This window comes from Anoplopoma fimbria, chromosome 17 (genome assembly GCF_027596085.1).
Source record: "Anoplopoma fimbria isolate UVic2021 breed Golden Eagle Sablefish chromosome 17, Afim_UVic_2022, whole genome shotgun sequence".
NCBI classification, from domain to species: domain Eukaryota; kingdom Metazoa; phylum Chordata; class Actinopteri; order Perciformes; family Anoplopomatidae; genus Anoplopoma; species Anoplopoma fimbria.
Genome location: NC_072465.1, coordinates 22,661,375 through 22,785,329, shown reverse-complemented (window position 1 = coordinate 22,785,329; position 123,955 = coordinate 22,661,375). Strand labels below are relative to the sequence as shown.

Sequence of the window (123,955 nt, the reverse complement as noted above, 5' to 3'; positions counted from 1 at the left end):
ATTGCAGCATGCCACTCTTTGGTCTAGCATTGGAGGGCAGTTGTAAAAGATCAATATGCACAACCTTTGGTGTGTGTGTGTGTGTGTTTGTTTGAATAAAGCCACAGTTTGCATAGATCAGAGACGGAGAACAAGCAAGGTAGGTAGCAGGATGGCTGACAAAGGCTGTGCTGACTTTATACCACATCAGCCTCAAATAGTATCACAATGAGCTCATACAATTAATTAGATCCCTGCAATTGATCTTAGAAGTGAGATATAAACCCTCTGGAGAGACCTTTCCCCGGGAAACCCATTCAGAGCGGACAACTGGAATGATTAGGTCAACTGGTCTGCCTCTCGCTGATCCCTCAGGAGACTCGTCAGTGATGATTGGAAGTGAGCAGATTGCAAAGCAGACTCTCCAGTTACAATACAAACAAAGAATGCAGATGCCATGAGTGACGATTTAAAAACCATTACATCATGAACAGGAAATATATATATGCAAAGAGAGAGATGAAAGAATTAGGCTGAAATAAGGAAATCTGGATGGAAACAAATCCTCACAGCCTGGTGTTACATTCATTCTGCATGATAAACTGGCATCAAATCACCAAATACATACAAACGTCCCACATGCAGTTACTGCTGTACATATTTGAGCCCTCTTTACTTCCAGCATTCAATCTTTTTCCCCAGCTCTCTGCTCAAACACCCTTTCCCTCCTCACTCTCCTTGGGGAAATACCTCTCTGTATGCTCATGCTCAGCTAGCAGCTGTCAGCAGCCGGTGTGAGGAGCCTCCTCTCACTTCAGGTTACGCTGCAATGAGCTCCTTCTGCCAGAGGGGGGCAGGAATCTCACACAAAAGTGCTGCATCACAGAGCATCCTTTTCTTTCTGTTTCTATACCAACTACTGCAAAGGTATGCCCTGAGATATTTGCCTTCAAGGTTTTTCCCCAAACCAGTGTTCATCTTCTAGCATAAGTAAAAGTGACACACATGACTCTTTTGAAATAGGACATGTAGCAACTTTGTGCAAACTGCCTTATTAAGGCTGGAATGGATATTTCACTTGCTTTTGAATGAAATATCCTGCAGCTTTCAGCAGGTTCTCTAAACCTTTTCACTTCTTTAGTTGCGTGACCTTGCCATCAACTTGCGAGCTACATAACTCAATTTAGAAATTAGTGAATTTGGTAGACTGAGGTGGGTATGAGGGGACGTCATGGGGGTGAAAAGGATGTGACTGGGGGGAAGTGAAGTAAGGAGTGGGGTTTTGTTGGTTTGTGGATTCACGACTGAGTTTCCTAAAGGTTGAAAAAAAGTGCTTGAGAAATGGAGTAAGCGATTGTTACAGTCACATCTGTAAAAGTTAAAATAAACTACATATGCCCTGGGGCACATCTACATTTACTGGGGCACATCTACATTTACTTGTCTGAAGTGTAGGCAGGAAAATAAATAACGTGGGTAGGGTTGTAAACATAAACTGTGGAGACAACATGAGCGCTCCACACTGTGGTACATTATTGTGCTTCTTCTCAAACACTTCATTGACAGAACCATGTCATTCAGAGCGAAAAAAAATAATCTCTGCTGCTTGTCATATTTTGTCCTGCAGTTAAATGAACAAGAATATAAACAACAACAAGGTTCAGGACTGGAATCAAATACGTGTGGCCCCGTTAATGAAGAGCAAAATCTGGTCTGACCGCATGTTAAGATGAGACAAAATACCATTCTCATATTTTGAACGGACAGATACAGTATGAGTGTATATTAGCTTACCATAATGATGGGAAACAGCAAGCTCCTCTTTAACGCATTGATTAACACATTATGTAATATCTTGTTTGTCTAAATACAAAACCTGAAGAATGAAAAAGAGACAGTTATACTAAGGATTATACATTGGACTATTTGATTGCTGTGGAATTGCCCGATATGATTACATTGCAGCCCGTTCAGCTGTAGCCATCTGCTGCGTTCTCCCTCAATACTGGACCAATTTCCAAAAATGGTGTTCCCCATTAGTCATCTGGACACCATTAACATTGAAAAATGTGTCCAGGTGCTTCTTGATAAGTTAAATTCAAAGGTGCAATCGTTGGGTTTTGTGACCTTTAAACAGTCATAAGTTTACTCAGATTCACTTCCCTACTGTATTTGTAGTTGTCCTATATTGTTGGCAGATTCAAACTCAGGCCTTTACATAAAGCTTTAGAGCCCCCCTTTAAAGGTTAGCGTGGGCAACAGAACAGCAGATTGAGCGTTTGTTGTTTAGGGGTTGAAACTGTGCCTGCAAGTAAAAATACACACTCATTGTGCTGTCTCAATGGAAAGTTCCTACAGTCAGTAATTATACAGTAGCATTTAATTATGGCAGCACTCACTGTAAATCTTTATCGGCAGTGGAGGAAACTTGGCAATAACTACAACTTAATCCACTCAAAATTAGATTTAGGACACAGTAAACCAAGATTTTTTTGTGAAATACATTTCAGACGGTAGAAATTGAGAAAATGTCAAAGCAGAGAGCCAAACCCAACAGTACTACTCTAGAGAGAGAGAGAGAGAGAGAGAGAGAGAGAGAGAGAGAGAGAGAGAGAGAGAGAGAGAGTCAATATATATGAGATATAAGACTAATGGCCACATTTTGGGGATTGTAGAAATTTATGAAAGGCTCCATTATGATTGCTTCAAAAATGAATGAATGAATATTTTATTCAGAATTCTTAAGCATATTAGATAGACGTAAAGCAAAAAGGATGACAGATTAAAAGCCTCTTATAACTATTTCTTTAACAAAAGTCATAAAATATAACTCAAGCAACAATATTTAATTAGCCCAATTTTGCTATCAGCTATCCATTTTCATAAAGGGAAAATGTCCTTTTTGCTTATCAGATTTAAATGTCAAGTGTGTGCGATGTTGTGCCAGATAGTGGTGAAGTTGCAGCTAACAACCCACTGAAACCTCTCCCGTGTGCCAAGAGGGTGGGAGAGCTACGATGGCAGACACAAAAAACATGAATGGACCTATCTAGAGCCAGTGTTTTGTTTGTCCATTCTGGGCTACTGTAGAAACATGTCGGCTCTACAGTATGTGCTCCATATGTGAATATAAACGGCTCAGTAATAGGTGACACAACCACAGGTGATTCAGGTGATTATAAACAAAAGAATACTTACTAATATAATATTCCATTTATGCCAATAGATCCCCTTAAATGCTACACACTGTTCCTTTAAAATGTTCCGATGAAGTAACAGTCAGTTGTTTATCTTTGTGTATAACCTTCATATATATATATATAAAACCTCTTTGATTTTAGATCATGTCATAGACATGAACAAGAAGATCAACAAAAGATGTAACATTAATAATTAAAAGACTGATCATACAATGACAATACAGTCGTGACAGATTCGTCATTCTTCTGGATGTGGTCATCAGATGTAATCAGCTAATGCACTTGGCCAGGTTTTATAAATCACTTGTGCTTCTTGACTCAGCAGTTTTTTCGAACAGGGAGAGTTTAGTGCAAGGTCACTATGCAGCTGCATTATCACCCGAAGCAGAGATAGTACAGTAGGATCGGTTCACTCGGTCTCCCAGTGTTTTGTGGGACACTCCAGCTCTTCCTTTACTCTCTCATATATTCAGAGCATCTGTGAATGAGTAAAACCTTCTCTCTCTCTCTCTCTCTCTCTCTCTCTCTCTCTCTCTCTCTCTACTAGTCGTCCTTTCCACAAAGGATGAGTCAGGCCTGAGGACAGTACAGCGCTGGGACATCAATAAGAGCAACACAGCCGCTATCAAAGTCCCAGAAAGCGAACACATGCAGAGGACAGCTGCTGCCGACGTGGGCCGGCGCCGGGCCGTTTTGGTCGAGATGATCCGTCTCCTCTGAGGCGGCAGAGAGGATGTAGAAAAAGACTGCACCCTCTCAGCTCCTGCAGGGAGTGCTGCAATGCAGGGGTGTAAGAGAGAGAAACACGAAGCTAGGAGGCCGTTTGTCCAACAGTCAGCTGCTCACACTCTTCTCTCCATTTCCCGACATGCCTCACTTCTTCCTCTCCTTATTGCTTTTATCTTTTCCCTCTATTATTATAGCACTTTTGGCCTCGCTACCATCTCTCTTTATATCTCTCTGTGTCTCTCTCACGCACACACACACACACACACACACACACACACACACACACACACACACACACACACACACACACACACACACACACACACACACACACACACACACATACATACACACACACACACTAATGGCACTGGTCGTACTCTGGCACATCTTTACTGCAGCGTCGACAACAGTAAACAGAAAGCGCCATATGGTCGCAGTTGGCTCCGTACATCAGTTTCAGTGTTCGGCCGTCTTGGAAGTAGCAGTTGGTCAACGAGGTGACAGTGTGTCTGTTTTCACCTCTCTATGTGTGTGTTTGTGTGTGCGTCTGCAAACACCGGGGGGATTTTTTATGGAGTGTGTCGTGTGGGTGGAAGGCTGTCGAAGCAGAGCTCTTGTGCTCTGACAGCAGCTTTTTTACTCTAAGTGAGTTAGTGGCATGATGATGCTACACAGCGTCAGCCTCCTGAGTGAAGTATGGGAGAGCTGTGGTATGTCAATGTCAACGTGATCGTTCATGTGAGTAGAGTCTCGACCTTAAAAGATTGGCCCTGAAAAATAGTTTATAACCAAAGACAAGTATGATGGCGGCTGAGTCAACAACCGCTCTTACAGCTCGAAGGTGTAGGCCATAGAAGGATGATATGGGGGTATGTGGGGATCATTGAAATAAAATATAAGTAGACAGACATTACCATTCAAATTAAAGTAGCTGGATGATCACGGCGGCGGCCATTTTCATGTGTACTGTTGCCATTGCAACCATTGCAGGGGACTGACTGAAGTGAGGTTTTTACAGAAACAACAGAAATGAGCAGTGGAGCAGTACAAAGTATAAAATGCCAGAGTAAATGAGTCAAATATAACAACTTAATTCTTCATCCATTCACTCTTGTCACAGCGTATAAAGCACATTGCTATCGCCAGATGAGTGACAACTTTGTTCGGCTTATTTTCTGTAACCATTGTAGCATTAAGGCTAATGAGTGGAAAGCCGGCTATTACGCAACTTGCTGATTCCCCCAATGCTTTAATGCTACACTGGTTAAAGAAAAATTAGCCACATGGCGGGATGGTGGCCAGTGGCCCAAGGACCCTTCGCCTGACCATGCCGCTCCCGAGAAGGACAAGATCAGTAAGTAATAACATTACATTATGCTTTTTATTGGTGATGAACCTTGTGAAAAGATGATAACAGGCCCCTTCTAACTCATATGAAGCTAAAAACCCAACCAATCATCTGATAACATTCGAAGCGGGTGCAGTCATAGCAATGCAGAAAATTACAATCCAAATTTTTCTATTGCTTTAAAGAAAAGTTTGTTGCTTTAACAAATTTTTCCCCTAATGACAAACAAATCAGAGCATTGATATGCGAAATATATGAGGGGTGGACATTCTGAATATTGTTAAAATGAAATGAGAAGCAGAAGTGAGCAAATGGTCCAGATTTGTAATGTTCTATTATAGAACCATGGTTGACCGGGTGAGAACAGCTGACCACACTCCCATGTCAGACATTTGCCTTATGTGCTCACCCAGAACTGCCCCCTATATGAGGGAGGTATAACAATTCTTAACAGAAAACATGAATACAAATGTAGCTCTTTGAGATACTAATTTATGAAATGCAAATCTCTTTCAAACAATCAAACCATCAATCAAACCAAACGTCTGCAGGCTTGTCCATTGGGAATTATTCGTAATCACTTTTATGCTACAGTACATCACCATCTACTGACATCATGAAACAAGTGGAAAACAATTCCTATCACAAGGGTGAAACTAACAAAAGTAATTAACTGCATAATGACTTTCTTCTTAATTTCCCCTTAGAGTTGGTTCACATATGTTTACGTAGAGACCATCTATAACGCCCAAAAACCTTTCCCTGTGGTCATGAAAAATGTAACTGAGACAGGAACATTAAAAAGTGTACATATAAAAGAAAAGCTAATTGCATTCTAGTTTAGCATATATATATTGCACTGCGTTGAAATTATTTGACTGATTGTAACCCATTACAGTTATTCAGTGCACAGATATGACAGCTTTGGCTCTCTGGAGTTGATGTGTAAAGTTTGGGCGATTTGAAGTGTGGTTGTATGAGTTACTTATATACATTAGTTATAGAAGTTGGCGTCGACACGCCCCGATTTTAGGGAAACAGACAGTATCATGGGCATTGACGCAAAGTAATATACTGAAGGAAAAGCATACCTAAAATAATCATTATCTGTTAAAGTGTATGCTATATTTTTATTATTTTCCAACTTGGAAATGAGTTGAAAGCGAAACTTAACTATGCTATTTTTTTAGCTGAGAGCTGAGATATGTTTCACTTAACTGTTGGAACGGGCTGTGGGACGGCAAAAATAAAATATTGGAAATATAGAGGGGGGTGGAAGGTAGGTAATACACTGACAATTATGAATAAGTACCTCATGCAACCAGGTTTCAAAACAGCCGAACTATCCCTTCAAGGTCTTCCGTCATGGAAACTCCTTTCCTCTTATCTTCTTACCACACCACAAACACATTATCAGGATTGAAACCAACAAACAACCATACAAATCTTCATCTAAACACACCTCATACTGTGTTTGTGTAGCTTCCAGTGATTGAAATAAGTCCTGACTGACTAGCACTGGAGTGGAAGGGATGGAGATAATGACATTAAGAGATAGGGAGGGGAGAAAAATGGGAAGGATGTGTTTGCCCAACTGCAAAGATCTGGGGCAACATGGCGGAGCAGTGAGGAGTAGAGAGGAGCCAGAAGGGACGCGAGTACAGTGAGTAATTATCGGATCCCTCTGCAGCGACTTCCTACATTCCCTCTTCTACTCCTCTATGGCCCCAAAAAGCATTTCACTTCAGATTTCTTTCAAAACTCTTGCTAATTAAACAGTGAGCAGTCATTTTCTTTGCACCATCTGTCCCTTAATAAAACACACCTAAAGGGTACAAGATCATTTTATTTAAAATGCATTTAAGAAATGGGCGTCATAGAAAGTGTCACCACAGAAAGTGAAGGGGATGTAATTGGGAGCAAAAACTTTTAAGGCCCTGTTACTCAAGTCTCTAGGCCAAAGGAAAGGCAATAAATACAAGAACCAGATGTGTCAATAGTGGCATCTTCCATTTTCTGCTCCAGCAAATTTTGAAATCTGTCAGGGGTTTCGTTCCAGAAGAGGAGAAGACGAATAGGTATCATTAAGAAAGCCCTTCATCAGCAAATCTTCGAAAACAGATCTGTATTCTGCATCAATTCAGAGAGCGGAAGAGAGATGACATTGAAAATATTCTGTTCATAACCAGAAATATTTCTCTAGTGTTGTTTTTATTTGTGGTTATCAAGCGTCCGTAGTCAGCTTAGAGTGGAGGACCCAGAGTGACCAGTTGAGGGCCCTTTATATGTATACAGTCTGTATCTTACAGAGTTATCAGGAAAATGGCTCTGAACATATGACAATAAGTCTAATACATACACTTCTAGCTTCTCAGTGGGTATCAAAGCTACAAACTCACTGTTAACATTTTGCTTTTAGATTGCAATTTAGTGGAAGAAAGAAAGAAGACGTCCGGAAGCTTTACCGGCAAAACGCCATAAAACTCCACAATGCCAAGGAGTCATTTTAATTAGCTGTAAACTCATATCTCATATTCATTGACAACTTTATCACCTTCATACAAGCCCTGAAAAAAACCCAAAGTGAAATATAAAATGCATTACAAAGAGACAAAGTTTGAAAACCCCATAAAAAATTGGATTTAGCTGCAAAATATGTATAAGATATAGATTCTTAAGACCTCAAGTTTCTAAAGAATTTAAAAAACAAATCTTTGAGAAAATCCTCAGATATGTTTACAGAGCTTTCATCAGTTGATTATTTGTGACAGCCACGTCTGAAAAGCTCTGATAGTGTGTGAAGTGCACGTCTAGATACATAAGTCAGCGCATTGCCACTGACAAAAGTCAACATTGCAGAAGCTGCAACCAAACGATGGTTGTAGTTTTTACCTGAAAAATGACTAAATCGATTTATTAATTTATCATTATAGTTAGCACTGTCGCCTCACAGCAAGAGGGGCCCGGGTTCAATTCCCGGGCTGGACAACCTTCTGTGTGGAGTTTGCATGTTCTCCCCGTGTCAGCGTGGGTTCTCTCCGGGTTCTCCGGCTTCCTCCCACAGTCCAAAGACATGCAGCTTAGGTGCATTGAAGACTCTAAATTGCCCGTAGGTGTGGATGTGAGTGTGAATGGTTGTTTGTTTGCCCTGAGACAGACTGGCGACCTGTCCAGGGTGTACCCTGCCTTCGCCCATTGACAGCTGAGATCGGCTCCAGCACCCCTGCGACCCTTAACTGGATAAGCAGGTTACGGAAAATGGATGGATGGATGGATCATTATAGTTGCTGAATTGATAAAAAGCTGCAGCTCCAGTTCTGAGTTAAACTGGTTCTGCACCTACACTTTCCCTTTAAACTTGTATGGCTTCTTGCAACTTCCCTTTCTCCCTCTGATGTTACTCCAGTCTTAATTTGCCCTGCTGCATCTTTTGGCTCAAGGAAAGCCTCTAAAGTTTTAGAATCGACATCCATTTTTTAATACACTAACTGACAAAATAAAGCTAAATCTTGGTTAACATTCGCTGGCTTGTTGATTGTATTGCTCACAGTTTGGAAGGAGTTAGGCCAAAAAAAAGATGCATGATCCACATCTCCTTTTCTCGGCAGGTCAAACCCTATTAAAACAAAGCCACTCTACTTACTGTTTTCTCAGAGAAATGTGATTAAAGCATCCAACTGACAGAAAACACACTGCAGCTAAACTGAAGAGACATCAGATCAGCAACTTTCACAGAGAAGCTTTGAAAGTCTTTAAAACATCTCCCCTGACATCACTGTCTGCCATACTGTAGGTATCAAAATGTCTCTCAAAACAAAACTATCATCAAATGCCATTTTGTGAAATGATTTCATAATGAATACCTACACAGTAGTACTAGTGATGCTACACACAACACTGTGTCTGGAGTATAAATGAGAAACATCAACAGTGTGCGTACATTGATGCACCTGACAGCCTGTGAAAGAGGAGCTCAATTTGGAGAGGACAGGATTAAAGGCTGAAGTACAGAATCCCATTTCATGAACCATCAAGCAGCAGACGTCCTGTGGGCATAAACACATCTCCTCAGGAGGAGCAGAAGAGCTCAGATGACACCTCCTGACTAACTGCTAGGAGCTGACCTGGACTTAAACATCACTGATATTCAGATTTCCAACACTTGTTGCTCTGATAACACTGTTACCAAGCCACTCACAATCACGCGCAAATTGACCAATAATTACCTATTAAACCGACTGTTAGGGTTGAGGAGGCTAGGTTATCTACCATTAATACAATGTATCCGATGTGGGAGGAGACCAGTAGGCTGAGATGTTCTTCTGCAAACAACAAAAAAACTAAAGAAGAAGATGCAAAAATAATTAAATATAAAGACAAAGTGTACAGCATGCCAGCAGCTCTGAGCCCTGTGCACCAAGCCCCCAGGAAAAGCACCGTGATTTGAAGCAAATAGTTGACAAACGGTGGAATTACAACTTCCCTTTCATCATGTGATGCCATTGGGCTCGAAAATACTTTTCCCCATAGACTTACATTGGGAAAAAGAAGTCTGTACCTCCGCAGATATTTTTCACCTTCCCTTTGCCAACATTTTAATAGCCTTATTTTAGGGTGCTAAACACGAGATTGAGAGTATTTCAACATGGCGGGGTAAATTAAAGGCAAGTGGGGTTGCTCTATGGGACCAATAGATGCAGAAGATCAGTAGGAGATCCAGGTCATTTTATACATCATCAGTCAAATCATTCAGCCATTTTAGCTTCATGCACCACTGATCATGTGGGCGACTGTGGCGTAGTGGAGAGCAAGGTAGTTCTCCAATCAAAGGGTCAGTGGTTCGATACCCGGCCTCGGAAGTCGATGTGTCCATGGGCAAGACACTTAACCCCAAGTTGCTCCTGAAGGCTTGCCATCGGTGTGGACTGGATGTTGCATGAATGTTAGTTAGAGTCTGATGGTGGCACCTTGCATGGTAGCCTGTCATCAGTGTGTGAATGGGTGAATGATATGTAATATACTACAGATTGTAAGTCGCTTTGGATAAAAGCGTCTGCTAAATGTAATGTAATGATCATCTTTTCATAGGAATGAATGGGGCCCCGCCTCCAACGCTGTATGCAGTTATCTTTACACAATCATTTAGGCACAGCGAGTTCAATTCTAACTTCAACACGCTAACATGCTCACAATGATGATGCTAACATGCTGATGTTTAAGAGTTGAAATGTTTACCATCTTAGTTGAGAATGTCAGCATGCTAACATTTGCTAGTTAGCGCCAAATAAAAACTAGGCCCACAGCTGGTGAACTGCGGGTGATAAATTTCACTCAAAACCAAAAATGTCAAAGGCTAAATCTCAGGACACCACCAAAAGAACCACGAAAGTATGTAAAACATTTCGTAGCAATACATCCAATAGGTGTTGTTGATATATTTCAGTTTGGACCAATTTGTAGGGCTGACCAGGCATCGTCATCCCTACAGCTACACCACTAGCACGGCTTGAAGAAGTGTGCTTCCTTGCAACGTATTACAGGGGAAACCTTTTTAAGTTATCAACCGCTTATCCTATACAAATGCTGTTGAAATAAATTGCTCATAGTAATCAATTCGTCCATTTACAGTGCTCATTTTGGGTCCTTTCATTAATGCCAACATATGAAAAAAATGTATATGTTTATATTTACATTTTTAAATTAGGCATTGGGAGCCTACAGTTTACTTTCAGACCTGTAATTTTTTTTTTAAATGCGCTGAAACCACCGTCAAGTTATGGCTTAGTAGTCTATTATCACTACTAAAGTTCTTGTATTTGTAAACAGCAAAATACTGTTTAAGGCTATAGCCTTTTATACTACAGTAAACTTTATTATATATACATTAGTACAGTCTTTTAGTGTATGAGTGAATCATACACAGTACAGTGATTACATTTGTACAGTACTTTGTAAAGCGTATTTGTCTATGGTGATCAGTTTGACCCAGACAGACCTGCTCCCTGTAAGAGGTTCCACTTTATGCAATTCCTATGACAGGGATCTTGTCAAAGGGATGAAACGCTGACCTCAACACCAGATGACCAGCACAGGCAGCAAAACTGTACAATATTATTAATCCTCTCTCAGGACACAGCTAACTGCAAATTCAGCAAGAAAACACAACTATGGATGCAAAAGGTTTTTTTTCTTTGTTTGCCGTAGTCCGACAAACCTACTGACAGTTTAAAAATAAGAAATGCGCCGCTATGCTGCTTTGTACTCTTGCGATTAATCTCCTGCTCTCTGTAACCCTTTTTAATTAGTCACATGAGCAAGTTAATCATGACTGTCTTAACGGTTAATAAAATAGGTAATAGAGGGAAAACAAAGCATGCTCTCTTGTTTTATGTTAAGGTTACACATTCACTGTACTATCTGCTATATAAAGACATGTTACTTTGAACCTGTCAAACATCTAATGCAGCACTAAATGCACCAAAGCAAGGACATATAAGACATCGAGAGGAGAGCTGTGTGTGTCAGTATGTGTGTGTGAGTACAGACATACTGCAGCTACACACCAGTGTGATCCACCACTGCTGATGCCAAAAAGGAAGTCCTGATTTGGCTCACACACTGGAGTGTCCCAGTCATGTACTCATAACACCCCCGGGGAATAAAGAAACCACTGCACCACCTGATCTGTTCACACACACACACACTGCACTACCAACACGCATCACTCACTCAATCCTGTGGTTGGAAATAAAATATTTGTTAATCGATATGAATAGCAGAGGAATATCTACATGGGAGATTTCTGCGAGACCAAATAACTACACTGCGCTGCCTAAATGACAAGAAAATGAAATAAATTTCAAGCTTCATTGTAATCAGTGTCTATCAGAGGCTGTAATGCGCAAAATGTAACAGCATGTAAATCAGAGCCTTACTTTGAACCACCTTCAGCAGTGAAGGGACTATTTTTACTAAAATGCATTCATAGAAAAGGTTATAATGGACTTGGCACAAATTCATCATCTTAACAGATTCATATGAACACAGTGAGCTCTGCAGACTCTTACGTGAGCCTTTCATCTGCTTGCTCAGCAGATTTGACTTTGCAGAAATTCCCTCTGAGCTTTTACTGTATAAGAGTGAGCTGCCTCTCAGGATGCATCTACAGTAAAGACGGCCATACTGTAAAATATAAAGACCCTGGTAAAGAAATACAGATGGAAAGAAGTGAAAATAATGTTCATGTTATAATAAAAGAACATCTCTTCTGTCAACTTCTTAAAAAAAAAGAAAAAAAAAAAAAAAAAAAAAAAAAAAAATACTTTTAATCAATCTCCACATGTCGAGATTATATCAGCCAATGAAAAGTGTTCTAACTTCTAACCTTTCTATGGCGCAAGAAATCCCCATCTCACATTCTACTCTCACACACGTTTGTTTTTGATGTAACATTATACTGCAGCACTACATGATGCTTCAGTGTGAATAGGCGTGAGGACTCTCCTGCATGCCGTAAAAGTTCCACCCTGGCAGATTTGAGATTACTTCAAGTGCATTAAAACGAGAAACGACCGGCAGAACGATAACACTGCCTGCTCTAATTACCTCTGAGCCATTTATTATCTCATTCTCTCTCCGCAGAGCTTTTTTTTCTTCTCCACACTCAGACAGGATGTGTGTAATGAGGCTAGGTGCCTCTGTGACAACCTGCAGCACAGCCTCAGTAACTGATGATGCAGTCTTGGACTGACAGTGAAATAAAAATGCTGCTTACCTTCAAGAAATAGATGTGCTGCCTCCTAAACAAGGAGTGGACGCAGAGAACAGGGTCAGATATGCAGGAAGAAGAACAAAAAAAAGAAAATCTTAACAATCTGCAGTTTGGTTCATCCAAGACATTTCAAAACCCCAGAGCTGGAAGGTCCCAGTTTCACTCTCAAACAAGACTTTGTGCTGCTGACGTGTACTCAGACCAGGCAGACAGGAGAGGAAACACACGTTAACATTGTTCTAACACACTGAAATCAGCACAAGCATCAGAGCCGGTGCAGCTCCACTGCTGTATTTCCCGGCACTGTTCGCTCATTGGCTGAGGAGCTACTCAATAAAAACCCTGCTTGTCATCATTTGGGCGAGGAGGGGTGGGGGTTAGATTTTCTGTGGCGCACTAACAACCGTGCTCCTCCTCTTTTCTTTCTTGCTCCATCACTTTTTTTCCCCTCAGCACAGGCAGCCGGGGGAGTGCTGAGCTTTGAGAATTAGACGCAGGAGGAAAGGGAGGAGGAGAGCGATGAGAGAGAGGGAAGTGCAAAAGCAAAGGGGGGGGGGGGGAATCGATGAATGGAGAGGTGAAGATGGTGACCGGCAGTCTTGATTTGAGGGTCCTTTGCCTCCCTGCTGCAGGAGCTCTGCACGAACCTGAGTGCAGTGAGGTGTGAGGACCAGAGAGGATAGAAGGAGAGACTTGGGGGGGGGGGTGGGTGAGTGGGAGTTACCGGTCTGCTTGGGCTGGTTTTGCTGCAGTATAGAGGGAAGTTGTTGTTTTTTTTTTCTTCCTGTTTTCCAAGCAGCAGTTGATGTGGAGCTCCAGCAGACTTAGCAGCATAGAAAAAGGGGGACTAGTTCAAAAAAGGGAACTAGTTCCTCCCTTCCTTGTTTACAGGCTTCTTTTCGTGTAACTGATGAATAATTTAAAAGAGCAGAAGGTGGGATGAGCTGCAGGACAGACACAGATCACCGCTGCCTCATTGAGGCATTGAAAAGCAGAAAAGTCAAGCAGGTGTGAAGAAGAGCATTACATCTTCGGACACAACATTCAGTTCAACAACTTGACGTTTGACATGTTTTATAGATCAGAATTTGTCAGCTGATGACACAATGTCACATAAATGTTGCAACGTGTAAGTATTTCTTTCCTCTGGTACTTCTTTTCCTTCAGACCCCACAACTCAGTGCCTCAATTTAATTAAACGGACTAAATGAAGTCTTATTCTGCTATCTGAAATCAATAGACATCCTGACTCACTACACTGGACAGCTGCATCACGCAGCCACTGCAGGTTTCTCCAGGGAAATCCAACAATATGTTGCAGGAATAACAGTTTACCTCAGCCGAAGTGAAGCAGCCTGAAATATGAAAAATCTAATTATTTCAAGCTTTTTGACATGTTAAATTTAAAGGCAGTTTAATAAGAGCTATCAGAGACAATATTTGTCCAAAACAGCCTTTCAACAGTTCACACACACACAAGAGAAAAAGCCTTAAACGATAAAACAGTATCACCTTACACCACCGTAAAGGGGAACAACACCTAAATTAAGAATTAAAATATGTTATTTCTATGGCAGAGGACATTTTGGTCAATATTTGTGAACATGATCTACGCCCTCTTAAAGCCAGAAACCAGAGAAGTACAACTCAAGCTTGTGACCTCAAGTATAAAGTCTTGAGCTTTGTTTTCTTTTGCTTGTACCTTAATGAGCTTTGTTGTGTCCTCGGTTTGGAAAAAGGAAACAAACAAAAAAAAGCCTAGCCTTTTTATATTGGTTTCAATGTAATAAAAAGGCTACAATTATTATAATAATACAATCATTCAGGCCTCCTAATGTGGCTTAAAGGTGTACTGCAGATATAAATCTTAAATAAATGATTGTGGAAGAAATTCAGCAAATTTATTTGACGACCCTAACAAAATCTCTAAGGTGGTTAGATTCTCCCGACCCAGTCTTTGGAAAATGTCTTAGACCACAGGAGTAACACGTATGAATTCTGAAAATGGGTGTAGTTTGCATTCAACTGCTCAATTCTTTGGCAACTTAAAAAAAATGTCCTCAGACAGTCTATCCACCTGATTTAGCAGTGCAACATTTGTTAATGAAAGCATCAACAGGAAAGCGGTGTGAGTGCCAGTTCCACCATTACACTTATTAAACCTTCTGGGAATGTTGCCAAAATATCCGCAGCAAATAGCAGCCAGGCTCCCTTCAAGGAGGACACAACATTTCATTGCCTTTGGCATTACCCTTGACACAACATGACCAGGCAGTGCTCAGTGCAATACCAATGATTAGACCGCCATTTGAGTGAGAGACGCTGCGTCGCTAAAGCATTCGCCATTTTTATGAACTTTCTATTCCACTGTGGCCGTTTGCTTCCTGCTCGAGGGTGGAGAGGTGGAGAGAAATGTTTTGATGGGATCCAATTATTCAACCAGATGATATTTTGTGATTGCCTTGTGCTGAACTTTATAGCCATAAATCACTATAGATGAGACGGAGACACGGAGATAATTCAGGCGAGAGATTAGAGGTGTGCCAGGAGCGCCGTTAGCGAAGGTGAACCAGGAAGTCTAATGAGCCTCGAATATGAAATGAAATTGTAAATGAGAGTCAAAAGCTAAAAAGAATAAAGCCATGCGAGCTGCTCTGGCGGATGCTAAGATGCTCACAATGACAATGCTACCTTGTTGATGTTTAGCAGTAGCATAACTTACTTTGGTGTCCTGACATGCTAACATCTGCTGATTAGCACCAAACACAAAGTACAGCTGAGGCTGATGGGAATATCATTCAGGTATTTGGTCATAAACTAAAGTATTGGGTTATAAGTATAAGGTTCATCCTCAGGAGGACATGACAACTGTAAGTGTATCAGATTTAACAGCAGTAAGAGCTGTTAAGAAAACTTTACTCAAAACCACAAATGCAAACCTCATGGTGGTGCCAAAGGAAAAGTCAATAGATCAAACAGTAGGATAGTTTGTCTGGGGCCAATCAATGTTTGTGCAAAATTTCTTGGCAATTCATCCATTAGTTGATGAGATATTTCAGTCTGGGCCTAAGTAGTAGACTGACTCACGACTGACGGACATTGCCGTCAGTAGAGATGTGCTGCTAAGTGTCTAAAAGGCAAATTATCCCTAAAGGAGCAGTTTGTAAAACAATTTGTGACATCTAGCTTTGAGATTGCAGATTGCAACCAACTGAAAACTCTCACTCCTTCCTTTTCAAGCGGGTTAGAGAAATACGGTTGCCTTCAGGTAACTTAAAAACGGGAAATGCTCTCTGTAGAGCCAGTGTTTGGTCAACGCATTATCACTCTCAACCCATCAAATACCAACGCTTGGTCAGTGGCCCTCGGCATTTGACATGGGCGCTCTAGCGTTAGTTTTCAACGTCTCTAGATGGTCTGTCATGACATGCATATTGCCCTTTCAAAATAAAACTTCCGTCTTCACATGAAGTTAAGTTTAGGCAACAAAATAAACTAAAAAAAGAGCGTGCTTGATATTCACTTGACTTACTAGCAAGTGACAAACGACTCACGTGACAAACAACAGTGTCAAAATGTCTACTTTTAACTACTTTTAGACTCTAAGGGGACACTCGCACTGTTCTCCTGGCTGATAGTCCTGTGTTTGTTTGACTCCTTGCTGTGGGGAACTGACAATATGGTGGTATTTGGCAAATTGGGATTGAGAATAGTTTGGTTTCGTTTGTCTATTTCTGAGCTACTCTAGAAACATGGCGGTGCAACATGGCAGACTCCCTATGTAGATAAAAAACACTCATTCTAAGCAAATTAAAATACAGGGTTTCTTAGTTTTGGTTGATTATACACTAATTAAAACAATATTTATGAATATTATATTCCAGCTGAAAAATCACTGTAAATCCCACGTAGTGTTCCTTCAAATGTGACCTTACAGATTTGACGTATTTTTCAAACTTAAACTCTCCCCACAAAAAAACAATCAATTCAAACATACAGAAGAGAAAAACATAAACTCTCATCTAACCACTAGGAAACAGAAAACAACTCACTGAAATTAAAAGTTAAAATCTTTCACCTAATTAACCAAACATAAGTACAGTGTTTACTCAGTTTACTAACATTACATCACATGATTTCTCACTTTGCAAGTCCAAGCAAATGTAAGAAATTGAATTGAATTATAGCGTACCAAATATATTTAATATTTTCACTTACCCACATTGTACATCAGTGTTTTATGATGGTTTTCATTGAAGGTTTGAGACTTTCTCGGTGCAGGACCTAAATTAGACAAAGTCTCTTGCTCCGTGACCCTATTGCAGCATGTCAGCATCCAGGGACCCACCAGAAGTAGGCCTGAGACCCAGTACGGCTCCCAGCCCCCAGGTTAAAGCTGCACGACGCAAATTGTGCAAGTTGACAGCACAATGTAGCAGAGAAGTTTAGTCAAAGGGTTTTAAATCAAAAGGGCGGTTAACAGTCTTGATATTTCTCTTACTTGTTTCCATGTGGATGTGGACAATTGCAAATGTGCTTCAATTAAACGTCTCATTTTCAAAAGGGCTGGAGATGTCATTGCTAATTTGTGACACAAGAGGACGCCACACTCAAATATTCAGTTGGTTTATTAACTATGGAGCTGGCCACTCATTATGCAGCACACTTCCTTATTATCTCCACAGTTATACTAACAGTGTGGGGAACACTTCTGCCACCGAAATCTGGTTCATACACTCTGTACGTGGAACACAGCTGATTTTGATTCTTTTAAATGTAGGTAGTGAAGAAATCCCCCCCCCTTTCTATAGTAACATAAAACCACATTTAACTGGTCGGGTCACTTGTTCCCAAAATAACCGGAGCGAGATGGAGCACTGAGGCTAATTTTGTCTGCATCAGTGTGAACCCCATGTGTCTCTGTAACCTGGATATCTCTGGCATCCTGCACAATATCACTATGTCAGTAACGCCTTGTCCGAATAGCAACAAGATCAGTATTAAGGACTGGTATTATTATTATGGGAGTCCTGGCACACTGTGATGTATGCACTCTTGGGTGCGTTTGAGCCAAATGGATAGTAAGGTTTATTTATTTATCTAAACTTGACTTGACAAATGAAGTGCTGCTGTCTTCAGATTCTCACTGGTTTGCTGCCAAAAGGGCTTCAGCCGTTCAGCAGCTGAGTAAAACTGTAATTTAATCCATTGGGAGATGAACTGTAGTTTGCTGCTTTAGAGGAACCTAAAAGCAGTTTCTTTTATTAATTTATTTTATTTTAAATGTTGGTGGAAATATATTTTTAATTTTGAATAATAATAATAAATTCCCCTAATTTTTCCCTTTTATTTGTTAACATATATTCATGCTTTTTCCCCTTAAATTAGCAGTTCTTTCCAGGAATTTATTAAGGAATATATCAGAAATTACAGAACTATAAAAGAAAGTGTTAGATATTCCATACACTTTCAGCTACTCAGCAGCTAATTTAAATATTTAAAAACAGGATAAACCAAAACTATTAAGTACAAAATCTATATAAACTTTTTATTAATTTCTTATTAAAACGGTGCACATATTGAGTTATTATGAATAATGACTGTTAAGTTGAGCACAAAAGTCACCTTTACAAAACGTCTGCTGGAGATTTCATTTTGAAGAACACACTGTATTGAAAAAAAACCAAAACCAGAAATAAAATTATTTATTGATATAAACACGTAGATGTTTCATGTAGTTCTCCTTTGAGGAACAGTAAATTACTGCATAAGTCTTAGTGTAAAACCTTGTTAGACTGACAATAATTGAGTTAGCGTAGACAGTATCGTTGGGGAAAGGGCTGATTGTGGACATGGATATGGACTTAATAATTTAGTGAACGATAAAGGCACAAAGCGACTACAATTGTTCATCATAACACAGGGTAACACTCGGCAAGAGGTCACAGGCAACAACCCTTTGGTAGTGTGGTCACCAGCCATATATACATGTTCTTCCAGGAATCCAGCACCTTCCTGTAAAAGAGAAGGAAATAATTCAAACTCTAAAATCTTTGTTCCTTATTGTTGCTCAAGACAGTTTTAGAAACGCTAAATGTGTCACGCACCTTCTGCTTTAAAGGCCTCATTCCTTCTGCTCCTAATTTGGGATCGCAACAGACGAACAAATCACAACAACAACAACAACAACAACAGGTGTTAAAAAGTGTTCAGTACTGCAGTCGATGAAACGTCAGCGATGCATAATCAATGAAAAGTATAGCAGAATATAAGGCATACCATAAACAAAATGTGTATATTTTTTAATATACATGTTAAAAATAAACTTTATCCATCAATTACTTATCTGGTATTGCATATAACAATGACATTGCAAAGATTAAAGCTACAAAATGTTAAGAGTTAAGGGAGTAACATGATGTATCCCTGTGTGCTAAAGGGGGCTGCTGCTGCTGAGTCGGGGAAATGTGATTAAGTTCCAACCGAGCACATGAGGAGCCATTTCAGATTTAATTTATGGGTGCTACCTCTTGGACTCGTTCAGGGGCAGAGGCCACCTTTTCCAAGTTTAGTGCCCTCCATGTAAGGAAAGTAAGTCAAGGAGAAGGACGATGTCACCTCAGGACTCATTTAAACCGATCCAATGCATCCAGTTTAACTGTTGAGCTTTTACTGCATTCATTTCTTAGATATATCCATACTGTGTGACTGAACTACAAGAAAATTATATAATCAGACTATAATATCATGTACATATTTTAAACATTAATAGGCACTTTGATTTGATCAGTTCTGACCTGTGAGGATGTGAATGTTGACTTATTTCTTCTCTGCATCTGCAGGCACCGCAGGCTCTGTTCAACATAAAGACGAGAAGTTATTAGCTTTCAGTGAGTTAAACCAACGCTGCAACTTTAAATATATATTTAAATGCATGAATTCTATATTTTATTTTTAAGATCTTGACTTACGTTTGACCTCCAACTTGCAGCTGACAGTTGCCTCTCCGTGACTGTTCTTGGCTTTGCAGGAGTACACACCTCCGTCAAAGTTACCAGGCTTACGGATCTCCAGAGAGCAGATACCCTGGACGCAGATCTGCCTGTACTTGGGGTCGTCTCCGATGATCATCTGGTTCTTCATCCATATGACCTTGGGCTGTAGAAAGAAAAAGAAAGAAAAAAACAGATTATAGGACAACAGTTTTCAATCTCACAACCATCAACTCACAAATGAACTGGCAGCAGTGGTGTTTCTATTTATGTTTGTGCCACATGGCAAGAAAACTCTTTTGATTGAAGTGGGCATACAGCACACGCCCAGTTTGGGAGTTTAAATGCGACTGATAGGGTGAGGACCTCCTGGGGCCTCACAGGGAATGTGACACATGTGACCCCGCTTTGCTGAGCTGTCAACCTCATGGCCTCTCCTCCTCCTTCTCCTCCTCCTCCTCTCCTACTTCAGATGCAAAGAATACCGATTCTAGCCTTCTGATCGAGATAATCTACTAATCGCTACTGTCCAGTTGGCGACCCGGTGGGATTATGAGCCCAAACGGGAGGTGAGAGGCTCAGACAGCAGGCTAACAAGGCCAGGCAAAGATCACACACATACTCAGCTCAGAGCCAACACACTGACAACCGATGGATCAGTAATGGAGGTAAACTCTCAGTATGTCCACTCACCACCTCTACATGATTATTCAGCTGCTGACAGGTAGTTTGGCTCCTACAGTGTGACGGCCTAATCTAGCAAACAATGAATGCATACCTGCATAAACATGTCCCAAAATAAACTTTTTATTATACATTGCATATCCTCTAAGGACTCATGTGTTTCCATTAATTTCATCATATCACGTATGAAAATCAACTTTCAGTGAGTTCTTTGAGATAATTTATTACAGCAAGTGTGAGACTAATTTCTTAATATTTGTCGTATTATTGCATTATTGTTGTGTCAATAGTGAGCAGGGTTGCTCTGCCTTGGTGATGTGTTCAATGACCCAAAATATTGCAGCTGAAACACACTGAATTTATCAGCTTCTTTGTCTAGAAGTAGAATTTGGAAGACAAACGATGTGCAAGTTAACAATACTATGTTTATAATTATCATTAAAGCTCTTTGAACGTCGCTTTGAGTTACTTTTTTAGTTTCTATTTCAGTAGGAGTAGGTGATCACCCATATGAGCCAATGCAGCACTGGCAACCGCCATTTTTAAAGAGCAGTTTAGCCATGTAAAAAACAGACCCAAAAAAAACAGCGCGTTAAGAAAAAAAATAAAAGATAACACAGACAAATGGACCGAGTGGGATGTCCAGAATATAATTGTTCATAAGCACAAACCCACTGAGCCCTGAGTGAAGGCCCTTGAAGGTATATAGTTCTCTACCAGTTGGCAACTACTTTCAGGGAGTCCCCAGAAAGGTTTTGTCCTAAAACTCCTAACATCAGGTGTGGTGCAGATGTTTTGCTGAAGCGGTTAGTTTAGTGGGAAAAAGGGACAAGACACGGAAATTGTCAAATTAAAAAGACATGTTACTGTACTTTTGGGCATCCCCTGACGGAGCACAGCAGCTTGGTGCTGTAGCCGACGGTGGTGGCTCTGTCATTAAGATTGGTGGTGAACTTGGGCGCCTCGGTGTAGTCGCGTTCCTTGTACTCTGGAGGCTTGTAGTCGATACCTGGAGGTTGGAAGAGAAACAGACTTGACCATGAAGCTCCAATCTGCTCATCTCAGGTACCAACACAGTTCCCACAAATATGTGATTCCTTTTTTTTTTCCCTGAATTTTTCCATGATGACCAATCTAAAGGTTGGTTGCATGATTGCAACTTGCGAAATAGTATGTAGGATTACATCTCTATCAAAAAAAATGGACCTACTGTATATGATAATTAGTACAATTCTGTTACCATTAGGCAAATTGGAATTTGCAGCCAAATAATCTCAGACAGACTAGCTGTCTGAGATTTCAGCAGCATCTCAGAGTTTTGAATGAAGGTTATTTAGTTGCAGAAACTGTTCCCAAAGTTTGAGAATGAACTTCCACGCCCAAATTTGAATGTGAAAGTGAAAGTCTACTTAAGCAGATAACAGCGATGTTATTACAGCGTCAGTTGTAAAGAAACTGTCAGTGAGGTAAGGATCAATGAGATGAAAGCTAAACAACTACAAAAGAATCCCTCTGTGTCTGTTTTCTTTTTGGTCAAGGGTTACCTGTCTTCAAGATGTTGGCCTCCTCCTTTGCAACAGTAGCCGACTCGCTCATTCCACACTTGTTTTCAGAGAACACTCTGAACTTGTAGGTGTTGCCCATGATGAGGTCAGAGATGGTGGCGTTCAGTCTGTGGTAATGGTCCAGCACAGTGAACCAGTCCTGTAGGCACACAACGGGACGAGGTTTTGAGGATTCAGGATTTACTTTTTGTACTGTATCAGGAGCCAGACATACGTGCTTTGATGCTGAAAACTCACTCCAGTCTTTTTGTCGGCCTTCTGGACTGCGTAACCTGTGATCTCTGTGTTGCCGTTGTCCTTGGGTGGAGTCCATTCCAGAGCAACATTGAAGCCCCAGGTATCCACAATCTTCACACTGGCGGGAGGCCCTGACAGCTCTGTGAACAACGGAACAACAAGTGTTACACCAACAGTTTTTAAATGAACTCTAACGTAAATAGCTGCTGCTGCTGCTACAGCCAAGGACAAGGGCAGACTGCAGGGTATTATTCGCTCTGCTGAGCTGAGAGGATGATTTGCTGCAAGCTGCCGTCCCTCCAGGACCTGAACATCTCCAGGACCCGGAGGCAGGACACAACTTAAATCACACCTATCTGGCAGGAGAGGCTGCAATCCATCAGAACCAAAACCGAACACAACATGAACAGTTTCTTTCCAACTTCATTTAAAGGCCCAATGACACAGACTTCTATCTGTTACATTAATGCACATATTTTTGGACTATTATCTCTCTACACTGCATATTTTTTTATTCTTCAATACCATGAACATTTGCACATAACCTAGAACAGCTAAATGGGCCTTAGACCGCCATCTAGTGCACTGCGAAAAAACTGCCAAATGGTTAGATCAAATTAAAAATAAAAAAAATAGGGGTAAATTACAAAGCTTACATCTAAATATGCTCAAAGATAGAGATAAATAAAATACAATAAAATAAAAAGTTGAGCTAGCTAACGTTAACTCGGAGGCAGTGAATCTTCGATGTTGGAGACAACCAAGAGCCAGTAAAAGCTCCAAAGCACGTGGTGAGGAAATATGACCCTGTGTACATTCAATTTAAATTTGGATTCATGATGGCAGGCAGAAAATATATTTTGGTCACTACAGTTGTGGCATAATACATATCTAGAGCCCAGTTTATTTTTCTCCTTCTTTTGTCATTTTTACTTTTCTTTCTCATTTATTTGAGGTTTTTTTAAAAGTGGGCATTGAACATATTTTTTATCAATTTGTTTTATATATATATATCTTTTTTTTCTACCTATGTGGCAATAAACGGTATTCTGATCTTTATAAAACCATCCGTCCCCCTTATTCTAAACTGTATCTTACACACGCCACTTCCCACTTTTTTAATGTAACATTTTGCTCACCAACAATTTGCAGGATGAGCGAAGCCTTGTCGTCGAAGTCCTCCACCTTCACACACATCTCATACACTCCAGAGTCGTCTCTCTCGGCCGTGCGGATGAACAGGATGCTGTCTCTTTCGCTGCTGCGGATGTTCACCCTCTTTGTGTCCAGTGGCTGTCCGTTCTTTAGCCAGGTGACCACAGGTTTGGGTTTGCCCTGGTTAAAAAAAAAAAAAAAAGAAGAAAATCAGACAGTGAATTGCGAGGGCTTGTGTATTGTTATTCATTACGCATTTACAGAACGCTACAGTCATCTTGTGCTTACTGAGAAGGGGATGGTCAGGTTGATCTTATCCCCAACGTGAGCGACGTATCTCTGGCGGAGGAAACGTGGCAGGCGGACCTTGGGACGATCTGGAGAGAAAAAACCCACCAATGGTTATTAAAGTATCGTTGGAGGATTAGTAACAAGACGTCACAGCCTTAGAGGGATGGCTGGGATCTGTTAGGAGATCTTTGGAGTGAAACAAAAGGATTTAATTTGCTTTTGTGACCCACAAATCTTGAAAGAAATCCATAAACCGGCTGGGCTGATCTAAGCCCATCTGAGCCGGGGAATCTTCATCGGTGCCACCAGGGTGTGTCTGTGCTTTAACCGGTTGTAAAAGTAACCCTTATTCTAAGTCCTTTATCCATCCGATTTATATCCGCTAACTCAGTGGGCACACATTTCTTTCTTTAAATGGCATGATGTGTTAAAGCAACCACACAGATCATGGGACAAGTAGGGCTTTGTATAGATTATAAAGAAGGTAAATAAAATGAGAAGCTGCACGTAATGTTTGGAGGACAGGAATCTATGGAAAGCAGGATAGTAAGTAGGTGTGTATGTCATGTGAATGCACATTCATGTTTGTATCTGTGTGCTGTTTTTTGGGGCTTTAATTGTATTTTACCTATAAAGATTTTACGGTTTACAGTGCAAAAATCACTAAAATCTATATGAAATCTCTCAAATTCATAATAAAACATTTGTCTGTGTTTTAAACCATATTTTGTTCCCCCTCCTAGTTCATTGTAGATTGTTTTCCTATGTGCAAGCTGATTGCCTTATTGGGACAAATTAAGTTGCAATAACACTGGAAATTGCTTAAGTAAGATATGTATCTGCATGTAGAGAATCTAAATCATTTTTAATATAAAGTAGTATGAAAAGATCACAATCGGGAGGGGCCCTGGTGGCTCATCGAAGCTTCCTTACATCATCTTAAAAAGACAAATCACACAGATAGTTAGAAGCTGTGACGTTTGAAGTGATACTTAAGCCTCCGAAGTATCTCGCCGAGGCTCATTTGTAAAAGGGATTTGATGAGAGGCAGCACCCTAATGAGTCCAGCGCAGCAACATTTGTCAGGACTCTAAATAAAGAAACATACCGTAGAATATCACCACCTCTAATGACGCATGATTGGGAGCTTAAATTACTCCCACTCACGTCAGAACGCATTCAAATCAAAGATCAAAACTGGAACATAATTCATCTGGTGTGAGAAAAAAAGAAAAAAGAAAAAGTGAAGTAAATGTGTATCTGTTTACTAGAACAAACATACCGCGTGTTAAATGTCTTGTCACTTCATTCAGAGAGGATGAATCTTAATGAACCTTCTCCCTGTGAAGTCTGTGGCATGTTTCAAAATAAACAGCGAATCTCTGGAAGTCTCATGAGATTCGGGTGTCGCCTGAGAATTTAGCTCCATATCCACCACCCCCTCACCCATCCACCCTCTGGAATTTGCCATCCACCCCACCCCACCTCCTCTCCTCTCCTGACCCACAGCCCCCACCTGTTTGCAGTCAGATCACTTGTCACCAGCGATCCTGCAGAGAGAGCAGCCTGACATTCCCCCTCAGCATGAATCCTGGCGGGGATCACAATGCAACCCCTGCTCCGAAAAAATTAATTAATGCATTAATAGCGGGGACATCCCAGCTATGTCTCCAAAAAGCTTTGCGGCCATTATGTTCGGGAAACCATTCATGAGTTGGCTTCTATATGTGGTGGAGCGCCCGCTATGGCGAACATGGCGGTGAACATGGACTAAACTGAAATGCAGCCAGTCCGGCGGGGATCAAGTTGCTGTCCCTCCCAGTTGGGCTCTCCATTTTCGCATAACGATGATTTGTGAGTGAGCCGAAGTAACGCAGCTACTCCCTCTAAAGCCCTCGGGGTCCAATCATCATTTTACAGTAAATCACTTTACATATACTGTCTACGATTAACACTGTAAGGTGTACAGCATTAGTAAAACCCATCTACTTAACAAGCGTGTAGTTATCACACTGTGGTGAGGTGGATCAGTGTGAGAGGGCCACAGTTTGATGCCGTTAATTCTGCAGGTATGTGCCAACGGGACACGGACAGCTGGGAAAGAAAACATTGCTGAGCTGCTTCGGTTTGACTTCTGAACTTTACAACTCCCCGTTCCCATAATAAATGGCTCTATGAAAACTTAAGCCAGACCTGGGTCAAATAGCTTGTCCTATATGCAATTAACTATACAGAGGGATTAAGCTTACAATTTTAAATAAAAAATGTTTTGCCTTTAAAAAAAATACCTGTGTGTGATTTGATTTTCATTTTTTGGTCATGTGGAAGTGAAGGTCAGGTAACAAATCGTATCTGAGGCCAACAGCTTGAGAACCAAATTTAAAAGACTGTATAGAGAAAATGGCCTAATGACTTTTACCGTCCGACTTGTTACTTTTTTTATGGTTATTGTGTCTCAACACAGTTTGTTGTTACTATTTATATATGCATGGTGTATGTAATATTCAGTAACTTTCATTTGTGCTTAATTTTGTATAAAGATGATGTATTTGTGCACATATTTCTTTGTTTTCTCACTTTTCTGCATTTAATTGATCCCCTTGTTTTTGTCTGTGTACAATCACTCATCAATTTGTAAAGGCCTTTTTTTCCCCGTTTCTCTCGGATTCCTGTTTATATTAGATTCTCACATTGAATAAAGCATTCTGGTGTTTTTTTTTAAGTATTATCTACATGATGCATCTGTTCTTGTGCTTCATTTAGCTGCTGTGACCCTTCAGTTTTGTTTGTTTGTTTGTGACAAAGTGGTAAACTAATCGAGTGAGTAGTTTTTGTGCTGAACATTCACACGCTGTTATCACTCAATCTTGAGTGATTTTCTGGGATTGGATCTTGCTCGCTTCTTACCAGCGACCTCCTTCACCAGGACGGCCTCGGGGAGGGCCACGGGCAGGCTGCGGCCGCCGGCGTTCAGGGCCACCACGCGGATCTTCAGACGGTCGCCGGTGGTCTGGTTCTTGATAACGTAGCGGCAGGACTTCTGCAGATCCTCGTTAACTGCTTTCCAGTCCTCGGCTAAATGGGATTATACAAAAAAAATAAAAATGAAGACAGACTCATAACAATTTACAGAGCTATTGTTCATCTTGATATTATACAGAAGGATAAAAGACTGTGATGATGAAGTTTGCTGACTGTGAAAACTGCAGGCAGACCGAGACGAACAGATCTAATTCGTGCAGAACGAATAAATTACAACTGATTGTTGTGCAGCTTTGTAAAGGAAACACTGATTATGTCTGACACACATTATTATTATTGCAATAATAGACATAGATTTGGTGTTCTGTGGGTAAACAGCTTGCCCTGTCTGCTAAATCAAGCCTGCATTGAACTACTGCTGAGATGAGCTTAGGGCAGTAAGTCTAAAAGCAGGACCTCCAGCAAGACCAGAGCAGCTCCTGAAATGCTTCTTTCCTTGTAGGGAGAAGTTAGGTAGCTCATGATATAACGGAGTGACACTTGGGGGACAGCTGCACCGGGTATGGCTGACCCGCAACACTGTAAAACAGCTATTTCACATGTTGCTGGGCGTCTTTAAAAGGCCCTTAAACAGTATAGATATAATTATAGGTATTAGCGATGTAATAATACTTTCTGTAAAAAAAAACTTAAATTAGCATCTGAATTATAGCTTTCAACATAATTTAAAAGGCCGGCTGACATTTCTGTCACGGTGTATTAATAATCTGACCCCCTTTTTCGTGCACATGCCCGTGTTCGGTGCACCTGGTCAAAAGCAGAGCGGGACTTACTTCCATCCTTGCAGACTTCAATGGTGTAGCCGTCCAGACCGGAGTCTCCGACGACTTCCGGCTGGCTCCAAATGATAGTAACCGAAGTGTCATTCTTATCCTCGACGAACAGATCCAGTGGGACACTTGTGGGCTCTGCAGACGCCACAAAAATGACGTTCAATTACTCAACGTGCAAATGGCAGAAATGAACAAAATCATTTAGAATCAGAAAACCATTGAGGGTCATAAGAGATGAGTGCAGTTACGTTTATTAACACTGTAATAAAAAACTAAAAGAATTGAGTCACTCTGAGGTGGAGTTTCCTCTCTGAATAGAACTTTACCTGGGGGTGGAGGTGTGGGTGGTTTAGGCTCCTTTGGTGCAGGCGCTTCAGCAGCTTCAGCTGATAAAGAGGCATTTGTGTTATTATTGGCAGTGTGTAATGAGCAGAGTGACGCTGCAGCATCAAATAAAATCCAGCTATGTAACGCTCAGCTCTACAATGCTAATACAGAAGGACGTTAAATCATCTCAGATAATAAAGAGAGAAGAGTGGAACAGGAACATGTTCTGTTTTACCATCAGCAGGTGCTTCGGAGTCAACAATGGGAGCGCCTTCCTCTGTGGCTGGAGCGGCAGCAGCTATTATTGAAGGTTAGATATTAATAATTAGAGCATTAAGCAGGTGGGACATGTCCTAACAGATGATAACATGAGAATGTGTGTTGAGAAAGGAGAGTCAAAGTGTCATGAGGGAATTAGTTAGCGTTGGCTTTAGCGTGAGAGGGTGAAGAATCAGATTTAGGAAGGTTATCTGTTGTGGCTCATGTGAATTCTTTACCGTCGGTGGGGGCAGCAGCTGGTGTTTCCTCTGTAGCGGGGGCAGCAGCTGACATTAGAGGTTAGAGGATATAAGCGTTAGATATTAGTGAAGTTTTTGTTTGACTGTAGGAGGTTAAAGATGTAAAACATATATATGTAAATACACTAATTGTCTGTTTTACCATCAGCAGGGGCCTCAACAGCTGATATTAGAGGTTAGAGGATATGGGCATTTGCTATTAGTGAAGGTGTCTCTTACTGTAGGAGGTTCAAGAATGAATATTAATTTGTTAATACACTGATAGTTGGTTTTACCATCAGCAGGGGCCTCAACAGCTGCTGCTGTTTCCTCTGAAGCGGGTGCAGGTTAGAAGATAATGGCATTTGCTGTTAGTGAAGGTGTCTCTTACTGTAGGAGGGGTTAGGATGTAATACCTATACATGTTAATGCACTGGTAGTCTGTTTTACCATCGGCAGGGGCCTCGGCGGCGGCAGCAGCAGGTGGTTCTTCTGTAGCAGGCGAGGCAGCTGATATTAGAGGTTAGAAGGTAGATACAACATTTTGAAAATGTGACATTTTCAGAATGTTATGTTAAGGTTAAATCTATTTAAAAAAAAAAAAAAAAGGGGAAAACGTTAAAAATGGGCAGAAGGTGATAACTGAGGCTCCTCTCAGGGTTTCATACCATCAGCTGCTGGCTGATCTGCTGCAACTGGAGCAGCAGCTTCATCATCATCAGCTGATGTGGATTTTAGATGTTAAGTGTTAGAGATAGTAAATACACATCCTAATAAAAGCAGGTGTTGTTGATACGCGTTATACACCAGTCTGTAAAGTGACAGTGGCACCACCTTCACTGTGTTTTTTTTGTTTTTTTTACAACTTATTTATATATTTATGTTTGTAAATGTTAAGGTGGAGCTTTCACTGAGGTATAACAGCGCGTATCAGCAACAACTTTGCAAGTTAACCTCACAGTGTTGCAAGGGGAAAGCTCAATGTGCACAAGTAGGACTTCCCCAGTAGCTTGTAGAAAAATAGGTCTTCAGGAGTTAAGAGTCCAAGCAGGCGGTGTATGCACTAAACATGCATTTTCCCATTTTGTGTCGATGGCTACAACTCCTCACCCACGGCACCTCCAAAAGGTCACCGTGCGTAAAAGGTCACCGTGCACTCACCATCAAGTGACCCGGCCTCTACTGCTTCAATTAAAAAAGATTAAGACAACTAATCCAAGTTTCTTCCACTGAGACACTAAACTGAAGGTGTGCATGAATAGTGAAACCGGTAACTCATGGCATTACCATCTGCGGGTGGAGGTGTGGGGGCTTTGGGCTCCTCGGCCGGTGGAGCAGCAGGTGCAGCCTCAACCTCAGCGGGGGCTGGAGCGGCCTCCACCGGGACGGGCTCGACCGGAGCGGGCTCAGGAGCAGCCTCCTTCTTGGCTGGCTCTTTCTTAGCCGCCTTCTTCATCGGGGCAGGCTTGGACGGCATGTTTGGCGGTTGCAGCTAATTCCCCACTCGGTTAAGTCCTTAAATGTGGATCCAATGCGTCAGTTCAGAGGGGGAGACGGGCTTTTATAGGGTCCAGCAGGTTCTAGCACCGCCTCCTGATGCCTTACAAGTAATAGACACCGAGCAGAGGTCTGACTCAGACCTCCCTGTCTGTTTGGTTCACTCATCAACGCTGGCTGTGCATCATTAACTGATCCAGAAATATGTCCTCATTAAGGGATATAAACTTTGAGTTATTGGATTGCACTTCATGGTGGTATTTCTGATCATGATTTATGTGGTATACAGTTGTTTACTATCTATAAAAAATAAATAAAATCAAATGTATATACACACATATGCGTATATACACATTATATATGTATACAGTACCAGTCAAAAGTTTGGACACACCTTCTCATTCAACTACTTTGAAGAATCTAAAATATAAAACATATTCTGGTTTGTTGAGCATTTGTTTGTTTACCACATAATTCCATATGTGTTCCTTCATAGTTTGGATGTCTTCAATATTAATCTACAATGTAGAAAAAAATAAAAATAAAGAAAAAACATTGAATGAGAAGGCGTATCCAAACGTTTGACTGGTACTGTATATATATATATATATATATATATATATATTATATATTATATATACATATATATATATTGATATACATATTTATATATATGTATATATATATATATATATATACATATTTATATACATATACATATATATGAGAAACATTTACATATATTTAATAAAGAAAATATGTAATATTTATAGAGCAATATTTTATTATTTATTTATTTATGATTGCTGGAAGCAAATGGTAAATGCAAAAAAAAAAATGTGTTTCTTACTAATAGTGTACTAACAGTTTGTATGAGAACTGTCAAACTGACACACAAGACGCAACAGAATAAATATAACATGTATTTTATTGATTCCAACAACCGGTGATAGGTGGATGAAAGCCTTCAGAAACATGCCTTATCCATGTTTTGGACCCAACTCTGAAGAAATATCCATTTACACTCAAGGATGATTTCTTTGTTTCCCCTCCTCAATGATTGTTGCCGCATCCAGAATGCTGACCTATTTACAATCTTTACAATGACGTCCTGTACAAAATAGAGAAATTAAGTTTTACAAAGGATTCTTTAGAAAAAAGAGAAAAGAAATATCAAATATTTTGAGTATTAAAAAGGAAAACATTATCTGGAATGATTTTCCTAAACAATACATTATTGTTAACGTTTTTTTTCTTCTCATCACATAGCAAGTTTACATGCATTTACAACACTTAGAAACCCTTAACATTTGCACGTCAGTGACATTAGATACCGCATAACATTTCTTTTTAAATCTTATTTGAGTCCACAACAAGCTTTGCAAAAATATGACTATTCAGCAACCTGTATTGGCCTAAAGAGATTAGATTCATCTCTTTATCTGTTTTGATTCTGCATGGAATTAAACAATGAAGTGCTGACTCTTGCCAACTGGTTCAGGCTCATAATTAGATTTTGACACTTTTTAACTGTTTATCGTCATTTGACCATTTTAAAGTTCAGTTATGACACTTTTTTCCCCCATTCATAAGGACAAAACACATGCAACAGCTTCCGAACTGCTTAATTTCTTTAAACTACATCAATAAACCCTGTTATCAACACAACGCCAAACAAATCCTCCTCTCTTTAAGGCTCAGTACCATCTCCTAAAACAAACTCCCACTTTTGTCCTGTGGTGCAATTTGGTCCATATTAGGAACTCGAAGACAGACCAGATTCAAACACACTGCGTTTGCTCGTAAGGGATCAGACATTTGCTGAGTGCCAACACCAGTAGAAGTTGCTGCATAGTCCTGATACACTAGTAAGCAAACACAAATCACAGCTACTACGGAGCAACAGGCACAACAACCAGTGAATGAGATGAGAAGCTCGAGCTGATGGCTTTAGTTAACCTGCAGAAACAGACCAGGGTTGGTAGTCCAATACCTGAAGTATTTACAATAACTGACATTATTCTCAATTGGCATGTGACCAGTGTGAGAGTCACTGGCCATTTGGCATCTTTTTGCTCTTTGATGTCTTTAAATCATTCGTATTTTTTAGTGTACAGGTGACCAATCAGAGCTGCAGATAAGCTTGAAGTTTTGTTATCAGTCTCATGGAAACAAGGTGCAATAAAAAAAACATTAGGCAGCTCAGATACAACTTAAAATGTGAAACTTTCTTATCGAGCTGTCATAAAAAGTGGTCTGACATTCATTTACAGGGTTTATGTACATGTGAAGTGTAGTCTGAGCACCTAGACAATGACACAGTTTGGGATGGACAGGTGAATTATTTTGACATTTTAACACTTGCACAACCACTTTGTATGCTATTTACTCCATTAGGGCTTCTCTACAAAAATCTACACAAAAAGTATTTAAATCTCTTGCTTTGTAATCTTTCCTCAGAAAAACAACCGCTCTCCATAATTGTCTTGAACCCAAAGTGTTCTTAAATGTGAATACCGTACGATGTTGGGCGTACACCATAAAAAGTCTCACATGACTTCACTGACTCTATTTAATGACTTCAACACTTCTTTGACAACACGTCCTAAAAAATATCAGAAATTATCTTCCAGATCTATTTCACAATACTTTAGCTTTTGACAGTTCTATGATACATAACTTTTTGCTAACCTACCCTGAAAGTCTAAGAGACTTTATTCAACACTAGAATAGTTCGGGACATTATTGTTAAAGAGCACCAAAAGTACCTAAATGATGAAAATAAGCATTAAGGGTTGCAAATGAAAATGGTCATAGGTAGCTTTAAAGTCACTCTACTCGGACTTTGTTCAAAGTGTTTTGCAGTGGAGCTTTGAGATTATGCTTCTTTACAAAGCACCAACTAGATGATTTATACTGTTAAATGGTTGTTTTATAAGTGTTTTCTATACATTCATTGTTAAACTTAAACCACTAACATGACAGTCAATATGCATGATTAAATAACAGTATTTGTTTCATAATATTAGATATTTGCACCAACTAATATAGATAAAAGAACTGTGATGTAGCCCGATTGCATGTACATAATATATACAGTAGCTACTCTGAATATGGGGGGGGGATATCTGAAACAAATGAACATTTTCCTAGATAAATGTTATTGTAAAAAATAAATCCGAATAGGATTTAAATGGCGTTTGCTCATTCTGTTTAATCAGAGGGTGTTTGTTATGTTATATTATATTATCCCTGTGTAATAAGTATATAATACCTGATATATACGGCAACACTGGTGACACTTGGTGAGACATTAGCAGTTCATGAAAGTACATTAAGTACTTTGAAAATATTGAACTGTGCAGCAACAAAGTGATGAACTGACATCACTAATAAATAGGGTTTGTTTTAAGCAAAAGAGTATGACAGCAAGTTTAATTTTTGTACTTATAAGCCATACAAATGATAAAGAATATGTATGTGAAAAGATATAGTGATAATTGATTATATCATATTTTATAATTTGATATTGTCAAAAAAAAAAGATGAATTAAAATAAATTACGTAGGGAGCTAAAGGAATATTTGACTGCTGACCATCAAAGCTGGGATGATAGTGATGAAAGCACCAGTATTCTCTGCTGAAGTTAAGGTGACATTTACATCTTTGTTCTTAAGGCATGTTATCTGTTTCACCTGCTTAGGTTGTAAAGTTCAGGATTGCATATGTATAAGATTTGGCCTTGAAAGACTTATACAGTAGATATGTACCAAAGAACCTTGCAATAAATAGTCGCATCTGTCATGCTGTCATACTCTTTTCCAAAAATGAGTCACCATAAATGAGAACAGCTCCCGTTGACAAGCACTCCATATCCCATGATGCCCGTATGCTGTTGCAGAAATCACCTGAAGTCTGAAGTGCTGAGACGATTCTTAGTGATCCTTTAGCACCGATCTAAGAGGACTGAGCGCTAACGTGTTGGTAAAGAGATCTGAACTATAGTGAATGTGATTCAGTCAAACAAACAGTAAAGTAATAGAATATAGACTTTTGAAAATACTGTATTTTGAAAATACTGTATGTATGTTGTAATGACCTAGTTATACTACCTACTACGGGAATGGTGGTTTGAATCACCCTATATCCATTTCTTAGGGATAAATTGTTCCTGAATGAGCACTGCATCATCAGAGTGGACAAAAAAACCATAACATTTTGAAGTGCTAATTGTTAAGTGTAAGCTTTGTGTTCAAAGTTTAGGCAGACTAGGGTCTTCTTTGTCTGGGGATTCAATGTAATTGGCAGCCTCTTGAAGTTTCAAAAGCATTGCCATCTATAACAAAGAAGAGAGAGTCGAGAAATCAGCAACACTAACAGATCCGTTTCAGTTTTAGGTATTTCACAAAGCTGATGATTCTCTGAAAAGATCATGAAGTGCTAGCTCACCAGTGGATCAGATTCCATGGAGCTGGGTGGAGTCTCCTTGTGAGGCCTCTCCTCGCAGGGCTGACCGGGGCTGCCGGAGGTGATGCTGGGGGGAGGCAAGTGGAACAGCTTGGCCTGGTCCTGCTGGGCAGAAGGCCAAGGCAGGGTGCCTCGCACCCACTCCACCGGGTCCTCCCACACCGCCTTCTGGCCGTGGACCTGAAGTGTCACAACATACCAGATTGTTAAAACTAGAGCACAGCATTTCCTGTGAAAGGGGAAGCCAACAGCACCTCCTGGGGAAGAACGTCATGCAAGCTGGAGACCATGAACTGGATTTGTTGGCTGTGGCTTCTCACCTTGATGCCGTCCTTGGCCCCCTCTTGCAGGTAAGGAATGATAGAGTGGTTCCAAAGGTCAATGAACCACGATCGAAACTCGTCCACTTTGACCGGACAGGACAGGAAAAAGCAAGGGCCTGAGGAGGAAAAGAAGAACAGGGAAGACACACAATTTGACATCATTCACAAAATTAAAGTTCTCATATTCCCTTCAGCCCTGAAGTCTTGCCCTGTCCTGATAAGAGTGTGCTTCATACCAATGAGGAAGTCAGACGTGCTGTGCTTCTCCAGGAAGGCGTGCAGATGATACCACAGTTTGGGCACCCAGTCTAACACCCTGATCAGGTCCTCGTTGGTCAAGCTTTTCTCATCCTCCGACTCCATCAGCTTCCTGTGCAAGTAGCGCACCAGGAAGCCGTTGGCTGGCTCCACATTGTTGGAGAAGGTCACCATCCTAAGATGATGAAAGGCAGATGCAAAAAGTCGTATTGAAATACATCAGTTTCTTTGGCCACATACAGGATCAGCTTTGTCATTATCCCTCTTATCCACATCAACATTAGATCCTTAAGTTTACGGTTTAGGTGTGACCCAAAGGGATGGACTGTTTGAAAACTGAAAGAGATCTACAAATGGTTCTTCCCAATTAAACGATCAAAGTCTGAAATAATAATTCATAAACAAGGTCTTATTTTGGTCCATTGTAGGTGGCCATGTCCTCTTTACACTTTAATGTGACAGCATCACTAAATCAAACTGTCATAATCAGGTTGATATAACAAAATGTTTTTACTTTAACAGTTTCAGAGTCCAATCACAGATTTGTGTTTCTGTCTTTGAAAAGAATAAAAAGGAGGTTTTTCTTTTTACTATTTTCAGAAGAAGGCAAAAATGTTGCTTGAATAATCTCAAGTATAGGTAAAGATGTTTGTATTTTTTGTCAAACTTCAGACTTTAAGAAGCAGAAGTAAGTCATGACTGTCACTGACAGAGGTGCAGCAACATCGACATTTCAGACATGTTTTTTTTCACAGGTATTACTTATTTTTTTTATTTACTCACTGAGTCTCAACCATAAAAAAATTATCTCATTATTTGTATTCAAAGTGCTGAGTGAAAATCGAACTGTATTAAATCACGCTGTATTTCAGATCCCATATAAACACATTAACTCAACTACTATTGACCTGCTTTAAGATGTTTATTCATTGTATTGACTTGTTTACTCCACAGAAAGCTGCAAATCTAACTACAATGTAATCAGCACACATTCAGCAAGAACATTAAAGACAATCCTGCAGGAGAATAAAACACTTCCATGACCATTCCTTTAACTGACCTGAAGCTGAGGTGGAGGCCGTGGTTCGCAATCATCTTCACTGGCTGATTGCTTGTTCCAATAATGTAAGGACTGAGAAAAAAGAACAATATTATAGTTAAGGTCACATTAAATATCACATAAATACTCTTGTAGCTAGTTTCAGTCTGTGCATGCGGAGCTTACCATTTGTGATATTTGCAGGTGAGAGCACCATTGACTAGTTCGCTGAGAGAAGCAGGCCCATGAACGTCATCCAGAATAATGACTAGCGGTACTTCAGACGTACTGGTTTCCCGATCGATCTGATTGGCCAGGTTGGAAAGATAAAGCTGAAGATCCTGATGAGAAAAAAGGTGAAAGAGAGAGAGAGACAGTTCAGCCATGACAGGAAGCTGACAAACATGACAAACCAAATAATCCGTCGTGGTACAGAATCATACGAGACGCTGCTTTCTGTCACCTTGCATGACTGGCGGTGCATGTTGAAAGTGACCACGATGCCGTCGGAGAGTTCGCGGGCGCTGCGGTCCACCAGGTACTCGGCCAGCCGCGAAGCGAGGTAGCTCTTACCCGTCCCGCTCGGTCCAGACAGGATGAGACGGCGGTGTTTGAGCAGCAGACTGATGTAGTGTTGCATCATGGGTTTGGGAATGAGGGTTTCGAATACCAGGCTGTCCACACACTTCTCCTTCAAACCTGAATACAGTGAAGAAACGTTAGAATGGACTTTGTTTATTGGTGATAAACTTAAGTGCGATACTTGATTGCTAAAGGTTATGGGGCCCGCCCTTTGTCTCCACCTCAGGTAAGCTATGTCAGCACTGTTGATGTTATTCGCACTGTTAGCACCGTTAGCTGCTAGCCTCTGGCTCATCTGTATCCATGTTGAGGCAATATTTGTGCTCTAAATTTCGTATTGAGCACTTTTTAACATTCTGTTAAAATCTTAACCAAAAAGAATATACATTAGAAACAGGAGGATCTTGGGTAAGATGTTGTGAAAACAGATTGAAATCACCTAGCATGTCCTTCAGAAGCAACATAGAGTTCAAGCACTTTGCTCTGAAAATAACTTTGCATCGAGGAGTCTGTGCACCCCCACCAGCCTGCAGGAGTCTTATGTTCCGCCTTAGCATCTAAGGGGCCCATGTGTCTGGGGCTGGTCGACCAGCTGGGCCTGGCTGCACTCAGATCAGGTTACCCAGAGACCTGTCTGGGCTGCTGTTGCTCTACTTTGCTCCCTGCATTCCTGCATGCAAAGGTCTATCAAGGACTAGCAAACTATTAAACCAGAACCTCCCCACTCCTGACTGATCACAGGTCTGGTTTAGAATATCTGATGGGCTCTGCATGTGTGCAACTCCCAAACAAAAAGAATAGAGTTATGAAAATATAATGTATACAAGTAACGCTAATCTGTACTAGAGATTACAATGTTAAGCTTGTATTCATAATTTGATCAAATAAATCTAGCAATGTTTTTGAATTAAATTAGTTCACCAGGTGCCAGCTGGGGTCATTTGAGTTTTTGTTTTAGTCACTGATGAGGACAGCTCACAGTTAAATGTAACTGAATGCACGTTGGACGTAAAGAAGAGTTGTATATCAAAATAAGCAGTACTGAAACAAACAGCAATTAAGAGAGACAGTCTAAATTTAGTCAGATAAACAGACAGGCATGAGGATTTGCACCAAGTTAAGACTTGGATTATACAGTTAAACTCCTCAGATAAACACTTCACAACAGTTTACGATCTGATTGACACAAGACACCCGATTACGTATCCCTCAATGTATCGTATGCATGTGGACACAGCTTTCAAACAAAACATTTGCGGTTTCCGAATTGAAAAGATGGAGGTTTGAAAATGGAACCTGGAGCGACTCCAACAGGTTCTACTGCAGAAAAACAACATTAGAGTATTCACATTAGGAAGTTGATCTCATCAGCTCAAATTCTGACAAATTCTGACTGTTTAGACTAGAGGTAAACAAGGCAGCCAGCCAAGTTTTAGATTGACGGATCCCTGATGACCTTTTTTTTTATATTTATTTTATCAAGTCAGACTTCATCTTTTCATTTAGTTGCTGGTATGCAGACAGCAGCAACATAATTGGCACTCAGCAGGAGGAATCTATCTGAACTGTGCAATAAAAAGTGGTTAAGAAAGGCAGAATCCATTATTTCTGACAGTACCAAACCCCTCCACTTAGCACTTAGAATTCATATTCCTGCCCTCTGGATTTCACACCAGACACCATTAGCAAAAAACTAAATAGATATCAATTCTCTTTCATACACTCAGCCTGGGTTCAGAATATCTCCAGCAATGCCTGTTTCTCTTTGCTTGCTTTCTTTCCACTAAGATTGTAACCTTTGTACTTCTTCTACTCTTGTTTTTCTATGCATTTTCTTATGATGTGTGGTTATGTATGCGTGTTTCTCTTTTATCCAGTGTTTCCTGCCCTTTGTTGTTGTTTTTATTACTACTGCCACAAAACCAACTGTCCATCAGGGACAAATAATCCATCTCCAATCTTAAATCTAATATGATTTTATGTGCTACATTTCTCGACATACCTTTCAGAGCCACTGTGATGCTTGTGGGGCCTCGGGACATGCAGCGAGAGGGCTGTGTCTCTGGAGATTCTCCTCCCAGCACTCTCTTGATATGGCCCATACTGTAACTGTAGATGGAGTCTGTAGACAGGCCCAGACTAGAAGTGGGGTCCACCTTGGCTATGTACACCTGGAATTAAAAAAAATGAAAAAGAGAACTGATTAAATCTGTCCCATTAGGATTAAGTGTGATTTGAGAGTGCCCATTGTGATGTTTTCTCAGAGCTAACTAACTTCCAACACCTGTCAAAGGTGAGACCTGGACAGTCTAAATTCAGATACTCTTTTCACTAAGTTTGTGCTTTTTCATGAAACAAGGAGTTCAACGTGAGTCCATATGCTGTTTCGACATCTTAGCTTCGTGGAACTCCTTGAAGTAAGAGCGTGCTAAATTTAATGTGACAGCTGAAACGTGCTTGATGCAAACTGTACATTCCGCCCTCGGACATGTCACAGTGGACAAAGCTGTCAGAAGAAGGGGAATCACCTTGAAAGCCTGGCTGACAGCCGAGTCCAGCATGGGCCAGTCCATCCTGCCATTCACCCTGACGGTGCCGACGAAGAAGTCCTGCTGCTTGACCTCCTGTCGACGCAATGGGCAGAAAACAGGCGATACAGAGATTTAAAAATCATGTTTATTTGGTCTGAAGGAGGACAGATGACAAACGTCAAAGGTGCTTACATCTTTGAAGACGTGTAAATCTGCGACACAAATCACCACCCGAACACGGTGGTCGTCCCTCTGTGAGGAAAGACTGAGAGAATCTGGAAAGAAGACGTCTGCTGAGGAGTAAAGACAAAAAAAGGACAAGAACAGAAAAATAAATGAAGCATCTGTGACACAAGTTTAATATAAAAAATATAACAATACAAACAATGCCAAAACAAAGGACATTGTTTAGTAGATTGTAGTGGTAAATTCATGTGCAAATTAGTAAACTGTGAGGGGTTTAAAATTAAGGTATTAAGGTCATTAAATGTGAATCTGACCTTACAAACACAAGCAGGGGATTGTATTTAAATAATAGGATTTGATATTTCATTGTCGTACCTTAACTCAAAGTGCAGATTCATAATGGTTAATGGGAAAAAACACTATAAAATGTTGGTTTTTTTGTACAGCACATTAATTAGATGATTTAAATGCAAGGAGGTGTCTCTGCTTTAGTCAAATGTTAACTGCATCTGAGTAAAAGTTAAAATTATAAATACCTACATTACATACATTTGCACATAAAGTATGACACAGTTCAGTATCTGGTAGCAGCTACTTCAGTAATACATATTTGCCATTCATGCTGTTGGTTATAGGCCACACCAGACACTATTCACAGTTGATTCTTTTACTAATGTGTGAGTAACATTTGTCTAAGTGCTAGGCCTACTTGTCTACAACACTGGTGACACATTTCTGACACATTGTCAACATGACAGAGCCTGAACATTACCTGAGCTGCTCCCCTCACTCAGCCCTCTGCTGTAGCTCTTGGGCATTTGCATGGCTACGGACTGTCGGGGTGATGAGCTTCCCAGAGCAGTGAGACCCGAGGACTGGGAGGCAGAGCTGGAGGGTCCAGGAGACGGACAGGGGGACAGAGTACCGGTCTTCAGATGGTCGTTCTCCGCCTTCAGGTTCTCCACTGTTGACTATGCACAAAGTCACAGGAGTGAGGAGAAGTCATTTCCATAAATCATTCTTCCATAATACAACTGCAGTGGTGATTGTTTTTTTGAAAGACTCAATATTGAGGGTAATATTTGTTGGAATAATCAGATTTAACATCACAAGACCATTTTTTTTTAAGCAATAAAAGATGTTGACAGCATACAACAGCACATAGCTAGACTTAACATGAACGTTGTCCTTGACCTAAATATTTGCAGTGTGGAGGTTTAAAAGTTTGGCATCCTTATTGCTTTTACCACCTCTACTTTTTTTGAAGTATAAAATAACATCAAATATCAAAAGGAACATATCAAGCATACCTGCATGTTGGTCATGGCCTCCTGCAGCTGCTCCAGCTGACTGGCAGAGCTCAGAGCCTCCAGGCGGATGTCGGTCAGTTTGCGCTCCTTCTCCCACAGCTCTGTACGCAGCGTTGTTACAACCTTATCATCGCCCACCTCCTCTCCTTCACCGAGTCTGGAGATATTCAGGTCAAATAGGACAACATTAGAGCTGCCAGGAAGTGGTGAGGATCATTAGACAGACAGCTAGAAACCTCATTTTCAAATATTAAATTAAAGGATAGTTGAAGTCATTTTCCATCTGGATCTTGTTTTCACATGTTTTTGTGTCTAAGCTACTTGTGGAGACAATATTTTTTGAAAGTGGTCCAGTAATGAGGGATAAAGCTGCAGAAGGCAGTTGCTAAACAGGCTGTGATGTAATCATATTGAGCAATTGCTCCACTAAAAGATTGTCAGTGTGTCTGTTAAGACAACATTATGGAAATGACCCTACAGAGAAATAAAATGTTTTTCTTGCAAGGATCTCCCGTTATACTGGAATTTCAAAACATAGATAAAGCAACATGAGGGCAGAAAACACAGAGGTTTGTAATAATCTACTGTATATTCACATACATGTACTCTTATGTCATAACACAATTCTAAATATCTGCTGTTTAGCTTAGGAAATCATTGCAAGGAGAGGTTTACCCTGATGATGATGTAGATGCAGAGGATTTCATTGACAATGGAGGGTTGTTCCCAACATGGTGGACTTTAGGGGAGGATGGTGCAGAGGATTCTGGGGTGGAAATTTCCTCAATGTCAGCATACGGCCCAGACTGCTTGGAGCCCTTCTTACTAAATGCCTTGTTGAAGGAGCTGCGTAACTGAACAAAGAAAAAACATGGGACTGAAACCAATGATTTGTCTAAAAACTTCACCAGAGTATAATACAATTGACAAGCAATTATTGGAAGCATGTGTGTGTCATTTGTTTCCTGTTATCCTTCTGGTATGCATTGTTTTTTTATTCTTCATTTATGATGCCACCTAGTTTAATATATTTGTATAATTCATTTTAAACAGTAGACAGACATAAAAGTCCAACCTTAACCTGGTAAAAAAGAAATTGAAATTAATATAACAAAACATAGTAGTCAATTTTGTTCATACTTGAGATGTGTGAAGCAAAATACCGTTTCTAAAAAACATTTCAATTTAAAGTTTCTACAATAGTGAAACTTATCTTCATTGAACTGTTTGATGTCTTTAGAATTAAAAAAACAGTTTAACACAAAGTACATAAACCATGATTCTGTAATTTAACAGTTTAATATGATCAAACATGTTTTAAACTAAAGTGATTATGTGTATTAAGTTTAGAAAGACACAGACGACAGAGAGTTTCCAAACGTTTCACAAGTATGACTCATAATGTGCATGCAGACTGGAGAAGGGGAGGGGCTTAGGGTATATTTATTGTAGCAACATCACTCACCTCAAAGACCTAAAATAAAAAGCAGGGCAGCATGAGGGAGAGACCAGAGTCATACTTAATAACAGATTTGGAACAAGATGGGACAAGAAAGACACATGCACATGCAGGAGAAAAAATATTTGAATAAAATATAATATAATTAAAACTGATAATAGCCATCATTTTATATTTATATTTTGCATTGATATTATTTATTTTAAATTTTAATTCTGATTGTTTTTCCTTATTTCACACAAGCCAATATGGCATTTTTGTGTTTTATTGCCCATATTGTTCAGCGTGAACATGTGACAAAAAATCTTTTGAATCTTGAGATTTTATAATGTGGCGCTGATCAAGACCATCACTGAATTTGCTTTAAGTTTGATGAATTTGACATTCATGAGATACCTGACCAATTAAAAACCCAGATACGCTGATACACCCACCAATACCTGTAATCAGTGCGACCTCTAGATTGTGATTGTGTGTTCTCACCCAGCTCTTCTTCTTCTTCTTCTTGGCCTCCTGCTCTTTAAGACTTCCAATACTGGAGTGGCTGGTGTGGCTGGTGTTGCTGGTGAGGCTACAGATGCTTTCGGACGAGTTCTGCCGATTGATCGCAAGTTCTAGATACCAGTAGAAAAGAGATCCCATTGATTAATTAGAGGGAAGCTTTTGAAATCCCTACCTTCATTTCTGCACGCGTTTTGTTTTTGTACATACCACCAGAATATTCTGGAATTTTGGGTTCGATGTCCGGAGTACTGAGAGCCCCCTCAATGATTTCTTGGGTCTCTGTGTTTTTGACCCTCAGAACCTCGATGGTATCCTTCAGATCGGTGAGCTCAGAGTCCTGAAGAAGGAACATATAAATATGTGTTCATGTAAGCTTAGTAGACCAGTATTCTTCTAAAACAAGGATTGTGGAATGTTTAAAATGGATTATTTCATAATAAGTTTTTGGATTGATTGATTTGGTGGTTTATAAGTTACATTACATTACAGTCACTTAGCAGACGCTTTTATCCAAAGCGACTTACAATCAGTAGTATATTACATATCAGTTACATAAGTCTGCCCCCTTCTTTAATGGGAAAATGTTTATTGTGTTTTCAACTTTTTGCTGTTTTGTTTTTTAATTCTATTATCTGATTTTTTATGAGGTGCTTTTAGTGAAACTTCTTCTTAGCCAGGACCTCCTTGTAAATTAGATTTAAAATCTCAATGAGTTATCTTGGCTAAGTAAAGGTAAAATATAGAAAAAATACTCATATCTGCTTTCAACTAGGATGAGTGTTGAGTGGCTGGGGACAATGTGGAAGTCCTGGTAGAGGAAAGTTTGACACACAACTATTTCATTGATTGTTTCTTGAAGTGTCATGGATTTTATCTTATATAATTAAATGTAATCTGTCACACATGTCTCAGTTGGTTTAACAATCATTAGCATCGTGATCAGTACCTTTTGCTCCGAGGACACCGACAGGGTCTGCAGGCGTGCCGTCATCAGCGCCAAACTCTGCTCAAACGCTGCTACCAGATTAGCCTTTAGAGGAAGACACACAGGTAGGAGGAGCAAGAGAGAGAGAAAGAGAGAGAGAGAGAGAGAGAGAGAGAACGAGGGGGTTGAGACAGCAGATAAGCATGAGTCATTGGCTGCATCGAATCAGTCTGCAGCCTCACACGCTCACATCACATCAAGCAAATGGCTTTTCTCCATCTGCTGGGACAGGAGTGAGGGGATGAGGCAGTGGACAGCTGTGGATGATGTCAGGGGATGAAAGAGGAGGTTAGGGTGTTGTTGGTGAGGGAGGGCAGGGGTGTGTCAAACCTCGCCAACAACATGTAGCATGTTTGACCTTTAGGCTAGGGTGTCGAACACTATTTTGACTGATGATGGCGTGAACGATTAGACATTTTCTAAAAATCCATTGCTGACACCATCATAATGAACTTGTTAAGAGATTCTGACCTATTCTACATGATGGTTTGTTAGAATAATGGGTCAGATAATCCTCTTTTGGCAGCTTTATTTCTTTTGGGTTTAGTTTCTTCCTCTTGTTCGACAGTTAAGACAGTCCAGGTCCGACATCTGTGTGGTTATCTGTGTCGTTCCCTTCTTAATTTCTTGTTGTTGGTTCCTTGCTTATGTATTTCTTTTAGGTCACATCTATTGAATAAATGAATACTCTGCTACTCCTTGAATCAGTCTGAATGTCATGGACCCAAAAGGTTAGTATTTGCGTCATCTTATTAGCCTTCAAATCGAAGAAAACTATCCGGAATAGTCAGAAATTAGTGCTGAGAAAATTTGTTGGTTAATTTATAAGCAGAATTAATAGACAATAATTTTGATGCAAATATGCCAAATAGAAGTAGAAAGAGAATATATAAATTATTTGCCAATATGTCAACATGCTTCAAGGTAGGTGATGAGGTCAGCTGAGACACAACAAGTCCAACAGAGATGTCAGATGACAGCAACTCGTCAGCTTGACGTCCACTCAGAAACATGCAGAAGCGTCAGAGAGCGCTCTGGAAGCAACAGTCCAACAAACCTGGCCTAGCTGCTACACCCAGCATCCAAAGGTGCGGGTCAGCGGGAGGCAGGCAGGGGGGAAGCAGCATGTCCAGCAGTCAATACGTCCAAGAACGTAAAAGAGAGGGACAGTGGCGTTAGGCGTGGGCTTAAACTTCTCAAACAGCAAAAATATATACAGAAAGAACCACACACACACACACACATAGGCTGCATACACTCACTCAGTATAACACCCAGGTTAGTTGATAAGCAACAGCAGTGGGTAAAATGTTCAATAGGAGACTGTAGTTCATACGTGTATTCTTTTAGATCAGGATCAGTGGTGAGGTGGTTTTAAAGTAAGAGTTGAATGTGATGGAAACAGCCAGGCTCAAGCATCTAGAAGCTGCAGGGTGACACTGTTAGAAGTAGCAGTGGCGGCTTTATCAGTGTCACAAAAGTGAAGGATTATAGCAACAGTGGAAGGAAGTGATTCGCAGTGAGAGAACTGAAAATATGGAACACCTTCTGTAAGACCAAAGGTTCCTCGTGGATAGGGAACATGAATGACAACTGGGGACCTTTTTTTTGTTTGTTTTTCCCATTGTTTCCTGTCATCCTCCTACTATCAGTTATCCAATAAAAGGATGAAATACTCAAAAAGCCCAAAGTGTTAGGTCTGTTGGTAAACCCTAGATGTGTTATGATGTCCTTACTCCCTGCAAGTTGGACCGATGCCAGAGATATGCCTCGGCATCTAGAGCCATCCACAGTGATCCTAGTTTTCTTAAGCGAGCAATAATTCACACCATATCTTTTCAACATCTCACCCTGACAGAAATGCAGGGCAGATACTAGATACACATGTTAAATGGGGTTTCTATATTCCTGCTTGTTATGGGGTACAAAGTCAATGACCTAGCGGAGGTATAATCTACATTTTGGATTGATCACACTGATAAAAGATCTGGCAGGCTTTCAAAACAAACAAAATATCTAAGAAAAAGGGGTGAAAAGGGTATTTAAATAAATAAATAAAATAAAAATATATATAGAAATCATACATACATTGGCACTAAGCTGCATGGTCAAGTCGGCAACCTTTTCCTGGGAAAACTCCAGCTCCCGCCTCAACTTGCGGATTTGCTGTGGACAAATTGAAAAGTAAGCCCCAGCAGAATGGACAATGAAATATACAAAGCGCCAGAAGTGCTGAGGATAATTCAGCAACAGTTGACAAGAAAATATGAAAGAAACAAAAATGACAGTGGTTAATAGGCTCCATACCAATGGAAAATGTTTAATGGATGTTTAAGGGGTGACAGTGGAATTTTACAACTTTTCTCATGCATTTGGGGATTTTATGAGGTCTGAGAATGTCTTTATGAAATGTTAGCTGGTGGTAATAAATGATAAAGAATATTAGAGATAAAACAAAATGAACTGAGTTATGAGACCCTGAGCAAAGAGATCTGTGGACTCCATTGAGCACTGATAGCATCATCTGGTGAATGGACCCGTCTCAACAGGAAATGACTGACAGACGATGCAGAGAAAAGACACAATGTGAGTTGAAGAGTCGTGGCACGTTGGCCTTACCTCCCCTTGTATCCTCTCCTCATTCTAAGGAAGGCATGGTGAAAGCAAATGAACAATACAGAGGGATAAGGGAGAGAGTTAACTTTAGGGGCAGTGATGAAAACTACTTATCCACAGTAAAAGGGGACATCACTGAACCTTTGTAGAAACACAAAAGTGGACGAAGCATCGGATAGTTGTCCAATCACAGAGTTCAGTCACTAAAGTCACTTTAAGATCACTTAATAAAATTCATGCAAGGTTCTCCTGTTTGTAAAAGAAAGCGTCAACGTCCTGGAATCATTGTCAAAAATCAAAATGATTCTTTAAGTGTTCTTAAATGATCACTTTGCTTCTTGAAGACATTACAGTGTGTCAACTGCAGTCAAAAAGAACTGAACACCAGCAAAAGTACCACATTATACTGTACATATTTGGTTGTATCTACTCACCGAGGAATGGTTGGATGAAGCATTGGACGCCAAAGAGAGCACCGAGCCATGCACTGAAACAGACCAGGGAGAGATTTGACTTCATATTAACGTAAACAATATCCTAAGCTAACAAGTTACTTAAGAAATGCGGGAGTATGAATTACATTGTTTTTATTAATGACTACTCTTAAGCCAATTAAATATCTCAAACTCAGTCTGATCATTAAGAACATATCAATGACAGGCACATTCACAGACATGCCTCAGGATTTGATGTAAACAAACCTTTGTTATCGCATCAGCATACATTAAGAACTCAGAGTTTGAGTTAGTCAGTGTACTAAAAAGCCTGCAGATTATCTGAGAGTGAAAGCAGGTTTGAATTATTGGTGCAGAGACTGCTCATGTGTTTACATTTGGACCACTGATAGTGCCTTTCAGTCCTATTAATCTAAAACGAATGCACCAAGACTCTCCACTTTTTTCTTGTTCATGAAAACAAATGTCCTTCTGGCATTTTCCTGAACAGATTGCGTGCTGTATGAGTGGACAGCTTTGTTTAATTTGAGGCCACGTTGGGTGACTCCCCTGCAGGGGAGTGGGGGGGCGGAGCAGGCTCACCATCATCCCCTGGTTCGCGGAAAGACCCGCACCGCATCATGCTTTTTGGCCGGTCGGCCAGGGACATACTGCTGCCCAGGGGGGAGGATCCGTAGAGATCGCAGGCTGACTCACTGGGTGGGCCGATGCTGTTGGAGCGCGATATCCTCGGGGTGCCGCTGGAAATTGGGGCAACTATAATGGAAGAGAGACGTTTGGAAAGACAGTGAGTGGCACGGATAAGGCCGCAGGATGGAAATCTGTTTAGCAACTCACTCACTCACTCACTCACTCACTCACTCACTCACTCACTCACTCACTCACTCACTCACTCACACACTCACACACTCACTCACACACACAAACATACACACACACACACACACACACACACACACACACACATCTTGGTATAGCACGCTTGTTCTGATGACTCAGTGAAAGGAAACACTACGGTTCCACAACAGTCAAAGAGATAAATATAGCCTAGACAAGACCCCCTGTTGCGTACATCTACAGCATACTTCAGACTATATGAGTGCAGATGTGGGACTGTAATATTCATATATACACAATAATATATTATTATATTCACACATCATTTTGATAATCACTTTACCGAGATGACTTGATGCATTTCTAACATTTCCTAACTTTAAAATCTAAGCTGGACATTCCTCTCAGCGGGAACTTAATATCGCTGTCCTCACGTCTAATCAACGGTAAGATTGATGGGCTTATCAAAGACCTCGAGTCTCATTAGTCTCAAAAGCTTGGTGTGTTTTTTTTTAGAACTTGGCAGCCAAGCGGAGCGAGCAGACTCACCCACGTTGGTGAGAGGAGCCCTGCCGGAGGAAGGGAGGAGGAGGAGCGGTCGGGTGGGAGAAGGCAGCTGGGGGGGGCTATCGCTGTCCGTCATGCTCACTATGTTGTGGGAGTGGCGTCGGCCCGGTTTGCCGTCACTATCTGACAGGCTTGAGCCATAGCGTCTGAGAAAAGAAAAAGTCATTTTTAACATCAAACAATGAAGATGCATCACAGTGGGAGATTTCAAATGTATGTTTGGACAGTTGCTGTTATGACGTACTCTAAGCCTTTCTTCGGCAAGGTATTTCTGTCTGTCTGCAAGCTGTGAAGAAGAGAGTAAAACATTATTAATGGAGATTAAACAGTCACTTGGAAAAATTCTTATTAAGATTTTATGTTTCTCTTTCACAAACACTTTCATTCATTTGTTAATTATACGTTTTTTCACAAGACAACACATGGGTAAGACATTTTAACGGTTTCTCTTCTAATCCTTTTTGTCTATCTTGCCCATATGGCTTACTGGGCACTTTCATACACACTGTGTAAGATTGCCTAAAAGTACTTTAGTATTTTTTTGGCAAGAAATAATTCGGACCATCTCCACCTTGACAGACATAAACTTTCCGATGGAGCCAACCCTCCATTTTCTAAACGACACCTCAGAGTTTCCGTTCCCGGAAAAGGTACATAAAACATGGCGTGTCTGCTGGCAAGAAACTTAGAACCCAATGTTTGATGTATTCACAGTGAAACAGTGTTCAAACTGCACACTGGACATTTTGTTTCACACCATCAGCTGCTGGAATAAATATGGTTACTTCTACCAGAATTGGTTCATAGGAAGATGGGAAAGTGGCTTTTTACTTTATATTTAATTTGTTTATATTTGCTGATACATCACTGCTATATATATATTTCTTGAGATGAGGCTTACCTATCTGTGAGGTTGAGGGATGTCCTGCTTCCGGCTCCCCAGGTTCCCGTACCCCTCTCATCCTTGTCATGCATCTCAGTTCTCACAAACCTCGCACTGGAAGGCACGCTCATCTGGAGCGGCAGGGACTCCATGCTGCGGTGCATGCCGGACAGCTTGGGGTAGAGCAGCGGCGATCCGCAGAGACTCAGGCTCTCGCTGGTGTAGGAGCCGGGGGAATCGATGTGGAGAACGGGCGCCGGGCTCGGGGTGAGGCGGGAGGAGGTGTGGGAACCAGCCAAGTCCTGCAGCTTGGAGTAAGGGGGGACTTTGGGCGGGAGGTCCTGGATGGTCACACAGGAATCCAGACTGTTGGAGTTGACCTTGTCCAGGTGAGCCAGGCTGGGTGGACGACCCAGAGACTTAGTGTTCAGCATCCTAGGGTTCAGGCATAAAAAAAAAAGTTACAATATACAAACTAAGTGCATGATGTGTATTCACTTCAGTTCATTTTCTAACTTTTCTACCACCAGCCATGTAGATAATTGTGGTTTTATTTGCCAAGGTTTTGAAGTATTTGACTGAGAGATTTCTGGGACTAAATTTCAACAGTTAAACAATGTTCACGTTAGTCTTAACTGTTAGGGGGCTCTGTGGAGTATTTACAGTAACCAGGATACTGTTTTTGGAAAGAGATACTATGTAGAATTCTTTTTTATGGTTTTGAAACCTTTCAGCGCCACAACTGAAACGTAATTTGCTTTCATTGTATTGTGTTGGTGTATGAGGTGGCAGCTGAAGTCCTGAGCATATCAAACCACAGTAACCGTACCGGCATGGTTTGATGACTAAGGAGAATAAAACCATCCCTTTACTAATATTAGTATTAATTGAAGTAATATTTACATGAGACACCTTGGAGTGGTGGGTGATGAGAGTTCAGGGTATTTGCTGCTGCCGGTCCGTCTCAGGCCGTGCAGCTTCACAGTGGACTCTCCTGTGGAGGGAGCGTCTCCTTTCAGAGAACCACAGTCCAGGTCGGCCTTGGCCTTGGCTCTCTCCTTCTCCTTCTCTCGGTCCGTCATGTTCACTGGGCCTGTGCTCGTCCGATTAGACATCTTACCGCTGCAGCTCCCAGGCTCTTTGATCCTGGGGCCCGTGGAGGCCATGGGCACAGGTTTCAGAGTCAACAGACTGGGGTCAATGATACCGCTGACGGGCCGAGGGGCAGGGCGACCAATCACACTGAGCGTGCTCGATTTGGCTGGTCGAGGCAGGCTGCGGTACTGGATGCTGTTTCGGGCGTTTGGCCCCAGGAAGCTCTGCTCACTGCTGGCGTCGAAACTGTTCTTTCGACCCGAGGGTGTCCCTCCTCCCATAGGCTTCATAGGGATGCCAGAGGACCTGGGGATTTTCCCCACAGTGGCAGAGCCACTGGAGATGGTGGCGCCCCCTGCTGTCATCACAGTGGCGGTACCGGTGGCTGTCGGGGGCTTCTTGTAGCCAAAGGAGGCTCCGGCTGTGGGTTTAACTAAACCTGACGGGGGCTTACGGTGCTCTCCATGATGATCCCTTCCAGCATCTGAACGAGACCGTTGTAGACCAGCAGTTTTGAGGGAAATCCTGGATTTATCCAGTGGCTTCTCACTTTTAGGTGCTACATAAAGAAAGACATATCATAGTTGAATAACAACGATATGAAAATGTCTAATAATAATTGTTTTTAAATGATGAGGAGGAGCAAAAACAGACGGATAAATGATGAATGGACGGACAGACAATGGGGCAGTAAGACCAGTAAGCTTGGGCAAACAAAAAAGAACCCCACTTAAATGATCAATTATTCATCATTTAACATAAAAGCAAATGTATTTATCCTTCCATCCATTACAGCTGAGATAAAATAGAAGTAAGAAACATCTGTATTTATTTAGAGAGCTCATGTACCCATGACGTCAAATGTGACTCACCAACTGACTGACTTAAAAGGTTCTTTTGCTGAATTAAACTAAACAAACTTCATTTTTCACCATACCATAAAACCTATCCAAGTGAAATGATCAATCAAATCAGATCTGTATGGATCATTAAAGTAAAAGCACAGATCTGGCAAATATGTAGGGACTGAGATATTCATTGAAAGGGATTCTTTTTTTCCCTGCAAAACTGCAGCCTGCGTACATACAATCAGATCTAATGATAATTGCTTATGTTCAAAGCTAATATTAAGCATAGGAAATCAAAATGAAAGGTCAAGAAATGTTGGTTTTGGAAATCAATGTGAACCTATCATTCAATCGTGGCATGTTTTGTTGGAGATTAAATAAATGTAGTTGCTGCAGTCGGCAGACACAGCGTCTCTGCAGACAAGTACTGTAAAGTAACCGGCTTTTCTCTGAGATAATAGCAGAAACATAGCTCTGGGCTCAAAGAGAAGGTTTTTTTTTTTAATGACATAGATTTAATCATGCATTTTTCCTTTTTAATACTGTGCTCCAAATCAGAACCTGGCTCACGCTAAGAGGTACACTTCTGTATTCATCTTGACACCGAGCAGATATCCGCCTTGGCTGCTCTAAAAACAGGCTGTTTTACATTTGGATACAGCACACAAAGAGATAATGGATGACATAGATTTAAGAGTTAAAAAGCAGCAGAGATAAACCAAATTCCTATAGGAGAGGAACAGCAGAGAAGAGAGCAGGCTGATGGAAAGAGATTGTACCATAAGATCTCACCTGCGACTTTCAAAGTGCTCTGAGAGGTGTGGGTGATGGGGGAGGTCACGCCTATGGGAGGATTACGACCCTTCTTGAAACTACTTGGATGACCCAAGCTCTGAGGCTTCCTCAGCTCTCCTTTACACCCTGAATCTTCGCTGAGGCTCGGAGGCTTCTTCCTCCACTTGCTCGGGGCCTCCGTCTTCAGACTCCCCGTGTCGAAGCTGCAACTGTCGAGCTTGTGGGCGGCTTTGCCCTCCTCGCTGTACCACGAAAGTCCACTCTCCACCAGGGAGCGCTTCTCTGCGTCGGTGCGGAGCTGCGGAGAGAGAGGAAGGTAACCATCAGACGTGGTCGGTGTTATCGGTGGAGCTGAATGTTCTCTGTAATCTTTGTTTCATCTCAGCTGCATTCCAGTGGGAAGCAGGAAGAGACGGACCGATATGCCCCGAGCAGATTAAAGAAAGCCACAGAGGAAGACAAAGGAAAGAAAACAAACCAAAAATCACACTTTTTCAGATAAATCAACACAAGAATAATAAAGAAACATTAAGAATTGAGGATGGCTTAAGCCTTTATCTGTATAATGAATTACTGTACATTGGACAAATTAAGACCGCTATAATGTAATAGAAAGATTGTCATGTGGTGCATTGAGGAGGTGGCACTGAGGACAAAATTGGGCATGCTGCTTCTTGGCACCTTATTAATGCGCTACAGAGCGGCAGATGGCTCGTTGACTACCACTAATGTTCATTTCTCCCAAGTGAGCATTGTGTAAGTAAGCAAAAAGACTAAATGTCTACCTGTGTAAATGGTAGAAATCACTTATACTTATGTAAAGTGATCAAAAAACAAGTTTGATCAATTTAAACATCCCCTCCAGGCATATTCTAGGACATCATTTGTTTCTTTTTGTGTGTTTTTTTTTCCCCACAAAAAAGTAAACTTACCTTGTTAACATTCCTTAAAATGACATCTACTCATTTTTGGTTTATTGCACGATTCAGGATATATACGCATAGCTCACAAAATCACAATCTTACAAGCATGAGTTCAAGTTTAAGGAGAGCACAGAGAGAAACTTCCCACCTTCAGATGAACCTGAGAACAGACTTCTAGTGTGAAACCCTGCACATACCTCATTCTGCACAGTGCAGGTCAAACACCCGAGTGAAGTAACAATAAGCAGAACACATTATTCAGTGAAAAGAGGCTTTAGGGGCCAGTGTTACAACGGCAAGTTCACATGTAATTTTCTGAACAGGATAAACAGAAAACTGCGGCAAAGATTGATTACATTGTGACAGACCGAAGTTCACTTTAGTTGCATTTTAATGAAAGAGTCAAAGTCTGTGCTGCCTTTTTGTGGCTTTGTCAAAACAAAGGACTCACATTTAACACACGATACAAAGGAAATGACAGAGACAAGTAAAGGTCTTGGCCTTCCACAAAAAAAAAAAAAAAAAAAAAAAAAAAAGCAAGATGGAAGGGAAGCCAAAAGCTGTCACAGACTGTTAGGTACAGTATGTCTGCTCACCATAACAGAGGAGCTGCGTCTGGATCCCAAGGGTGTGCTCGGGAGGGAGTTGAGGGAGGAGCTGACGTTGAACTCCTCTGAACTGAGGTTCTCCGAGCCATCACCTTCACCGTCGCTGAGGCCGCTGCTGATGGAGCTGCTCTCGTCCCACCTGAAACAAGACAGCAGGACCACTTAGCAAAAAAAATGTGCCGTCACAAGTAAAAGGCAGCCGTGTGAATGTGCAGCAAGCAGAGCTGCAGAAATCAAGAGTTTAAAAGGAGGGGAAAGTCTGGCAGCAAGGGTGATATGTCCATCTGCGTAGAGTAAGCTGTCTCTGGAGGTGGCCACATGCTCACACAAGCAGGTAATTCCAACATGGCTGCAGCTGCTTTGATTCAACGGATACGTCAGAGCTCCAGACCATATGCTGACCAAAGCTTCAACACCGGATCATTCAGTATTAATGAAATAAAGAATGAGTTTTTCCACTTATTATCTAATTAAAACTTTTTTTTTGAAACTTTTTTTTATAAACAAATAGTTTTGATTGTAGTGCCAGAGGTTGTAATTCATTTATTTTGACGAATCCAGAATCTGTGACAGATCCGTTAAATTAATGATTGTGTTTAAAAAAAAACACCGATCACAAACATTAGAAAGGTGACTGAAGCCTTCAGCAAACTAAGAAAGCTTCATCGGGACTCATAGCTAGGAGTCATATTAAATGGTCAGGTTTGGACAGTTCATTTTGATCTAAAAAAAACTTTAAAAAAGTAAGATATTTATAAGCTTAGCCATAATTTAATAAATCCCGGCTAAGCTGGTAGTTTTTTTTTAAACACGGGCAAACACGTTGCAATCTTTAACCACAGCTTCAAAGGAACATTTACAGGATGTGCTGATAAATCTCACTGAATAAAACGTATGGAAACTGACAGCTCTGGGTTTAAAAAAGCGGTCTGGTATGCTCTGAAGAAGCAGGATGAGAGGAAATCAGAGTGACAGGGTTCTAACCCCACCCTGACCCCGTCCCTCCACCCCACAGCCAAGTCGCCCCACAAACAGATGCTTCCAGACTGGCCTCTCGTGTGAGGAAAGCAGGGACAGCCCGGAGAAACTGCTCACTGGGCATCAGGTCTCTGGAGACACGATATTTGAATACATTTAAAATGCAGATTACTGTATAGAGTTCAACAAGAGGTGTAGCCTCTCAGTCAACCATAACAACCACAGGACGGTTAAACCATTCAATTCACAAAGAGTCAGAAAGCACTTTAAATTTGAAGAGGAAGCCATTTTATGTGCTTTAGAAGAGCAATAATGCCATGTTGAATTTGAAAATGATATCTCCAGAGAGCTAAATGCGAGTCCAACTCAGATTTGTATAATTACGTTCCCCATCATTACTACTGGCAACCACAGGTGGTAATCACATTTATGTTGGCGCACAAAAAATGTGGCACAGTGGAAAAGGTAAATTAATAAGACCCTTTAATGCTGAGTCACTGCTTGAGCTGGATCCGATCTTTTCCCTTTTCTCTTGCGTTCCCAACTGAGCTGAAAATGCTCTTTGTGGCTCGGCAGTCTGCAATTAGCAGAGGAACGGAACATGGAATTGCACAGAAAAATACAGGGAGACAAAAATGGCCCATACACGTTGGGAATTGGACTTAAACACATGGCTGTAGCCGAGGTTGTAAAACAGTGCAGGGGCTTATACCCATGACACGTTGGTTTCAAGCATTCTGATGCACAGCGGCAACATTTTATGAAGTGATTTGTTGACCTCAGAGGCACAGTTTGACACGAGCAAAGGAGAAACCCGAGATTAATTTAAGATTGATTTTGAGAATTTGAAAATGTTTTCGCATACCAGCAATGAAGAGAATCATTTTTGATTTACATTAGGCCCAGATGTTCGTGGTATGTTCGAACAATACCACCTCTGTCAGGGGCGACAGGGCGGCCGTGAATAACCCCCACAGGGATGTCAGCCTGAGAAGACGTAGGCGGGCCCGTGGGTTGTTGACATTACAAGCCGAAAGTGTCTGCTCTCAGAGGTGAAATCTAGACAGGGAGAGGGTGGGAGTACTCCAGCAAAGTGCATACTTCATACATAGGGTGGCAATTAACTCTAGTGTTTTCTGTGGCACCGCTCCAACGTCTCTCTGATTTGTGTGTCTGTGCCATTATTTGCGTCGGGTTGCTGTGATAATGTTTTGATTTAACCCGACTGAGGGATGATTAGGGCGTTGCAGCAGGGTGGGGACGACACCGTCACTGTCCAGACTTGGATCTGGATCCAACAGCATCACTGAAAAACACACATTTAAAGGGGCCGGGTTGCTGCTAGAAAAGACACGTTCAGCACACGGCACAAAGATAAATGAAGCCCAGAACTGATGCATAGAGGAGCTCAAGCCTGTTAAACCCCAGATGAAATAGCACACAGTATGAAGAATGCATCTTGCAGTCGACTTCTCTGCATAAAAGGACAGCAGAGACGGAGCTCCCTGGGGTGCATGCCTTTGGCTGAGTGAGTGGTGAAGACGTCCTCTATTATACAGATAGCTGTGGTTGTCCTCACAGAATGAAATGTGTTTCCACAGATGTTACAGTTCCTAGTGCCAAATCACTGTCGACACACGTTTCTGCACTTCTCAAGAGTATTTGAAACTTTATGTCAACATCATGCACACATGTATAACCCTTCAACAGCAACTTTAGATAATCAGTTAGAGAAATATTGCTATTTTGCTACTTAACTTTATTTCCTCCTGAAAGTAGTCCAGTATAATGTCATTATTGGAGTTGCCTACAATAAAAACAAGCCGAATTCATCCTCAACTCAACAGTATTTAATATGGCTTATGATACAATACTGTATCCTTAGACAAAAAAACAAACAAACATGTAATGCTAAGAATATTTTAAAGCCAAAGAATAAATAAATCAATGAGCACGCAGTCCCTTTAACCACAATATAAGACCAATAATGGAAGATATTAGCCTTTAGAGGGCAAATCAAGAAAAAATCACAAATGAATAATGTTGGAAAAGCTGTTCATTACGTCTAACATAAATGGAAACCCGTTATGATATATGACGTTACCTTTGCGTAAAAAGCAAAGTCCTCTTGGCTCTTGGAGGAACCTTCCCCACCAGAACGCGTCCGCTCATTATTCACCGATTTCCGACACAACTCCCTCTAACACAGTCCTCCTTCTGCTGCTCTGATGCAAACGCACATCCTCCGCAGGCAGAGACCCTCTTCTTCTTGTCTCCTCTCCCATTCGGCGAGCAGAGAGAAGCGGACTGCGGACCGGACAGGCAACACCCCCTCTTTCCAACCAACAAAAAAAAAAAAAAAAAAAAAAAAAAAAAAAAGAGGCAGAGCAGAGCAGAGACCCTGATGTTCCTCTGAGAGATGATGGCCAAAGTAACCATGGTAATCCTGATAACTCTGCTATGGGGGAAAAGGTTATTACCTAGGGACAGGGGCGCCGAAAAGGGGGGGTAAAGGAGACGGATTCTAGGGGCCCATGATGGAGGGGGGCCCAGAGAGGCCCCTAATGATGATGAAATTATAATACAGAAAAAATAATGACACTAAGTTGATGATGTCAAATGATAGTCAAAAATACCATTAAAATGCATAATTGTAGGCCTATGTAAAATAGCATCAAAAAATTTTGCCGCTGTGTTGGGGGCCCTGTAAAGATTCTTTTCATGGGGCCCAAAATCCCTAGCGTCGCCCCTGTCTAGGGATCTGACTACTCATATAATAATACTTTTTACATACTGATTTATGTATTTCATGTACTCAAATATCTCACTTTGAATACAACCATGTTTTCACCTCAAATCAGCCTAGCTATGAAAAAAAAACTGTTTAAAAGTGACCTTGTCTGAGCAAATATGCCAGATATCAACCAAGAGGAGACAAGGCTCGCAGAATCAGTAATCTCTTTGAAATCACTTCTTAAAACACATTTTTATCAGAATGGCTTTTATGTGATGTCGTCGTTTTGTTTTATTTGGTTTTACTATTTTGTCTTATATTCGTTTACTATTTTATGTTTATCTATTTCTCTGGATTTTATTGATTTTGTTCGTTTATTTGATTGTCACTTGTTATTTCATTTTGTTTCTTAGTTTAGTTTTATCCTAACGATTGTTTTTAATGTTTCATCTATTGCACTGTTTTGCTGCCTTGTCTGTCGAAGCACTTGTTTTTAAAAGGTGCTATATAAATAAAGTTATTATTTGTATTATTATTATTAAGACCACAGGAGAGAAAGTACATTAAATGGGCATTTTACCATTAAAGTCCAGTTAAGTCCTAATAAGACATATGGCTATTTTGTGGCTCTAGCTTTCCGGTTTGAAAAACAGAACCCCCTATGACGTCATCAGGGTTTACTCTGCTTTGGTCTTGAGACTAAACAATTTAAAAAGAGACCTGGCGTTACAAACCCAAGGTGTGGGTGAAGGAAGCAGACATTTAGGAGTTACATGATGGGAAATGTAGGATCCAGGGTATTGAAACTTGACCCATACTAGGGACTAAAAGTCAGGATGTCTCAGCCTCTGCTGCTTTCATTTTGAACATCATCTTTATCATCCGTCTCTTGTGATTCCCGCAACTTTACAAAGGTGGAATACTAGATTACTGGAGTACACCTTTAAGATAGACGATGCAGATAGCAAGCTAGTGTATTGTATTGTATTATAATATTCTGTACAGCCAACTGATGAAGCCAATTAACTTATATCCTATAGTTCTTGTCACTGGGCCGACTACAAGTTGGGGTCGGTGTGAGGGTGGTAGTAAGACGGGCTCCTGTATCACTTTGTCACACTAGATATAGCAACTTAAGTAAAAAACATATTTAAAATACTATAATAAGCCCAATTTTGTAGGAAGTATTCCAGTGGTACTACATGTTGCTCACTATCTGCTGTAGGGAAGTAAAGAAATACATTATGGGCAGATGTTAAGATATATTGAGGCTCATCTACTGATGAGTGCTGAATAGTGTTTATTGCTTGTATGAAACAGCTCAGAGTAACTAAAATCAACTCGAGTGTGAACAGTGTTAGGTCCATCTCAAACTCAACAAATGCTTTCAAATATAGCTAGTGCTTTAGATTAGTATAAGTGATGTCTCAAGTGAGTCTTAAGAGCGGTTGTCAGGGTTTTAAACAACAGACCTAAAACATATTTAAAAGCCACCACGAATACACTTTTTTTTTTTTTTTTTTTTTTTTTTTTTTTTTAGAATCAGACCATCTTTCACATTAAATAGATTACAATGATGAATGTGCGTAAAAATAAAACCTGTTCCATCTTCATTCATGACCATCTCGGGCCTAGCTGGAAAAACTCCGTCCAAGGTAAAGGCCTGAATCACTGCAAGCTCCAACCACAAAGCCACAGATGACACGAGGACCTCCAGTGAGGAATGAGTAGCTTTGGAAAACCTCCCTCCCCCTCTCATTAGCAGTGGAACAGCCTCACATGGATGATCTCACCAGATCTCAGCTCTGTAAACTCACTACCCCGGGAGGTAAAGGAGGTCCCACACCCTGTCCACATCTTTGGCCAAAATCTGATCAGTCGACAGTTAAAAGTTTTGGGCCAAAAGATTGTACGCGTGAAGAATCTGAGATCCATTATAAAAGCAGATAAAGCAAATATGTGGGAAATGACAAAAGCACATGAGGATTGAAGTTAATATTTCAAACAAAATAACTTATTGACCCTTATGACCCCTTGTGTTTTTTTAACAGTGAGTTAGCTCTTATGGAATTTAACTGTGGTTTTCCTTTTTGTTGAAATGAAACGGCTGTTTTGCTGTCAGTGTGTGTACCAGACATACAGGCATTCCTCAAAACGTCTTTAACAGAGTGAGATGCTCGTTTGATAAAATATTGTTGTGTCTGCCTACATCTTTTGTCACTCTGATCATCACCATGTGAATAACAAAAAATGCACAAGGGAAAAACATTTTTGTTGTGGATTACGTTTGAGTTCTCAAAAATAAGTTTCAAATGAGTCGTTGTGGTGGTGGATGGGTAAATAGCAGATGTTTTCACCCAGGGCTGCTGTTTTAATCCCCCGTGAAGTACTTTTGTTGCCTCAACATATCCAAGTACTTTTGCTGCGTTTTTGTTTTGTTTGATTTTGCGTTCACCACATGTTTCAAACTGTTTCAAACTGCAACCTTTATCCGAGAGAAAAGACGTTATGCTCGAAAACGTAATTAAGAATTCAGTTTAGTTAGACGGGGTCGGCTTCTCTGCCTGTTGCTCTTTATGTTTTGCTTTAAAAAATGTTGAAATACTTTGTTACAACAAAAAAATAGGCATAAAAATGTCTTTGCCCAGAATGATGAATGTCATGAATTGTTTACAGTCTCCTGTTTATCTCAGCGAGGCCTCACAGAGCGGCTGAATAAGCTGTCATCTAAAAAGGCCTTGAAGTCACGTTTTGTGCTGTATACTAACAGCTGTCCGACACTGATAACAGAACGGCTTGTGTCCGAAACAAACTTAGTGTGTTGTGCTAGTTGCTCTATTTATAAACTGTTAAAATAGAGATTCCAACTCATCTGTGGGTGGTCACAGCTCCATGAGGACCTTTACATTAGCCACCAATAATGCTCTTTCATGATGTGACCTTTACTGTTGTTGCTTTTGATCTACTGCCTCTGGTGCAGGAAACTGTGCTGCAATACGAGAGTCTAAGAAATGCATATAAATGATATTGGAGGAAATAAAGGGCATCGACATCAATATCTCTAAGGGAATTTATTGATATATATTTTAAATATTTAGCTGTAATTGGCAGTTGTAACAATAATATAACATCATAACAAAGCAATGAGCCACGGTGATGAAACTTAAAAAGTATGACATGTTGATTGTTGTTAATCTTATTCATAACAATGGATATTAATATGACACAATATATCAGCCTCTACTCTTCTGGGAAGGCTTTCCTTATGATTTGGGAACCCGTCTGCAGGGATTTGCTCATTGCATTAGTGAGGTTGAGCTCTGACTTTGGGTGATAAAGACCTGGCTCTTCCAAATCTTTTTGTTCCAGTTCATCCTGAAGGTGTGGGATGAGATTTGAGTTCAGGAATCTGTGACCGTCTTCCACACCAAATGTGGGAAAACCATTTCCTCATGGGCCTCGCTTTGTGCACAGGGGGATTCTTTCATGTTGAAGAAAAGGAAAGGACCTTCCTCAGACTGTCAAAATTCACAATAAGGTCGACAATGTATCATTAATACTACCCTAAATTTGGACATATAACCAAAAGCATGAAAAACAGCCATAAAGTACAGTAAGTGGAAAGGGAAGAGAAATGCTGCATCGTCCAGCCACTTTTTTTATTTATCAATGAGACTATTCCATTATCAATAATACATCCTAAGCAGCTGAAACTATATCCAAATGAATACTTTAAGTTAACCTTACAATAGATAATAAAATAACATGGATGAATTTGAACTGTGTTGCTTCTTTACAGCCTGTTTTAATGTGGTGTCATGACATTAGATGTCCAGCAGGGGGCACAATGAGGTAAAGCTGTGCCTGTTATAGCCACAGTTTAGTGTTCGTGCTCTGTAAATGTGTATTAAAGGAGGCACCACTTGGCATTTAGATGAAGAAAGAAAAAAAAAAAAAAGAAAAAAGCACTTCACAGGATCGAATTGAAGCCTTTGATGGAGAAAAAGAGCAGAAATTCTTCCGCTCCCTGGATTCGATTCTATGGTACAATGTGAGGGATTATTTCAGAGGGACAGCTTCACAGCCTGTTTAAGTATCATTATTCAAAAAGAACTATAGATTAAAATGAGCTGTCCTTGAGCACTTCTCTGATCTTCCCGGTGCCTAATTTTGATCCGTATTGAGCTTGACCATAGCTCGGGGCAAACAGGCCCGGGCGTCACCACAGAGCAGTGGTTCATCAGTGTTGTAAATGGGTCTGAGCTGCATCAGTGACTGCCTCCGGGAGTGCATGCACCATCTCCGCAAGGCCCCAGAAAATGGACGCATCGTCTGATTATTGGACTGGAAAATGAATGTACAGTCTCCATCAGCCTCAGACAGGAAACTCTCTCCTCCTCCCCCCCCCTCACAGCCAAAATACAGCTGATGCACACTTCGTCCGGAGACCGGCAGTCTCATACCGGGCCACATTTACAGACCGAGAGTCTGGAAAACTCTGCTGTTGGGGTATTGTCCTTGTGCTCTGTGTCTCATCTCATCAAACTGATTGATAAGACACCCACACACTGAACTTGAACTGTCTGAGTAAAGCAGATTCAGAACAACACAGAGTTGAAGCAGAGCCAAATCCAACAAAGAGCAAAATATTAATCTGAACCCACCAGACATCATTAGCCATACTTAAAGCAGATAATCTGATATTTTTGTACCCACTTCAAACAAACCTAACAATGAATGGAGAATGATGGATTAACATGTTCCACGTGATTCAGATCTTAAAAAAAGTATATAATACACCGAGCCAAAGCAGTATCATATTTTTCACCTTCGGGGCTGAGTCTTGTGCACTGGTGGGATCCAAACTGCACACGTAGACGACCACACGCAGACATGATACAGGGGTGATTCATGCTCCCCGGGGTGCTGCTGTAATGGTCCATTATTCACGTGGCTGAGGATGCTGGTGGAGGCAGGTTTGGGAGTGGGGGGCCCTTCTGGATCCAGTATTTCACTGACCCTTTGGCGGAAAATGAGATCTCCATATTGACCCCAGATGTGTTCGAGCTGCTGACTGTGGGAGGCTGCGTGTGCAGTCTGGGTAGTGGGTTTTCATTACGGCTCTTCCTTCAGCCATTTTGCAACATAATCAGATTACAAATTGACTTAAACATTTTAAAGTGTATGACTTTATCTGTTTGTGTGTGCGTGTGTGTGTGTGTGTGTGTGTGTGTGTGTGTGTGTGTGTGTGTGTGTGTGTGTGTGTGTGTGTGTGTGTGTGTGTGTGTGTGTGTGTAGTCTACAGAGGCAAGAAAACAACATCCCTTCTTGCAGAGCATTAGCCCATGAAGGACTGACCCCAAGCGGTGGCCTCACTAAACTGTAATCCCAGCAGCGCCTGAAGTGAACCAGAGTAAAGAGGCCAAAAACTCAATTTTTGTGCAGATGGGTTTAAGTGGGTCAGAAAACGTTCGAGGCCTCAATAGTTCGGCAAGCACTCAGTGACTATGGGAAGGTCCAACCCGGGTGGGCAGGAAAGGGAAATTGACTGCAGACTGTTGGAGGCACAGGTCCAGGATCAGATGACTGCAATAAACCCTTAGTGCATTACAGAATGTGCTTGTCGATACACATAGTTTCCACGAGTGAAGCTGTAAAACTACAAATATTCACTTTCATACTGTACACGCCAACCTCCGAGCAGATCCACTCTTTAGCATGGGCAAAGCTTTATTATGGTTACCATGGAAACAACATTGCCAGAGGAGCAAACTAAGCCAAGGGCTTATCTACGAAATACAGTAGTGCCAGCAGAGATAGGGATGGAATGCATTCAGTGCTTGTGAGGGGTAAAACTGTGTCAGTTTTTACAGAAAATTTTACTTTTAAAGGAATTTAAGAGGTTGGCTCTTTTTGGGTCAATCATTACAGTATTCAAGATATAGTGTAAGAATTGTCCACAACCAGTGCTACTGTAAATCCTGGCATTACCAGGATGCAATTGGAAACACAAACAATAGCTTTACAGGCAGACAGCTCTCCCCCACAATGCCAATTATGAAACAATCTAATTAAGTGGTTAGCATGCTGTCTTCACACCAGACTCTCTCTCTCTATCCGTCTGTCTGTCTGTCTCTCTGTCTCTGATTTTCTCTGTCTATGTTTTTTCTCTCTGCCCCTTTCTCTCCATCGCAGACAAATCAGCAGTTTATATACATACACACACACACACACACATCCTCCACACACACACATCTGTTCAGCAGCTATCACACTGACACACAAGGCAGTCCATCAGTGGGTCAATGGAAGACAGTTGCCATGGCAGCACAACCCGAGCCATGTTGCCGCATGATCAGAGGTGCGATGCTGCTGAACCAGCCTCCTCTCTATGCTCTGCATTGCTGCCTGCACATGTATGCTGCTGTACAGAAACACAAAATGGAACAGTCCCGATCCAGAGATGTCCACATCCTCTCCAAAAAAAACCCATTTATGTCACCTTGTAGCAGGACAAGCTATTTTTGGTTCACCTGCACCATTTCTTTATCCACAATATGTAATCTACTGTTTATGCTCAGCTATTTTGAAACTGCGACTGTGTCTGTGTCATGTGTGAGACCATGAACAGCACATGGTGATGCCATGAAATCTTAAACATTTATCTGATGAATAAAGCATCCTATTGAAATGAATCTGTACTGTACTGGGAAAGAGATTTGTTTCCTCTTAAAACATCCTCTATATCATATCAATACTGTAGTCTTCACCAAAAGTAAATAACCACCTTACATTTGCAATAAATGCACTGTTAATCACCTTATATTTGCATATAACAAAGTAGAGGGGTAAATGTATATTGTGTTGTCTGCAGTTTCAACAGGCATGTTGTGTTGTTAAAAGTCCCTCTGCATCTTTCATAAAATTAAAGCTGCTGTTAGCAATATTTAATTTTCTTAAAACTAATAGGTAAAATCACTATGTGTAATGTGGGTCATTCAAACTGAGATACTTACTGAGAATTAGAAACCGACTCTGTACTTTCCCTTCTGCTCGTCAAAGCGTTTAGTGTATGTCAGTTCATTTCTAGGGTTGTACAGCCAACAACTTAATGTTTTGGTTCAGCTCAGGTTACAATGAATTGACAGTATTTAACCTTCCCAGAACCAAACGTGGAGAGCATTGTGCAGCCAACTGAGCACGATATTGCTCTCAGAAGTTGGTAGAGACCAAAACAGAGCTAAAAGGAGTCATCAGGTTGCCAGAAACAGGACTTCCAAATGTATGCTAACGTTGCTATGTATCTGCTGGGTGATCAACAAGGCCACTATTTGCCAACACATTTGTCAAATTGATTTCATGAAGTGATAATACAGTAAACAGTATGTTAGCGCTTGTACTGCTGCCCCTACTGGTAAAAAAAAAAAAAAATCAGTTAATGCAGGTATAACTGTATGAATAACAGCAGCAGTGGGTCTAAGCTTGGCTACTGCACGGACCACGATTAGCACTGAAGTTATGATGAGGAATAAAGTCGACTAAGCAGTTTTATAGTTTAGCATCTAGTTTAAGCATCTAGCGATTGGGAAGTGTGTGAAAATGATACCATCCAAACATAATTTCCAACCAGCTGGAGTTTCCCTAAACATTGGACACATGATGGATTATTCTGTTCATCCATTACAGAAGCAGAATAGTCTTAGTATTCTAGTGTTTCAGGTTTTAAGAGAGGATGATAAAAAGAAACATGTTGTGTTGTGGAACAAAAACTAGGCATGACTTCAGTTTTCTATGAAGCATTGCAGTCATCAATAGCTCTTTATTGCAGCTAAGTGCCTTTCGTTGCTTCTCTATTAAGTCAGCCAAGCAGTTTGGAGCCAAACCAAAATGCAGACAGATATTATATTATATCTTCCAATTTAGGGGTTTTCAAACTGTTAATCTTCCAAGATAAAACCTAAATCTGTCAGATACAATAATCATGTTCAGGGAAATAGGCTTCCTGTGAAATGCACATGTTCTGCTACAAACATTAGGCTCGTATTCATCCCATCAACTTAATGACGTTATGGAAAAAACAAGTAATATTTCCCTGTGAACATCTGTATAAGACATGAAAAGCTAACCTGTGCGTACATACTCTGCAGCTGAGTGCCTGTACAACATCAACCATAATTGACTATAAACCAATAAAATGACACTGAAGGCTGAAGAATGGTTTTCATAATTTATATACCAGATATGGAAAAAAACAACCATACACCGGCAATATAATCTGATTACTGCTCTACTCAAAAACCATGGTTTTAAATTTAGCTTGAAACAGGATGATATCATACTTGTGATGGTGAAACTTTGCCAATATGTTTTCAAGTATGTAACCACAGGAAGCAGTTATGACGTGGTCAGATGTGGTCACGGCTAAATAAGTTGCCAACTCAACACCCATGAGACAGTCTTAGTGAAGAGGTGGTGCTCAGTTTCATGCAATTAATTGAAATGAGTGAAAAATCTTGTATCAAACGTAAGCCAACATTTCAAGCAGACACAGTGCCAACTGAGGGCGAGATGGGAAATTATGTATGATTCTAATATTACACTGCAAATAATTGTGGCAATTTATGTTGCGCTGCCCATCTTTCGGCGCAGGCTGAAAACTCACCTCTTCATGAAGTACTACCCTGAGCCTTCCTCGTAGCACTTATTGCATTTGTATTAGTTGTTGCACTTATTGTATTTGTATCAGTTCGCTGCACTTATTGTATTCGTATCAGTTCGCTGCACTTATTGTATTCGTATTAGTTTGTTGCACTTATCCTATTCGTAGTAGTTTGTAGCACTTATTGTATTCGTATTAGTCTGTTGCAATTATTGTTTTTGTAGTAATTTGCCTCTGCACTGTACCTTTGCTCTGGTTTATGCTTTAAGATGCTTGTTTAAGAAAGGAGATGCACTTATGACTTCTGGTGACTAGTAGTTCTCTTGAATACCTATGTTGAATACACTTCCTGTAAGTCGCTTTGGATAAAAGCGTCTGCTAAATGACTGTAATGTAATGTAAATGCAATGTTGAACCAAAAGTAATTTGTTCTCTTTATTTCTACATCTGAGGTGAGACTAGTTTGAAGATATGTTCTAAAAAAACTACGATATATATATAATGCAATACAATAAACCGTCCTATGATAATAAAAACCTCCTATGTGAATGGTTTTGTGTCAGAAAGGCAGTGATTTTACTCTATGGTAATCTTTAAGACTGTACTTTGTAGGGTTGTTGTACTGGATGCTTTTTATTGTCAGGTATATCAAAGAGGTGGACTAATAATTAAAAACAACCTTCAATATAATTGAATATATTATAATATAATGCAACCACCACATAGAAAATCCTGAAGATCTACCAGAATTAACACAAAAACAGCTAAAGTAATACTTCCAAAAACTCCCAACTCCAAAATTGTGAAAGGAGCTGCTTGTAGTGACAAACCCTAAAACATGTCGCAACCTAACCAGCATGGATTATAAGCCTCTTGTAGCTCAATGATAACTGCCTGCAGAAGCTGCTCTAAACAACACAACTTCCAGCAGCAGCCAAACAAGCGCTTCTAAACCACTACTTACCCACCTTGCACCAAACTGCAGAGAAAGTCAGTGACTAACTGGTGATGAAGTCCTAAACGTTTTTCTCAAGAGTTGGTGAAGACCAAACCAGAGCTAAAACAAGAAGGAACATCAGATTTATGTTGATTAAAATATGATTGATATTTATTGCGTCACAGTGTGTACTGGATGAGAAAGAGGACAACTGTTAGCCTTCAGCTTTATGAGCCAGTGATATCGTAGTGGTTGTGTATTTAACAGCTCTTTTAGCTGTTTGTCTGCCCCCTAGTGGCTACAATGGATTACCGTTGATCCATGTCTGCTGGATGTGTAAATTAGCTAATATTTCTTTATATGTTAACTATTATATACGTTATGTCAAGTACGTTGTCTCTGAGATCTTCTGACCTCTAGTGTCCAAAAGTGACAATGCACCTTTTGAAGTAAGGTTATATTTCTTGTAGATCTGTACTCGTAATGAGAGCAACTGGTTACAGATGAATGGTCCCAGCTTCACGGAAACAAAACAGAAAGGCCAAATAAATTATGAATGAAACAGGCTTCTTAAATACTTTTTTTTCCTTAACTGGGCCAAAACACATCATCATTAAGCTGTGTGTTGCTGTTGAGAGGCGTCTCTGATGGAAAGATGGAGCTCTTCAGGAGACGGAGATGTATGTGGCATTAGATTATTGACAAGGCAGACACACAGTAGGAGTGATTACTGTCAGTGTGTAGCCTGTTCTGTCTGGTGTGGGTTAATCAATATCCATTAGACGTCGAGCATTGTGTTGTAGTTCCATCTGTTAATAAACAGCATGCATTGTGTCTCATTATTTCACCAGTAGATGTTTGTCTCTTTCCACATGTCTTTAAGCGTTACACATTGGTCTTGTGCGTTACACATTGGTCTTGTGCTTTATACAAGCATTACATTTTGAAAACCATAACAGCATTATTGATTGTCAAGAAGTCTCATCCTTTAGTTAATTATCCTAAGAGCTTATTTCAGATCAGTGAAATGCATGAACATGGAAAACTAGGGCTCCAGTAAAAAAAAAAGAAAAAAGAACAGAATTTTCATCTTGCCATACAGTCGATTACTAGCTGGTTTCCATGGTTACGCAGGAGGAGCCCGATCTATTTTCAAGAGCTGGCAGCTAATGATTTTCAATGAGCTGAAGTGTGAGTGTGTGACAACGGATGTACAGTAGGAATGCAAATGTAACACAGAATTTTTAAAATTAGAGCAAGTGCCTGCTTCAAAAAAACGGATTAACTAGTTCTCTGCACCAAAAGGTTGTTGGTATATTTACGAGGGAGGATTAATTCTTGATATGGAGAACTGCTCTCCAGTTTTCCTGCAGGAGAATCAAGGGGTGCTTTCCACTGAAACTGATGCAAACGCAGACCAGCAAAGCATGCGAATGAGAGGGGTTCCCACAGTGTTGTATAATCCAGATATAAGCATGCAACCTACTCAAGGTCAGAGAGAAAACAGCCTCCAGTGCTTCCATATATTGGTGTGCTTTGGCAGCCACAATACCCTGTAATACCTCTTGTGACATTTCCATGTATGTATCCAAACACACCCATAATCCTCTTGGTGTAAATGGTAATAATCTACAGCAGGGGCCGGGTGTACACATCAGGAGGTCTCACAGCTCGTCTCCTTGAAAGCGTGTTTAGGGATCGTTGACATTGACGCTGAGCATGATGAGGCATTTTTTTTAAAACACGGTTGCATGAAATGATTATTATCTTTGGTGTTGCAGAGCAGAAGCGAGTCCTCACGCTCACCTCTCACATCAGTTTGAACCACCACAGTAGAGCTGATGCAGCGAGGGACAGAATACAGGGCAGATTTAAATGGATTTGGAGTCCACGGATGTTACTGTGAGGAATGGACCCATACCACATAATCCCCGTTTAATCCTAACCTCATCAGGTTTCTGCTGTCTGATCTGTTTCACCTCCCTCCAAACAAAATTCTAAACCTTAACACGTGCAGCTATTCATACATTTGTATTTAATACAATGCCATTTTTAAAAATCATTCTTGGTAGCAATCTTATGTCGTTCTGATTCTCCTAAACTACAAATTTTGACACAATTTAAAATGACCCATTTCACACTTTTCTTTATTCGTTGCTCTAAGTTTGACTCATCTAAATGTGTCACATTTCTTTTTTTTGTGCTCTGTGTAGTAAGAACGTGACCTGGCTATCAGGGACTAGGGAGCGCTCCAGGGAATGAGCTTAAATCCCACTGCATGTGCAGCAGCGATAAAGCTGCTAAATCACACTGGAGAACTGTCCTGGATTCTTTCTCTCCCTCTCTTACTCTCACTGTCAGCTGCCAATTTGGGAGAGGGACGTAGATAGAGGGGAAGCAAGGGTGAAGGTGAAGAAGCCAAAGAAGAAGGAGATCAAGAGGAAGATGTACAAGAAGAAGAAAGTTAAGAAGACAAAAAGGACGGTGATGAAGAAGAAGAAGAAGAAGAAGAAGAAGAAGAAGAAGAAGAAGAAGAAGAAGAAGAAGAAGAAGAAGAAGAAGCACAGGAAGGCCGAAGAAGAAGAAAAATAACTAAATCAAGAAGAGCTAGAAGACGACGCAGGTAAAGAAGGAGAGCATGAAGAAGACAAAAGACAGGAAGGCAAAGAAGAAGAAGAAGAAGAGGGTGAAGAAGACAAGGAGGAAGGTAAAGGAAAGGAAGAACAAGAATAAGAAGATCATAAAGAAGATGAAGGACAGGAAGGCACAGAAGCAGAAACGGAACAATAACAATAATTAGCAGAGTGTGAAGAACAGAGTTGAAAAGAAGAAGAGAGAGGAAAACAAGAGGAAATGTATGATGCAGCATTCCTGTTAAAGTACTGTCTGATCCAAGCTATTAGTTGCTTCTCAACCTGTTGACAACAATCTTCAAAGATTCAGAAGCTGAACAGTTTCTACCCGTCAGAGACGAGGGAGCATTTATTGTGTAACTGAGAGGACACCTGATGAGTTCTAGTGCTCCCCTCAGTGAAAAACTTCTGAAGGCCTTCTCTCACTGTCAGCAAAAACAGCCTCTGACAAAGTCATGGGCACTGTGAGAAATCCTTAAAGAGCAAGAGCACTTCATCAGCTGAGACGACTGATGAAAGCTCTTTGATAGTGCAGAACATCAGATAGCAACACCAAGCAGAAAGCCACGATGTCAGCATGAAAAGTCTCACGAAACCACTGTTGAATGTTAAAATGCACGACCCCCCTATGCATCCTAATTAAATACTGAAATGCAGAATAAAAAAAATGAAACACCAATCAGCTTATTGCTTACTGTGAGTAAAACAGCAACTTCTAACTGGCCTTTTTAAAGTCAAAGGGTGGAGGCCTAAAGGACAAACCAGCATGAAGCCATCTGCCGTCACTGATATCACGTTGTCATGGTAACAAAAGGTTACTACCCCACTCTTCAGATGCTCTTACCCATTGGCCAGGTTGTCATCGTCGTCATCCGGCAGGCTCTTTCCTAGAAGGTCACTGTCGCTCAGGTAACCAGACTTTAGGTCTGTGTCGTCCAACCCCTCGATGAGCTCAATGCGAGACGTGCTGCCGAGGCGGCTGGAGCAGCGAGCCGGCATGGTTTGGGCCGTGTACTGGGAGCCGGTCTTACCCCCCTGGTACCCGCCGCCTGTGGAGGACGGGGCGTCGCCCGCCTGGAGACGAGGGCTGGACTGGCCGTGGCGCCAGGAGAGAGGCGACGAGCGGTTGGACATGCTGGATATGCTGCGAGCGTTGGTCTCGTCGCTGTCGTAGCCCACATTACTGCTGTCCATACAGCTAGAGAGACACACGGGGGTGAAAGGTCAGTGTGTGTTATACTCCGACACAAATGCAACCAGAGCACCGAGTAATCCATTCTTCTCTTGCTGTCCTTCAAAGAAACCCAAAGTGGCATTGATTCGCTGATGCCCCAGATACAGCAGTTGTGTCTTATCGTCTTCAGGGACTAAAACTGCAAATCTGGCCTCTTAGAACCCAAAGACAAAGAGATGGACGTCTCGATGTCTCTGTGTTAACATGGCAAAGAGTATCTCTCTCTGTCTCTTCGACCAATACATTCACATACACCAAGGTCTTGGCTTTGCTCGACTGTGATGTCGTAATTAAAGCCACCTTTTTCCATTATTCTGAGCAGAGAATATCACTCCTGTATGTGGGTCAGGGTTAGAAATGTCCTCCAGATGGCCGTGAGCGTCTTCTGTGTCTGCCGATTGCATAACTGCATGTACCAACTCACCCAAATAAATATTGCAATGGCTACGACCGTGGGAGTATTTTTTTATCCATTGTTGATGGATAATTTATCAATATGGAGGCTAGTTGGTGCCACTCCAGTACTGAACCCGACGGTGGGAGAGTTTTTAACTTTCATTGTGAAAGACGTCTGAATGATTGAAGATAATTATATTACATAACTACACTGTTGAGAATTACAGGATGTCTCCTCAAGCATCCAATGACAAAAGTCTGACCAATAACAAAAAAGGTACAACGGCAAGATTTCACGGATAAGATAATGGATGGACATGATGTTGATTATTCATTGACATCTAATCATTTCATTGTCTCTTGGGTTGAAATTGCTTGAAGTCCATTTGATAGCAGCCAAAGAAAACAGTTTTTATTTTATATGATATGATCACAAACTGTAATTGAAATAATCAAACATGGACACTGTGAAGCACTACAGCTGGATTTTGAGGCTGATACCAACATCAGAAAAATCTGATATTTATTTATTTTCTTACATTTGTGTTAAGGATCCCTTAAATGTGGTTATATTTGGTTATAGCTGTGGTTTGGTTTGCAAAAGTCTCAAGCTTTCCTCATTAGCTTATCCGTAACTCTGCCATACACTTTGATGTTGGCCAGCTAGCTTATTATTGGTTAATCAGCACTTTTCTTTGCAGGAAACAGATGCCTACAGGGTTTAATGAGAGCAGCATAGACTCTTGCTAAAACAGGCAAAAAGCTTAATAGAGCTGCAGAACTGAGGTAGAATTTCCTATGGAATCTGTACTATGAGTGACACTTTTAAATTGCACAAAAAATCTATTAATGTTCTTATAAAAAATACTCATTAATGGAGGTTTAAAGAGATAAAAGCAGATTGGTGTTTCTGCTTGTATTCATGCTACACAGGATATTACATCTCAACTTTTAGGTCCAAATAAAAAACATAAAGTCCTGTCCTTCACCAATGTCTTATTCTGTGGTTGTTGCACCAATTTACTTCCTGGGCTTTTTGCCTGTGAGAGCCAAACAGATAGATTCCTAGAATGAAGTCATGACCATGAAACAGAGACGGGCTATTTAAGAGGGATGGTAGCCAGATGTGCACCAGGTGGCAACTCTCCAAACTGTTTATACTTGATTGTGTGATGTATCGATCCAACTAGCTTTCTGTCGCTTGTTTTTTTTTCAGTTTAAACAAAAGAAAGAATTCTGGCTCAAGGTTTTATGATTTCATGAACAATACATACACTGCCTCTATTTGTTGTGCGATACTAGCCAGTTGTGTGGGAAACAGCATTATGGGACAATATAAAATTCCCCATAAAATGCAGTTGCGGTGCACTTACCTATGACTGAGCTGAGAGCCTCGCAGACTCGACATTGTATCCTCCAAATTCTGGCGGAGGTCAAGAACATTCTGCACGGTCCGCTTCCTCTGCGACTCCGGGTCTGTGGGGTCAGTCATGCAGAACAAACGGTCATAAAACATTTAGAGTGTCAAGAGAACACTCAGACACATTCTGCAGTTGGACTGTAGTCTGCTGTTTGTGTTTTAAGAGAATCTATGCATGCACACACACACACACACACACACACACACACACACACACACACACACACACACACACACACACACACACACACACACACACACACACACACACACACACACACACACACACACACACACACACACACACACACACACACACACACACACACACACACACACACACACATTTATGCCTAAACATGCATGTGTGCTGCATTATTAGTGTCCGGACTGATTTGACAAGTGTCATCTCTGTAAGCACACAGCCAGCGTGTGTTCACATCATTAAGCAAACAAATTTCACTCCATGGGCTCTCTCACCATGGTAACCTCCGCTCTACTCCCCACCTCCCTTCTACACCTATATATGGTACATCCTGGAAAATGAAATACGAAAAAAGGTTGCCTCTAACTTAGATTGCCCAGCAGGGGGATGCATTCTGACATTCATGCCACAGCAGGATCTCTTTCAGGGAGTTTTTCCTTTTCTCTCCAGAGCCTGTGTTTTATCGAGCATTAACTCAGAGTCATTCAGCTGAAGTTGTAGCCAGAAGGATTTTTGCTGCAGGTCAGCTTATTTGGACAGAGCTGCGTGCAATGTAAAGGGCGCAGTCAGTGGGTCATGACCGTGTCAAATCGATATTACAGCACAATTATGTTGTTGTGTTAGCTGTAACAAATGAGAGAAAACACCCCGTCTTAAAAAACAAAATGAGATGGGGCTTTCCGCTGGAGGAGGAGAGGGAAGATATCACGGGAGCAACGTCAAACAATGTCCTGCTCTCATGTGAGATTGTTGAACTAATTCCCAGGGCGTGTAGAGGGCGTCAATATCCCATGCAAACATTGACACACAGTTCATACATACACAACACATTTGCTAAAGCCCTTCTTGCAAAGCAGAGATAGAGATACAGGATTCCTAATCTGCAATGAAGCTGAACGTTTGTTTATAATAGAGCCAATGATAGATTAGCTGGTTTCAGTAGCATCCAGATACATCAAATTTATGGATTCAAATAAAAACCTGTGTACCCAGACAGTATAACCTAATATACGTGTACATGAATCTTTACGATATTGACAAGCACGGTATTTTATTATTAGATATTGAGTTAATGTTAAATATTATGTTGTTGGAAACTTGTCTGGGTTCAGGTTTTATAAGCTTCTTTGGGCAGGGATTCTATAACGCAACTTGGTTTATATTGTAGCTAACTTTTCTCAGGGCTTCTAAAACCTATTAGAAATACAAATCTAATCATCAGTGGAAGTCAATGGCTGCGTCCTTCCTTCACTTAGAAACCCATCGCTTCATGCACTATTCACCAACAACTATTTACACTTAATAATTTATTCTTTACGTAGCATTACAGAGAGATTTTGGACCCAAAATGATGACTGTCACGACTTTTTTGCATTTACAAACTGTGATGTACTGCTTTGTGGGATTTTTAGCAGATATATGACATGACAGAGAGTTAAATTACTGATGGACACTGTGAATATAGTGCAGTTTTAGTTAAGAGGGAGTGATTTTGCAGACAGCCTGATCCACAATATTTGATTTTATCGAGGTTCCATTCATCAGAAATGTGCTCCATGTTCCACTCATATCAATGAAAACATTCTGCGTTAGGTTCAAGGACAAGTAAAAGACTGTAGTTTCAAGAACATGTGAACTTGAAGTCACTTTCTTCAAGTCACTGCTGATTTTTTTCTAGTTGTATATAAACGTAATTTCTAGGAGGCAAAATTGCCCCAGGGAGAATCCACCTCTCTTTTACAACATATACTTCGATAGGAACAAGCTTCCTGTGACATAGAATAACATCTACAAATTTCAAGACCAACAGAATAAAGTCCAACACTTATTTCCACTGCAGTCCTTAAAAGTCCTGGAGTCTAGGACTAAATCATTTAGTCACATCCCATCCAGAAAAACCCACCACCAGCCACATTCTAATTCTGGCATACTGCTAACTTATTTATGATGAATTCCTGAGAATGTATTCAAACCTGCATCGTGGACACAGAGCATACATGTGCATCACATCTGTTTTTTCAGTATATCCGGTTGTATGTAGGGCTGTCCTCAACCAAAGAAATTCTTAGTCGACCAACACTGTGATTTTGTCGACTTATCGAAGTTGATTTAAGTCGACAAATCTGTAAGACTGAAGCACCACTTTAAAAATGTTGGAAATAAGCATGACAAATGATGTATTGACGAACAAGATCTGAGTTCACTTAGACCAAAACAACCGATTAGCCGCCTATGTGGCTATATGTGTAAGAGGGGGAAACCCTAGTTGTTTGTATTATGCACTGTGTTTATGTGCAGTGACTGACAGTCCTCTGGCACCCTGCATTGCAGTGATGCCTTCAATACAGAGCAGAAAAATTCGGACAGAAAACTAAAGCAGATGTGAATCGGGGAAGACCTATGAATGATGCAAAGCCACAGGAAGTGATCTATATCAACACAGGAAGACTAAAGTATAGCATAATTCATTGTAATTGTTAAAGATCTTTAGTTATTAATCCTAAAAAACAAACACTGTTAAATCAACATTAAAGGCCCTACATGGTGGCCTAATTAATTGGGACACTAGTAATATTTCAATCCAAATTCCATAAACAAACAAGCCTATTAGTGAGAGGAACGAAAGTATTCATCAGCCTCTACAGCTCATTTTAAAAAGCGGCAATGTTATTGGATCAGAGTTCACATGAAATCTGAGGCACTTAATGAACCTAATGAGTTTTTCAGAGTTTCAAACAATGGCAGGTAGCGCAGCAAGTGAACACGGAAGAGAAAATAACTTATGCACTTCGATTCAAAGTAGCACACTAACAGTGATGTCATTGATTGCTCAACTTGATCATGCACAATGGTGACTTTTTCAAAAGAGGTATTAAAATAGTCAGATATCAGATATAATGGGACTTTTTTTATGTTTAAAAATGTGAAGTTAATCATACTGTACCTTTAAGAGGCACAATTTCATGACTCTTACATGCCTGTTTAGCTTGAAATAATGCAACCAGACCGTCATATACTATGATATAGCTCCGGGCCATTGCTACGTTTGATATCTTGCATGACAGATCACATATAATTACAATGAAATGAAGTTTGCTCGTACTCTTTTTCCAAGAGTCCTGCTGTCTTTTCCACTCTCATCTTCAGCTTTCTATTTATCATCCTAATGACCTAGAATTTGTCATAGTGCATTCATCATTTTCAAGAAACGGATTTGAGGCTAGTCTGTTTCCATTTATTACACAGCAGACAACTGCTCTGCCTGAAGAGGAAGAAGACTTCAGTCAACCAGAAGTTGTAAGTATTTAATGAGATTACCAAACCAAAAAATAAAAGCATTAAAGCTCTGTTTGATCTATTTGTGTTTTATTATGCTGTAATATCTGTGTCTTGTGATGAGGACACTGTTCCACTACTGTACAACAGACACAGTGCACAAACGTAGATGGAGAGTTCAATAGATGAGCCTGTTAACTATGTTCATGCTGGTAAACAAAGAGACCCTCTATGGTCAGAAAGAAAAGCATCCTTTCAAAGAGCTCATAATGAAATAATCTGCAGAAACAGAGCACTTTATTTAGCTGGACTCAAATGTATAGCAGTCCATGAATAAATGTATCTATTTATAGTAACAAGCCTGTCCTCATGCAGTCAGGACAAAAGGAAAAAAGTTCCAGTATGCAGAAAAGAGTGCTCAAATAGCGTCCCCATGAATGCAACGGATTAATAAATCATCAAATATATGTACCTCAATCTTGCTGATTAATTTAAGTCAATAATCAGTGTGGTGACAGTTTCCCGCCTTTGCATTAACATGTTTTAGTTCACATTATGGTGTCTGTTTTTCCTTTTATGAGCACAAAAGCACTTGACTCCTGTCAAAGGCCTGCATGGAATTATCATCTTACATGATTATGAATAATTCATCAAGATAATAAATCCCCCTTTTTGAGGAATACTGACTTTGAATTGATCTTGAAAGATCATGGAGGTCAAAGTGTTGCAATGACGAGAAAAGATGCAACAGCTCGAGGCATTCTGCTGCAGGTTTTTGTATAATTAGGTTAATAAAGCAGAAGTGGGTGTGGTGCCGGGTTCTGCAGAGCTCAAACACCACTGATGCTGCTTTTCTTATTATTGTTTACAGTTGGTAGTTGACTTTAGGTGTGACTGACATGAGTGATATACGTCCATATAGGCTAATGAGGCATGGATGACAAATTAAATCACCACAGATGTGTTCATTAAGATGCAACTGAGGACATGCTCTACTGAAGAAACTGGAGCAATGGAACGACAAATAATTGAATAGTACATGAAACGCTTGTTGGTGTATGACATGCTTGAACCAGATTTATCTAAGATGGGATCTAAGGAATATGAATTAATGCAACGCTCTAATGCTCTTATCTTCCTGTTCTTTAAATTAGAAAACCTGCTGTCAGAAGTCATTATAAACCAAAACACTGACATAAAAAAATGCAGTTTTACGCATTAAAGAGTGTAATGTTCAGGCTTTTTTTCTACCCAATAGTTACTACAACAGATTAGAGGTCTGATCTTTAAAATAACTCAAATCTAATAAATCCAATAACCTTGCAGGGAAAAATGAGAGGAAAACTGAATTTTAACCAGATTATAATTAGCTACATACTACACCTACAGCTAAACAAGGAAGCATGCTTTGATATACAAATAAAAAATTATAGAAGCCATCAGAATCCCATCATTGGATCAATACCCTTACTATTCATCAAGCCCTGCCTACTGATGAACCTGACCTACACCTCCAGAGGGAAAGCCATTTTCTCTGCCATTTGCACCGCCGTGTAAACCATCTGTCAGCGCTCTACAGTTGACTGGAGCTGGGAGGAGGCTAAATATGTGTCTGTGTGCCTAAAAATGAATTCAATATGGCATGCCTTCTTTTCCCCCCATTGCTCTTTTTACGGGAAGCGTACGTGGAGGAGTGGATGAACCCTGGAGCGCATCGGCACATGTTGCAGCAAACCAGAGCTTAAGAAAAGGAGATCAGTTTGCTGGTAATAATCCCCCAAAACCCCTCAGGCTTTATTCATTCAATCAGTCGGCAACGCTTTGATAGAAAGCAATATGTTTCACATGATCAATGGCCTCAAACACCTTAGCGACATGCTGGAGGAATAAGAACAATAGAGCATCGCTATAGCTTTGGCATTTTTTTTTTTTTACATAAAGCTGAACGGTTGATAGGAAAGCAAACTGATGCAGCATTCAATCAAAAATTATAAAGAAGGGCATTCTTTTCAAGCACAACGAGGATGTCTTCTTTTTTTCCCCTCTGTTGTTGAGCTGCAGAGGCAATGTGGGTCTGCAGAAAGCTAGCAGGTGCCGTGTGGTGGCTGTATCGAAGGGGGCGTGCTGCCGAGAAGCACTGAGAAATCTTACAAGCGTGGCGTTTGGTTTGGAGCACATGGCCGCCACACGTACTGTCGGGGCTCTGGGTAGGTACTGGTACCAAGACCGCTCTGCTGTACTCACCCAACATCTGACTGAAGAGCAGCTGCTCCAGGTCGCCCAGCACAGTCACCACCAGTTCTGGGTCCACCTTCAGGAAGGGCTTGTCTCCCCCTTCCTCCCCTTGGCCTTTGGAACCGGACTCCCCTCCGGCTCCGGCTCCCTGCTTCTTAGCGTTGGCCTTGGCCTTGCTGGAGAGGATCTCGTCATCTGACTTCCCATCCTCGGGCGCCTTGCTTAGGGGCTTGACCTCAGCGTAAGGAGCACGAGGTATGCGGCTCTGCTTGCTCAGAGCAGATGGAGCGGCCAGGGGGCTGAAGGGCTTGGGCTTGCCCTGGAACAGCGAGTGTTCAGATTTGGAAAGGTTTCGAGAAAGAGGGGCACCCCCTCCGGCACTGCTGCCAACCCCTGCTGTCTTTGGCTTGCCCATCTTGGTCTGCCCCGCTCCGGGCTTGGCCATGTCATCACACCACTTGGGCTCATAAAGGTGTAACTTCTTCTCGGCGTCAGTGAGTACAGCCAGGTTTGTCATGGACCTCTGCTTGCGGAGATTGGAGGGCACTGGTAGCCTTCCCTCAGAGGTACCCGCCCGGTAAACCTTCAGTTCACCCCTCTGTGTGCTCTGAGGCACTCCAGACTTTGCCCTCTTAGCTGCCATACCAACTCCTTTGCCATCTGCTTGGCCGTACGCCTTTGTGCTATCCGTCCTTTCCATCTTCAAATCTCCTTCTCTGCCTTTCACACTATTTCCAAGCATGCCTCCTGCATGAGACCGTGTTGAAAAGCATCACCGAGGGAGAAAACAGGCATCCGTATCAAACCCTTTTCCTTGTGCAAAAACATACGTAAAAAAAAAATGCTTCCTCTAAGACAATCCTGCAGCCTTCTCTTTCTTCCCACAGTCTCCTTCTCTCCCTCTTTTCCCTCATTACAGGCTGCTGCAGTTGCAGCTGTTGCAGTGCTGCCCAGGCACTCCCTTTCTCTCCTTTCCTCCCGTCCTCCTTTCCTCCGATTTTTTTCCACACTCCTCCCTTCAGCACACCCCTCCTGCCGCTGAGGCGCGCAGCAGCGGAATGACAGCGGCAGCAGACGCATCAACGTTCCCTCCTCCCTCCTCCCCCCTGCTCCCTGCTGCCTCTCCCTCGCCTCCCACTTCCTTCCCTCCCATCCTTCCTCCCTCCCTCCTCCTTCCCCCTTTTTCCTTCGTTTAAAAAGATGCTTTGCTGTGTCTCAGCAGAATATGTTAAATGCAAGAGAGCGATGAGAAATGTGGATCTGTGGATATAAAAACCAGGCTCCCTTCTCCTCTTACCCACCATGTTTTCCCACCATCTCCTCTGATTCCTTTGTTCTACCCCTCCCCCTCCATCACCTACAGTGCTCCCTGTTCAATACACTCAAAGTGATGCATGATTTGTGTTAGTGGACGTGTCGTTAATGTGATTGGATGCACATTGAGATATGTCATTGCAGGCCATAGCATAAATTATCATTACTGTCAAAATCCCACATAAAACAACTGGAGCATCCAGATTATCTCTTGATCCTGTCTGAGCTTCTTTACGGTATCAATTCCAGATTAACAGATGGATAAAACATATGCTAAAAATCAGCAGTACTAAACTATAAATGGATAAATGTAGTTTTCACAATGATGACATGAATGTTACATATAGTGTTAATAAATACTGAAAAAAGATTGGGCAGTTTTTGTCCACTGCTTGAAAAAAAAAAAAAAAAAAAAAGAGGAAACTTGGCCATAAATCCCAAAAGTGTATCGGCCAAATGAGTGACTTCACTTCAGCGGACGGAGTGAACAACAAGATGTGCCAGTGTGAGCAAGAAACACCCAAAACCTCACTTTGGAAATATCTTCAAGACAGTGTAAGACAAACATACAGGATTTTGTATAATTGAAAATCCAGTCACATCATTTTCAGGATTGTTTTTTTATCTTTTGCTAACATACGAGTGTAATCAGCATTTTAAGATTATTCCCCACGGCCGTCTCTCAGGAGGATCGAGAAGGCTCGCATGCAGCGCTGCTCCATGGAAACCACCCTCTCTCGTCACCCCCATGTCATCTGCAGCAGACCTCGCCGCTCTGCAAAAACACAGCCGCAAAAGAAACATGTACGCTCTCCATAAACTACTGCGATACAACCCCCATGTTGTTATGTGCTCATCAAATGAAACGTCTTCTTTAAACAATCAGAATCCAACGAGGTAAATAGATTTATTTTCCGTTCTTATTAAGCGAATTAGTTGCACTTTCCCACAACACAGCATGGCTGATTACAAGCATGCTAGATGGTGCTGATCCACTGGATATGATTGACCTGTTAGCAACAATACCCAGAGGGCCCTGCTCTGACTCTCACAATGGGTTTGCACAACACTCCACTGCTTTTTTTCAAATTTGGGTTTCAGGGCACCTGGGCAGCTTCTGAACCAGTGAGGTGTTTTTGATATGGCAATTAGTTTTTGGAAACAATGCCATGTCTTGTTCCTCCTCATCACGAGCCTCAAGGCTCCCCTGCTGACTCTAGAAACCCAGACTGACCTCACTCCCCATGATGCATTGAATAGCTGAGTTGTTTTTTCGTAATGAATCATAAGATGAGTAATTCCGATTGCCAAATTTACTGCAACCCTTTGATGTTTTCGTGGGACATCCATGTATAAAGTGTGCTGACAGCTGAGCCATATTCCCCCCATTAATAATAGATCACTGTTCAAATGTACTGTTTAAGGAATACATTTTACATAATGATTCTTCTAGATGTGTTTCCATATAGCTGTAGGATGTAGACTTCTGCTGTGCACCATATGTTTCAAGCTTTAAAAACCCTTTAAAAGCAATACCATATTCCATGTATAATAGATCATGAACTAAAATGACCAGCATGGTAAATACATGCAACAACTACCAGCATGTGAAAAGGCTACTTCACAAATAAGTCAGTGTTTTCAAAAAATGTGGGCTACTTTTAAACTAGCCCACAAAACTGATGGATTAAAACTATTTCAACAGATATATATATTTTTTTGATTCATATTAACACAATGTCGGAATAGACTAAAGTCTATGATTCGGCCTTTTGATTTCACTGTAATGTTGTGTCTTTTATCACTAAGAGTGCACATTTCTTTTTCTTTTTCGGATCACCCAATCACACATTTTGAAAAGAATGTGTCATACCTAAAATCGGGGTCAACCACACCTCCTCATTAGGTAAAAAGTTTCTGTTCCTTCCTTGCCCCGAGAAGTTTCCTTGAAGTTCTGTTTCCTTGCTAGAAAATGTTTAGGCTTAATTAGGAGCTCCCTTAGATAATTCTCTTTGTGAATACGACCCCTTGATTTTAGTTGCTGCTGTGATGGCAAAAACGCCTATTGACTTTGATGATCTGTGAGTTTTCCTCTAGCGCCACTATGAGTCTAACTTGTTGGGGTTTTTTTTGTAAAAAATGTCTCCAGAACTATTGGATGGATTGCCATAAAACTTGGGAAACATATTAATCGCCCCTGGAGCACGAATGCCAATGACTATAGTGATTCCCTGATGTTTCTTCAAGCATCACCACATTTTATGTTTTTGAGTAAAATGTCCCAGCATAGATAAATATGTTGAAACTCTCAAATCGCCACCGCGTCTCAGGAGAGAGGAAGGGTGGAGCTGTAGCTTTCATTTGGTCTCTTTCACATCTGGGTCTGATTCTAACTTTCCAACTGGCCAGCTGAGTAATTGTGTGTGTGTGTTTATTGTGTGTACAGGGTATGACAGCACAGTTACACAGCTGTCTATTATATATTTCCCTGGACAGCATGTGTGATCATTTTAGGGCCGCTCAGCTGCTATAAAGCAACGGATTCAAGAACCTCCACATATGCTCAAAGGGGAAAACCACAGAAAACATCAATGTAGGGTGAAGGATGGTGTTAAAAGCACGTGCGTAGATTGGGTTTGTAGATGATGTCAAAGTCATGGGCTAATTATTGCTATACAAAAGCCCCTGATAGGGATCTAATAGAATCATTGTGTTGCAGGAATGTGAGCAGCCTGAGGGATGAAGACCACTCGAACAGTTATGAGAGTTTCTTCATGTGCTGAGCAAATTATAATCCATTCATGATGAATTCAAGCTGCTGGAAACGATAGAAGAGGTAAAACCATCTTGTTTAAACATTTAAGTGATTAATTTGCTATTTTGTATGGATCCTGGACAAGTGAATCCTCCCTTCTGTGAAACTTTAGTCATTTTAAAGTAAGATTTCTCACCAGAGGTCCTAACAGAGTTTCTGCAGATGTTTCCTACTGAATGGAACCCGAATAAAAAAAAAATACATATTTTTCATTTTCCAGCTAACTTGTAGTTGGAGCCGGATGACAGCTTACAAAGACACATCTCTCTGCTCTATGGTCAAAAACTGAATTTAAGCGTCCCTCAGGTCCGTCCAGCTGGGACGAGAGGAACTCCCAGACAGGAGGTGAAAGCCGATCCTCCCATCAAACCACTCACTCGATCTCTCCGTCCTGCATCTGTCTACCCTCAGCGGAGGACCGCTCGGTCTCTTGTCTCGTCTCTCCCTGAGGAGGCTGGCTGGAGGATCTCCCACCCTCCAAGTCATTATGGTAATTAAGAACACAGTTAGAGGGGTTTATAATAGCCGGGTGCAATTACATGAGGTCATTTCTTAAAAGACTACATGTTGGGTGATCAGGAGCGACAAATATATCAGAAATGTTAGCCAAAATGACTTGTAAAGTGATGCAGCCTAGTAATTTAGGCTTTGAACATGATGCTGCTGGGATAATGCCCAACGATGTGTACATTAGCAGAAATAAATGGACAGTGTGAAGGCCATGTTATTGCCTCTGCCGACTCCGTGGAGTCCATTAATTCCTAATAATGAACACTTTGAAGGGTATTATTCCGCCTATACCATGGTCACTTACCAAATAATCAAAATTAAGACCACTAATTCATATTTTCATGCTTATACAATCACAATTTACAGTTTTTCACAAGACACAAATCCGTTACATGTGAGGGTTTGTTAATACCTGGAACAATCATGCCCTTCCGATAAGGCTCTTCTGCAATGTGATCGTCGTTCACTGCTCTAGTAAATAGGACAAACTTCTAGTCAGCTCAGCTCACAGAATATTTCTGCTCAACTACGAGCCAGAAAGCCAACGTTATGCTGGCTGAATTCAAAGTGTATAACACTGCGTACGGTTGACAAACGGAAAATAAACTTATATAAGTTTCACAGTAAGACAAGCTAGCTAACCAGCCCAGTTATCGTCTCTAAATTGCTAAAGATTTTTTCCAAGAAAAGTGTTTTCTCGTCCGCAGCCTTAGGATGCTAGTTGAATAGCGAATGAGATGTGGGATGATCACTTATGTGTTACAAAGTACCAGTAGATCACACGAGCAGTGTCACTTACTTCTTGCAGCTTCTGTCACCACCCTGTGGTGTTCAAAGGATGAGGCATTTCAGGACTGACATCAGAGATATAAATGAGAGATTCAGATTTATTTTTGTGATTTAATGTAGCCAGCGCATTCATTCAGAACAGTGACCAGACAGTTTCACTGGAATTACTTAGTGGGTGTCCTTTAAAAGGAATTAATGGACACCCTGCAGCCAATAGAGTATACACCCAGACCATGGTGGTACACACTTTAATTTGTTTTTTATTATTCCCTTTTTAGCCACACTGGCGGCTCTAAATCAGTCCACCATTTTTATCCAGACTGAAATGTATCAACAGATTTAGGAGGGATTGAACTTTGGTACAGACGTTCATGGTCCCCAGAGTATGAATCCAAATAATTTGAGTGATCCCCTGAAATACCCTCTGGCCCCATCATGTGGCTAGCTTTTGTGGATTTGGTTGAAATGTCCCAATAACTATTGGTGGAATTGCCATAAAATTGGCACATTCATGGTCTGAATTATAATAACTTTGGTGATCCCTTAAATTTTTCATCTGGCGTCATCATTGGGTCATGTTGGGTCATCCCATCAGCCTCAGCTGTACTTTGTGTTTAGTGTAAATCAACAAATCTTAGCACGCTTAAACACTAAACTAAGATGATAAACATAGTATATATATAGTAATACCTGCTGTTAGCATTTAGCGTAAAGCACTGCTGTGTCCCAGTACAGCCTTACAGAGCTGCTAGCATTGCTGTAGGGTTTTATTTTAACTCTTTTGTTTGATAAAATTAGTTTTTGGTGTTTGGCAGATGTATTTCACTTATTTGGTTTGGGAAAGTTTCATCATGATGAGGCCTCTGGAAATATATCTACAAATCTCCTGATGGGAACTCAAACAATTAACATGTTTAAGTATTAATTCTGTCTTGTGGTCACAGCTGTCAACCCGGAGTTAATAGCGTCTGCTTACTTACTTAAATCAATATCACTTATTTAGAGTAGATCTTTAGTTATGTAATCTCTCTCTAATTGGAACTAATTGATTGAATAGTTGTGGTTGTATCTGTTGATGGTGAATTGCCTTCACTCAGCAAGATATTCCTAGTTCCTTGTTTTTTTTACAAACGGCATGTTTGTATGTCGGTCTCTAAGCAACACGATATGCGTGGCACAGAGTTGTTGCAGGAATCAGAACAAAACAAAACACCCAACTTTCAATGTTTAACACATCATTGACAGAAATTACGTAAATAGAATCGGGATCGCTCACCAGAGACAAAAAAACACTGAGGAAACAGAGCCGCATTAACAGCGCTGTGTGATTTGAGAGAAGAGTTCTCTCTGCCAAGAATCTGTGTTTTCCCACATGCACATAAAGAAAGAAATGAAGCACATCAGGAAATCCTGATGCACATAACAGGTGGGACACATATAGTATGAAGAGTTGGCAGCAGCTCTGGTGAGAACAACTGCCGCGCTGAACAGAGTCCAGTGTCAACATTCAGCCATATTAAAGCTTGGGTGTTACAGTGTGCCACATTACACAATTGGAAAAACTGGGTTTTGCAATAAAGTGGTTGAACGCTGTGAACCGAGTGAAAAAGTTTGCTTTTTGCAAGATTTAAGGAACTTGTTCTGACACTACAGTGGAGGACTAGTACTTCATAAGAACAGAGGCTTTATTTAATTGTAAGACAATAAAGTAATTCAACTTTATGGACAGCCTGCTTTTTTAAGATCCTGGATGATATCAGATATCATCCTTTTTTATGATTGAGCAACAGTTTTTTATGATTGAGCAACAGTTTCTTTTCATTGGTTTACTACGGTGGTTCCCAACATTTTTTGGCTCGTTGTGCAACCTCTTGTCACATGCTGCATTCGTCTGAGCTGAGGGCGATTATTTTATGTAGTTTTTGGAGATGATCTCATGCATTAATGAGATGGGAAAGGGATGACAGGAAACAAGGAGAAATAGAAATGGGTAATCTGGTGCAACCCAACGGGGTCGTTTTCTAGAGGCCTGAAGAAGAAGAAGAATTTTCACAATTTTACGAGAAAAGAACAAAGATTTACAAAAACATAGGAACATGTTTTTGTCTTTAACATCCATTCCATCATCTTGAGACCCTTTCTAATTAGTTGGGACGCCCGATTAGGAACCACGGGTCTAGAGAATCAGGTGTGTCAACCTTCCCAGGATGGAAACATCATCGGGAGGAGATTCAATGAGACTCACCTAGCTCGTCACAGCAGACCTCCATGGAGTCAGAAGAACAGTCACTGAGATCATCGAGGGCGGGATCTGTGTCATCATGGACCTGAAACCTAAAAAGGAAAAGAAAGAAACATGAAAAACACAGATTCAATTTTGATGAAGTGCTACTAAAAGTGGAAAAAACTTGTTTTTTTAAAAACAGAGATGACGATTTCTAAGAGACAACATGAGATGCCCTACGGCTGCGTCATATTCGAAGTGTCCTAAAAATAAACTGCAGTCTGTGCAACGCTGCTTATCTTTCCATCTCAAAAAGGTGAAACACTGCCCTCACCTGAACCTGAAGGGAGCAATAGCGGCCATGTTGACTTTTCCTGGCTCGCTCCTTCTGCGTGGCATGTTGAACGTGTGATGAGAAGACTTTGATTTGCCGCTGGACACGCTTCTTTCTGAAGCTCCCAGGTGCTGGTAGGAGATATTCCTCACCTCTTTTTGGACATTGCCCATTCCAGAGGAAGAAACACCCGGAAGCTCATTGCCATTTGCACCTTTATTAGAAAAGAGACGTCCTCTTCCGTGTCCTAGCTGGACATTGGAAGAGAGCCGGCACGAGGCGTCACCCTCAGCTGCGTTGTCTACACTCTTCAGACGGTATTTTCCAAAAGTCCAGTTTTTGTTGGTGGTTCGTCTCAACTGGAGGTCTCGCAAAGCAGTCTGGTTCAGCGTGCTGGCGCGGAGGTCCAGTGTGTCTTTAGAGCGTCGGACTTCCCTCTTTGGTATCTGAGGGCTGCTGTACGCCGAGCACGTCCCATCGGTACGCTCTGTAGCTGCTGGGCTTCTATGGGAATAGGTGCCTGATTTTTGCTGCAGCAGGTGGTTCTTTAAAGCTGTACCTCTCAGCATCTCTGCAGGACCCGAGGACACGGATGAAGATGAAGAGTAGGAAAGCTGTCGTCTAGGTGGGTGTTGATACTGACCCGTAGGATGGGGGGGGACGCCGTATTGCTGTTTGGGATGAGGCATCATGCTTCGAGGTAGAGGCAGACCGGAGCTGACACCTGCGTCGCTCTGACTCTGAGATATGACTTTGAAGTTCACTCCACCGCTCATGGTTGGTGACCGTCACTGGACTGAGGTCTGCAGGGGAAAGAAAGGAAATCTAAAAAACTAAATCTATGCTTCAAAATGTGACGTATCACTATACTGGCAGACAGCTTCAGAGAAATTGCAGTTTTACAAAAACAGTTCAGACTAAAAACATAAAAAGTAAGTTTAGCAGAACAGAAGAACAGCTACAATAAGGACTCACAGTATTCTATGCTTAACATCCAGATTTTTGAAATGACAAAACTGTTACAAACGTGTTGTTTTACTGAAAGACTATTATCAGTAACAATAATATTAAGCAGCCTGCCACCCTAGTACAAAAACTGCACACAGGGGAAACAGCTGCCCTGAGTCTGTTTAAAAGGTAACAAAAATCCAACTACCAACACCTCTAAAGCTAACTAAATAACATGTTATATCTTATTTGTTTAATTAGTCTCTGCTGACTCACACTCTTTGCACGTAGCTTAGCTAACCAGCTTCTGCAAAAAGCAAAAAAGCGTATTTTCGGGAATGTCAAAATTTCCTTTGAGTCTAAACAGTGAGGGAGCCAACATGCCTGCATAATTGTTTGGGTTTACCACTTCAATACAAATGGACTCAAGGGCTACTGCCAACTCCACAACACCAAATGTATCCTACTTTTAGAAAATGATAGATTGATGTTTCTTTTACACGTAATTATTAGAAAAATCACAAAAGTTTATATGCGACTGAAAACGTCAAATACTGTATATGTGGTGGTTGAAGAAAACTGTGGTGTGCAGGTTGGTAGTGGAATTCTGTGGTAATCTATTCTTCGCTGAAAAGTGCATGACGGATAACAAGCCTTCATTTAATCTTTAAACTGTCAAGAATACTGTAAAACAGCTGTGCATTCCAGGACGTCTGCCTCACAGAGGAGGTTTCTAACCTCAGAGGTTCTGACTGACTAAATGTGGATGTAAGCGAAGTGGGAAAGAAGAAAGAGGGGAGGATGGTTTGAGGGGAAGGACCTTTATACCAGTATGTATCAGTTACAACATCAAAGCAGCCAAAAAGGTCTGAGAACCAGACTAGTCACCAATTCAGATTCATCATCTGGCAGAAACACTGAGAACAAGAAAGTGAATGAAACTCTAGTGCAGAATGCAGTTTAACAGCACTTTTAAGTAAGGAAAAAAAAAAAAAAAAAAAAGTTAAATCATAATAGAAAAAAAAAAGGTAAATCATAATCAAACAGTGCAACAGAAAATCAATCAAAGCATCAGTTGGATGTCAAAAAGACGCCATATGTTTCAACAGCTTTTCCTAATGTATTCCTGCTCCTCTCGCCACGACCTCCGGTGTGCAGCGTGCTGCGATAGCCAGTGGCGGCTGACACCACTTGGCACAGGCAGCAGGAGGACGGCTCCTTTCAGGCCATGCCAACACCAGCTGTCCCCACCGCGGCCCGGCAGACACCACCTCTCCCCCAAAAGACATAAAAGGTGGGGGCTTCTTCAGTCCCCTAGCTCCGTCGCCTCCATCGCCACCATCCCCTCATCATATGCTGATAACTGATAACAGATGACTATAATCTAAAGTTTGAGTAACTATGTCTAAACACTTTATTGGTAATCAGTCGATGGTTGACAAATACCAATTTTCCCCTGAATGCATAGTCAGCATTTTACAACAGAATTTCTCTGAAGAACATCTCAACAAAATCTACCAGTGATCGATAAAGATCTACTCCTCCACACATTTTTACATTCTTTACATTGTCTTTTCTTTATTCTCTTACATTCTTTTGCTACTTTAAAGTTCTTGGTTGCACAGTATATTGTTGTTTTATATCTCTACAACCTCTTTCAGACATCTACTGGAAATTTTACATGTTGACCTCGTGTCTGAATAAACATTCAACTCTCTTTTAAGCAACAGTACAAGGCAATTGTACCGGGTCAGATCTATTTACACTTCTAACCAAAGTCTGAATTAGATTCCAGGAAGAGTTTAAACGGTTAGTGGATTCATCGATAGGAAGATTAGAAAAAGTTTATAAAAAAGTATTTTTTCACACATGCAGACTCACAGGTGAATGTGAATAATGAAAGAGTAACCAGAAGTTAGTGAATTAAAAACAGCATTTAATCATGTCATAATGCCATCTCAGTGACAGTTATTACACGATAATACCCAAATTACCGATGACACCCTTAAACTAGAGACGATCTTGTGATGGGATCACACAGGCTGTGATGCCAAATTGTGCATTGGGGTACAAAGTGTGGGGGATGTCCCCTTCCTTCTTATTACAACCTACTTGCGGCCCCCTTGCTCGGACCACACCCATTTTTTAAGGGTCTCAGGATGAAGAGCAGGTCAGAAGGGCAAGTTGCCACCTTGCATTGCAGCCTCTGCCATCAGTGTATGAGTGTGTGTGATGAGTGAATGTTGACTTGTAATGTAAAGCGCTTTGAGTTGTCGAAAGACTAGACGGGTATTATATAAATGCAAGTCCATTTACCATCTTAGAACTCCGCCTACATTAGTATTGCAGTTTTGAGATGCCATCAGGCTGACAAAATCTTTCAACAGACATCGAACACCTGTCAAAGTACTCAAAACCGCCTCTGTGGTAGTTCTTTCTACAGTAGGTGTCTCCTGGACCACATTTTGCCACGATGACACACACACAAACACACACAGACTCACAATACCAGAGTGTCTGTCCCAGCTGGTAATTAAATCAAAACTGCTTGTTTTGTGAATCTAAACAGTCAGAGCTAAATGAGGGAACATGTTTACATCTTACCTGAGTTAAAAAAAATGTCCAGCATTAGTCAATCCTCAGCGCCGAGACAATGGAGAGACAACAGTACGGCGCGGTGCAGACTAATGTTTCTCTCCACAGAGACGAGCTACACTTAACAGCATGATGCAGTTTACAGTAATACAATTTAGACCCACATGATGCTTTAAGGTGAGCGGGGGCAGGTCGATGCTGGATGACAGCAAGGCAGTGAAAGAGCTGAAGGGAAGCTCCATGTCTTCACTTCACCTACACCCATGTCTACTGTCTCTCTCTCTCACACACACACACACAGGTTTCACCCATTATGAACAGATGTATTAGTGACTCATATTACAAACTTTCTCTGGTGACATTAAGCTTTGTCTTTCCCCTGGAGGGCTCATGTTTGAATGCGACTTTGAGCTTCTTCTTTTTTTAACATGCCAGCTTTTCAACAAGCCATCATCAAAGCATCCATTCAGCCGGCGGCTAGAGGAGCTAAAACTGCCCGAGTCCTCCAAACCTATAATCAGCCTGAGGGCCAGACTAAAGATACTCATACTGACCAAAAAAAGTGAAGGATCACTTTACTCTGGTGAAGCCTCCCAACTGCAGAGTCAAAGAGTCCGATAATGCACTCATAAGACAGCAGAAGAGTCTATTTCCTGAATGCCATTAATCCATTTTGGAAGATAAATGACTGAAGATAAAGTTGACCAAATTTGAGGGTCATTATAACTCAGTGGATCATTAAGGGCTCATGATGCACTCTGTAATTATCGTTTTGATTTGCGCCAAACATCATCTCGTAAGACATCACCCCTATGAAACGGTGAATGTTTCATTTCACTTGCAGATACTCCACGGAGCTGAATTTGGTTTCAGTCCCTCCGTGCTCCAGTTTCTCTTCACTACAGCCGAGCACCAACGGATAATAGAGTTGAACGAGTGCATCGTTATCTGCATAATTCAATTTTCTCAAGAGTGTCGTACTATCTAGTTTTACAAGAGGCCTGATCTCATTTTTAAATATAGCAGCATCAAGTCCCAGATTCCTGATTGTCACTGCTTCCTGTGTCGGAGAGGAAATCTGTTGGGGGCAAACATGAACTGAGTACAACTCACACTGTATCACACATGAGGACACATTCACATGTGCAGATGAACATGTAAGTGGACAGAAGTAAAGCATGGCTCTGCTTACATTTGGCTGAAGGCATACTGTCAGGTGACACCAGTGGAGACTTTGTGTTTCTATTGTTTGCGACGGCTGAAAGCTGCACTTTGTCTTGTAGTTTTCCCTTCAGCACCACTGTTTTTCAGCTATTTGGGATACTTTGACAACTAAATAGCAGGAAACTTAAAGCCACTGTTTTTTGGTTTATCATATACCTTTCATATATAGTGTTTTTCTTTTTCTTGCCTTTATCTATCTGTTTAAATAGAATATAGTCAATGCATTATTTCAGTCAATCTAGTAAATTACGATTAGCATTTGTAGACAAAGCTGCAAATGAACAAAGTGGAGCCAAACTACTATTTGATTAATGTTGTTATTTGTTTGCCCGTTAAAGACATTTGACATTAATTAAGACATTTGTAGTGGTGTGGTTCAATGGAAGGCAACGTCATTAGATCGGACAACCACTTTGGTTCATACTGAAATATCTAAACAACTATTGGATGAAAATAGTTTTTATAAACACACTCATGGTCCCCAGAGGATGGAGCCTTCTGACTGGTGAGCCACTTTTCATATTGTGCCAACAACAGGTCAACAGTTTTGGTTCAGAGTCAAATATCTCAACAGCTATTGGATGGATTACCTTTAAAATTGGGATAATCATTCCCGTTACCCTCTGGATGAAAAATAACTTTTGTGATCACCTGACTTTTCCTCCAGCGCTATCATATTTTAGTTTATGACCAAATACCTGCAAAACAAAACTGCTGTTCTATGCGTTTCGTGCAAATTAATACTAGAATGCTAATATGCTAACTAAGATGGTGAACATGTTAAACATTATACCTGCTAAACATCAACATGTTAGCATTGTCATTGCTAGCATGTTAGCATGCTAAGGTAAGCTCAAAGCATCACTGTGCTTTGTACTGAGAAGCCCCACATAGCTGCTAACTTGGCTGCAGACTCGCAGTCCTGTTATTTGTTTTGTTTGACGACATTATGGCCAGAAGAAAGTGAATCACTGTCACATAATCAGAGCTGCTGCTGTGTTGTTGTTTTTTTTGTTGTAACGCCATCCCAGACAATACAGTTTGAACAGCAACATGTTTTAAAGGTGCGTTTCCTGCAATGGAATAATTTTCTCTCCTAATCTCATCGTCTCGCCAACATCAATAATAGTCTTCCTCCTCGTCTTTCACACGTTGTAATGAGATTACAGCTCTCTGCAGCAGCATTCCTCTGCAGTGTGCTTCTTTCAACTGTGTTTTTTCTTCTCGTCATGGACTACAAATGTCACTTTATTCATTTGTTTTCACGTTTGTTGAATGTCAAGATTACCATAAAACCATCAAATACTGACATATTGTCTTTTCCATTAAAGCCCACTGTACTTTTTGTGGCACTCGAGATTAGAGTGGGTATTTAGGCGGGCAAGTTAATCTGTTCGCCCATTACAGGGACTTTTCCCTTATGAGTCTTTTTAAGTGATTACCATGGTCAGCAATGCCATGACATCATCGACACCCTAGATAATGACTCAGCTTCAGGCAGCTGTGTTTGAAAACACTAAAGGTTAGAGATAATTCAATCAAACAGAAATGATCTAAAGGGGTAAAAATCCACATTTAAAATAAGGTTATTGAACATTCCTGATGTTCTGATACATTCAAGTACTTCTGGCCACACCCAATCTAGTGATGTCACAGTAGGTAATCATCCCACTCAGACATGACAGTGTGAAAGTGAGCAATCATTCATTTTAATATTTACACTTGTGCTTTTCATACTGTGACATTTCAAAATGTCTTCTTTGGAAATGGCCTACAGTTTACTCTTTGATAAGATTCTGAAATTTTCAGTTTTTCAACAATGCTGCCAGAAGGCGGCGCTATGATCATGAGCCAATATTGGCATGTAGGTTATCATCATGATGTAACGGGACTTCAGATGTTGTAATTGGCCGTACACATTTGATTTTATCATTGTCTCTTTAATCTAAGTGTTACCTGCAGTGTTTCGTGGTGACTGTGGGCCATTGCACCTAAAATAAAAGACCTCCATTAACTCTTCTATGAAATAAAACATTTACATTCAGAGAAGAAAAAGTATAGGCACCATTACAAATAGCATATATTAATGATTACTTATTAACTTTGTGATTTTTAATGATTGGTTTAAGCCGCTTTTTATTTAATAATCATATTAAATGTATATTTAAATAGATGCTTTAAATAAGGTCACAATCTATAAAAAAAAAAAATTATCTATATCTGCTATTTCTCTCTAGTTCCCTTTCTTTTAAAATCAGAGCAGTTATCCAAGATGGGCAAATCAGTTCTCCAATCATGATCGAAGCACTGAGTTAGCTGGATGAGAAACAACAAGAGTGTGATGGTTAACATTGCATGTTCTTATATTGGATTATGATAATACAAAAAACAATTATGTGATGTACTAATGAGAGGCCTTGATGGGTTTTTTCCTCGCACAGCAGGTGGATTTTCGCGACATCAAGAGATTATGTGAGAATAACAGGATCACATCCGTCCATCTAGTCAGGATTCCAGTAATGCGTTTGTGTCTGTTAAGCCAGAGCACGGACCAATCAGCGTCCTGTGAGGAGCTACTAGCAGAGAGAAGGCTGTTCATTCAAAACTACACAGTAGAAGTCAAAGTAGCCATATCAAAATTGGAGAGTATTTCTCCATTCAAAGAAGAGCGAATAGCGGCACTGAAGGCTTTTCTCAGTGGAAAATATGTTTTTGCTCTTCTCCCGACTTACTTCTTTTAGAGTTTGATTGACAAATGGCTCATCCAATCACCAACAGCTTGATTTTTGAAAGCTCCTGCCTCTTCTTAAAAACCCTTTCCAACGATGACTTCCTTTCTGTGTAATAAAACCATTTGTCGGGTCAGATTATTTATGAGGTGCATCATGCATTAAATCCAATACAGAACAGTAACACAGCAATGTCTCTTGTTCATCCCTCCCTCTGCTGTTTTCAATCTTCTGGACTTGTCCCCCTGCTGGTTTTCATTCTGACATGATTTTACGAGCCATTTCACACCTGATCAGCAGAGATGGAATACAGTGCAATGATCCACCTGTGGCCCGGGGACCAGGTTTGACAGCCACTGCCGATACAAACGTACACACAGTTAACTACAGGCTTCAGGCACAAATAATAAGCTTCACATTTTTAAAGTGACATCGCTACATGTTTTCTTTTAGTGCCAACATTAAATTGATTAACGAGCAAAATAACTATTTGCATTCGGTATGGTTGCTTTGACGACTTCTGTTGTTTTGCTTCAAGCTGTGCACAGACTGATTCAATCATGCAGTGACCTGATTCTCTTTTTAAAGAAACACAAGCCTAGAGGAGCCGGATTCCAATTTAAACCTAGAAGAGGCCTTTTAAACTAGCCCCGTCTGCGGGCTTAAAGCTGAACAGGGTCAATGAGGCCTTCCCACATGTGATGTTCCAGGTTACATTGTTGCTCGGACATAAATTATTTCTTTAAACCTGGTACAAAAGTAGACACATGGCCCCAGAAGGATCAGAATAAGGGATCATAAGCAGCACAGGATGTTGTATTGTGAGGTCCCTCATGCACAGTGAAACAACCTGCCTCTGCAGTTATGCTGCAGTTATGCAACTGACACAGTTCTGTGAAGTGAACTGAAGCTCATGTAGGAACAGGAAGGGCGGTCTTCAGAGCACACTGCAGCGCTGTGGTGAGTCAAAGAGTGGGCAGTTGTCTGTGGTGGACAATCAGTTTTGCGAACTGGGTCATTAGAACAGGTGGGAGAAGAGAAGTGCGTTGGAGATACACTTGAAAACTCGCCAAACTCTGCAGCAACAGCACCTAAAATAGTACAAGTGATTCAGTTCATGCATAAGCAAATAAAACGTAATTTTTCACTTTCATTCTTGAGGCCTCCAAGAAAAGACCGCAGTCAGTAAAAATGTGCAGCTTTTTGTTTCTCTGTGTATAAATTATATTGAAAGCATGTGAATGGTGACCTATGGGGTAAATTGAAATAACCAAAACAATGTGTGAATGAGGAGTTCATTGCTAGAAGAAAAAGTTACAAATTCTCTGGTGAATCATAATTAGTTTATTGCAAATAAGCAGGTTTTTCAGGAAAGTGTGACAACTTCTTTGATATTTAAGTTTTCAAAGCATTAGACAACATTGTCCAGATAACTATAAAGGTTGGTACCAAAAGTTTTTTTGAAAAAAAAACAGTAAATGGCACAAAAAAATCTAATTTCACTAAATACCACAATATCTGTATTTCAACATTATTGTATCGATTAATCATTGGTGCCTTTACAGAGTATCTAAACAATGAGATTTTGAATTAATGATCATGTGATGTGGACGTAATGATTAAGTGGGTAAAGGCAAATAATAGAACTGCTAGATCAGTCTGGCAACTTCAGAAAATTACGTCTCTTTAGCGTAATGCAGCCTTCAAAACCAGTAAAAGACAACATTTATGACGTTTTGCGATATACATTAAAATCTCAGTCTCATATCACTATATAAATGTAATATCTATGCATTTCCTGGGAATTTTCCATTCACTATTAAAAGTTAAAGTAATTAAATTGATTTTTGGCAAGTTGTAATCAAACAGCAAACACACACCGTGTCCTGGAAGGTACTTTATAACCCAAAAACCTCACATACTACGCCAGTATGTACAAACACACATTTTCTACAATGTCAGAGTCAGAATGACAGCAGTCATTCCTTCAGTTGTCACAGTCAAAGTCACATTTTTTTTACGACACATTAAGCATCTGTTCTTCTCGTTTCTGAACGCCGTCGGCTCGTCTCGAGAGCCAGCTGAGGAAATAACACGTGCATTTTCATTTTCCATCAAGCACTTTGGGCAAAAGACAAAAAAAGACTATTGCATGCCGGCTGCCAAAGCACAACAACACGCAGAGCAGACAGGTATGCAGGTTTCCATTCATTGTACCATTATCCCGCCTTCAGCCAGAAGGAGAGGAATTAATTAGTGAAAACAGTTTAAATGGTTGGAGTGTAAACCTGCGTGCATATGGCTCTCAGTGGCACCACTGAGCTCAGTCTGTAACACTGCAGAACCAAAAGTGACCAAGTGAAATGCTGACCTTCTCCATCTGTCTGTATTATCTACATCAGACTTCCCTTTCGGGAGCACAGGATTCCTAGTTGTTTAAAGTCAGCAGTTATTTAACGTGAAATACACACAAACTGTGTCTTAAAGGAAACTGGATCTGGGACAATCAAACATGGTGTGTTATACTTATAAAACCTCCCTGATGATTTGTCCAAATCTGACTGTTAAACTGTTTAAATCTAAAAATTGAAAACCTACCTCCTCACTGCTCACTTTAATTAAACAATTTGGAAATTACTTTGATCTGCCACTGTGGATGAAAAAAAGTTTTATAAATGAACTGCCTTAATTCTACTGTTCTTCTCCCTTCACCCAATTTAAAAAGGTATTCATAAAATTGAATAAGTGGCCTAAACAAGTAAAAATAAATACACAAGTACAATAGTAGGCTATAATCGAGCTGTTTTTGTTTCCTCAGCTTAACCGAAGCTAATTAAATAAGCCTGATCTGAAAGTTATATTTGAGTTTTTTTTCTTTTTTTTTGGTCATCATTTCTATCTCTTTTGTTAACAGCTCACTCACTAATTTTAGTCAAGCTCTGTGGACGTGAATATGTATTTCACATCAAATATATTTTAAACAAATCTACAACAGTCAACTTGTAATTTACTTTAAGGTAAAATAGGAATCAAGAAATAGAAAAATCTGAATCTGGGCAAAATCTGATGGACTACTACACTGGATGTTTTGAGTTATAGCCATTTTGTTGGTTTTACTTTTTATATCCAACTTACTTATGTAACGAACCCTGGTTTAATAATTCATTCACTAAGATTATTCATAAGCGTTGGCAGCATGAACTAAACTACAAAAACACCACCTTGGATATAAACATTTCACATTAAACACAACAAAATGAAATTACTGTCACTGTTCAGCCACATACAAACAGCAGAGCAGCTCCACTATGGCCTTCGCATGTTGAACTAACATCATTCGACAAGGTGGAATCTGTTAAAGGCTAAAAAGCATCCATATTTTATGAATGGAATTGCAGACATTCACTGACTCCAAGTTCATCTAAACAGTGTCATCACCGAGAGCCTCCTGTGTCCTTCCATCAATGTAGGTTCAACCTCAGCTTCAGATCCCGTAGGGGGGAAGCTGAATTGGAATGCCAGTTCTCCAGGGAGATGCAGTGTCACTCAACAGCTGTCAGGATGTTTACAGTGACAATAATTGTAACCTGAAGACTAATGAACTACGATAAAGTATGTTTGTAAAGTTCAAGTTTTATAATTTATTGTATCTGATTACACTTCAAACAAACTATGTAGTATGGATCATTATATATTTATAAAGGAAGCCACAGTCAAGTGTAACTCATTTTCTGCGGATCAAAACATGCATGAAATTATCTATTTTATTATTTTTCAAGATAACAAGACAAACACAGCACTACATAAGTAACTAAAATGTGTCCTTTGACAGACAGCTGCTCCAGAATGAAACCATAGTGTAACAATCAACCCTGACGTGACACATTCGCCCAAAACCGTTCATGTTTGACATCCTCGTCTCTGGCAGCCATCACAGAGTCAAAACAAAAAGAAGAAGCCAGAACCTCTGCACAACAAGGGAAGAGTCACCTTCATCTCGTGTCACATCTTTGTATCCAATCCGACAAATCCCTGTTCTGAACACTCAAATGTTGTATAACAGCTTTATGAGGTACACATCAAATATGGATCAGGTTTTTTCCGAGGCTGTCATTTTGGGTTAGCCAAGGTGGAACATGTCTGCCGCTGGAGCTTGACTTTGTACAGGACTTTCCAAACCATACAAACCACACACGCACACACACACACACACACACACACACACACACACACACACACACAAACACTTACAGACAGTTGGATTCAGGACACACTGAGACGTGGCATTTACAAGGGAACAAAAATCGCCCTTTGAACATGATGCTCTCCTGCATTTTAGAACATCCCGGCATAAAATCGCTGTGCGTGCATGCGCTATAATATTATAATCATCATAATTATTTTGATGATATGTGTAATTTAAAATCAACTTTGGATTTACTGCGCAGTCGTTCAATGTAGCCACAAAGCTCTCCGTGGTTCTTCTCTGAAGAGAAGGAAGCTACAAAGCCTCTTTCTTACGTATGCAGAGAGTGTCTTGGAAACGGTGCAGGCAGTTGACAAGACAGCAAATTATGCCGTCAGCAGCATTTTGTCACCACCATAGTTGTTGTCTTCTTGCCACAAGACACTATTTCTGTGTTGTCTTACTGTAATCCAGAGTGACATTGAGGTAAGTTAAGTTCAAAAGTGCAGCAAGTTGCAAATACACAACAGGTCTGCTTTATTGGCAATGACATCACCCGCCATTAGTGGTATTTCACAGAGCCATGCATGGACTCCCTATCTAGAATTGAATTACTTTATGGTCTGTATTTTGTGCATCTGTGAATGCAAGGGCCTGGTATGGAACATCAATTCTTTATGGTACCAAACAGAATGTGTTGTAGTGAAGCACAGAGTATAAAAACCTGCATCTGATTCTATTGCCTTTTCATATTACTTCTTTATTTATTTATACATGTTAAATCTTTTGAGGAATATCTGCTAGATGGACTGGAATATTTTAACAACAATTCATGGTTCCCAGAGGCTGATTGACTCCAGGGATCCTTTCCTCTGAAGCAGATTTGTTTGCCACTTGGGGGCAGCGGAACAAGCTATGAACATTATTTAAATACATTATTCCTTGTAAAATTGGGAAACTTGTTTGCAAAGAACAGCTAATTTACAAATTTGGCATCATCAGCATTTATTTTAAGTTGCGTTTCTGGTCGCCCAATGAAATTAAATCTGCACACTACTTTTAGCTCTGCTTTGGTCTCCACCAACCTGGGAACGAAATATTGGCCTTTTTGGCTGTTCAAATGCTCCAGCTGGCCAACAACTTTATCCGTCTACCAATTGGTGCTAGGCAAGTACCGTAAAGTTTTTTACGAGCTTTTTCCCCTAAAAAAAGCCGCCTGCTGTGATGGAAAACGACACTAAAGTGATGTGAAAATGAACAAAACAGTCGCAGGCTGGAAAACCAAAACAATGAGCTGAAAGACCCTAAAGCACTGAGAGGAGCTGCAGGTTCAGGTTATAATTCTCTGTGGGTTCATCACTATGAGAACACATATTTCATTTAGTGATGTGAACTGTTTATATAAAATATTGTTTAGTTGCAGGCAGCTTTAACGTCTTTATTTCCTGCCAAAGCAGGGGTTTTATTTTGGTGACAGTGCAGAAGCAGGTATTTTATTGAATTTTTTTATTCAAGTTTTGACAAATAAACAGCTAACATTTTTCATGTTGATCCACCCTTTCATCAAACAGCAACACGTGAATGATCTACAGTCTACTGTATCTCACTGTAAACTAAGGAGATGAGTAGTGAATTATGAGCCTGATGCAGTGGTAGCCAGTAACACACACACACACACACACACACACACACACACACACACACACACACACACACACACACACACACACACACACACACACACACACACACACACACACACACACACACACACACACACACACACACACACAGCCACACACACACACACACACACACACACACACACACACACACACACCCTGGTATGAGTCAGCAGCACACCCCAGATAATTACTGGGCGCATGACTCCCACCAGTCACAGACCGGACAATAAAAGTCCAGCATGGGACCGCAAAGTCAATGCAGGAATTAGTTCAGCAGCCTGACTGTGTCCTGCTTCCCTCTGATCTCTCTCTCTCTCTCTCTCTCTCTCTGTCTCTCTGACTGCAGCCACACACATGACAGAAATATATCAGTCAAACACAGGATATTATATTGTTAAAGGTCTTCCAAAAAAAAAAAAAAAAAAAGTATAATGCAATTTGTAGTACTACACTTTTTACACTACACTACTATGAGGGAATGGAAAGTTCAGATCAATAAAATGATTTAAAGTCCATTTAATTAGAGATCAAACTGTGCAGCTGCATGCTTCTCACTAGACAAATGTAATATATTCTCAGTATTCAACGAGGAATTCAAACTTACCTAAATGGAGGTTGACAAAAAAAAACGTAGTGGCTCGTTAACAAGTGCATTGGAGGCTGAGTGACGAGCAGGTGTCCATCAGTCCGTCCCCCTCATGATCTCACTCTGCAGAGTACAGAACGCTGCTCTGTCTGATATGCTAATTCCCAGATTGGACAGCGAACAGCAGCCTGCAGCTCGAACAGCCGGGAGGACCGGAGCATCCCAGACCTCCGTCCGATGCCTGGATCAGAGTGGGACTGCTCCCTTCCTGCTTGCATAACAATACCCTCCACAGATCCTCTGCTGCAGTTGGTGCCTGTAGATCAGACTACTTAGCTGGCAGCCACTCTCTCCCGCTCTCTCTCCCTTTCTCCCTTTCTCTCTCTGACTTGCAAATGGACCTGGCGTTGTTCCAGTCCAAGTGTCTCTGAACTAAAGTACTGAGCTAAAACACACACCTGGTCAAACACCCATGAAACTGCCTCACACTCTGCACTGCCTCGTCTCTCTCTCTCTCTCTCTCTCTCTCTGCCTCTCTCTTTTTTCTATCTGTCACAGCTTGGCGGGTTGCGAATGCATCTTTTCCGCCTGGCGCTCAGTGTCCTGAGTCACAGCCAGAGTCAGTGAACTAGACTTGATTTGAATTGTCACTGCATGTTTGTAGCTGGCCGCCTACAGGGCAGAGACTCCCTCGGTGGGAATCTGGGCCAAAAGGAAGCCGACTCAGAGGTGGCAGCTCTGGAAAAAATAATAATGACGGGAGCGAGATGTGGTCACACACACACACACACACTTTTCCTTCACATCATCTTTGAGGTGGGTATTACAAACTGTGACTAAGACAACCCCCCATGTGTGTTGTGAGGCCAAATATTGCACAAAATGACTCACACAATCAACTTGCAAATATATGTGCAGGCCAAGGACATGTGTTGGAACATGACCGGTGTTTTAGGGTAGGCCGAGAGCAATGAACCAACATGCACGCTGGTGGGAAGATACATGGCGACGGTTGGTGATCTGACGGTGGGTCATGTTGTAGTTCCCCCCTCTTGCGCATTTTCGAGCAAATTGCATCTGCTTGCAGTTAAACATCACTCTGCAGGACGACTGAAGTTCATGCGGAGAGATTAAAGACCAGAGGCAGTTTGGAAATTAGAGCCCTACATTCTGTGTGTTGAGTCACAGACAGGAGTTAAGTGAGGATTACAGTCGAAGATGTGCACTGGCTGGACACAGAAATGTGTAATTAATCTGCACACACACACACACACACACACACACACACACACACACACACACACACACACACACACACACAGCAGTAGACACACGCTGTCTGACCTTGAGGAACGCAGACTTTCTATCTACATTATTACATCTCTCGCATATAATTGCTGGTTAATTAAAAGGTGCCAAGATAAAGAATGAGTGTGTTCACAGGCAGGTACAAACAGCCCGAGTGGATTGAACTGATAGCAGGGTGCTTCATCCCTCGCCCTACGCTCACTGCTTATTAACTGTGCACTTCACACTCCAACGCGCTCTGAACGGTCTGCTTCGGGTGATGAACCTCGTCACCTTCAGTGCCAGCAGCACGGCTTACAAACGAGAAGTACACGCCAAGAGAGAGAAATCAGGATCAGGGTGTGTCTCTACATCACTCAGACATAATCTCTGCCCATATATGACCTCTACTGACTAATTTGTGAAACTGCATCTCTTCACCTCTCATTGCAGGCGACAGAGAGTGCCGCAGAGCAGGAGTCAGCAGAAAGCAACACTAAAAATGCATCGAATAATGTTTATTGGATGAATAAATAACCACATTATGTGAAATACAATGACGATCATTTTTGGCTACTCGTGTTTGAGCAGCTTTCCTTTGTTTTCTCATACATCTTGGGATCTAGAAACGTGATCTCTACTGCTAAAAAGTATTAATTAGGCAGATTAGTGACTAATGAAAAGGGGCATTTATTTGAATGAGTGTGCTTTCAGTCATTGTTTACCGCATAGCGCAACATTCAAATAATAATACAACAAAGTAGGGCTGCAACTGATGGTTAACATTCATTTACTTAATTTATTGATTGGTCCATAAAAGGTCAGAAAAAAAGTTTTTAAAAAAAGGCCCTTCACAGTTTCTCAAAGCCCAAGTTCACATATCCATATGTCTTGTTTTGTCCGACCTCGAGTCTGACACCCAAACATATATGGTTTGATATCAAAGAAGGTCAAGAAATCAAGCAAATGTTATTATTTGAGAAGCTGGAACCTGTGCCTTGATGCCGATTAATCTCCTGTCAATCCTTTAATCAACGAATTGTTTCAGCTCTACAGTAAAGTTAAAACACCTTCAAAAACATGCACTTGGAATTTGCAAAACCAGTCTTCATGAGATTATTCTGGCAGGAATACCACACACAGCATAAGCCAAAGCAGAAAGCATCAGCTGCAGTGGATTCAACACTAAACGCCACGGTGCAGAAAGCTAAATACACCGACATGGTGACAGCTAGTTGCTTTTAAACACATTCTCAGCATGAAGTCAACTCACCTCCTCCAGCTCTTCCTTCTCACCTGACAACTTGGCAAAGCTCCTGTGAAAAAATGCTGCCAAAGCGGAGACCATTACCAGGGGAGGAGTCCTGGCTTCAAGTCAGGTCAAATGAACCAAAAAAAAAAGAAGAAGACTGAGCTGAATTCCTGTATGAGGCTCCAATAAGCACTCAGCACTCCTCCGTACTGATGGATGGATCACAGCCCAGCCTCGGCTCTGCCTCTTATCCTCTCCTCTTCCTCTGGATTAAATCCACTGAGTCTCTGTCACTCTTCTCCTCCTCTTCCCCTCTTTTTCCCCCTCTCTGTCATGAGCCTAATCACATGTGCACATGCACATGCACAACTAGCCAAGGCGGATGTCCAAAGAGCAGAAACAGAGGGCTAGTGTTGGCCATATGCAGGCTATAAATAGGCTTCTTGAGTTCATCATTGTCTCTTCCTATGAGGGTGAAGAGCCCAAAGGGCTCGGCGAGAGGGAGGAGGGCAGACCGAGCAGCATCACTCTCTTCTGGCTCTTACTTCCTTTCTCGTATCGACCTTAGTCTCCATATCAGTTTCACCTTTCCTCAGTCTCCTCTTATAGGAGATATCTCAGCCGGGCTGGAAGCGCTAACATCCATTTTCCCTTTTTTTTTTTCTTTTCTGGATGACGAAACGCAATAAGGAATAAATGCTGAAAAGATAAAACAGGATGGCTTCATAGTTACACTGACCGTCCATCCATCTCTGATAATGTAGAGGGGTCACATGTGTGCTGTGCTCTAATAAATAAAGCGTGAGAGACAGTTAACCTCCCCCACCTGCACAATTGTTGAATGTCACAGTGGAAAAGATTACCGGTAAAATGCCACCAACGCTCTCCATGTATGAACTGTTTTCATTGTGGCCTGCACGTATAAAGACACAGAAATACTGTTGTAGTGGCAAAATTACTCTATTTATTACTTTAGTGTAATAAAAAAAGACAAAAAAATGCTGATTTTTCTTATTTTCTGAAGGATACATTTTTCCTTTACAGTCTCATTTTAATAGAAAAAAAACTCCCAATTCTTGTATTGAATAAATCATTTTGTATCATCCAAAGAATACAGTTGAAAACCGGTTGAGACAATTTGTAAACAAAGAATTTACCTTCTTACATAATTATTACAATGCAATCGGATTATTTTGTCTACCTCACTCTACAAATAAAATCTCCCACACAAGAGGTTTCCTTCCTAAAACACAACACATGTTTTTATAAAAGTCTTTAGACATGAGGGACATTTTACTAAAATGTATTTTCCTTTATGTTCTTGAACGCAACTGTGCCCACACAAGAAAATATTCTCCTACTTTAGGTTTACACCAATTAGAGCTGCAAGGATTAATCGATTAGTTAGGTCCTCTTTTAAATTACCATTTTGTTTATACATAAATGGGTTTGAGTTAATAAAAAGTCAAAGTCTCTGATTCCAGCTTCTGAAATGTGAATATTTGCTGGTTTCTTTATTCCTCTACGACGGTAAACTGAATATCTATGAGTTGAGGAAAAAACAAGACGTTTGAGGACGTCATCTTGGGCTTTGGGACAAACTGATTTTCACCACCTTTTGACATTTTATTGACCAAATAACTAATTGATTTATTAAGAAAATAATGAACATAATGAACATTGCGATGAGCGTCACAGATTCTGTTTTGACAAAAGAAATCATAAATAAATCATAGAAAACCTCACTCGTCCAGGGATGTCCATGCAAAATGTCCCAGTTAAAGATGCATTGTAGTTATATTATGATATGGTTCAATATATATCCAAAGAAAACACACTCCTAATTTTCTAGTATACGAATGATGATTCACTAGCTGAGATTTCATTTGTCCATATTTGATAGCTGATCAAAGCTACAGCAGGACAGACACATGATATATATGTGTCAAGTTAACATTACTAGAGATAGAAACGTCTGATTGACTTATTGCCCCCCCGAGTCACACGGCAACTCATCCAGAATGTCTCTGGAGACGGTGAGTAATCCTCTGAGCTCTCAGCAGAAACACCTTGTAAGGCCTTCTTTATTATATTGGACAGATTTATGGGACGTCCGCTGTTGATAACACTGCTGCTCATCGTGCTTTCTATTTTATTAATGTTTGTCAGAGACACAAATGCATCCGCAGGGACTACACATGTCCAACACACAATAACAAACAGTATTTCATACACATACTACTCTACAGACAAATCCACTGCAGGAGCTGACAGGAGAAAATGCCAGATGTGGTTAAGAGCAAGAAACTCAAACAAATACAGTTATTATCAGGAAATAAAAGGTTGATTGCCTTCTGGCTCAAGAAAACATTACTTCATGTTTATGTATTCTCACGTTATGTTACTCCATTTGAATCCAGTGCAGCCATATTGTACTTTCATTTGTAAGTATTATTTGAGGTTGTTCACATCCATATTTGGTGAATAGTGTCAGACCTGCAGCCTGCATTTTTCTTCTTTATAGTCCCTAATTTTAAGACAATTCAGCAGGAAAAGTATACCAAACTGACGTACAAGGCAACCAAGTTGGTATTTGGTTGCAAACGGAGGAATGCTCTCGACTTGCCAAATCAGTCATCTGACCTCAATCCCTCCAGTCATGTGTTTCACGTGCTGAATACCAGACAGATGGGGAAAAAATGAATGAATGATGTCAGAGTTGGATGAGAATTATCCGTGTGTTCATCACTAAAGAAGGCCACAGCTTTCACATACAAACCTCTATTAGATCCGAAAATGTAAGTTTGAACAAATAAAATAATGACGTTTTTTGTGATAATTAATTCCATTACAACCCATATAGGGTATTTTTTAAGAACAGCCTCTGCTGAACCAGAAGGCAGAACTACTTCCATCAGTCTGTTGCACTTATAGACAGTGAATCTTCAATTCAAACATATATATTCAAATATATATCTACGTTTTGACACAACTTTGAATTTTGAATTCAAAGTGACAGAAGCTTTGATTGTATATGGACTTGCATAAATAATGTATGTACCTTTGTACAGTTTGGGGACAATGTATAAAAAGAAGTACATGTAATATAAATGTAGACAGCCTCAAAATACAGCTGAAACTTTGCGACGATACAAAGCTGGTTGAAAAAAAATGCAATGTTGGTGGTATGTGCAAATGAACGATGTAATCTTCTCTCCGGGTTACCGGCGCCACAAGCTCCCCACTCACGCGCCACTCATTTGCAAGAGAGGTTGTGCCAGGTGATGCAAAACGCTCCATTTAGCACACAATTGGGTAAACGGGGAGCTCCATACTTGTTTTGCAATAACCCTAAATTACCTCCCTGAACACCTATAAACTACACAATGCATTGTGATTTATAAAACTAACTTAGTTTGCAATCTGAGCTTTAAGAGCAAATAATAACAACGTTTTAAAAAGTCAGTGTTCAACAGAGAGAAATCTGGATTAATCAAATGTACATCTATTGACGTTTTGCTACTTTACTTTTGGGTACTGAAGTCCTCCAAACAGTTACCTCTTCTTTCCATTTGAGTTTGCTAAAGTGCAGAATTACCCTGAACATCAACAGGGTGAGCTCCTTTATTAAAAAAAGTTGCCATTCATCTGTTTCTTCTAACATTTAATTCTGTTTTCTGGCAGGAAGTTCTGTGAAGTTTCTCATAGATGGAGTTGTCGACTTTCTTTCCCCTTCAGACTCCCACCCTCCCTATTCATCAAAAAATACTCTCACCATCTTTCTCCTCCTCTTCTTCCCCACATCTCTCTCCCTCTCTCCCGTCTGTGTCCCGACTCCTCCCTCAGTTCAGCCTGGTGTCCTCTCAGCCTCCCTCTGCCTCTCCTCATCCGACCAGTGTCTCTCCTCCACTCAGTCATCTCTTAAACCATTAAACAACCACAGAGGACGATCAGCCTTTCACCTCGCTACAGGTAGGTTTGTTTAACTTATGAGCATACAGAAAACATAGTTAAATATCTCAACATGTAAACTGTAGGACAAGTTGTTTTTTGACTACGATGAAATTTGTTAAAATAAAGTATAAAATAGAATAAAAGCAGGAAATGTATAAATGTCAGAATTGAGATGTAGAGAAAGTTATTTTTAATTTAATCTCTATAAAGTGTTGCTAGTTTGAATACATCCCTAACTTTACATTTTCTCTTATTGTTTTTGATTTAAAAAAAAACATTTCATGCTTCAAACATCAGGAAAAGCATCAGATTAGAAACAACCTCTAAAACTGTGCCACTACAGAAAAAACTTTATAGTGTTCATATAGTCCTAACTACACTAAAACTATTCCCAAACTGTGTTGTCATTTATTATTTTCTAGAGGATCGTTTGAGTGGCTTTACTCGGATCATGTGTGTGGCAGCGTGTTGGGTCTTCTGAGGTCATGACCATTAAACGGACGCCTAATTACAAAATAAAATGCAGGGAATTTCCTGTTTTTCCAGAGCGATGTGGTTGATTGCTGACTTTCTGTGCGGATGACAACCCTCATTACATCAACAAAAAAATACATTTCTTTTTTTTTTTTTCTTCTCAGAGCTGAAACTGGTGTGGTGATAACACAGTTTGGTGCTATCTGAGCAAAGCTAGCAGGGATACTTTGCATTTTACAGTCAGAGATAAACAGTCCTTCAGTCCACTGAAACAAGATGAGTGAAAGAAAGAGCAGCCTGTAGCAAACTGTTACCTCTCCTTTTATAGCTATTGTTGTATTTAGCCTTAAGTGTTGCAGATGGCCTCCGTCTGCTGAGCAACACTGTTCTGTTCTCCAGAAGAGACATTATACATACAGTGAATGAAAAAAAATGTACACAACAGGCTCTCCTGCATGCTTACAGAATGCCTTTCGGAGGAGGAAACAAGTGCGGCTGCTGCCAGAAAACCGTCTACTTCGCCGAGGAAGTGCAGTGTGAGGGGAAGAGCTGGCATAAAACCTGTTTTCTGTGCAGTAAGTATTAAATAAGTTCTCGGGTAATCTGCTTTATACGACTGCAGCAGACTCCCGGCGCGTAAACGACTCGGAAATCACAATGAAGTGCCAGGGTGGAATGCAGAGTATTTGGCACCCGGGTTAAGAAAGTGAGCATCTGCAGGTTTTCTGCTCAGACATCTCAGTCCTTATTTGGATCCAGTGGAAACATGTGACAAAGGTTTGGAGTTCCTTATTTGGCAGAGGAAGGTGCTCATACTCCTCCTCCAGCACAGGCGAGGGGTTTACCCGAGGCAGCTACGCACAACATGTGGGCTTCTTTAAAATGTCACGCATAGTTTGAGGTGATGTCACGGCTAAACGTCTGTGAAGAAAAAATGTGTTTAAAAGAGTTTACTGAACATGCTTGTGAGAGTAAAGACAGATAATTATTAAGTATATCTGTATTTCTAATGTGTTTGTGTTTCCCCCTTTTTTTCTTTGTTTTAAGTGGTCTGTAAGAAGAACTTAGACAGCACCACAGTGGCCGTCCATGTGGATGAGATCTACTGCAAATCGTGCTATGGCAAGAAATACGGGCCAAAAGGCTACGGCTTCGGAGGTGGAGCCGGCACTCTGAGTATGGACACAGGAGAGGGACTGGGAATAAAGCCTGAAGTGTGAGCAAAACAGCACTTTCTCCTGTTATTTTAACTTTTGAGATCAGTATAAAGATATATACTATTCATCCAGATGACAGAATAACAAAGTGCATTCCAGAACTTCTTGTAGAAGATAAGTGTGCACAAACAAACTTCTATACATGCTGAATCAACAGTTTCATGTGTGGGATGAAAAATAAAAACAATCCACATATGTGTGTTAGTAGCTCTGAATAGATTCAATGAAGTTGTTCGTCCAGTTGTTCAGTTTTCTCCTTTTACTGTGTTCTTTAAAGCTGTTTTTTCTTGACAGACAAGCTCCTTTTCGCCCTACAAACAACCCCAACGCCTCAAAGTTCGCCCAGAAACCAGGAGGCTCAGATGTGTGTCCCCGATGCGAGAAAACAGTGTACGCAGCCGAGAAGATTGTCGGAGGAGGCAATGTAAGAAAGATATACGTATATTCTGTTATCTAAGTTTATAAGCTGTACTTTAACTTAAGAATAAAAGTGGAAGATTTGTCAGTTCTCTGTATATTTTTGAGTTTAAACCAACCCTCTGCTCTCTCATCAGTCCTGGCATAAAGGCTGCTTTCGATGCGCCAAGTGTGGAAAAGGACTCGAGTCCACGACGGTCGCTGATAGAGACGGGGAGATCTTCTGTAAAGGTGTGTGAATTGACGAATTTCATTAGTTAATAGGCAGAAATTTTAAATATGAGGATTTGCTGATTACCTTTGTTTTATGCGACAGTAAAATTGAACATTTGGGGATAAAAAAAAAAGCAATTTGAGGCTGTCATCTTTGGCTTAAGGAAATTGAAATGCAACTTTTCCACTATTTTCTGATATCTTAAAAGCCCGAACTATAGATCAACAGGGTTCCAACTCTCTCAGCTCATCTTCCAGGACATGTTCAGTGATGATATAGCCGGTGTCACAGACAGAGATGGCGCCATAAGCTGCATAGCAAATACATAATTGAGGAAACAATCTGCTGAATCATCGATGAAAATAATTGTTGCTTGCACATCTCACATCAAAACTACACAAAAACAGCCGCCACTAATGATAAATTATGAAGATTCTTCATAAAAGAAATGCCAACAGCAAAAATGATTACATGAATGAATCGATACCACATTAGAGTACATTACATTACATTACATTACAGTCATTTAGCAGACGCTACATGCAGTAGTTTTAGACAAGATACTTTGGATGTCACTGGTTGAGTTAAACCTCCACCGGGCACCTCTGGTTGAACTTCAACCTGCAGCGCAGAAGAAGCAGTAGCTCTAAATGACTTAAGACAGAGGCCCAATGGGTCAACAACCCCTCTGACCTTTTGCCATTTAGTTTATTTTTATTCATATTTGATTATCACCACACCTAAAACACTTTAGATTCTGTGACCACTCAAACTGAGGTTTAATAAACCATTAGATTGTCTGCCAATGTTTTATGCACGGCCTTTCTCAGTCTATGTAATTTCATTCACAGGCTGCTACGCAAAGAACTTCGGCCCCAAAGGGTTCGGCTTCGGTCAGGGTGCAGGAGCTCTGGCTCATTCCCAGTGAAGCCTGAAGCCTCGGCCCACCTGGGACCGACATCGCTCTGATAGCAGCGCTTCCAGGATCCTTCAGTCGATATATCCAGCCTATTTTACTCTGCCCGTTCACTCCAGCTAAAGGCAAAGAGGAATGAAAGACGCTCACAATGCACAGCTTTTTGTACGAGTTCACAAGAGTAGATTTTGCTTTTTGTGTTGCATTTTATTCTGGATTATGAGGTCCTAGTTTTTGACTGCTTGAAAAACAAGATATCATGCTAAATATTTTAAAACACACTAAATTCTAATGCTGTGTTTGGATGTGCACGTTGTATGTGATTTAAAAAGAAAACAAATTAAACTGGTTGCAATACGAAAGAGACACTTCCACTGTAATAACAGAATGAAGTTTGGCAAATGTCCTGACTCACCAAAAGAACAGTCCTGCAAAATGTAACAATCTAACTCTACCTAAAAAAGTATATAAAAGATGATACACTGTAATAACAGAATGAAGTTTGGCAAATGTTGAGTTTGATTAACATCTGAATCAGTGTATGTGTGTGAGCAAGAACAAAATAAGATCAAGATGTTTCAAGACTGACAGCTGCAAAAAAAACAAGCTCCCATAATGCTTCAGGTACACTCAAGATAAAGCTCTCCTTTATGCCTTACTGTCTTTAGATGGGCTTTATTGCTAAGACATTAATTAAATATCAGGCAACCTAAAAACACAAACAAACAATGGATTTTTTCTTATTCCCTGTGATGCAAAGTTTGGCATGCACAAATGTCACTCTGGTTTGATGAAATCATCCTGTTTGTTTTTGTGGTGTTGGGTGTGCTTGTTATTCGTTCTGATCATCATCAAACAGAGCAAAATGCCAGTTTTTGTGGTGAACAATGGAGTCGTAGTGCTCAGGCCCGTCTCTGCCTGCTCCGAGGAGTTGGCACACTGACCAAAGCCCCAGGCAGCTGTTTGTTAGTGTGAGTCACTACAGGTCTGAAATCACTAGGGATCTGTTCCAGAGTGCTCATTTGTTTACATTTATAATAAGTGGAACAAAAAATGTATTTAATCTCCCTCTCTCTGACATTATAGGCATTTTAAAATTAGATTTATTTTTGCTTTAAATTTCCTGCAAAAATACCGGGACATGGTTTCCTTCAGTCCACCAGAGGCCATTTGTTAAAATTAGCTCCACCTTTACCAGCTGCAGCATTAAAGTGATGAACACCACAGGCTCCTTTGAGATGAGCCGAGTCTCGCCTGGAAAGTGGACGACATCAGACATCGGCAGCAGGAGGGGTTAGCTGCCGTCAAGTCAGACAGTTTCTAGCAGACTTCAAAGAATACACAGGAAGTCACAGTAATAGCTGCATGCTGTTAGATCCAATCTGTAAGATACTTGTAGTTTGCATTATATATATACGTGAAAATGTATCTGGCATTGTATTGATTCTTTCCTTTGTTCTTTTATGTCTGCCTCGTAAAACAATCTGGTGCTCGTTTTGACAAGATGTGTTTTTAGATTAAACCTTCATTGCACAACATGAGACCAATAGACTAATCTGGCCTTGAATATGACAATTTCACAGAAAGTTGCTGCCCATGTGTGCATGACGTCAGACCAAGTCTGGATCAAGTCGGACACAGATCTAACCAGCATGCATTGCGTGGCAATCGCTGGTGATCGTCTCTGCGCAGGACTGGCTCATCTCAAACAAGCCTAATATAATAATATAACCAATAACTATAATCCAATAATATGGGCCTACTGTAAATATATTATTTGAAATGGGCCATTCAGCATTATGAGTACTTTAAGTATAATGCCAATTGATGCCAATAGTCTTTTACTTTTAATTAACATTTTGAATGCAGGTCTTTCTACAATGTGCTTCAATAAAAAAATGTAATAATTAACACATTGGTTGTATAGATAGGAATCGTAATGACATGGCAACAAAACTCAGAGCATGACAAACAAACATTTTAAATTATTTAAGACTTGTATAACAATATAAGATAAGATAAGATAAGATAATCCTTTATTAGTCCCGCAGCGGGGAAATTTGCAGGTTTACAGCAGCGTAGAGTAAAGTGCACACAAGAGACATAGTAGAAGAAGACAAGATAAAAAATAAAAAATGAAAATAAAAAAATAAATTAAAAAAATACATCACAGCTTTTAAAAACTACTGTACTGTAAAAGGTACTATGTAATCCGTTGGCATCTGAATATATGAGTCAGTGTTCAGTTTCCCAGAGACAGTCCAGCAAACACACACAGCACTTTGTTAATCCTGCTGCCATATATACTGAGGAATTATAATCAGCTGCTATGAACTAACAGCCAGGATCTCAGTGTCATAAATCAAATCAGCATCAGGGACTTAAATGTCCTGACTCAGCGAGACCAAAAGAACAGTCCTGCAAAATGTAACAATCTAACTCTACCTAAAAAAGTATATAAAAGATGATACACTGTAATAACAGAATGAAGTTTGGCAAATGTTGAGTTTGATTAACATCTGAATCAGTGTGTGCGTGTGAGCAAGAACAAAATAAGATCAAGATGTTCCAAGACACTCAAGATAAAGCTCTCCTTTATGCCTTACATGTCAAATGGTGTACATACTGTCTTTAGATGGGCTTTATTGCTAAGACACTAAATAAATATCAGGCAACCTAAAAACACAAACAAACAATAGAATTTTTTCTTATTCCCTGTGATGGCCTGACTCAGCGAGTCAGTCCTGCAAAATGTAACAATCTAACTCTACCTACAAAAGTATATAAAAGATGATACAGTTACATCCTAGACGGGATTGTAAACAATGCAAATTGCCTCTCTATAAATATGAAAGTGTAATAAATAGGAGGTCTGGTGGCCCAGCAGGTCACAGTCACTGGGTCTCAAAGGGGATGACAGTCATCCCACTGAACTGCCTGCTGCTCCACTGTAAGCAGGAGATAATGCAGCAGCCGCACATATGTTTCCACATATGTGAAGCATGTGCTCAGTGTAAAGAGCAGCAGCATGAAAAGACAGAGTATGCACTTTACGCAGATAGGTTACAAATTAAAGGATCAACAATGCAGATGCTTCCACGCTTAGAGGTCACAGACTGGTTTCAGAAATATAAAAAATGATGTAAATCATAAGCTTTGGCCAACGACGTCAACACAGTTTGAAACCTATTGGTGATTTTGGATTTACAAGTTGGATTGGACTCTCCGCTACCATCATCATGACTAAAAATAAAGGAATATCATTTGGAAGTATGTACATCCCTCCAGTAAGAACCTATGCCAAGGTGCAGTGAAGTTGTTCTGCCTTCAGTAGCAGCGAGTAAAACACACTTTAAAAAAGTGTTCAACGGGGAAGTTCACATTTAAAGTTTTTAATGGATAAAAGTTATGAAACTGTGAAAATATGTATTAGTTAGCAGATTTAAAAGGTGATAAAAAAATAGTACAAAAGTGCTAACGCTAATTGATGATGTGCCAGTGTACTCTGCTTATCTCAGCGCCACAGGTATTTAAGTAGAAACGTAATGTTTTAGAAACCTACATCTTCTTCCAACCTCTCCAAATATCAGTATTACACAACGTTTAACCATGAATAGCTCCACAAAACCAGCCTTGAAATAAATAAAATATGACGATTGAGAAAGTATGGAGCAGAGCCGGTTAGTTGTCAGACCCTGGTCGGAGCTGGCCGATGCCAAACTACGATTGGCCAGTCAGTGTTGGAGGGCGGGGCTTAGTCAATTAAATCTCTAACACAAACACAAACCAGACACAAGTGATTTTATGGATTCATTCAAGGACTTGTTGTCCATGCATGAGTGAATTGAGCACTTAGACATGTGTTCACAGAGACACATTCATCTGTGTTTATATTGTGCACACACAAACTCTAAATACAAAGCGTGCACAAACATACAGTATGAGAGCCGAGACCCAGAATCAGAGAGTGGCAGCATCACATGGTGCTGCAATTTGTCTATGTTTAGTTGTTGGCCTCAGCTAAATGTATACTGGAAACTGCATTCCTGCCTTAAAACCTGGGCTTAGCATCGTCTGCAGCTATTACCCTAATCAGACCAGCGGGGCCCCGCAGTCTGAACGTCTCCAACATCACTGTCAGAAAGCCAAAGACAATCTCAGGTATCATCTACAGTAACAAGACAAGCTGCTTCAATATGGGGAAACAAAAGAAAAAAAAAAAAAGAGTCTAACTTCAACTTTCTGCATACACGGCAACTGTCTGTTAGGATGAACAAAGCTGGTGTACAAGAGTAGAGAAGATACGACCTAGAGATTTAAATGGTTCATACATGTGAAAGAGGAAAAACAGATTAACAACTGACTGAAAACTGCTGAATGAAAGGAATTTATCCCGTCCTGCTCCACACAAAAGTTCACAAACATTATTATGAAGCAGAGAGCATTGATCTATCAACACAACATGAGTATCACAACCACTGCTAACCTGAGACCACTCTCATGTGTGTGTGTGTGTGTGTGTGTGTGTGTGTGTGTGTGTGTGTGTGTGTGTGTGTGTGTGTGTGTTTCTATTTAAGTCTCTTTGTGATAAAGAGGAGGGACAAAGGGGAGCAGGAGATAAATATTCTGGTGCGCTCTTCTCCCCATCTCTTTGTGTCCATCTGCATCCACATCATCATCACAGAAAGGTAAGGCCGCGAACCTCTGCTACTCTTCATCAGGTAAACTCATGTGGTTTGATCTGAGAACTGAATTTACTTTGGAACGGATCAATTACATTACATATTTAACAATATTTTGGATCAAAGAATATGAAATAGTGAGTTATGAGTCTGAGTGTTTGACCAATCTTCCATTAAGGGCTGCAACAAAATTCATCGATGACTCGATTAATCATTTGTTCTACAGAATGTCATTGAATAGGAAATCATGTTCACAAACAGGTGTCCAGAATCCGTGGTGACATCTGAAATATATATATGTTGTCTTGTTTTGACTCATCGACAGTCAAAAAAAACAAAGATTCTAGTTCACTATCAGAAATCACTGAAAACCAGCAAATATTCACATTTCAGAGGCTGAAACCAGCCTTTTTTTCTGAAAAATAATTCTGTCAAGTAACTCATTGATTAATCAAAAAATTCACATTGCTGCAACTATAAAGAATCTCCTAATAACTTGTATTGGATTTAACAATCACATGATCACAAATCACTTGATTGTAGAACACTGAGTGGTCAATATGGATACATTCTTCTATTTGCAGTATATGTACTTTTATTTTGCAGTATTCCTATATAATATAATATAATAGTAAGATTTCAGGAAACTTAACTGTTCATGGATTAAAAAAAAAAAAAAAAAAGGTACTTCACACATTCATGCCAAAAAAGAAATCTAAATTAAGTATTATCAACAGCTAGTCTTCTTTATTGATTTGCAGCATGTCCTACAACAAACCTAGGGATATAAAAAGGGAAAGATACCGACCTATAATCGGTATATTCAAATCTAAAGTTTAGTGGATCGACAGAAAAAATAATCAACTTTTTTGATAATCATTCAATAAGTCATTTTTACAAGCAAAAAGCCAAACATTTCATTATTCCCGCATTTAAATTTTAAGGATATGATACTTTTCATTGTCTTATGTAAGAGCAAACTGAATATCTTTAGTTGAGGAAATGTTGGTGTGACCAAAAAAAAACAAAAAACTATTTAATACTAATGTAAGTAATTGGTACTCAAATGGTTGACACATTAATATAGTTTTAACGTATAAAGCACCCAAAGCTGTGTAGAGCTCATCCTTTTACCTCTTTTTAATATTTATTTATAAGTCAGTTGAGCATTCTTAAAAAAAGTTCAGCTGAGCGTGTTCTGAAAATTAAGGGTCCTTGTCTAAACTTGTTTCTTTATCCAGTGGGAAAGCAGGAAATGTTGTATACCTGGAATAGTTATAATATCGGGGCTTTGCATGCTTCCCCCGTCTGCCATCACTTTGCTTTCTGGCAGACTAATGTGCCATCAGCACGGCGACTGGATGATTATGTCCAGCAGGTCTTCCTACAAGCAAGACTTAACAATGCCTGATGAACAAAACATACCATCAACATAAACACAAAAAAAGAAAAGCAAATTTAGTAATTTAATGTATAATTCTAAATCATTGTTGAAGAATACTAAAAACCATTGACTAAAAACTAACATTAGACAACAGCTGTAAAAGATCAATGTTACTCTGCTGTATATTTCCATTCTTGTAACACTATACGGTCGACTGTGTGGAGGAATGCACCTATAGTGGAGCTAAAAGGGAAACCATAGTTAAGACCCACCGGGGCGCTCGACACCAAGTGGTCCCCACTGATGAGCACTTCAGAGGCAAAAAAAAGTGTTTTATTTTTGTCTTTCAGGGGGAATTGAAATAGCCAAGATGCCTGAGAAAGTGTAAGTGTATTGTGTTTCTGTTATTGTTTCCATTTCCAAATGAGAGTATCAGTTTCTACAGGATTTATATATAGAAACTAGGGCTGGGCGATACGGCCAAAATCTTCTATCCAGATATAGATCATTATATATATCTCGATAACGATATATGTCTCACGATATGTAGCATGTTTACTGGTAATTAAATAAAACAAATAGACAAAGTCTATGAAATAACCACATGGTAAAGCCTATTTTCATATTATCCTATGTGAATTAAATACTTGATAAAGGAAAAGTACTGAGACTAAAGGGCAATATGAACTTTATTGTTTAAAGCCAGATTATAGAGGAAAAAAACGAATAAATATTTCCAGATACGCACTTACTGTGTTTCCAAACTAATGTTCAGGAAAAAAGTATAGACACAGTAAACATAAATTACATAATAAAAAGTAATTACCACGTCTGTTCAGTGTTCACTCATACAATGGGTTTTACTTTTACATATTTCCAGATACGCACTTACTATGTTTCCATGCATGCACAAAACTACGGAGAAATTAGATTAAAAGAATAGTTTGATTTATACTGGGTTATTACAATAAGCAGAATTCTTAATAATTCTGATTAACTGAGAAATTCAAGATTTCATCATGATACGATTCCACAGAAAGATCTCTTAGGGCTTGGCAATGAATTATTGCCAAGCCCTAAGAGATCTTGGAATATGATATGCCAACTATTAAATTAGATCATTAAAAGTTTGTGCGGTCTTCAATTGAATGTTAACGATACATTTCTGTGTCGTCTCTTTATTTTCTTCCCACAGTCCGGAGGTAAGACTTCCCAAGACACTACTCGCCAAGGAATTTAGTAATTTAACAGGCGCACATATTAAGATTATGCTGGAATACTAAAATGTTGCAATACATTTAAAAAAATATATATATATTTTTGCAGAGAAAATCTAAAATCTCAGCCTCTCGGAAGCTGATGCTGAAGGTGAGTCCTCAGTCAGATTTGCACAGACTGCATCATTAACAGTTAAATTTACTTGGAGTGTGGTTTTTTTTTTTTTTTTTTTTTTAGAGCTTGATGGTCGCCAGGGCCAAGGAGGATCTGGAGCAGGAGATGGAAGAAAAAGAAGAAGAGAAGGCGAAGTACCTGGAAGAAAAATCTCCTTCCCTTCAGATCAGCTGCATGTGTTTAGACGAGCTACAGGTAGAATACACATTCACCACAGAGTTGTTCATATTTGCAAACTTAAAACTGATAAAGTCAACATCCATCTCCTCTTATTCCCTTTTTAGACTTTATGTGAAGAGCTTCATGCCATAATAGACGTGGTGGACGAGGAGCGGTATGACATTGAAGCCAAAGTGTTGCACAACAGCAGAGAGGTAACTGAACGCCAGTTAACAAAGAAATAACAGTGAGCAGCTTTAATGACTTCCCCGCCGACCACACAAAGATAAATAGAAGCATTTATCGGAGCAGCAACAGCAACACGCTGATGTAGTCTTAACAAGTAATTTATGTCCAAACACCAACACGGTTTAGTTTGAAAATCAGCCGATTCTGCAACGGGACGGTTGAATAACTGTTACTGTCAGTAGTAAACGACCTGATGGACTTCCTCTCATCTCTTCTCTGCAGATCAAAGACCTGAACATCAAGGTCTTGGACCTGCGGGGGAAGTTTAAGAGACCCAGCCTGAGGAGGGTGAGGGTCTCTGCTGATGCCATCCTGCGCTCCCTGCTGGGCTCCAAACACAAAGTCTCTCTGGATCTGAGAGCTAATCTCAAGTCAGTCAAGAAGGAGGACACAGAAAAGGTTGGTAGGATGAGAAAAATACAAACAAAGATATGGCTTTCAGGCAATAGAAAATTGCATAATCTTGATTTATTTAACAACACACAGCGTGTAGCTTTTGGCAGAGATGTTTCCCATGGTGATTATTTATGTTGCATATCAACCTTTGGCAGATTGTCAGTCTGTCAGAGTGTGAAACTGATTATTGACATTCCTCAGCTTGCCAAAACAAAATTAAAACCACCAGTGCAAAGGTCCAGATATCATCTATGACAGGGGTTCTTAACCTTTTTGACCTTGGGGCCTAACTTTTCAAGTACAAAGTGGCCCGGGGCCCATTCAAATATTAACACTGTATTGGTTTAACTAATTGATCTCACTCTTGGTTTGATTTGTATTCAATAACTAAATCAAATCCACTTACAGTTTAACAAGCAAAAACCTTGTCAAATAAACGACATGATGCAATGTGATCATCAAAAAAGACATTTATATATTTATTTATCATGTGTATGTAAACCTGCACATACAACAAGACGCCCAACAGGCTAACAATTCATGGAACAAATCAAGCTAATACAAGAACAAAAATAACTAATAATAATCTGTGTCATAGATTCTATGACACAGATTCCTCTATACAAAGAGTTTTGGTTTCATGAAGAGGCTCTGGATGAATAGAAATGTCATGAATGCAAATGTGCAGAACACCTTCAGGTCAAACACCACACTGGGACAAGATTTTACAAAAGTCTCTGTGTGTGTTTCTCTCTGTGCAGGAGAAGACGGCGGAGGTGAGTGACTGGAGGAAGAACGTGGAGGCCATGTCGGGCATGGAGGGCCGCAAGAAGATGTTTGACGCAGCAAACCAGTAGAAGAAACGGCTGTCTTTCCACTCACGTCAAATACCATCACTTTGTAAACCAAAGAGTGCAGCAGACAGCACAGAAGATAAATGCATAAACTCTGTTGCAATTCACTGGGTCACTGAGATTTTTTTTTTTTGGGGGGGGGGGGGGGGGGTTGTTATATTCAATACATTTTCACAAACTTTCTGTGCGTTTTGTTTCATTATCACTGAAATAGTCAGAAGTGCCATTAAGAAGAATTAGGAATCTGTAATTAAATGCAGAATAAAGGAGAAATAATAATAAAAAATAACACTTTTTTTGTCAATTATATATTCTTATATTTATTCCTCTTTATATTTTCAAACGTGGTTTCTTATTCTTTCACAGATTAATTATTTGTCATGGCACTCCTATGACTCATATACATACATACAGTCTCTCCTTGTGTGTCTATTTGGTTGTATTCCATACCTTGAATATTAAAAGAGAAACTTTGCATTCATATACATCAATCAGCTGATAAAACGTCACAGGGGACACATTCAAAATGTTGCTGAGTGAAGACTTTTCACCGGATACAAGTCATAACGGGCAACATCTGAGGGAATAATGCACAAAACAGCTAAAAAAATTAAAAAATGAATTATTAAAAATGGATTCACTATAACTACCAATGCAACAAGGTAGATGGACAGCAGAAACATGTGCATAAATGAGATTTGCTAGATAGCATGAGCAGTGTATACCTGCAGCCTGGAGAGGTGAAGCAGCTGTCATCTGGGAGAGGAATGCATCCTTTGGAGAGAGACTTTCTGCAGCCAAGTACAGCAGGACAGTGAGCGTCCTTCCTGGAACAGCATGACTGGACTGCTTGCTTTCTTCCTGGAAGGTGTAGGTGAGCAGTGGGCGGGGCGTAAACGGTTTAAATGGCCCGCTTCACCGTGAGGGGTGCGTTTGATATCAGCACCAACGAGCAGAGTGCGCAGTCATGTGTGTAGCGGGGCTCTTGGTCTTCTAAAAGAAGTACACTACAGCTGCATTGATGAAGGTGTTTACAAAATGTACAAATGAAACCCCAAATTAAAGGAGGCCTATGGAAATATCCCCATTAATGGCATTTTCTTATTTTTCTTCATTTTATAAATTTGGTGTCATATTAAAATTAAACTAGGTTTGGTTTGGGATAGATTTGAATTCATCATTGTCAATTTAATATCCCAAATTTTCGAAAATTAATGGAGAATGATTGATGGAAATATCCACATTAATGGCATTTTCTTATTTTCCTTCATTTTATTTTTTTTATTATGTATTTGGTGTCATATTCAAATTAAACTAGGTTTGGTTTGGGATAGATTTGAATTCATCATTGTCATTATTTAATATCAACCTTGTACACTATTTTCGAAAATTAATGTATATATGAATGATTGATAAAATGTATAAATTACAACAAAAACGTCCTCTTATGATACAATCTTTCCAAGATGATATATATATATATATATATATATATATATATATATATATATATATATATATATATATAGCTGCTTAATCTGCTGATTAATCTGTTGTTTTCTCAAATGAATCAATCTGTAAAACAAAAACAAAAATGTTTCCTCAGATGAAGTCTTCAAAGTGCTAGACGAAAGCCCCCTTAGTATTTGAGAAGATGGAACCTGTTTGGTATTTTTGCCAGAAAAAAATGACTTAAACAATACATTAATTATTTAAAATAGTTGGCCATTCATTTCCCTCAGTCTAGCCTCTGATTCAAATAACTAGTTCTGCTATAATCTATGATATTTGATTCGGCTAATTGTCTACAGTAGGCTACTAAATCAATTGATAATTCTTATTAGAATTTTTTTTATTATTGTGAATCTGTTATGGATATAGAGAAGATGATGTACAGATAAGAAATAAAGTGCAGGCAGATTTTTCCACCACAAGGTGTCAGTATCTGTTCATAATCAGTTTACTGACAGGTTTCAGCAACTTAAGTTAAAAACTGGATCAAAGTGTTGTTTGGGTCTAGTTAAATGCACAGCCTATAGTAAAGATTATATAATAAACAGATCGTAATACAGACAGTGACTTGTCAGGGCCGTTGTCATCTCACGGTTTACAGGTCAGAGGGATTTCTGTTGTTTGTTTTAGTTGACTCAGCTGCCAGACGGGTGGGGTTTGCAACAGCACAATCAGGAATAGAAAGTTTAATTAAATCAAAGGAAAGTAGTCGAGGCTTCACACTTTTGATTTAGTTGCATCCACTCAATGGATAAACTGACATCAAATGTAAATATTTAAACACATACTTCTTTCTTTAAGGTGTTTTAATAAGGGATTGAAAATATATCATATGTAAAGCAGAATTTTCTGCATTGCATATAATATGTTAAAGGCCTTTTCTGCTCATGAATGACATCTCTCTGTGGGCTATTTTTGTCTTCATGTATAAGTGAATCAGTCTTAAATTACAAACATGTTGAAACAGAAAATCGGTCAGTTGAGTATTTGTGTTCTAACACGTCCGGCCTTAATGGAGCAAATAAACATTTCTGTTTTCTCTTATATTTAAACAACCACTGAACAAAAGAACAGTTCGGATATTTGAGGAGAAGTTTCCCCCACAGGCAACAAGGAAATCTATATTTAACACATTGTTGACTTTTTCTGAGTCATGCAAGAGAGGAAAAAAGATGCATTACTTCCTAATTATGCTTATAGAGCAATGAACAAAACAAAAGTTTAGCTCGGACGATATTTATCTCAATACAAGACTGTGTAATTACAGACATTTTATACAACATAACTACCACTTACCCAATTCATTCATGTATGCTCTGTTGCATCAGAGTACAGGACGACTCTAAATCATGCAAACAAAAGAAACACATTACACAACGGATTAAACAAAGATACCCACACGTATAACAATAATTAAATGTTTCTAAATGTTGGCAATACATTAGATCTCCAGTGCAGAGCAAAGCTTTGTTGACAAAACTGACAGATCAGCACTTTTTTTTTTTACATGTGGACTCAGCTTTCTTGTCTAGTAGTACCTAATAAACAAAATAGGGGATGTAGGGATATATTTCATAATACCTGCACATGTATTACACATTTCTGAGGACTTGGAAAACTTGAATTCCTTAAAACTTGATTCCATGGTCGGGTTACGACACAATGGGCCACCTAAAGACAGACATGCAAAAGGCCCCACCCACCTCTGCTACACAGGATCAACACACACAAGCATTAACACTTTTTTGTAGATGTTTTGTTTCTCTATGTTGTCATTTGACTTTTATTTGTGTGTCCTTGTGGTTGTTTGTTGTAGTTTTGCCCTTTTTCACTGTCATTGTGAGTCTTGTTGTAGTTATTATGTTTCTTTGTGTTCATTGTAAGTCTTTTTTTTGTTATTATGTTTCTTTGTTGGCATAATGTGTCTCTTTGCAGTTGTTTTGAGTCTCTTTTTTGCCTCTTTTCATAGTGGTCTTGAGTGTCTTTGAAGTTGTTATGTTTTTTAGCGGTCATTTTGAGTCTCTTCTTCGTTGGTACATGTCTCTTTAAGTGATCTTTTGTAGGTGAAGGTTAGTGAGGCCCCTGACACTTTGGGCCCCTAAGCCTTTGTCCTTTAGGCCCGTTCATTAAAACCATCCATGCTTGAGTCAAGTCTTGTTCAAATTATTAATTCCCTGAAAGTGAAAATCTAAACACCTTAAATGTTTAGTTATGTAAAAACACCAATTTCATAGTTTTGAAAGGAAAATGTTCAAAGACTTTTAAAACTATTTTACATGACAGCCTTCAGATACGGGATCCTTTTTGTTTCTGAAGACTTGACTGATGTGACTTGACTTTCACTTGCCACGAAGGACTTGACATTCAGCTTTGGACTTGCTTTGACAAGACTTGGGACCCGAACTGAACCACAGCAGGCTTCAAAAACAACATCAAACATGTGTAAACAAATCCGAAGATGAGGCGGAGGGGGAACTCCATTCAATCAGTTACATTTTGGCTCACCAGGGAAATCTGATGAGTCATAATCCAGACTGTGGGGTCAGAGACAATATTAACAGCAAACACTGGGAGTATCAAAAGACTTGGCATAGTCGTGAAGGGTGTTGTTTATGGCACGTTATTGCATGTGAGGGCAGAGATTAAAGGCGAGGTGCAGGAGACGGTGACGGCAAAGGGTGTGAGTTCTATTTTACTCATTCACTTGTAAATTCCATTCCTGTAAGTCGCTTTGGATAAAAGCGTCTGCTAAATGACTGTAATGTAATGTAATGTAATGTAAATCAGAGGAGCTTGAGCCATCCCTTTTGTGTAATTGCTGCAGGCAAAACGAGGATTATTTCTAACCTTCCTCTTGGCAGCCAGACTTGAGTTACTGAAACCTTTTAGGAGCAATAATCCTGCACTGTTCAGTCTAGGTTTTGCCGTGTAAAAATAGACAATGCAAGTCCACGGAGAATGCTTGTTTTCCCATACTAGTTTAATGCCATCTGCCATCTGTTTGCAGGTATGTGCCCACCCATGGTTGACATGGGTAGCTTGCCGCCATGTGATCAACTACTGGGTTTAAAAGCTTAAAGCCCACAGAGGAGGGTACAGTATACCATTCCCCATTGAGCCCAGTCTGAAGAGCACATCACACTGGGTAAGTCTGTGCGCTCTTCTTATGTGTTTCTAAATCAGTAAATTGAGATAATAGGGTTCCTTTCAGCATTGTCACCTCAGGTTGCTGTTTTGGACTTCATTGTGCAGGTGCTGAATCCTAAACATGTCCGACACTGAAGATGCCACATACGAGTGAGTAAATGGATCATTTCTGTAAAATAGAGAGTGATGGTAACAAAGCGATGCAAGCAAAGGTCGAATCAATTGTAACAGAATATATCTGGTGTTTTTTCTTCTTCTTCTTCTTCTTCTAGGGGACAAGGTAAGTTAGTTTGTCTGTCTGTTCAAGATGAGTCTTCACAGTTTGTATTTGAGTCGTAGTGAATACGCTGCAGATTCAGGCAACTGCTTGTTTATTCTGACTGGCTGGATGCTACACAGCTGTTTCAAGTGCAAAAAAAAAGCATGAATATTGTGTCTATGC

General features: G+C 40.3%; 4 protein-coding genes across 4 annotated transcripts; 2 read left to right on the top strand and 2 right to left on the bottom strand.

Annotated features, from left to right (window-relative positions):
* Positions 1–18,831: 18,831 nt before the first annotated feature.
* On the bottom strand, positions 18,832–30,070 carry mybphb (myosin binding protein Hb). The gene is made up of 14 exons (XM_054616146.1): positions 29,869–30,070; positions 28,890–28,925; positions 28,091–28,155; positions 27,770–27,902; positions 26,862–27,029; positions 23,952–24,040; positions 23,648–23,843; positions 22,509–22,648; positions 22,251–22,410; positions 21,579–21,715; positions 20,002–20,188; positions 19,828–19,884; positions 19,138–19,169; positions 18,832–19,045 (listed from the first exon to the last, which is right to left on the bottom strand). Exons 1-12 carry the CDS (start codon positions 30,068–30,070, stop codon positions 19,850–19,852), a joined length of 1,548 nt encoding a protein of 515 aa, XP_054472121.1. The 3' UTR covers positions 18,832–19,045; positions 19,138–19,169; positions 19,828–19,849.
* Positions 30,071–34,342: 4,272 nt separating this feature from the next.
* On the bottom strand, positions 34,343–86,830 carry nav1b (neuron navigator 1b). Its single transcript, XM_054616145.1, has 32 exons — positions 86,055–86,830; positions 85,742–85,830; positions 78,078–78,815; positions 72,306–72,408; positions 70,147–70,500; positions 53,350–53,500; positions 51,828–52,128; positions 50,005–50,746; positions 49,111–49,527; positions 48,454–48,495; positions 48,192–48,355; positions 47,388–47,561; positions 46,785–46,837; positions 46,354–46,377; positions 45,823–45,900; positions 44,792–44,800; positions 43,651–43,779; positions 42,960–43,086; positions 42,729–42,859; positions 41,462–41,640; positions 40,787–40,943; positions 40,249–40,447; positions 39,483–39,583; positions 39,288–39,383; positions 38,762–38,930; positions 36,641–36,876; positions 36,364–36,518; positions 36,199–36,270; positions 35,117–35,313; positions 34,878–34,996; positions 34,540–34,737; positions 34,343–34,426 (listed from the first exon to the last, which is right to left on the bottom strand). Exons 1-32 carry the CDS (start codon positions 86,828–86,830, stop codon positions 34,343–34,345), a joined length of 6,564 nt encoding a protein of 2,187 aa, XP_054472120.1.
* Positions 86,831–106,410: 19,580 nt separating this feature from the next.
* On the top strand, positions 106,411–111,255 carry csrp1b (cysteine and glycine-rich protein 1b). Its single transcript, XM_054616852.1, has 6 exons — positions 106,411–106,518; positions 107,440–107,549; positions 108,022–108,190; positions 108,486–108,615; positions 108,746–108,839; positions 109,674–111,255. Exons 2-6 carry the CDS (start codon positions 107,441–107,443, stop codon positions 109,748–109,750), a joined length of 579 nt encoding a protein of 192 aa, XP_054472827.1. The 5' UTR covers positions 106,411–106,518; position 107,440; the 3' UTR covers positions 109,751–111,255.
* A 2,149-nt stretch (positions 111,256–113,404) lies between these two features.
* LOC129106368 (troponin I, slow skeletal muscle-like) lies at positions 113,405–118,857 on the top strand. The gene is made up of 7 exons (XM_054617756.1): positions 113,405–113,471; positions 115,662–115,798; positions 117,131–117,172; positions 117,260–117,391; positions 117,481–117,570; positions 117,827–118,003; positions 118,762–118,857. Exons 1-7 carry the CDS (start codon positions 113,405–113,407, stop codon positions 118,855–118,857), a joined length of 741 nt encoding a protein of 246 aa, XP_054473731.1.
* The last annotated feature ends 5,098 nt before the right edge of the window (positions 118,858–123,955 follow it).

Coding starts and splice junctions, on each gene's coding strand:
- mybphb (XM_054616146.1), bottom strand. CDS start 30,070: ATGCCGTCCAAGCCTGCCCCGATGAAGAAGGCGGCTAAGAAAGAGCCA. Junction 27,903..28,090: donor CACCTCCACCCCCAGGTAAA/GTTCTATTCAGA, acceptor GCGTCTGCAGAG/CCCACAAGTGTCCCACTGGA. Junction 22,649..23,647: donor GCTCATCCTGCAAATTGTTG/GTGAGCAAAATG, acceptor CGTTGTTCACAG/AGCTGTCAGGGCCTCCCGCC.
- nav1b (XM_054616145.1), bottom strand. CDS start 86,830: ATGAGCGGTGGAGTGAACTTCAAAGTCATATCTCAGAGTCAGAGCGAC. Junction 78,816..85,741: donor GGTCTGCTGTGACGAGCTAG/GTGAGTCTCATT, acceptor GGTCTCATGCAG/GAGGCATGCTTGGAAATAGT. Junction 42,860..42,959: donor CAAAATTCCAGAATATTCTG/GTGGTATGTACA, acceptor ACTGGTATCTAG/AACTTGCGATCAATCGGCAG.
- csrp1b (XM_054616852.1), top strand. CDS start 107,441: ATGCCTTTCGGAGGAGGAAACAAGTGCGGCTGCTGCCAGAAAACCGTC. Junction 107,550..108,021: donor TAAAACCTGTTTTCTGTGCA/GTAAGTATTAAA, acceptor CTTTGTTTTAAG/TGGTCTGTAAGAAGAACTTA. Junction 108,616..108,745: donor AGATTGTCGGAGGAGGCAAT/GTAAGAAAGATA, acceptor CTCTCTCATCAG/TCCTGGCATAAAGGCTGCTT.
- LOC129106368 (XM_054617756.1), top strand. CDS start 113,405: ATGGAGCAGAGCCGGTTAGTTGTCAGACCCTGGTCGGAGCTGGCCGAT. Junction 117,392..117,480: donor TGTGTTTAGACGAGCTACAG/GTAGAATACACA, acceptor TTCCCTTTTTAG/ACTTTATGTGAAGAGCTTCA. Junction 117,571..117,826: donor TGTTGCACAACAGCAGAGAG/GTAACTGAACGC, acceptor TCTTCTCTGCAG/ATCAAAGACCTGAACATCAA.